This window comes from Podarcis gaigeae (assembly GCF_964106915.1).
Source record: "Podarcis gaigeae genome assembly, chromosome: 5".
NCBI classification, from domain to species: Eukaryota; Metazoa; Chordata; class Lepidosauria; order Squamata; family Lacertidae; genus Podarcis; species Podarcis gaigeae.
In genome coordinates, this window is record NC_139681.1 from 61,386,399 (window position 1) to 61,509,222 (window position 122,824).

General features: G+C 41.9%; 4 protein-coding genes across 23 annotated transcripts; 1 reads left to right on the forward strand and 3 right to left on the reverse strand.

Moving 5' to 3' along the window:
* Window positions 1–1,179: 1,179 nt before the first annotated feature.
* On the reverse strand, window positions 1,180–69,295 carry DGKD (diacylglycerol kinase delta). Of its 14 annotated transcripts, none has more exons than XM_083741680.1 (30): window positions 68,933–69,295; window positions 52,204–52,314; window positions 50,230–50,310; window positions 30,511–30,615; window positions 29,036–29,168; window positions 27,474–27,580; window positions 26,969–27,094; window positions 25,465–25,567; window positions 24,542–24,704; window positions 23,473–23,581; window positions 22,139–22,278; window positions 21,376–21,463; window positions 20,868–20,962; window positions 20,676–20,775; window positions 20,275–20,548; window positions 18,959–19,120; window positions 17,750–17,878; window positions 15,889–15,985; window positions 14,300–14,410; window positions 13,648–13,744; window positions 12,556–12,663; window positions 11,840–11,953; window positions 10,739–10,873; window positions 9,988–10,139; window positions 9,760–9,871; window positions 9,537–9,629; window positions 8,336–8,455; window positions 7,954–8,071; window positions 6,032–6,162; window positions 1,180–4,418 (listed from the first exon to the last, which is right to left on the reverse strand). In XM_083741680.1, the coding sequence occupies exons 1-30, from the start codon at window positions 69,098–69,100 to the stop codon at window positions 4,329–4,331; spliced, it is 3,672 nt and encodes a 1,223-aa protein (XP_083597806.1). In that variant the 5' UTR covers window positions 69,101–69,295; the 3' UTR covers window positions 1,180–4,328. The 14 variants fall into 14 exon arrangements, with proteins under 14 accessions (XP_083597806.1, XP_083597812.1, XP_083597818.1 ...); XM_083741686.1 differs by having other exon boundaries at window positions 21,379–21,463; window positions 68,933–69,157; XM_083741692.1 differs by lacking the exon at window positions 68,933–69,295 and adding an exon at window positions 56,566–56,835 and having other exon boundaries at window positions 21,379–21,463.
* Window positions 69,296–71,521: 2,226 nt separating this feature from the next.
* On the reverse strand, window positions 71,522–90,837 carry SAG (S-antigen visual arrestin). The gene is made up of 15 exons (XM_083741737.1): window positions 90,192–90,837; window positions 87,484–87,608; window positions 85,326–85,386; window positions 85,172–85,216; window positions 84,295–84,488; window positions 83,227–83,283; window positions 81,875–81,942; window positions 81,421–81,556; window positions 80,822–80,906; window positions 80,013–80,085; window positions 79,561–79,698; window positions 78,536–78,613; window positions 77,303–77,326; window positions 75,384–75,448; window positions 71,522–72,041 (listed from the first exon to the last, which is right to left on the reverse strand). Exons 2-15 carry the CDS (start codon window positions 87,589–87,591, stop codon window positions 72,004–72,006), a joined length of 1,170 nt encoding a protein of 389 aa, XP_083597863.1. The 5' UTR covers window positions 87,592–87,608; window positions 90,192–90,837; the 3' UTR covers window positions 71,522–72,003.
* Window positions 90,838–95,142: 4,305 nt separating this feature from the next.
* ATG16L1 (autophagy related 16 like 1) lies at window positions 95,143–114,475 on the reverse strand. Of its 7 annotated transcripts, none has more exons than XM_083741731.1 (20): window positions 114,254–114,475; window positions 113,892–114,099; window positions 113,433–113,526; window positions 112,249–112,354; window positions 111,391–111,464; window positions 110,015–110,266; window positions 108,989–109,054; window positions 107,695–107,781; window positions 106,070–106,126; window positions 105,821–105,868; window positions 104,982–105,084; window positions 103,824–103,929; window positions 103,061–103,131; window positions 101,846–101,917; window positions 99,890–100,010; window positions 99,326–99,431; window positions 98,607–98,756; window positions 98,196–98,243; window positions 96,969–97,070; window positions 95,143–96,579 (listed from the first exon to the last, which is right to left on the reverse strand). In XM_083741731.1, exons 2-20 carry the CDS (start codon window positions 114,004–114,006, stop codon window positions 96,486–96,488), a joined length of 1,872 nt encoding a protein of 623 aa, XP_083597857.1. In that variant the 5' UTR covers window positions 114,007–114,099; window positions 114,254–114,475; the 3' UTR covers window positions 95,143–96,485. The 7 variants fall into 7 exon arrangements, with proteins under 7 accessions (XP_083597857.1, XP_083597856.1, XP_083597860.1 ...); XM_083741730.1 differs by having other exon boundaries at window positions 114,304–114,473; XM_083741734.1 differs by lacking the exon at window positions 106,070–106,126 and having other exon boundaries at window positions 114,254–114,474.
* A 377-nt stretch (window positions 114,476–114,852) lies between these two features.
* LOC310845918 (large ribosomal subunit protein eL39) lies at window positions 114,853–115,237 on the forward strand. The gene has a single exon (XM_083741746.1). It carries the CDS (start codon window positions 114,922–114,924, stop codon window positions 115,075–115,077), a length of 156 nt encoding a protein of 51 aa, XP_083597872.1. The 5' UTR covers window positions 114,853–114,921; the 3' UTR covers window positions 115,078–115,237.
* The last annotated feature ends 7,587 nt before the right edge of the window (window positions 115,238–122,824 follow it).

Genomic DNA, 122,824 nt, shown 5'->3' on the forward strand with positions numbered 1-122,824 from the left:
GGGCAACAGTCACAAGAAGAGAGGGATATGCCAGCTCTCACTTAACAGAGTCATTCTGTACCTCTGTCTACTTCTCACTGTAAGTGCAAATTGGCTGTATGTTATGGCTGCAGCCCTTGTAAAGACAGAGATACGGAATAATATTTATTGGAGATTTCTGTGTATCCTAACATCTCAATTCCCAGTTTCCTGGGGTGGTGATGAAAAAATATGAAAAGGAGGGGAAAGCCTTAAAGAAAACAAATGTTTTTGTATGTGTCTTAGATAGTTTCTAAAGAAGGAAAAGTTCTTCTGAAACCTATTGGGGATTTTATACAATAAACCTTTCTTTGGGGCACTTGACAACCCCTTTCTCATCTGTTTTATTGATATGAAAATACGGAATATTGAGGCTTTAAAGCAGAGGTTGAATAGCCATCTGTCATATATGATCTAGTTGAGATTCTTGCGTTGCAGGGTGTTGGACTAGATGATCCTTGGGGTCCCTTCCAACTCTACAATTCTATGAGTCTTTGATTCATGCCAGTGTGGTTAGTGTTGGCCTAGGACTGAAAAGCCTGGGTTCAAATCCTTGTTTAGTCATGAAGTGCTGTGGGTGGTATTAAGCCAATGACTCCTCTCAGCCAAACCTATCTCATAAAGTTGTTGTGAAGATAAAAATGGAGATGAAACCATATATGCTACCTTGACCTTCTTGGAGGAATGGCAGGGTATAAATCTAATCTAATTAATAAAGAGAAAACCCAAAGGGACAAGATATACTCTCAAGTTCTCTGTTTTCTGTTATGCAGAAGACTACCAAAAACTACTAAAATCAGAATGGTGGTTTTATGGTTTTGACCATGAGGTTTTAAACATATAAGAGTTGTATCCAATGTTGTGAGTAGACCCTCTGAAACTAATGAACATTGTGAACTTGAATTCATTAATTTCAATAGATCTGTTCAGAGTAAGATTTAGTTGGCTGCAACCCATATACTACCAATTCAGCAAAATCAACTGGATGAAATATAGCTATAATACCAAACACAGAAAATATATTTCTTCACTTGAAAATAAACTCCTCCTGCACAAAGTTTGGGATTGGTCTCATTTTTTTACAAGCTGCTATTAAATTCTACTCCCTGCTTGATAAATATAGCAACAGATCCATTATTGATAGGAAGCTCGGAAACAGGATTTTCTTTATATACAAGAACAATATATTTACAACAATCAGCTGCAAAATATGTACATACAAGAGGTGTCTCCATGGTAATCACTGTATAAATTAAAATAATAAATAGCACATTCTATTCTTAAGGCACGAAACCTTCTTCCCAAGACTGTACAGGATTGAAATGCCTCCCTATGCTTTTGACAGATCACCGGAATGGTTACAACACCCCTGAGGGAACAGTCATCAGTGGACAACAATACAGACATCAAATGACTTATAAAAACATTTTTCTTTCTTTTCTTCTTTTTTTTTTTACATCACAAATATCTGTTAAGATACAAGGAGTTTTGTGTAAACAGTATTTAATTTACCACACATACTATATTCACCTTTAAATAATACTCAAAAAAACAATTTTAATATGATATAGGTGGTCAGAGCTTTTCTTTTCAAGAGATACTGGCACTAAGTGCCTCTTTACAGTTCCTATCAGAGATGCAAAATCTAGTGGAATTAATATTTCTTGAGTGTCCATAGACTGAAAATGTGAATATATCCCACTAAGATTAAACAGAATAAATAACTCTGGCTACAATCATCCTATGCACATTTACTTGGAAGAACCATCCGATTGAGCAGGACTTATTTCTGGAGTAAATATGCATAGGATTGTACTGGACATAAGTCTAGTGTTTAATAACTGCACTGAGCTAAAGATGGATATTTTGGGCACTAAAAAGTAATGTCAGCTTTAAAAAAAACATACTGAACCATGCTATTAAGATACAATCCCTTTTTTTCCAAAGGAGTTCAGGATTAGCACTTTCTTAGATAAATTATTTTACATATATTCAATATACCCTTAATGAAATTTAATGGACCCAATACAAAACACTAGCAGGTATGATTCCAGTGTAGCGCCAAGCAAAATAGGCATTAAACACCCTAAGTTTTGTATTTTTCCTCCATGTCTTGTTTCCAACTCAAAATATTTCAAAGATGTAAAATGTCTGATGACCAGATAGTAGGGTCACCTAACGCCTCAAGTGTCATCGTTTACAGAATCATAAACTATATAATGGAAGTTCTGAATTCTCACAGGTGAGATATCTAGCTTGCCATGCCATTGTGAACAGTGTGCCTTTCCTCCATAGTCTTTTCATAGCATTTGCTTAACTAGCAGACACATCTTTCAATAAATACAATCTCTCTAGATACCAGAGGCACAACTTTTGGTAGTTACTCATTTTGCCAACCTGATGCACTGACATTTTTATAAAATGTCTGGGTTCCAGGACTCCTGTTTTGCACAAAGAGACCACCATATTTCCAGTTGCAATTAATAGAGTTAGAATGTGTCTTGGAAGTTTCTGAGCCTTACACCCAAAATGTCAAGTGATCCTTACAAAGAAATGCATGTGCTGAAGGGGCAATACAAGTGCAGAAAGTTAATTCCTTGAGAGCACTGCAATGATGCAATCCAGAACTCCTTGCAAATATAGCTCTTATCAAAGGGTGATGACACCTGGCTGCAATACAGACTGCATCCGAGTCAAGGGACTATAGCCAAGCTGGTCCTCTTAAGCCATTTATCTACTCAGGAGCTAATAACGAGAGCATCTTTGCTTCTACATGAGATTTCTAGAAGCACAGACACAAGCACTGTAGTTCATCCACAACAAAAGAATAGAAAATATCCATTTGTTTTGCTGCATCTTTCTCCCAAGTTATCATATGATGGTTTTGCTCCCTGAGAAGTTCACCAGGAAATGAAAGAGGCTTCCATGTGGTTATCACCATTAATAAAGTGCAGGAATAATTTTTACTATCTTCTGTTTGATGATGGCAAATGCACACCTACATTAGCATAATAGAAAATGAAAGCACTGGGAGACTGAGTTTTCTGGTGAGTGAATACCTGTGTGCCTTGCAATTTACAATCCTCCAGATTCAGTACAGGGAGAGTAATCTACACCATTAAGGCAAACTGTATCTGCAAAACTGTGGTAATGGAACAGAGCCAGAGATGTAGAACCCAGGTTCAAGATTTCCTCTGTAAATCGTATTACAAGTTTGTCTTCTTTATAGAAAGCTATAGTCAGTGTTCTCCTGTACTGTAAAAGAAATGGCCCAAAAGAAGCAAGACTTGATGGAATGATAAAATAACCACATAAGGGGGAAATCTGTAAAATTCAGTGGATCTACATCAGAATTTGGCAGTGGTTCTCCTAAAACAGAGAAAATGTTATGTATTGTATATCTTAAGCAACGATACACTGGCTTTGCAAAGTCTGGGAAACAGTGATGAAAAAAACACATTATTTTACCCTGCCTAAATCTATGCACAGAAACTTCCTTCATTGTTTCCAGAAGTGAGAATCCTATTATATGTTTTAAAAACTTAGTAGAATCAGAGTCAAAGCAATGTCATAAGGAATTAGTATATTCTCCCATGTTGGATGTACTTTTGAGATTGTTCAGTATTTCTAGGCACTTGATGTTTTAAGCCAGAACAAAATGCAATCCCACTCCTTTGGCATCCACAAGCATTACAGAGCAGGAACACAGGAAACTGAGAATTTTTTTGTTTAAGGATAACTTATATCCTTGGAAAGGAAAAAAAAAGACTCTGCACTGATATATCACGCCACTATATCTGGCACCACTGAAAGAGCACAGACTGAAAAAGAATCTTCCTAATTTGAGGTTGTCCCAAATAGTTAGCTTACAATCTTCTCAACAGCTGATTTTTATCATCTTGCATGCACGAGTGCTTTCATAGCTCTTAATATCTGGCACAATCCTTAGATCATAGGGTAACATTTGCTTCTGTGACGGTCCACAAAAAGTTTTTGGTCCACGGGCTAGTATACTGGGGTTGGCTGAATGAAGTCTAGCATGCAGTGAGTGTGCCCAGGCCTGAGTAAAGGTGTTGAGGAGGTGGTTGTTAAGGACAAAGTAACACTGGCTTTGAATACAAGGTACCACTTGAGTGGATTGTGGTGTACCCCACATCAGAATGGTAGCACCAAGAGAAGTTGGATATGAGCTCTGAACACTGCTAGCGTTTGGCTGATCCCTTGAGACGATTCTGATCAAGTCTGCTCTGTGAGGTGTCAGTTGTGCAGACATCAGGGGGAATGGTAGATACAGGCTCTGAAAACAGAAGTTAAGCCTCGCTGGCAGGAATATTCCTGCTCAGTTCCTTGATTCCATGTAATATCCTCTTCATATGGCCCACTTTGGTCACTCCTAGGTCCTGAAAAAGAATGCGAATAATAATCTTAGCCCACAAAGAGCTAGTCAAGAGCAGAACACTACACAGCTGAATATTAAAAATGGAATTCGAGATAAACGACAACATGACAAATGTAGTACCTCAAACACGAAGCAGTAAGGTCATAGAGCTTGACATTGTAGCAAATAATTATGGAATAAGCTCGAAGCAGCAAAAATCATCCAGACTACACAGACATTCATAGATGCAAAACTCAGTTACTAGCTTTGATGATTTGCACAAATCTTAGAAATAAATCCAGCACAACCAAAAACACAGGGCAGTAGTCAACTAAACAGTCCAGTCAGCGCAAGTATGACCAGTACTGCAACAGGACTACGCCACACCCCCACACCACTCCCGGATATGCTCCAGAATGTTGGGGGGGACAACAGTCCATTGTACAAGGAAAAATCCTTGCGCTTAGAGCCACACTGAATACAACCCACAATTCAAAAAATGTATTTTAAAATACAGTTTCTCCTGTACCAGAGACACATGACAGATACAATATACAGTTTGTAATTACACACATCTTCCATTAGACAGTTCTACTTCCACATCAGAAGGGCATCACGTTAATCTCCTCTAGCAGAAACAGCATTTCCCCAATGCTAGATAAAGCTTAGCAGAGAATGCTTCGTTGGACCCAGTGTTGTATCGCCTAAAGTTGTGTCTGCAGTTTTTGCTGCCACTGCTTTATCGTAAGCAGTGGAAGCAAAGCTTGAAAAGGTATTTTGATACTGCAGAGCATATGGTCCACACAATTCCTGAAACCATCCAGATCCTGGAACAATAAATCACATTAGCAGTTGTGCTGGGCTGCTGTGTGGATCCTGCTGCTTATGCGGGTTCGGTTGAACTCTGCATGCATCCAATCTGAAACTGTTCTACATAAGAGGAGCCAATGGCCCATCTAGTCCAGCATCCTGTTCTCACAGTGGTCAAAGAGATGCTTGGTCAAACAGAGTGGTCAAGCAGGCTCTGAGCACAATAGCACTCTGTCCACCTGTGATTCACAGCAACTGTATTCAGTGGCACACTCCTTCTGACAGTGGGTGGAACATGACCATTGTGCCTAGTAGCTATTGACAGCCTTATGCTCCATGAATATCTCCAATCCTTTCTTAAAGCCATCCAAATTGGTGGCCACCACCTCTCCTGTGGGAGTGGGTTCCATAGTTTAACTATACACTGGCCGTAGATTGCACTAGTGCAGGCACTGCTGGCTCCAATGCCATGTATTTCCTCAGTTCACTCAAAACTGTATATGAACATTTATGAACGAAGGCCAGAATATTGTTATCTTTCAAGTAACAGTATTCAGAAGTTCAAATCGCATAATTCAATGATTAACTGCAGGCCTTGTCTACAACTTTAGAAGGCTTGGTTTGTGGATTTTAAAAGGCTTGGGTTCTGGATGAAGAGTTTTCCTGTCTGATCTGACCCTGCTAGCCCACAGCTGTAAAATACTCTTGTTACTCTTGTCTAAAGCCACCTAGAACGGAGAGTACGCAGACCAGCTCCAAGCACAGTCAGCACAGACGGCCATGCAAATGTAGATGGCTATTCTTGGTAAGTCGCTCATGAAGTACCTTGAGGTCTCTCCGTTCAAGATGCAGGAGCTCAGAGCCCCGGACGTCATGCCGGATGAAGATATCCTTATACTCACAAAGACTGAGGTGCTCAAGCCAGGCCGCAACCTCCTCCGTTCCCCAGAGGTGAACTGTCAGAGATGGAAAAGCAGGAGTGTGTTGAGTACCCAAAAGCCCAGAGGAGAGAAAAAAGGTGATCACCAGCAAACACCGAAGTAGATCAAAAAGAGAAGGGGAAACAATACTAAACCTCACAGTAGAAGGAATGACAAGTGATTCAACAATTCCAGAGCAAGAGAAAGGAAGCAAGATTACAAGCCAAGACGTGGTTTTAAATGGAGGCTGGATGTAGTGGAAGCTGTTTTTACCTAGGACTCATTTTATGCTACTGATAGTATGCCTGAATGGACGCTTGCCACACGGTCTGACCAGCAACTTAACAGGATAAAATGTGTGAATGTGAACTAAACTATCAAGTAATTCAGCTAAGGTGAATATCAGTTTGCCACAAGACAAATCTGGACATTCACAGAAATAGTGCAAAATCCCATCTTTAAAAGCTGGGATAAGAAAAAGTCTTTTGTCCATGAATATAGCCCCTTCCCCTTCCTTTGTAGCATACATAAATTAAATATGGAAACTGAACAGGGAAACTATGGCTACCAGCTTTTGAACAAGCCAAGATCTTAAACCAATTCCAAACTATGGTTCAGATCCTGGCTTGTTCCAGAGATGGTAACTATAGTTTCCTGGTTAGAACAGATGCTTCCTAATTAGAAGCTACAGTCAACTGGAGACTTGGGTGTATTATTCTGGTGTGCTGTGAAGGGAGAAGAGAAGGGACTGCATGCATGGGGAAAGGGATCATTCACACATTCTCTCTCTCTCTCTCTCTCTCTCACACACACACACACACACCTTATTACGACAAGATACAATAGTCAGAACCCAATCCATCTGTTCCCTAATGCCATGCCCATGAATAAAGGAAATAGAAACCCTGATACTTTTATCACTTCTTTTCAAGGCAGTAAGTCTTGTTGCACATATTCTTGGTTAGCAAACTCATTTGCGTCCCTTATAGGCACAGTGGCAATGCCTTTTTGTTCCTCTAAAGGGAAAGAAGTTTTGTCATGATCACACACAGCCTCTCCACTAGCCTCGAAATAAGAGAAGAGCAAATAGAACCTTAAAGTCCAGAGGAAAGCGAGAGAATACGGATATGCCACAAAATTAATGGGAGAGAGGATGGTACTATTAGCACCATGGAACCAACAGAATTTACAGATGTAAAAGCCAGAATGTTTTCATAAGAAAGAATATAAGTCAACAAATCAACTAACAGCTGGAAAGGAAGTATTCTGATACCATTTGAATTGTTGATTTCAAGGGGCTATTTTTAATATCATACCAATCAACAAGGATTAAAGCTAGGGATGCACCAGTGATGATGCAGAATTCCCAGACATTTAGACATGAGGACTTGATTGAAGACTGAGAGTGAATCAATGAGAGAAAATCATTAACCAAATCAGTGAGTATTAGCAGTGGGAGATCTGGAGTTATGCGGACTTGGGCTCCACAGTCCTTTTGCTATCTAAAGCTACAAATCCTTGAATGAATTGCCTTTGAAAGTCACTGAAGGTCTCTTTGAAGGATGTTCTCAGTTATTTTTATATATTTTAGTGCTGTACATTTTCTAGGAGAGAACCCAGCAAGTGTGTTATTTTGCTTGGGGATAGCTACCTGATAAAATAAATGAAAGAGTCAAACACAAAAGAGTGTGGGAGGAGAAGTAGGGAGTGTTCAGAGAGAGGCAGAAGAGAAGGGTTTTTGCATTTAGTGGGGGCGCAGATGTGCAGGTGCACATATGGCTACATGTGTGAAGAAGGGCGAAGAGGAAATACACAGACTGGCGGTACCCGGCAATCCCAAGCTGCTACGAGTTTCTTTATTCTTGTTGTTCTTCTCCTTTTTAAACTTTGTCACCAGACGAAATTTGCCGCTCCGGCTGCGTTTAGAATAATCCAGCATTTGGTTCTGCAGGGCGGGGAGAACAACAATATAGATATTTCACGATAAGGAATGTCTATGAGTAAGGTTTTTTTAGGAGAGAGGTGAAAAATTGCCATCTCAACTAATTAAGTTCAATTCAATTTAGTTACATTAATTTTATTTAGATTAGCTCAGGATGCTTTGAAAGAGGAAGGCACCAAGCCGATTATTCTCACATTCCTGTGCTATCCCAATAACAAATCACAATGAAAGGCTGCCAGTAGCTTTACCCTCCTCATCTGACGTTACCTCTTCATCACTGGGTTCCATTAGCTGCCACAGCCAAGGAATGTCTGCTAGCTTCCTCATATGAAAGTCCATTTCTGCCAGCGCTGCTAGGAGCTGCTCCTTCTGTGGGGGATCCAACTGCTGCATCAGAAAAAAAGCACACAAGCACACCTAAGAGCTGCACAGCTTAATGGAGAACTAACCACTATCAAGACAACCAGAAAGTCCCTAATTAACTGTAATTTCCTATTTTGTCTAAACAAGGGAAAATATGGTTACCAGATTCAAATACCCAGGATTTTATACCAACTTCAAGATCAGGCTTGTTCAAAAGTTGGTAACTATAGTTTCCTGGTTTAAACGAAACAAGGAACTATAGTTTAATTGCATCTTGTGTGAAGGAAGGACTGAAGGAGCTCTGTGCACAGGCAAAAGCCTTATTCACATCTTAGCCAAGATATGATTGTCCAAATGTTAGCACACGAACTCGTGCTGTAATTTGGCTTTTTAAAAAAACACCCTTCTACTCTGTCAAGCCCAATTACAATGGAGATGTTATTTTGCTGGGTGAAGGGGTGCTGCAGCAGCTGGGTTAGACTTTCCCTTCCCCAGCTGTCATCCCTTCTTCTGGACAAAAGACACTTCTGCCACAATTAGGCTTGGAAGCTTTCTTTTGTTCCAATAGAAGCCTAATTGTTGCAGGGTGTGTAATCTTCCTGGAGATTGGAATGGAGGAAAGGTTAATTCTGGACTTCTCAGCTACGCTGTCCAAGAAGATTACTCCTCCACTACACTACATTTTGCAAAATACACACCCACTGAACCTAACTTCTGGCAATGGGAGGAATACATGTGGTTCCAATGTGTGTGTGGTGTGTACACAGTTTCTATGGTTTGCAAATGCGCCCATGGCCCAAAAGGGTTAGCAATGAATTCTGACAAATGGAATTATATTTCTAGAATATATTAGTATCTATTCTTCTAAAGAGCTCTAGCATGTGCTGGCTGCATCATGGAAGATAAAACCATGGATCTAATGTTGCTAAATTGCAGAAATAGGAAACAACAATATTTAGGGACTGGATGAGGGAGGTAAAGGCACTGTCAACTGTGTGAGTGCCTAGCTGTGGACTTGAAAAAACAGGGAGAATTATGTTCTCAGCAAGGGCAAAAAAGTAACAGAAATAGCTAGCAAACACCTTTCCTAATATTTATCCCTTACCAGGGCCATTTTGCCAGCCAGGAGCAGTTCTGTTTCATTATGCAGGGCTTTAATATTATTCGCCATCTCTACAACAAGGTTGCAGTTCAGGCCCTGTGGAAAGACAATAAGTGTAAGGACTGGAAGTCTGAAACTCCAAACCAATATAAAACTAAATAAAATAGTCACAGAGCCCAAGCTACAGGAACAAGTTGGGTTCAGGCAAAGAGAAACCTGCCCATACCTCTGTAGACTTGGACTTGGCATATACTTTGTCCATAGACTTGGAGCTAGCATTGACTGCATGAGCAAGTTCTTGTTCCATGTCCTGGTACGACTGAGCTATTTCCCGAATGCTGTGGGTGGGAAGAGGAGAGGTGAAGAAAGCAATAGCATCTACTTTCTGGGCTGTTGTCTCATTCTGGCACCACCACCTCCAAAAGAACCCGAGAAGAAAAGAAAATGTCCTCACCTGTGAATCAGAGTGCCCGCTGCTTGGCAAAACTGATTGATCTGGGTGGACTCTTCTTCAGATATAATCTCTGGATGCAGGGAGAAAGAAGCAGGGCGGGGCAGCTCACATTTTTGTTTGTCTTCCCAGGACTTTAAGGTGCTCTCAAATGCCTGGAAAAAAGGAAGGGAGGCTATCACTATTCCATGCCATCTGTGATTATTTAGGAGAAACTGGTATCTTTATATTATACTTTCTGCATGCACAGAAACATTTCCTCCCATCTCTGTAAAATCTATCATGATTTTATTTACCAGATTTTTAGACCAAACTTCATCACATGTAGTGATCTCAGGGTAGTTTCTAAAATAACTTATTCTATTCAGCACAAATATATTACATTCAAGAACAATAATATGCAATGCTTAAAACCAATCATTAATAAAATACTACAGGAAAAACCTAAAATATTAGACAGCATCCACTAATTTCCCTTAAAGGCCTGGGAGAAGAGATAAGCTTCCATTACCAAGTGAGAACATAGCAAAACTGTTTCCATCTACACTTCCATGGGAAGGGAATCACACAATCAGGGTCCTCTCCCTCAGTATCACACAGCAGGCCAAACCCACTGGCAGGATGACAAGAGCAGCCCTCCCAACCACAGAGTCCAGGACTGACGATATTCCACATCAGCCTTGGAGTGGAGGAGCTCAGATTTCTCTTTTGCTTTGTAGGTTCATCTCGCAATGTATAAGAAAGTTCCTCTTACCCTATCTCTGGTTAGTGTCTGTGCCCTGTTTTTATGAACAATCCAAATATATCCTGGAGGTTGGATCCAGGCCTCTCCATCAACTTGCACAGGAACTCCTTCGTCTCCCAAGATTGCTATCTTCACTGTCCGGCACTATGAAAAATCCTTGTGTTAAACATATCCTAAATCATACAGCATGCCATGTTTTGTTTACAGCAGCCCAAGTATCTCCCTATGTCCCACAGTAACTAACAGTTTCCCCAGCTTGTTTCCTCTGGTGCTGCTAGATGAGAATTTGAATTTGTAAGTTCTACCCAGCTCAGTGCAATATTGAGAAACCAGCCTATGCTGAATGCTGTTGATCACTGCCTTTATTAGCCTTGAACTATATCAACCACTGAATGCAGAGTTATAGGCTATATACTTTATGGAACAGATAGTAACTTTTTGGTTCTCTCAAAGAAAAACAGGTAATGTGCAAAATCACGTGTGAACCGCAAGCCGAATAGTAAGCAGCATGGACTGGCTGGATGCAGAGGCGGGGTGGGAGTCACCAGCAGGGGAACCCACAAGGGAACCCTAGAGGAAGAAGGCTCAGAGCCAGGAAACTGGTGGTGGGACAACAATGAGTGGTCAGAGGGAGAAGAAGGGGCAGACTAGGAGAAGGTGGTGTCAGAAGCTGAAGAGGCAACAGGGTTTAGTGAGCAGGAAGAGGCTGGGGCAGAGATCAGTCCAGAATCAGAGGCAGGACAGGAGGGGGGCCAGGAGACAGATATGAGGGAGGCTGCGGAAGAATCCAGGGAATTTCTCCCTCCTGCTCCCCTCCCCTCTGGTCTCCTAGAACACATAGAGGAATTAAGAAAGTGGAGCAATGAGAGAATAGATAAAGGAGCCTGAAATTTCTTTGGAAAGACCCGAGGGAGGAAGAGTCTTAAGGAGCGGTAGAAAGGCTGGGACCTTCAGTCCTCACAACTCCCTCCTTAGGGCAAGTCCTACTGGGAAGAGTTGCTGTGATCACCAAGCCTGCACTCTTTTGGTTTCTTTGAATAAAGAGCTATCTTCACTGACACTGGGCGTTTTATTGCTGACCTATGCCTGACTCCCGCTCCTGACAGATACCTGGGCAATTCGGTGATGCTGTAGGTTAATCACACGTGAGACAGCCATTTGCATACTACCAAACACTGCTACCACTTCCAGGATCTTGTCATCGAAAGAAGGAGCTGTAAATGTCTAAGAGAAACAAAGAAAGAGAAATTAATTCAGCTTGACCTTCAGTTATAATGGCCTCCTTTGCTTCTCACTAATGTCAGGGCAAGATACAGCTATATATCCTCCTGACATCCCTCTCTTCCCACACCCCATCCTAGTTGCTGCTAGTATAGTAATAAATCAAGTAGTGTTGCTGCCTGGTAGAGAATAATAATAGTGGAGTAGAACGAACATATCAGCATTAAAAACCAGGAGACCTTTGGCTGGACTGGTGAATATATTCCCCTCAATCTGACTCATCTTGTGGAGGCAAGTGACAGTGTGCCTGTACATCCCAGAATCATCTGCCCCAACTCTGATGACATCTGTGGATGTTACACACACTGAATTACTGTATATTCATATAGGGCAAAATCGTGCAACCAATTCCTCAGGAGAAAAACAACATTTGTGCAATCTTAGCCCATCATCAGAGATAACATTACAATGTGGCGCTCATATTAAAACAAACATGTATCTAAAACCCTCTAGCTATGAGTGTTTCATCTGAAGGCTTTTGGTACAAAGAAGAATAAATGGAAGGTGAAGGACACCTTCATTTGCAAAAAATTTAAAGTACTCACATCATCTTCCTTTGTGCCCCCCCAGAAGTTGGTGCCTCCTGCATAGCTGGGAATGTTGAGTACGGCAATTCCCTGAAGACTGGGCAAAGGAATTGGACGTCCATCACACTGCATGATATAAATAAATTTGTTTATAGTATGTAAGATTCCACAGGTTTCAAGGATCAGTAGGTTACTAGCCTTTAAAAGTGCAATTAATCAGAGTTTATCTCAGGGTGAGAAACCTCTTTCAGACACAGGACCTCGTTTTCTCTTAGCCAGCCTTTCAAGGGCTGCGTGACAGTGGCTTCTGTTGCTTAGACAAAAGTGGGTGTGGCCAAACTTCCCCCAATGCATAGGGATATACACACACAAAGTGCACATGCCCACACATACCACCCCCTGCCCCCCAGCAATTAGACTTGAAAAAAGCATGTATTTAGAGCATTTGGAAGCTTTTTAAAGCTTAATAGCAAGGGGGAATATTGTTAGAAATTGCATCTGGGGGTGGTTATTCCATCCCTTCCCAGCTGTATTATTCAAGAAGAACCTTCCACCTGCAACAATTAGACTTAAAAACCCCTTTTTGATTGCAGTCAACAGAAGACTTATTTCAGACCCAACTGCAGTTGGGGTAGGGTGATCTGGGGTTCACAACTGGAAAGGGATAATTAATTCTCCCCTCCTCAGCTGTGACCACCACTGTCAAAACAGCTCCTCTACCATTACAATTAAACTTGAAAGAAACCTTCTACTGCAGCGAATAGAAAGGATTTTTAAAACCTAATTGCAGTATGGGGGTTTGGGTGTGTGGGTACACAGATGGGAAGAGTTCACAAGCAACAGGGAGCCCCAGCTGATGAAGTATCAGGGCAAGTTAAACAACCAAGCAACAAGGGGCTAAATAACACCCATTCAATTATTTAATTAAAGCAGCTCAGACTAGTAAGAGAACAGTGAAGTTGCTGTGCTAGCAGACAAATCCTGTAATAACTCATAACTCAGGAGCTAAGCAGGGAAGCATGAATCATACAAGTTAGGCTAATGGTGCATGATAGCAAACAAATAATTCCATGTTTGCATAAACCAAGGAGGTTAAGGGCTACTCATTACCTCTAGCAAAACTTTTTGTTCTAAGTTTTTGTAAGTTCTGTGTAGCAGCTCCTTTGTTCCAAGAACTCCGTACCACATCATGTTCTTCGTACGACTTCTGAAAATGGAAAGCAAAGAATCAAGTGGTGCAATGGACCACAAATTGCACTGTAATTTATACTATGATGTTCAGATGAAACCTCACTGCCTGAAAGAAAACAAAAGCCAGACACTGAAATACTTTATCCACTATCCTACAGCAAGAAGTATTAAAGGAGCAAAAAATGTGGTAAATTTTAATTGGTTTCTCTGGAAATAAATAACTTTGAAAAAAAAATGTTGGACCTAGCAACACAAATCATCAAAGCACTCAGCCTATGGTTTGCAGTTCTTTAGAAGTAAAAGTGGCCTTATAAGCACATCTGCCAAAGCAGTTGTGAAATAAAAGAAGTGCTGCATCCAATTCCTATCAAAGCCTGCTTGTTATGAAAAAGATGAAGAAACAAATTACCCAGTATGCAGAAATTTCTTTTTAGTTAAATGCTACCATTGAATGATGCATTGACACAGTCAAGTAGCATGATGAAATGTGAAGGAGATTTATAACTGTAGTTGACACAACAGGATACAGGTTTTTAAAATGTATAAAACAGCTCCACAAATGATTGATTACCTGCACTTTTCTGGATGCTCGTCACGCTTGTTGTTGAAGTCCAAAGAGATCTTTGCATCCAGTCCGATTCCAAAATAGTTATTCATCACACATTTCTCTACGTAACAATCGCTATAAAGAGCAAGAGAGACACCTTTGATGTAAAGTGGTGGGATATTTCAGCATTCTCCATATGCCCCTGTGCCCAATATGGCCACTGTATATGAATGAGCTGTCCACCTGTGCACTAGGAATAAAGCCTGTCAGAGGGGGCCTCTGGATTATGTCTCCTATTTCAATAACAAATGACTCAAGAACCTAAAACAAAGAGAAGCAAAATAAAATTCCTTTCCATTTCCTTCTTGGGTACAAAAATAACTGTATAGCTCAGTTGGTTAGAGAGTGTGGTGTTGATAATACCAAGGTTGAAGGTTTGATCCCCGTATGGGACAGCTGCATATTCCTGCATTGCAGGCGGGGAAATAGATGATCCTCAGGGTCTATGATTCTAGGAAAAGTTTTAGAAACCCCTCAGCCAGAAGAACATAGCCAGCTTTCTCATCACAACTAGCAGTTTCTGTCACTTAAAAAAACCTGAAACATATTACAGGCAACTCCTTATATACATGCGCTCTATTTTGTGTCCTCTATTTGTGAAGAGGGACGCGGGTGGCGCTGTGGGTAAAACCTCAGTGCCTAGGACTTGCCAATCGTAAGGTCGGCGGTTCGAATCCCCGCGGTGGGGTGAGCTCCCGTCGTTCGGTCCCAGCTCCTGCCTACCTAGCAGTTCGAAAGCACCCCTAAGTGCAAGTAGATAAATAGGTACCGCTTTATAGCAGGAAGGTAAACGGCGTTTCCGTGTGCGGCGCTGGTGCTGGCTCGCCAGCTGCAGCTTCGTCACTCTGGCCACGTGACCCAGAAGTGTCTTCGGACAGCGCTGGCTCCCGGCCTCTTAAGTGAGATGAGCGCACAACCCTAGAGTTGGACACGACTGGTCCATACGGGCAGGGGTACCTTTACCTTTATTTGTGAAGGTGTCCTCTTTGGGCTCTGGGGAGGGTCTCCGCACAAGCCAGAGGGGCAACAGGGCTTCCTCAACTGACATGCAGGGAAGTGGCAACTGTTGCTGTGCTATCCCTCACGTCAGCTGTTAGGCAGTGAGGCTGAGCAGCTCCACAAAGCCCTGCTGTGCCTCCAGCTTGTGAGGAGACCCACCTTGGAGCCCGAAGAGGCTCTGGGGTGTGTCTCCTCATGAGCCACTAGGACTCTCCAGGGTGCCCCTATTATAGGCAGTTTTGTGTATGCTCATGGGGGACTGGAACAGAACCCACACGTAATGTTTAATATGAGACCAGCCATCATGATGGAGGGAGACTTTACTAGAATTCAGATAAGCATGTTAGTAAGTGAAGTCATCTCTTTTAAAAAACAGGGCTGCTTTCAGTGTTACCACTTTCTGCAAAATCAAAATACTAGACAAGCTTTGTAGAGACTGTCTTGCCTTGTCTACATTGTAAGAAAAATGTTCCACTTGCTGTTGAAATGATTTATTCCTCAGTAATACAGTGGCAAAGGGAATCAATTCCCTTCACTCTTATTTGAATACTCACAGATTTTCTGGCTCAGAGTTAAACGGGTCTGCATTGATCAACAACCGGCTGATGACAGAACCTCCAGGTAGAGAACCAGATGCCCCAGCACGGATATCTGTCAACAGAATACAAAACTTACAGGAAGCTGCAAGGAGTTTATGAAGCACACAGCACACAGCATATTTTCAATTGGCAAAACAGGATCTATTTTACCTCCAAAATCAACAGGATGTCACTTCTGGAGCATGAAACATTATCTCACACTTTCACTGTTGCTGAACAATGAGGAAAAAACAGGAATTTAGACCTATGAGTAACTCCAGCCTTAGTCCTTAAATCCTACACAGAAGCAGATTCAAGCAAATAAGTTTTCTAATTCCTATGAACAATTTATGTGTGCCTGAGAAGAAACAGAACTTTCCTACCATATATTTTGATCTAATGATATCAACCTAGATGTGATATTAAATACGTATGTTGTTTACATTTAACATGCATATTTTTTGAAAATTTAGATTGGGGCAGCAGCTGATGGGGAAGGGGGAGTTTAACCCTTTCTTCTCCAACTGTGGTCCCAACAAAAATAATTTTCAAGCTGCAATGGGGGGGAAAATCCTCCGCTGGTGCCAATGGTAGATTTCCTTCCAATACATATAGCAACTTCAAATGAAAAAATTTCTTCAAGACCACAGAAGGGACGAAAGGGTTAACCCCCGAATGACCCAAAATCCTTGTATGCTGCAACCCACATTTATCAGCCACCTTCCCTCTTCAGTAGCTATCCACATTTTTAAATGCACATTAAATGCAAACACAAATTTAAACTTACATCTAGTTTGGTTAGAAAGCTAGGAAAAATATGCTCAAAATTTTGTTCTGAAGTGGGACCCACTCAGCTTCCCAACTCCTATAAGGAAAATCCTCAGAATTTATATGGAAGTGCATGAATGTGGTCCCAAAACAGAGATGTAAGTAAAATGGGCCACTATAAAGCAGAGCTTGTAAATATTGCTTCAATCCTGCAGTTATTGGCATGTGCCTCTAAATACTGAATAATAGACCTCATTGTTTGTATAGCATAGCTCTTGTTCAAAACCAGTTGGTTTACTTTTTTCTCTCTGAACAACAATTAGCTCTCCTGGTGATGATCAGTTCATCTTAGGAGTAAGATTTTGGAAATCTGGAAGTTTTAAGCAGTATACCCCAATTTCATACTTGTTCTCACAGATGGGCTTTAGCTTTACCATACATGCCCCCTTTCCAATGGTAGATAAAAGGAGACAATACAGAAAAGGAGACAATACAGAAAAGCTAACAAAGAAGACAGATATAAAAGGAGCAGGGGTTAAGTTTGAGAGAAAAGGAAAAATTGGAAAGTAACTTATTTATGTGCCCCCTCCGCAAGAACAGGCCTTTTCTGCAGTGGCTCCCCATTTGTGGAATGCTCTCCTTCATTACATATCTTTAGGCACCAGGTGAAAACATTCCCAGGCCTCTATGGTCTTTTAAACAAAAGGGAGGGGGATAACTGTTTGTTTGTTATCACATTATGTATTTTTGTGTTTTTATACTGTAAACTGCCCTGTGATCCTTGGACGAAGGGCGGTATATACATTTAATATATATATAATGAATATATAAATAAAATAATAATAAAGAGAGAGAGATGCTGTACTGGGCAAGGCAGGGAACAAACTGGGAGCAGAGTCAGCTAACCTAGTCTAGGACCCAAAAGTTGGCTATGTGTTCCCTGCCTTTCTGGGGTGGTAGAAGGAGCTAATTTATCAGTAATGTATTACAGAAAAACCATGTTATGTCCTCAGTGCCAGAAGAGGTCATCTCTGGTTTAGCTAGACGGGAAGAGTGTTGTTGCACTCACTGGGGTAGATGATCTTTGCATTCAGCATTGGCAGATTATCCCGATTTCCTGCCTGGGGAGGAAGAGAGGCAGAGCTTCCCACTGATAAAGTTCCTTTACTTATTAATCTTTCACAAGGAGACTTGATAACTACAAAATACAACAAAAATCACAGGTACCATTAGAATGCTATGAAACGATGAACAGAGAAAACTTAGGTGTAGTGGGACATACTGTTTGTTAGTTACAAATTGTGCTATGAAAACCAACATTTTCAGCTAGGTACTCTTAATCTGGGCAGATTCATTATAGGTTTTTATATTGTAGCCAAAGATCAAGCCTTAGCTGGAATAAAGATGTTCTGAAGTGCTCCCAGTTCGAAATATAAAAGAAACTTAAACTAACAAATACTATGCAGTTCTCTCTGCCATAATTTCCTGTGCCCTTCTGTTATTTTCTAACATATTCTAGCCAACACTGAAAGTGTTCCAAGAAAGACCCATCATGATGTTGAAGCCAATATTAAAATACTGTATATTCAATCTAAGAAATCGTTGTCATAATTAAAATATCTGAAAGTCCAAGGAGATCTGTAAGTATATGGAATTGAGGACAAGCTTCTATTAAAAACTAAATAATGGGTTCTTTTGGAAACTATACTAAGTTATGCTTTTAATGAAACAAAGGGACATATGAAAGAACTATTAATTACTTAAGTTTGTTATAAATATTTAGAATTCCACAGACTTTGTGAAATTTTGATGCTTTTGAAAAGAAGCTTTTTCTAACTTCTGTAGCTTCCTTTGTCCTACTGACCAATGCATTTTAAAATTACTTATGGTTATTCAGAATAAAGTGAGTCAATAGTATTTCAGGGAGAAACACAGCTGAGCTTATTAACAGCTGCTACTAAACTATGTACTGCAAATCCTGGATCCTAATAGCTTAGCTCCTAGCCCTATACCTAAGGTCATAATAACAACTACAAGCTGGTTCAGGAAATCAGGCTGAGATGATCTATTGCTAAAACAGCTGAGAATTTAAACAACTGAGAATTTAAAGATGTATGTCATCCTTTGCTTATCTCACTATCCAACTGATAAGGGATGGTGTAACACTTGGAGCAAGATCTCAGACCCAGGGCTATGGAAATATTACAAATTCCAAGAAGGCTCCAGAAAGACACATATAAAGATGTTGCCTTCAACAAAGGTTAACTAAGGTTTTTACCTTTCCGATGGCTCCTCCCTTTTGGAAATCCATAGTTGCCAGTGTGCGAAGACTGTAAGGAGATTTTATTTTCATTCCTTAAGTCCTTTCCCTCTTCAGCGGTAGAGAGACCCAAGAGGAAGCTCTCCTGCTCTTGGGTTTGAGCATTCTGTTCATCTACAGCTAAACAGTAAAACAGTAACAGAGTCAGACAGACTTGCTAGGTATCACACTGCATTCGGGGAGGGAACTGGGTAAGTGGAAGACAGCAACACTATTACATTTCATCCTAGAACCTTCATCAAATGGCTTTCCCAGATTCTGTAAACATCAAAACACACAGGCCACTGCTCATCTCATTTTTGCAACACCTGATGTAAAAAACAACAGGAATTCAGCTGACTTGCACATTTCACACTTGTAGTTCATGCCCACAAACTACATCCATGTTCAAGAATGAAGATAAGGAAGACTTGAAGGAGATAGGAGCCTTTCTAATCAAAATCAAAATGGTTCAACCAATGTGGGAAAAGGTGCAATGGTTGCACTTCCAAGGATATATTTCTCATGTGACCAAACCATTTCCAGAAGACCTGTCTTTATTTGCAAGAAGCATTTGGTAACCAAACAAATGATACTAAAAATGGAAAACAAATAAAGGACACTAAAGGAACAAAAGGATTTATTCTGCTTATTTACCCTCTGTGTGATGACAGAAAAAGTCATGTGAACCTGGTCCTAAGCCAAGCTTAGAAATACAGTTCCTTAGTTTTCAAATATTTATTGTTAAGGTCAATGACCATCACAAAACAAAAGGAAAATAAATAGGAAGCACTTAAACACATACTCCAAATATGTAGAATAGAGTAAAATAAAATAGACTCCAAAAAACCACAGAGCATGGTTTTAGCTACAGAAAGCCAGCATACAAATAAAATTATGCATGTATGTATGCACATCTGAAAGAAAGAAAAAACCATAAGCACTAATTCACATGTTACAATAAACTCTTGGTTTGTTACTCCCAATTTGAACAGAGTGAAATGGGAGTCATTCAGCTGCATGCACTACCATGCTGCTTGTTTATGACTTAGCATGACAGGTGAACATGGTCAGTCAGCTAACATGTTCGAAAACGTTGATCTGATAAATGTTTTTCTTACTTCTGAAAAGCTTTTGACATCAGAAAAAATGGCAGCTTCATGGTGAAAACCCTACAGTCTACAGAATTCATTTCTGACTTTTGAAAGAATTATACGGCCTATTTAAAAACGCAGTAGTTGAATCCCAGTTCTTGTATGTCTTGATAATACAGTAGCATATTTCCTTGTCCTTACCTTTTTCTGCATGCTCTATAATCTGACGAATAGCTTTTTTCAGACTGTTGGCTCTCAACATCAATTGCTCACGTGGACGAAATATCTGAGGACGGGCAGTGCAAGAGGAGCCTACTGAACGCTCACTAGAAGAATCACAAGCACTGCCTGAACCGTCACCATCTTCTGTCTCTTCTGCTATGGTAGGAGGCGGGTTTGGCAAAGATGACAAAGCTTGAGATTCTTCATTCAGTGTTTTCAGAAGGGAGTCGAGCTTCTCTTTCAAAACAGAGCACTACAAGTACAAAGCATAAAGTTTTATGGAAATTGTATAGTGTGTGTGTGTGTGTGTGCGCGCGCGCGCGTGTTGGAGAGAGAGGAAGGGAGAGATAGATTTGAATTTCCTTTCCCCCCCCCAATACCTTTCGGGCCATGACGTCTGACTCCTCAGAGCTTTCCGGTGCTTTTTCGTAGGCCTTCCCTACTCGAGCCACAAAATCCTTCACAGTCTCACAGAGCACCCTAAGTGAAATAGAACAGGTAAGCAATAATTATTTCCCCAACAAGCATAACATAGCAGACTTCTTTATACCACTTCTCTCTGGAGCACTTACTTGGCTGATGAAATGACCACTGAGTGTTGGTCGGATGTCAAGATTTTGGATAAATGAGCAGCCACAGAATCTTCATAGAAGAGAATCTGCTGCACCTTGTCATGGTTAGAAATGGATAATTGTTATCACCTCATCTGGACTTGCACATCACAGGATCAACATGGAGCAGTACATGCTATATTCTTGGCTCCCCATAAAGGTGTAGCCATGATTTCAGTTTACTCTACAGTGAGCACTCACAAACCATACAAACAAGTCAAGCAACTTGGTACATTATTCACTTCACTGTGGCTTCAGACAAGGGAAATGATTGCAGTTTGTTTGTTTGAGCTATGAAAACAATTAAAAATATTTTTTAGCCTCTCTTGAGTCCTTTCTACATATCTGAGTATAGAAGCCATGCCTCCCCTTAGAACTATTTCCCCATGAATCTATCCCATAGGAGTTTTGCTCTGCTATCATCTAACTTTTTAAAGTTCATTTTCATAGTCCCCCCGATATATACAACTACCTCAGAATCTTCACTGAAATCTTCAGTGACTGTAGAAGCAGATGCTTGTCGAGGAAGTTTTGTTTCATACACCATAATGCTCCACCTATTGAAAAAGAGACATCACAGCATTTAATACAAATTAGATACCCTTAAAAGGGCACACATGGTTTATGAAGAAGCAACAGGAAGTGGATGCTTAAGGCAGATGATGCTAGAAAGAACACACTTTTCCTTCTTACATCTCTGTATTAAAAATGAACAGAGGAAATTGATCCTTTTGACTTTTTTTTTGTTGTTCAGGTGCAACATGTGTAATGAGGCAGGGCCAGCAGGATGCCTTCACACAGAGACAAACCCCATCTCTTCACACTCACAAAAATACTCTTAAATTATTGGGAAGGAAGGAGAGCAACATTCCTGAAAAAGCAACTCCTCCTAAAATTAGGGAATCCTGGGATACATAGGAGGAACTATTCAGCATAGTTATTACTATATTGACTGATACAGAAAACAGCTGATGTTAAAAGAATGCCATACAAAAATCTTTCAGAGATGCCTTCCTCATTTCCACTGCTTTATCACACAGCTCGTTAAACACCCACAACCCATTAAACAGACCCAGGGCAGAGTAAAGCAGATCCACTGACAAAAACCTCAGACTTTGGGCCATATCTAGCACTGAAGCTCCAGAAGTGCAAGGGACTTCCATGTGCACATTTGGTGATTCTGACTATCACTGTGTTAGGGAACAGGACCAGAATCATAGAACAGCACCTACCTGTCAAGCATTTTGGTACTGGCCCTTTCCAGCTTTTCCAGTATCTGAGGAAGTTGAGTGTCATCATCACAAGCAGATCCCCAGCCTAGCACACGGGCAAGATCATTGCCTGTGCCCAAGGGCAACACTCCCAACTGGCACTACATAGGAAGGGGAGAGAAAAAATAAGACTAGCCCAAAGGGATTCACTGCCCACACCAACTCTGACCACTGAATGTTTTCTAGTTGATTTCTCACAGTAAAGACGATGTGAGAAAATTACACAGTAAAGAGTCCAGTTAAAAAGAAAATATGTCGTTAATATTTCACCCATATTGTTTCACCATTTTCAAATTATTTTGTTGTTTTATTTTTTGCAGATTGGAGTCCCCCCACCCCAGATCCTTATTTAAGAATTCCTACCCATTAAAAAAAATATATTTCCCCAGCTTTCCATTACAAGGAATGGTGGCTTATTCCTATTCAACATCTACAGGTATTTTTTTTTAAAATAAGGAGACCCACTGTGTATGTTGCTGGAGTTTACAACAATAACAACAAGAAGGATGCAATGTAGGGATGGAAACAGTCAAAAATAGCTGATAAGAAATCTGTTTCTAAAAAGTTAAAGTGTGAGAAACAAGAGTTCAATTACAGCCATGACATTGAACAATAGTTGCAAACCTTGTTAAAGATCAGTATTTCAGTCAACCACAAAGTGGTGCTATTGCCATTTTGAAACAAGAATTATTTGTTATCATAAAGGCAATACTTCCATTCCAAGCAAATAGCTATTTCAAGAACTAGGCATGATTTATATGATCAAGTATCAGCCCAACGATAACTTCAAAACTGCCTGCACAGAGGCTACTCTACATGGTTTGTGCCATGAAACTGTGAATTGGAATGAAGGGTTGGAAGACTGCAGTGGCATAGTGAAAGCTGAAAGTTACGCATGGTGAACATCTACACATGAATGAGTTGCTATGTGGAACAGTTGCTATGCTAGACTTAAACAGGGCCTTGTGAACCAGCCCTAAACAAACAAATACATAAAAGACTATACCCTTTAAGACTTCCTGAGACCAGAAAGATATTTGGCTGGGGGAAGATAATGTGATATCTTCCCCCAGGTGGGGGAACACTAGGTGGGGGCAACACCTACTGCTGCTCTCTTGCAAGTGAACCTTACTCACATTCAGTAAACACCGAGTTGGGAATCCCATGTTTGTCATGCAAACTTTCAGTCTTAGATATTTCGTTATTTTAGGCAAAATTGTATTTCATAAGGTCCTCCTTGCTCTCTTTTGTCATTTAGCCAATCCACATGTAGAATGGCAACTTAGAGAAATTACCTGTTTATGGAGACTAAGGCTGTCAATTTCAGAGAGAACCCATCCAACGCTTCCATCCCCACCACATACCAGAATTCGGAAGGTGTCGAATTTCTGGAATAAACGTAAACTGCACAGGAAAAAAGGTATATCTGCTATAATGTATTATTAAAATATGAGAGAGTTTAACAACTAAAATCTATTCGACAGGAGTAATAAAGGCTTTTGTTGGATTTCAAATTAATCAGAATCTGTATTTGCAGGGGCAAAGTAACAGCAGTGTACCAGTTAGCCATCTATGCAACACAAAGACCTAAGTTTGGGTACTAGAGTATTTGGGGTTTTTTAAGCAGATACTTTCTTCCCAGAACAAGAACCACAGAGAGTGGTTTGCAATTCAACAAATAAACGAAAGGTTCTATGGAGCTTCATAAGGGGTACCATATCCCTGCAGTAAATGTAACAGAATGAACACATACATTCTGAGACCATAGCTAAGTGGTTGAGCATGTGTTTACATCAAGAGGTCTCTAGGCTCACTCACCTGGCATCACCAGTTAAAGCAGCAGACAGCTGGTAATGTTAAGGACCTATGCCCCAAATCCTAAAGAGTCACTGCCAGTCAGAGTAGGCAATAGTGGATTAGATGTACAAATAGTCTGACCTAATAAGGCAGCTTTCTAAACTTTAAAGGCGTTCTTATTCAAAGACACAGAGAAGCATAAATTACAGTAAGTCTGCAACTTGTGTGCATTTAACTTGTGGACATTCAGCTGTATGCGCATGGCAAAAAAACAAGATTTACAAAAAAACAACCAAGGCGCGGCTTCCAATTGGTTGCAAGAGCTTCTTGCACTTCCGCTTGAGTGCAAGAAGCTCTTGCAACCAATTGGAAGCCGCACCTCGGTTGTCAAATGTTTCAGAAGTTGAACGGTCTTCCGGAACAGATTACGTTCGACAACCAAGATTTCACTGTATACACATTCTTTTTCTCCAGTATTGCCACATTATATAAGCTCATGCTCTGTCCCTCATGCCTGGGGCCACTAAGTATTTGCAGGCATCTGTACATCAAGAGAGCATCTCTTACCCGAGGTGAGGTCCTCCATTCATAAGATCAAAGACCTGTGCAGGATTCAGCAGTTGTTTGAATCTTCGTAGGAACTTTACTCCCTGGTTGTCTCCACTTTTTGAGTTAACAAAGACCAGCAAAGGGCTTGTGCAAGAAGGGGGACAAGTGGCTTTCCAGAACCCTGAGAGGGAAAAGCAAAAATTAAGAATAATTGAGCTCTATTACCACAGGGTGGCTAACAGTCTGCAGGTCTTTAAGTGATCTTTAACCAGCATATTACATGGAACTACATGGCTGTTTAAATTTACTGTTTTTTTAATTCCTTTTTAAAAAAAAATCAAAATATTCCAACGGTGACATTTTAATTCTGACTTTTAAGATTTGGAGAATGGGTTCATTATTAGCATAGTGGCTGCACTAGGTTGCATTTAGTACAGAATGTTGCAGCACGATGGCTGATAGGATTGAGATTCTCTCAGCATATGACATTCCTGCTCAAAGATCTGCACAGGCTGCTGCTTTGTTACTGGGCCAAGTTCAAGGATTTACTAATGGCATATAAAGTCTTTAACGGTTAGTGGTCAGTTTACTTGATGGATTGCATTGCCCCAATGTGGTTATTTGACTGCTTTGATCTGCGGACCTTGCACATTTACAAGTACCTAACAGTTGTTCCAATATCTTGGTGTGACAACACCTATACTAAATTTGAGCTCTACAAATTTGCAGTCTAGGTCTCCCGTCTTTGTGAATGTAAGAAAGAAGATAAGGAACGAAATAAGGAAGAAGGAAAGAGAAAAAGATTATGGTGCACATAATGAGTATTAGGCACTATAATGAGAATAACTGCTTTATGTGTTATGCCAACATTGGTTTTTTGAGCTATTTGCTCGATTGGCAAAGTGTGAAACAAACACTGAAAAGCATTAGCTGATACCTACCATCCGAATCAATGCTGTTGAGAGCTGTAGGAGGGATGACAGAAACTTTGCAAAGGCCAAGCGGGCATTTGGTTGGTAACAAGTCTCTGCATGAGGTATGTACCTGGGGGAAAAATATATTAGCTAAAGTTTTGCTTCTATTCAGGTGTTTTAATGAAGAAGAAATTCACAGGAATGGAAAGGAAAAGAAATATACACTGAAATCACAAACTAGCTTAATCTTGGGAGTCCAGTCCATGATCTGTGAAACACAGTGGTTACAAGTCCAAAATTAAACCACAGTTTCCATTTGGGACATAACACAAAACCTGCCAAAGCAAGCCCACAAGGAAAGGAGCAGGGTGGGAGTTCCCAAAGCAGGGCCATTACATCTGAACAGGCTTTAGCCCTGTAGTGTTTTGTTTGCATGCATTTACAAACCTGTGTGCATAATACAGGATGAAATAGTTATGTCAACCCTTAGTCTATCCAGCTCAAAGGAATATAAAATCATTTCCCTTTTTACAATACTTGGGACCCTTGATTCTGAAAGTTGTATCCTAAGAATACTGACTTACAGATCAAAAGATTGGTGAAGAGTAGGTTTGTTAAACTGGAAACACTGATGAGTAAACAATAAATTCTACAGTCGGCAAGAATACATAATGAGAGCAGTACCTAAAACAATGGGCACAAAAAAGCAACTGATCTTTCACAAAGGCCCAAGATTTTTTCAAAAGTTTTGTAGTTAATTGCATATCATTTTCCTTAAATAATTCTGTGAACAACAATAAAACGTCAGAGGTCAAATGGTTTATCTGGACATCTTACGCCTCTCTGGCTATTTGCTTACATTTCAAATACATTTTCCACACACACTCATGTGCATGTAGAATGCCAAGAAATTCATTATCCTTAGGATTTACACTTAAGAATCAGTGAAGTATCCAAAATAATTCAGTGCTATTCTGCTTGACTGTCAAGGAAAGGCAGGCCTTGCCAAAATAATATACGGCTTGTTAATAAGCGATTCCCAGGATACAAGAAGAGCATATATTTAGGACTCTATATTCTGCATCAGAAAGATCTGTAATACATTTATTATTGCTTTCAGATGTGACCTTTATTTTCTGGCAAAGGACCAGTAAGCAAGCAATCTCTATTAATCTAATTCTGTTTATTCAACATAGTGAAATTTCCTTAGGCTGCTGTGGTAACATCATGACAGATCACCGACATTTCTACCCATCTTAGAATCAGTGGATAAAGAGCCTATAGATGGCTACACATTTTGCTATGCTTATCCACGACTATGTAAAAGACTGGTAATTGGCAAAAGCAGCATAAAATCTTTTAAAAACATCTAACAGCTGGCTTATTTTAGTTGAACTCTAACTAGCAAATAAATAAATAAATTCAGTGGGATGCCTTTGAAACTTTCTGCTTACATAGTAGCATTATCAGAATACACAGGCACAGTGCAGAAAAGGGAGTAAAATTGAACAGCATTGCAACATTAACTGACCATTGCTTTGCACCAGAGACAGCGCCAGTCTTGCAAGCGCAGTACACTGCCACATGTTTTATCACACACTGTGCATTTGGCACTCACAGGCAGGTTTCCTTCAAGCCACTGGTGTGGCATTGAAATCTGCAAACAAGCAGAAAATAAATCACTTTCATTATAGGGCCGTTACTAGACTCTATGCCCTCTTTGAAATATAGAGCAACACTCACCCTTCCCATTGCTTTATTATTATTATTAATATTTATTGAATTTGTATACCGCCCTATACCTGGAGGTCTCAGGGCAGCTCGCAGAACAAAATCAAAATATAAAACCACAAAATATATAATCAAAATAAAAACCACAACCCAATAACTCCCCCCGTACTTTAAAAGTAAGTATACATGTTCCTCTCTGAAGTCTCTAAAGAATCTAGAGAATCTTAGCAGAAGCAGAGGTGTATGTGAAATGCCTTCTATATGCCTGTTAACCTTCCCTACATGAGAAATGGCCTCATACATACCCCGTCTTCATCCTCAATGATATCCTTCCCAATAGATGCTAGTGTTGTCCATTTGCAGTTATTAGTTGCCCGGACAGCACACCTCTTGTGGGCTTTAAATTTGCAGACTAGAAAAGCCAGGAGGAGAGGGAAAGGAAGAAAGAGAAGAGTAGATATGAGGTGAGCTGAGCGAACACTCCATTTATATCTACACGAAACTCAGTGTTACAAAACCTATTTCTTTTCTTCTGCTTTTAGCATCACTAACCAATCTAATCTAAACAAGGCATGTACAGGAAATCTTAAACCTGTTCTAATTAGGAATTAATTATCCTCAGGAAACATTACATATACATTACCAAATTACAGATTATTTTATTTGAATCAGACATATTTTCTGAAAAATATTCTAAAACAAGCCAGTAGGGAATAGTTACCGTATTTTTCGCCCTATAGGACGCACCGTCCCATAAGGCGCACCTAGTTTTTTGGGGGGGAAATAAAGGGAAAAAAATTATTTCCCCCCCCCCCAGGTGTGGGGCTGGGGTGGGGGAGGCCCGAGCTTCCCCCGCCCCAGCCCCCAAACAGGCAGCTCTCTGCAAGCCATGGGAGCCCAGCGCTGGCTCCCGCTGCTTGCGGAGAGGTCCGCGAAGCCTGGACGCGCTGAGCTCAGCGCGCACAGGCTTCGGCATGCAGGCAACTCTCCGCAAGCAGCGGGAATGCTCCCACTGCTTGCGGAGAGGTCCGCGAAGCCTGCAGAGCGAGAGGGGTCAGTGCGCACTGACCCCTCTCGCTCTCCAGGCTTCAGCGAAAGCCTGCATTCGCCCCATAGGATGCACACACATTTTCCCTTCATTTTTGGAGGGGAAAAAGTGCGTCCTGTAGGGCGAAAAATACGGTATGTTGATGAATTACCTGCAGAGAAAAAATAATTCATGTCATATTTCTAAAATGTTCCTGAATTTAATTGTGGATCTTAGATGTATTTCTCCCCTTATATCATATAACGCCCTCTAAGGATCTATGTTTATTAAAAAACCTAACCTAAGAGAGGTTGCTGACCACAAAGCCCAATCACAGTTATCTTTAGCAGCCAGGTTTCTGCAACACGCAATGAAGATTTGTGAATGTTATATAACATTAACTTAAATGTTAGATGAAGGTTTTTTGATTACTGATTTTATTGTACTAAACCCTCCTGGAATCTTTTATATATGCCAACAAAGTTGAGATAATTTAAAAAAGAAGAAGTTGTCCTTCTCATTCATAAGGTTCTTTGCTCCTATAATTTGACAAAAGTTATGAAGCACAATAAATATAGAATCAAACCTAACCAGTTTTATTTTGTACTGTAGCTAATCCTGTTTTGGTATAATTTTTCTCAGTCATTGCATAAGCAGGATTTTTAGATCAAGGCCTATTTCATTTGCAAGATGTCAAAATCTGGCAGGGAACATTTCAGGATCATACGGTTATTCCCGTCTTGGAATGGTGACCAACCAATGGGATGCGAGTCTGACCAATGCCTTCTTGGAAGCCTAACAGCTTTATGTTCCAAGCACAAAATAATGAAAGGATTTTACCTTCGCAGGAGAGTCCGTGGGACGTGACTCCAGATAGTGCCTCCCGACACACATTGCAGTATGTTGGCCGAGCATGCGAACAGGCGTACCAGTTATGCATCCCTGAGAAATGGTCCATACTGTACTGTGTAGACTGAAAATGAATTTATGGTAACCAAATGAAGATGACATCCCAATGGGGCACTGATATAGATATTAAATTGTGCTAACTATATATTTCTGAGGCAGAATCTACACCTGTATAATCTGTGGAGCATTGTAACCACGGAAGAACAGAGGAACAAGAATGCCCTGCTGTATGTGGGGGGGGGGGGAAACAACAATCTGAAAAGTACATCAAGGGGTGAAATGGTAAACTTCATCCCACACAGTACAAGCACAATGAGAGGAATGTACTGTAGTCTGGGGGCTGTAAGAAATGTAAATGAAATGCCCACCAAGCATTTTTGCACAGAACTATGGAGTACAATCGGCTTGAAATGGTCTGGATTGGTAATTCAAAAATTTGCCAGCTGCAAGCGAGAAAGATAATAGAATCATAGAAATGTAGAGCTGGAAGGGACCCAATCCAACCTCCTGTGATGCAGGAATAGAAGCTGACAGCTAAGTCCACCACCTTATCATTAGAAAGTTCTTCCTAATCTTTAGTCGGAATCTCCTTTCTTGCAAATGGCAGGCATGAGGGCACCAGTCCTGACATGTACTGCATAGTGGGGCAAAGGCACCTAACCCCCACATCAAGGTTCTGAAATGGATCAGGTACTCTGCACCTGCAATTTGCTAATTGCATGCATGGAGTCTTGCCTAGTTTTGCCCTTATTAATAGTGATAAATGGCATCAATACATAATATTCAAATACTGTATTCTTTCTCATACACATTAAACATTTTTACTATCTTAAGTATTTTAAGATCTGAATTCTCATGGCATTTATCTGCTTGGAGTTTTTTGTGTGTGTTTACTGTTTTTTAATTTATGTAAATTTAATTTTTTATGATTTTTTTTATTTATCAATCTATATTTTTTTTCACCGAGGACACTCCAAAAAAACAGCAGTCATTACAAAATCACATCTGTACCTTACAAGTGGTGGTTTCCAAAATAAAAATAGTACTTTTGAAGTTCTAACTCTTTATCATAACTGTACTAATCACAGTCCACCTAATTTACTGTTTGTACTCTTGCAAAATCAAAGACATCACTCCACGTAGTACTCACTTACGGGAAAGTGCAACTTTCTTTCCTGATCTTGGATTACTCATGATGACAAGGCCTGAATGACTAAAGTGAGCAATCACTTTAAATTCAGACAGTTTATATACATGTTCTGATGACCACTGACTTCAGAGAATATATAACTGCTGAAACAAGCAGCATATAGGAACAGTAAACAGTGTATGCGTTGGGGGTGAGGCTGTCACTGCATTTAAAAATAAAGGGCAGATATACATCTCTACCTAACCTATTTCATTACCTCAAAATGTTCACGATTCTGTACAGTCTTCAGTGCTGCAATCCAGTCCTCCATTTCTTTTCTATTATCTGCACACAAGATGAGTTTCCGACATGGAGTAATGACCTGTAAGGTAAGAGAATAGTCTGGTACTCTTAACTCCCTGAGATACTAACAGAAGAGGAGGATAGCAAAGAATGACTGTTTCATTCTGACTTAAAGGTTTCTGGAGACATGAGACTACTTCAACAGATGCAGGAGAAGGTAGAGAACCAAGCTTTGCAGTTGAGCAACAAAAGGGAAATAAAACCTAGGGCCTTTCCAGGTGACCAAAATAAAAAATCCTGTGCCAGAGACCACATCTTCCAAAACACTTTAAAAATGTGTAATGGTTCTCTGTGCTTTGATGCTATGTGGTTTATGAAAATTATGAGTACTGAAGGAGTCTATTCAAGTCTTCCAGATGTCCTAACTTTGAAACATTATTAAAGTTCTTAACTCTAGCACAGATTTCCCCAACCTTGGTTCCCCAGATGTTGTTGGATTACAACTCCTATAAACCCTGACTACCAACTCTGGAGGCTAAGGATGACGGGAGTTGTAGTCCAGAAACACCTGGGGAATCAAGGTTGGGAAAAGCTACTCTGGGGTAGTTGAGCAACTGAAGAACTTGCCATAGGCACATTATTCTCCTGATGTTTCTTAATCTAAGACAATGCAAGTTGGACATCTTTATTTCATAGTTACGCTGCATACACAGTCAACCTAGGATATTGAGCCAAGTGATATTAAGAGCTCTAACAACAGATTTATTTTGATTTGTTCTAAAATCTATCCATCAGTAATGCCACTATGGGTTTTTTGTTCTCATTTAATGAATGGGAAAGCATTAAAACAAGGCTCTGGTTAGATTAGAGATTGTGCAAAATGTCCAGACTCCTAACTGCAAACAAATCTTTCAAAAAGCCAATGAGAGAGTTCTTGTGAACTTTCTCAACACACTTTATAGTTGGTAGCATTCATACTCTGCTGAGAAGTTTATTTCAATATTTTACAAAATTAAATGTCTTTTCTACCCAATATGAAAATGACAAGTTCTAAACAGCAGTTTTATATACACTGAAAGCTGAAGCTTTCTAGCTCTTGGGTATGATTGCTGCTGTACCAAATGCCTAAATTTATAGGTCTGAGATGCTATGCAATTAAAAGTCCCGGCCGTTATGTGGGACAAATTGTCCAGTGTGGCCTAAGGAAGCATGGCTAGTTGGAGAATTAGTTAGAGAAGATGCCTTTTGTGTAATATGTACTCACAACATTCCCAGCTGTCCTGTGTCTTTTGTCCCATTCCTCCCCCAAGTGCCCAAAGCTTTCCCAGCCATTCCGAAGACAATTGGAGGCTTGTAATTAGCTGGAGTAGAGGTGCCTATTACACTTTCAGCTAAAACAGATTTAAACTAACAAACAATGAAAGAGGGGAAACTGTAATTGTGTAGACCTAACTAAAAACAGCAAAATTAACAGAGTAACTGAATTATCAGGAACACTAAAACAATACAATTAATTAACACCAGCTATTATTGATAATACGGGAGGCTTCATATGGCAGGGAAACCATATACAAAAATACACTAAAAAAAGAAGAAAAAATGTATTGAGGATATGGTGTTAAGTCTGCATGCAAAGTAAGTGATCTACTACTAAGCTATTCTTCCTCCAGTGAGATATACTGGTCCTTTATAGGGTAGGGAAACACAAAAACTGTAACAGTCCCCATATTAGCTGACTTGAGTTTAGTTTTTTAAAGCACATTAGGTACAAAACCCAAAAGAACCAAAACAGAATCGTGTGACCTAGTGGCTGGAGGAGTATGCACTGTACCCCTCAAACCAGAAGTGAGCAGACTTCCGGTTTGTGGACTTTTTCCTTTATCTTTGCCACATGAACCAGGATCCACGAAATGCCAATCAAAGTTACCTGATCACAATGCAGCAAACCAAATCCACATCTCTGTTAATACAGATTAGAAAAGTCACACAAAACTTGGTCATAGGCAAACAAGTAAGACTATCATTTCATAGGTGCAGATCACCAACACTGAGAGATAAATGTTAAATCAAAGCCAAGAACTTAATCCATGGCAGCAGCCGCCCCTCTCGCCATTTATTTTTCCCCCAGCAGCATTTTAAGTCAGCACTCTTATTTATAACTTAACAAAATAAAAACTGTTTATAATATCATGCAAAATATTTAGTATTATGGACATGTTTCTTTTTAAAAATTTGTTGGGTTTGGATGGAATTCTCAGCATCTATGATAGGGCATTATGGGTTTAGCAACATCATTTTAGCCAAGTATGTTGAATGAAACCATGGCTACGAAAGGCAGACTAACACTTTTCACAACCTGAATTAAAGCAGCTACTGTTTCTTTTAGAGCTGTTAATGGGGTAAAGATAAGATAAATCATTGGAAGGAGTAGGGTAATAAATGCAAGGAAAGGAGAATACCTCTACAAACATAAGCAAACAACTCCCATACAAAGGGTTACTAGTGCATATTGTGTGCCTGCTGCAGTAACATTACATTGAAAACTGAATAGAATGAAGACAAGGGGAAATGGAAATATGCTAAACCACAGCCTGGAGAAGAGCAACTCTGGCCACAAAATGCCATCCACATAAGTACATCAGACCTGCACAATCAGAAAGCAGGATAATGCATACAGAACTGTATTTCTGTATAATACAGAATCATAGACTTGTAGGATTTGAAGGAACCACGGGGATCATCTAGTCCAGGGGTCCTCAAACTTTTTAAACAGGGGGCCAGTTCACTGTCCCTCAGACACTGTTGGGGGCCAGACTATAGTTTGAAAAAAAATATGAATGAAATACAGAGCTACAAAAAGAATATAACAGCAATAATGACTAATAGTGATGATGCACATTAAACACAGGGAAGCCCATTTTAAAACCTGGTCATGGCTTCTAAGAGGAGTAGTATGTGCTTCAAATGTACGGTACTTTAAAGGCATTGCACATGGAGCTGAGAGACATTTAAGGATGAACAACATGCATAGGTGGCCCAGACCAAAGCCCTTTAAAGTCTCATGTGACGAAAAGTCCTTAAAGAGAATTTACATCCTCAGTTTGAGGGTCCAGGGACCCAGTGCTTGCAAGCGGAACAAACAAAAGGGGGGAAACCCCCACTGAGTTTGGACATTGTGTGAAAAACAGCTTTTAAAAAAATAGTAATTCTGGGAAGCGAGGGAAGCGGGCTTGGTGGGTAGAAGCGTATACTGATGACGGGAAATGGGAGAATGAAAAACAAAATGTGGCGCTCAAAACCAAATGACTGTTGAGGGAATAGTTGAGTAAGAAACTGCCTTTGCATAAGAAAGACGAAGAAAAGGAAACCGGGAAAAGAAAGGGAAGCAAGAGGAGAGGTTTTTTGGTTGAAACTGCCAGGAAGCAAAGCGGGGAGGGCAGGAAGTACCAAGTGGAGAAAGGAGCGTGGAGTGAGAGAAAACTTCGGGGCTCAGTCCACAACAGCCTCGCTGCTCCTGGGGCTCCTCCATACCTCGTCAAGCTAGAGCAGCCTCTCTCCCAGCCGATGGGTCCTCCCCTTCCCCAGCCCTCTGGACCCACGTGTTCCCTGGCGCCGCCCACCATGTTCCTGTGCCACTAAAGTTTTGGGCCAAGACCCATTAGACAGTGGCAGGTTCTGCACTTGGCGGGCGGGCTGGGTTCAGGACCCTGGTGGGCCAGATCTGGCCCACAGACCGTAGTTTGAGGACCCCTGATCTAGTCCAACCCCCTGCAATGCAGGAATCTTTGCCCAATGTGGGGCTCAAACCCACAACCCTGAAATTAAGAGTCTCATGTTGTACTGACTGATCTATATGGGGCTATATGCATATAGCCAATGCATATCATCACAGAATTCAGGACAAAAAACAAATTTTAGGAAATATTTTCCTGCTTTACAGATATGGAACTCTATGGCTGAGATTACTCTCAACGTCAGCATGTGAATCTATGATAGAAAACTCAAACATAAACATAACTGCCCTTTATCAGTATTCCCACTCCTATTTTCAGCAGACATCACAGACACAGGAAACACAGAGACACAAACATTCTGCAAAATAAACACAATCCAAAACTAGCTGAAACTATCAAAAAAGGCATCGAAATAATCAATCCTATAATAATATAAATTATCATAATTTCCAAGTACAATTAAAATTCCAACCCTGTCCTGGTGTGTGCAGTAAAATTGGTGGGATGACACACTGTCACCTCTCCCACTCACGAGCCACTGCTGCAGCAGTGTGTGAGCAACGCACATGCACACACAACACACTGATGAAGAGAGCTTACTCACTGTTTTCTTTGCCACTGTCTAGTTGCCAAGCTGCCGCAGTTCTCTTCATTACTAAAATGTCCAGAAATAGCTCACTCTCCACTCACCGCTCACCCTGGCATCACCAATCACAGATAAGGAAGACAAGCCCACAACGCCAATCACAGACAAGGCAGCTTGCAGACCTGCCCAGCTATTGCTACCACCACTGCCACTAAGCTCAACACAGTATGTATGTGGGTTCTTCATGCAACCATATATGAATATAATAATAATAATAATAATAATAATAATAATAATAATAATAATCGTATTTCACTTTTCCAACCACAATATTGATCTCAAAGTGGCTCACAATAATGCCAATAGCATTTGTTGCAATTATCTGACTCTTGCTGTGTCTTTGCAAGGGTCGGAACTCACATGAGATCAGATTTAGGACAGATCACTAAGCATGATATGAGAGCTGCATTTAAGGAAGGGTCAGCAGTCTACCACAACCCGTCCTACAGTAAACCAGTGGACTGCCTTGCCCCTGTCTTAGGCAAAGTCCTGTCTCTCTAGATGGTGCCCACAATGAACTAATCTTCATAAATGTATGCACTAACAATTTGATTTTCTCACTTCTCCTGGCTAGTTGTTATCTCTCAGTATTAAGACATAGCATCCTGCTCTTGGCAAAACTATTCTCATGTTAAAATAAACAGGTTAAATGATCTGGATAACAACTAGCGAAAATAAGGAATATGGTAATTTTACTTAAGAGCAGAAAAGGTATTCTTCACCAATGAGCAACTGCAAGCATGAAAATTCATGAAAGCAGCTGTTTTTATTCCAAAACATTAAGTAAATCCCCACGCTTCAATCTCTCTGGTATGTGCTACCTTTTCCTTCACTCGTTTTTGCTATGCTGTTTATATTAATTTCCTCACTTGATTTATATCAAAAGGAATCCTTACCCATTGTTGTCTCCAGGTCTTTCCCAACATTTTTCAGCTGCCCTGAAAACTCTCAAAATGAAGCAGTGACTTTGGCCAAGCATGTAGTGAAATGTCCTTTTATCAGAATAGATGTCACATTGACCACAACAGACAGAAAAATAACTTAATGATACACTGGCTGGGTTTTAGATTAGCTTGAAATACACAGACACATACCAAGAGATAGAGGTGGTCTCAGCACATCTGCTAAATATAGCTATCCTGATGCAGCATTCTTTTGCAAGCAGCCAACACTGGAGTGTGATAGGGACTGATAACTATAGCTGTTTCCTCTTTACTCACATCCTGCTTGAAAACAGCCCTATGAACAATTTGTCAACCTTGAGCTCCCCAAGAGACTGTCAAGTATTTATAAACAGCAAGAAGCATAACGGAAGCTGCTTATTTGTGTAAAAATAAAATGAAATCAGTACATATATCCCATTAATACTAATAGGGCTGAAGAGTTTGTTACTACAAGGTCAAAAACATATATATATATGACAAAGCACTTTAATATCACTTGGGAAAATTTGCAGCTTCACTTAACATCGTGCAAAAGTTATGCTTTCAATTTGAATGCACCCCACTAAATTTAACCTTGATGTTTGTTCATAGCTGGTCTGGACTCTGACAGAATCCTATAAAACTGTGTAATATTGTCTTTCTGTATTAACTACTGTTCCTAGCAATGCAAAGCAATGGCAAGCACTGTTGTCACAGATAGAACTTTTATTCACAGGTGACATAAAAATCACATAGCTACTGGCGGATTTAAAAAGATGATACAAATACAATTAAACTGAATTTCTATTTTCACAAGGCATGCTAACAGTGGATGAGACATGCAAGAGTTCTTTAAATAGCATGTATGAAATCAGTATTCAGTTCAAAATTTCACTCACTTTATGTTCCAAGAAATATCAATCAGTTGTAGCGCTTAGATTCTTTCCCCCACTCCTGTTCACTTTATAGGCCACCCCTCTGTGCTACCACGGCACAAACCCTGATCCAGAACCTGTAGCTTGAGAACTGTACAAACGTAATGGGAAAGAAAAAAGGGGAGCCTGGCTGTGTCTGTGGAAAAGCCAGATACGTCTGTTTTCCTGTTTTCTAAATACAGCTGCTTCCCTGGTTCTACGCAAGTAAAAAAACTGACCATACCAATTCACAGGCAGATTAGTAGTGTGTTTTACTAGAAAAGATGAAATAAAAACAGAAATTAAAATATAGGAGAATGGAAATGGCAGAGCATTTCTCAGTGGAACTGGATAGCCTGGATTGCCTCATTCAGGTTCAGTGATAGATACATGCCATTCTTCGTATCCCACCTAAGGTGGAGGCACTGCTGGTGTCAAGGGTCTTTTCAGTACTTGTCCCATATTGTGGGACACTTTGCTCCATGAAGCATGGATGCTCCCCACCCCCACTCTGCCTCTCCTCCTTTGGCTAAGATTTTTATTCTGGCAAGCTAGCTTGCTAAGGTCATTTGCAATCTCTGCTGTTGTCACTTTCAAATTTTGTGCGTTTTATTGTTGCATTTTAATTTTTTTATTGCATCGCGATTTTAAGTTATTGAACAGATGTGTGCAATATATAGTAAGCCCACAGTGTGTGTACATTTAAATTGTGGGCATTCAGCTTTATGCATGTGGGAAAAAAATAAAAATAAAAAGGGGGGAGAGGTTCTGGGGGAAATGACTTGGGCAATCCCACCCGCTATTTAACCCAATGTGTATACGTGATTTTGGCTTTAGGTGCAATCCCCAGACTGTAACGCCCATGCAAGATGTGAGCTTACTGTAAAAATAAAATAAAAGTAGAGGAAAAGTAATATTGGGAAGGATCCAGACCAGGGCATGTGGTCATTCTACTTGTGGGCAAGAGGCTCCAAGCTGCCTCCTCTAAGAAGCAGCACCCCACACCTCCTAAAAAGCCTTCACAAAATTTGGGAGGCCCTCCAGAGTGGCATCTCATAAAGGATGTTATTGGTAGGCACCCGGGCCTGCACTGAGTGAAGAAGTGTTTCTGCTTGAAATGAGATCTCTCCTTATGTTACTCATCATTATTTATGTGGTAAGTGCTAGCTAACAGGTGCCCACAACAGCTTTTACACACATCTATTTCAGCACTGCTGACCACACACTGCTGCGAAGTAGTTTCATTTTTTCTTCAAGGCACTGTTTGAAATGCTGCATAAACTTGCAAAACTGGTTTGACTGAAAATATGGCGGGACAAAGGGGAAATGAATGTTTGAACAGTAAGTAATGAGGGCTGCACAATGCTACCTTCAGGTCTCTAAAAGTTCTGCACACTGGCAGAAAAACAAAGGCAGTTTTCTTAAGACATTCTAGGAACAAGTGAAGTAACTTTATGGTTGCTTCCCTTGCTAATATTTATATGTCAGTCATGTCCACAGATAAAGTTTATATTCCATCTTGCTGTCTCTGTCTCTTTATCTTTTCTGAGGTTACCGTGGAACAGCTGACACGAGACTGCTTTCTCTGGGAAAAAAGTAATCTCCCAACCCAGGGTCAAATTCCTTTCTCCATCTGGAAGTTTATTCTGAACAACTCAGAATTTCAACAAATCCAACAACAGATTCGTATTTGCAAAAGTGCAATGAAAAGTGAGAAGTTAGCAAAGCAAAAAAAGAAAAAAAAAAAGCAACTGCACTGTTCCCTATCCATGGAAACTAAAATTTCATTTTCAAGTCCCCAAACTGTATTTTGCAACTCAGTCTGAGTAACACAGACCAATCAGGTTTTTTTTTTAATGGACTTAGATGTGACATATTCATCATCACACTTCATAAGCATCCCTCCTGCAGTCTCCTTTTAATCTCAGCCCTTGACCATGAGGTGGCCACCCAGACCGGTGATCATAATCTGAGGTCCTTCTTCTTGTGCAACACAAGAATGGGCCTTTTCTGCAGTGGCTCCCTGCTTGTGGATTGCTCTCCCCAAGGAGGCTCACCTGGCGCCTTTGTTACATATCTTTAGGCGCTAGGTGAAAACATTCCTCTTCTCCCAAGTGCTTGGCTAATTAAACTATCAATGGCCTTTTAAACTGTGGGGGGTATTGTTTTTGTTTGTTACTATGTTTTTCTTGTGTTTTTATATTGTAAGCTGCCCTGTGATGTTTTGGTGAAGGGCGGTATAGAAATTTAATACATAACAATAACCTATTGCTTCCAGCATTCATGGCCAGCATTATAGATCACTGACATTTGCTTTGTACTTCCTAGGACAATGATTCCAAACCACTAGGCCACAGGATCTTAACAGATGAAGTCCTCTGGTACTGGTTATAGAAGGTTGCCTGCTGTGTAAATCAGGCATAACCAAGTGCTAGCAACTGTTGTTGAGCTATTGAAAACACTTTCACTGTCAGCACAGAGAAGCCGAAGCTCAAACATCACTACCGTTCAAAACAAGAGGTGTTATGGTATCTTAGATGTATCTTTAACTGGGCATCCTTCTTATGGGTAGTAGGTTTATTTGAACAGAAAATGTGGCAGACATATTTAACTCCTAAAATAATAACTCAGGACCTAATATTTGGGTTTGTGGGCCAATGGAGTATAAATGAATAGGTGAGAATGCAAAACAGACAATAGATAGCTGAAATGTGGAACATGAATATGGTATGTAACTTCAACCAAACTTTTGCAACAAAAACCACTGGGGCACGGCATTTACCTCATTTGGACATAACTGTAAATAATTGTTTAGAGTGGTGATCTCTCTTCATTTACTCCATCCTGCATGGCCACAAGAAGATCAATAAGCATTTACTTCCATTTTCAACTGCTCAATTTTATGTCCAAACTGGGAACTGCAGGTAGTACTTACTACTGTTTATCTGAACAAGCCAGGATTGTAAACCAGTTTGAAGCTGGTTTGTTCAGACAAACCTTAATTAAACTAACAAAAATATGTTCTTGTTTGGAAATATTAATAAAATGGGGTTAGTTGAAACCAGGAAGCAAATGCTTCTGATCTCCTTTCCCTGCTTTGCTCAATCTTGTATTTTATGTAAAACTTTTTGGAAAAAAGAGAAATCCATTGGCATCATTGTAGCATTTCTGTCTCAAAATTCTAGTTGTTGCCTAATGAAAGAACTTCATATTTTCATCACATTCACCTGTTCATATAAGCAAACAATTGGGACCAAATGTTTTGAAAAACTGAAGTACATTAAAGCATTTTATGTTGAACATAGGTTACCAACCAGCCAGCCATGAACAAAGGCAAAGATTGGGTGTTACATTATCTACCAGTAGAACAACTTTCCTTTCCAAGAGAACAAAATCTTTCTACAAACAATCTCAATCTCCTTTTCCTTCCCATTTCTTTACTCAGCGATGAATAACCATGATCCATCTCTTCTTCAGTTTGATGGTTCCTGAAATGTGCCAGAATGGATGATTCTGAGTTGCAAGTTGGATATGCATTCATAGTAAACTGTACAGAAACACCCTTTCAACAGTAAATAATTCCATAAAGTACTATTGTCAGAGATCTAAAATAATCCGCAGAGCAATTCTTTGGTAAATACTGATTAAATATTTCAACCTTAACTCATGAAACTAGAATATGTTTACCGAAGGTCTGCCTCTTAAGTTACACCTTCAACAGAAACACTGAGCTATTGAGGCTATGCAAATGATAAAACAATATATAGAAATACTCACATTTACCAGAATCTAAGCCACTTGCACTGAAAACAGTGTAAGATGAAGTCATCTATTTCTAGCCCTATTATTTATAGACGACAAAAATATTGTGCATATCTTACTACTGAAGTTGTTAATGCTAACATCAAGGATTACCAACTTGGAAATCAAGTCCACATCCGAAGGCAATTTTCTGTGGTTCCCAGTGGCTCTACTCTTTTTGAATTAAAGCCATTTTTCAGGTGGTAAGCAACTTTGCTGTTACATCCATCTTTCAAATTTGAATGCAGCAAGTTTGTAATACGTAAATATTTTTATTTTTAGGGGATGCGGATGGCGCTGTGGTCTAAACCACAGAGCCTCTTGGGCTTGCTGATCAGAAGGTCGGCGGTTCAAATCCCTACGACGGGGTGAGCTTCCATTGCTCGGTCCCAGCTCCTGCCAAACTAGCAGTTCAAAAGCACGCCAACAAGTGCAAGTAGATAAATAGGTACTGCTCCAGCGGGAAGGTAAACGGTGTTTCTGTGTGCTGCTCTGGTTTCGGTGTTCTGTTGTGCCAGAAGTAGCTTAGTCATGCTGGCCACATAACCCAGAAAAACTGTCTGCAGACAAACGCCAGCTCCTTCGGCCTGTAAACCGAGATGAGTGCTGCAACCCCAGAGTCGTTCAAGACTGAACTTAACTGTGAGGGGTCCTTTACCTTTTCCCTTTTTATGTGTACACAATGCTATGCCTTACCACAGAGGCTCCAATGGCATCAAATTTATTATGAAACCTGGTCATTTTTTATTATCCCTCCCCACACTACAGAGGGCAGAATGTGCTCCCATCCAAGAATCTATAACCTGTCCATTACTGTTCTATATAACATTACCATATTGTGAAAACTACCTTACATCTTCTCTCTTTCTCCAGGAGAGACTATAATATATATTTTCTGGGGATAAAACACCTGAATGTTATTTTCACAGGAGTTTTATTTTCAAATGGAGAACTATTTTATGGACTTAAAAAGGAACAGGAAAATGTAAAAATGCCTCTGGCCTCTGAACAGCAAGGGGCCACTTACTATCTCTACACTCCCAGAATCAGGTCAATTCACCAGCCATCTCCACCCCCTTCCCTGCTCCCCAATAATATTTCCGGAGTAGTAAAACAAGCAGTTAAACAAGCAAAAATCTTGTTTCATGGTGGCAGAGCCGATATTTGAGTCAAATAATACTTCCATATCTATAGGTACAGCCTGGTAAACAAAGCTAGGTAAAGGTAAAGGTACCCCTGCCCGTACGGGCAAGTCTTGACAGACTCTAGGGTTGTGCGCTCATCTCACTCTAGAGGCTGGGAGCCGGCGCCGTCCGCAGACACTTCCGGGTCACATGGCCAGTGTGACATGGCTGCTCTGGCGATCCTGCACCAGCGCAGCACACGGAACGCCGTTTACCTTCCCACTATAAAGCGGTACCTATTTATCTGCTTGCACTTTTAAGGGTGCTTTTGAACTGCTAGGTGGGCAGGAGCTGGGACCGAAAGACGGGGGCTCAACCCGCAGCGGGGATTCCAACTGCCGACCATACGATCGGCAAGTCCTAGGCACTGAGGTTTTACCCACAGCGCCACCCACGTCCCTAAAACAAAGCTATTCAGGAGTAAATTCCACGAACTTTGTGCCAAACAAGCTGACCAAAACCTGCCCCAAAAACAGTTTTGCTGAAGCCTGTCAACAGTGTGATCCCTACTCACCATTCTCCCTCGCAACAGCCAAGGTATTGTAGTGGTTAAAATTCACTGGGTGGCCTTGCATAAGCTACTAACCTACCTCACATAGTAACCCATAAAGTACCCTAAGCTACATTATAAGGGAGACTAAAATGTTACTATGAGTTCCTTGGAAAAATGGGATACAAATGTAACAATAAAAGAAAAGAAAAAATGTAGTATGTATAACCTAGCATAAACAACGAGTGTACTAATTCGTACAGAAATGTGCTCTGTTTGCAAGCCTGAAAGCAAATTATCCAGATTTGCCAGAAACAATGGAACAAATCAGAACTTAATGCTCAGTGCTGCTATTTAACATAAAGAAAGAAACCTTCAGTATTTGATTTCTCTTCAAACAAAGCAGAACATATCCATTTCATCAGAGAAGTAGTAAAGACCAAGGTCTAATTCAAATGTCAATATACTATATTGCCTACCTCATCCTTACCCAGTTAAATTACATTCAAGATAAGATAAACAGTGAAAACAAAAATGCCCAAGTCCAAGAATAAAGCAATATATAACTTATTCAAGATAGGGAGAAAGTAACAAATTTGATTGCTACAGCCCCTTACGCAGAACTAAAACTATGGCTACTTAACAACAAATGTGCAAAACAAAAGCAGACCCTCACCAAATAAGTGTTTGAACAAAGCCAAGATTCTGAAATTGACAGACGCAATGCCTACCCCAATGTAGGAATAAATTAACACAAAAGTAGTCAAACAGTCAGACACCAAGGAAATAGCCTAAGTGTCACCTCATTGCTTATTTTTAGCATTTGTGAGTCATTTTGAAAAATATTTTCAAAGTGACATGCAAAAAGATAAACTAGTAACATTATATGATTAAAATACTAAAAATCAAGCATTATATAACTAGGAAGGAAGGAAGGAAGGAAGGAAGGAAGGAAGGAAGGAAGGAAGGACCAATTTAAATAGCAAACAGCAATCCAATCAAGAGTGGATATTAAAAAGCACTAAAACCCTAGATCATTAGGGGTCAGTTAAAAGCCACATTGAACAGAAAATCTAGTGTCTAAATTAAAAGAAAAGAAGGTACCTCACAGATCTGTTCAGGAAAGGGTAGGGCAGTTCAGCAATATCGGGGGGTGGGGTGTCAAAGCCTACCCGACTCTGATTTATAAGGTGTCATCACTGAAAACAACCTCTCCGTAGTAGCCACCAGATCAAGTGATATATACCACTGATCCCTACTTCTTAGCAGGTATGGCTACTTAAGAATGTATTTTCTCCATATATTACAACAAGTGGTTATAGGTACCAGTATAGCTTTTGCCTCAGCCTGTTTCCAAAATTTGTTTCTCTCAGATTTCTCCCTATACTGCCCAGGGACTGTACATTTTCAAGATTATTAAGTGGGTAACTTACCAAGTCAAGGACTACTGATTGGCCTCTTAGCAGATTTTGCAGAGGATGAGGTAGGAAACTCAAGCTCAGGGGGTAGTGATTCAATGGTGTGGGTGTGTTTCCTTCTTTTTCTACAGAATATGGAAGTCAGCTAAATGCTGTTGAGATTGACTGGCTCTGTAGGCCGGAGTGGTAATTCTGCAGGAAGTAGAAATGCACGCCCCTCCCTGTTGGCAAACATACAGGTATTGGAATGTGCATTATTCTTCGGTGGTGTACAGGATGTGGGCAGACTGAAGGATTTCGGTTGAATGGCAACACCTAGAATAAAGAATTTAGTATTCTGGCAGACATGCCACTTATATTAAAATAGGGCAAATTGAATACTATGGAAGTGGGTGGGTTCCCAATTGTTTGGTAATAATGGAGGACTATTATTCTATCACATGTTACAACTCTTATCATCTACCCCACTTGATGAATGTTGGGATTGCTTTCATTGCTGCAGTGAGATTTGGGCATACTGAGGCAAGCAAATTCTGGTCCAGATTTATACTTGAGTGCCATTGGTGACAGGTAAGGGGGTGAAGCACCTTATAGAGAATGAATGGCTAAGCAAGACCTTTCTTCCTCCATGTATCTTTTGAGGACTATTCCCATGCATACCTCAGTGCCTGGCTCTGTCCTAAAGGGTCCAGCCTCAGCCACATTCAGTTGGCATTTATGCTTAGAAGTTGTGGGCTAGGATATCAGTGGTATTCTAAGATGCCCTGAGCCCACTTTGATCTCCAAGATAACCAAGCCCCCGAAATGCAATTTCATTGCCTTTCTGCAAATATACCAATATTTTCCTACAGCAAATGGTTAAAAGCCCTGAGTATACTCTCATACGGTGAAAGGTAAACACCCCTGGACAGTTAAGTCCAGTCAAAGGCAACTATGGGGTGAAGCGCTCATCTCGCTTTCAGGCTGAGGGAGCCAGTGTTTGTTCACAGACAGCTTTCCTGGTCATGCGGCCAGCATGACTAAACCGCCTCTGGTGTGACGGAACACCATAATGGAAGCCAGAGAGCACAGAAACACTGTTTACCTTCCTACCACAGCAGTACCTATTTATCTACTTGCATTGGTGTACTTTCAAACTGCTAGGTTGGCAGAAGCTGGGACAGAGCAACAGGAGCTCACCCCACTGTGAGGATTCAAACAGTTAACCTTTCAATCCGCAAGCCCAAGAGGCTCAGTAGTTTAGACCACAGTGCCACCCGCAAGTAGATAAATAGGTACCGCAAGTAGATAAATAGGTAAATGGCATTTCCGTGCGCTCTGGCACTTGTCACTGTGTTCCGTCGCACCAGGAAAGCTGCCTGTGGACAAACGCCAGCTCCCTCAGCCTGAAGTTGAGTTGAGCGCCACACCCCAGTTACCTTTGACTGGACTTACACGTCCAGGGGTCCTTTACCTTTTTTACCTTACTCTCATAGGGAGAGACTGACATGACAGTTTTTTAAGTCCCAGTGAGAGTAGCAAGGCACATAGCACACCCTATATTTAAAGCAGATAAATTTTTAAAACTAAGTCAGGCTTATAGTAAACAAACAGTAACAAAGATATCTGTATCCCTTCAAGTTTATTTTTAAAAAGGTATCGTACTTAACATTTTTGAACAAATAAGCAACCAATGATCTTGACTTCTTTTCTGCCACTAATGCATTATTAACACAATGCTACAGGATCAGGTACTTCCAGAAAACTCAGGCTGCAGTCCTATACAGTGGTACCTCGGGTTACATACGCTTCAGGTTACAGACTCCGCTAACCCACAAATAGTACCTCGGGTTAAGAACTTTGCTTCAGGATGAGAACAGAAATCGTGCTCTGGCGGTACAGCAGCAGGAGGAGGCCCCATTAGCTAAAGTGGTGCTTCAGGTTAAGAACAGACCTCCAGAACAAATTAAGTACTTAACCTGAGATACCACTGTACATAGTTACCAGGGAGTAAGGCCCATTGTTTACTTGGGATTACGGTCAAGTAAACATGCATAGGATTGCACTCTCAGAGAGTGAAGTACAGAGTACTCACTCACTAGCCTCGTGGGGGAGGGAAACGAGGGACGGGACACAGCATGTCAAAGTACAGCTTCAGTTTCAAGTAAGAAAGCAGATATTTACTTGCAAGGCAGATATACCCACTTCTAGCACCACTAAGATTGTGGCAGACATTTTGTTTACTAGATTAAAGATAATGGGAAGCCTGCAAGAAGAAAGCAAGGGAGAGCAATTCCAGAGCAGGACCAACTCTAATGAGAAAATACTAATGAGAGAAAACAACAGCCACATGTTTTTCCTTACACTTCTTTCCACAAATGAGGAAGCTCTCTCATCCCCAAGACTCTGCTATTTTATAGACACTTTCATACAACTCTAAATCTATAAAAACAACTCTTCTACTTTTATCTCATCTGTATGAGAGAAGAAACAAATAACACTGCATAACCACAGTGTTACATTATGAGAGACCCCCAAACCCCAAATCTACAACCTTCCTGTGCTGGAAAATATGACAACATTTCTAATTTTACCTCGGGCAGCAAGGTCTGTTCCTGTGTACTTTCAGCCCAGAAAAACATTTACTTATGCAACTGTACAGAAGAGTGAAATGTGTCTCTATTATTAACTTCACTACAAATAAACAGAAAAGAGTCAGAAAGAGCCTTATCAACTTACTCTAAAGTATCTGAATTTCTGACGGTTTCTAATAATAAAGAGCAGTTGCAGTCTTCAGCAGCGTCTGGTGGAGTACTTTCAGTCCACTTTTCTCGTCTTATTTGTTACCATCTCACACACAGTCTTTTTATAATCCACATGTCTGACCTCATCTATATCTCCTCTTCTTCACAATGAGCAAGTTCCTCAGAATTTGATGCAGGTATTAATAGGATTATTCCTGCATTCAGCCAATTTTGAGGAATTCTGTGCAACTCCCCACAAGCTGATTAGCTGTCTGCTTAAGGAGGAGCAGGGACAGATTTGCTCCTACTGGCAGCAAACTCAGGAGACAGGCACTGACTGTGAAAACATGCTGTTTCCGGTCTGCGGTAAAGCTAAGAGGCACTTCCTAACTCAAAGAGGGTGTATGGAAGTCTCCAGGAGTCTGAACTCCACCTCTTCACCAACTCAGTATTTAGAGAATAGGTCTAAGGTAAGAATTATGATTATTGACAGATCTGCTGCATGCCATGCATATGCAAACTCCAAATAGCACAGGAGTACCAAGCAAACTATCCTGCCCACTCACTTACTACATGTCTCAGTTTTTATCTGGGAACTTTCTCCTACATAATCTCCAACATCAGAGAATGTAAATGTGAAATTGATGTTGTTTTAAAATAGTTTATAATGGACAGTAAACTGCATTGCAGACAGTATGTTTTGCTGAATTATTTTGAAGGAATCATATTTTAGAGTGATCGCCAAAAATGATTATTTCAGATGAGGATCTGATGCTGGATTAAATGATCATCTGGTTCACCCACTATTTGTAGCAGGTACAAATATCTTATAGCTGGAAATATATTTAGCTGCACAAAGGTCTCCTGTTCTCCTAAACAAACTCTGCCCATTCCTCCATGCGGTCTCTTTTAACTAGAACTCCTTACCCAGAACACTTATGTGGTGCCACTTCTCACTTTGAATCCCAGTTCAAGAGTCACAACTTCTGTGAAGCCTTTAACCTACATCAGTGCCAAATGAAATGAAACCTAACTACATCACCCCCCTACTAAAGAAATCTAAGAATGGCCTTTATTTTAGTCATTTAAACATATTTATATGTTACCTTTCTTAGTGTAACTTTTGCGATACAAAGCATAAAACTGCTGCCAACATCCCATAATCAATAAGCTAGCAGTAAAACACATTTCTATCATAATAAAAAACACACAATTGCCACAATATTAATAGTTAGAAAACATCACAGTCAAGTGGATTCACTAAGACAGCATTCAACTTCCAGAATCTAGAAGGGGCTGTTTAGCATGCCCTATAAAGCTGAAATCCAGTGTTCTAATTTATTTTGCTAAGCTCACTAGTCAAGAAAAAAAGTAAGCTTGGTATCTTCCCCTTTCTCTCCACCAACAATTACTTCTAAGAGAGTCCCACAAAGTCTGGGTGAATAAATATGTTTTAACATGATGTGTAACAAAGGCCAAAATTGAGAGCTGTTTAATTTAACTTGCATGTTCCATGAACTTCAGTTTATTGGCCTTCATCCAGCCCATCACTACCTGCAGACATAATTCAGCACCTACACAACCTCTCCTGAATGGCATATAAAAGAGTGATAGAGGTGAGTATCATCCCCATATTGACAACACATCATCCCCATATTGACAACACATTGTTTATGTTTTATAAACAAATAATAAATACATCTGAAAGGGTAGAAGCTTTTTACAACGTGGGTGAACAATATGATGATAAATATGAAGAAGCAGGAAGTGATAGTGATAACTCAGAAAAATAATTTGTAAATATTGTCTGAATAAAATTAATATTTAATATACCAGAGATAATTCCATGCTAAACTAATGCATTTTATGTTCCTAAAGTAACAAAGTGACTTTCTGTATGTAAAGAGTACAGTATTGCACTTTTTCATCCCCCCCCAAAAAAGCTCCATTTTTTGGGGGGGGGGGATTTTATATTGCTAAAAGAAATGTTATCAGCTAGCAGTAGTTATCCAACTAGTCTTGCATGCTTCCCTCAAATAGGAGAGAAGAGGAGGAGGAGGAGGAGTTTGGACTTGATATCCCGCCTTTCACTCCACTTAAGGAATCTCAAAGTGGCCAACAATCTCCTTTCCCTTCCTCCCCCACAACACACACTCTGTGAGCTGAGTGAGGATGAGAGACTTCAAAGAAGTGTGACAAGCCCAAGGTCACCCAGCAGCTGTATGTGGAGGAGCGGGGAAGCGAACCCGGTTCACCAGATTACGAGTCCACAGCTCTTAACCACTACACCATGCTGGCTCATTCTCTCCCTCCATGAGGTTATTCCCCATCCCCTGGAGCCACCCTGTAGTCAGCTCCTCTATGCTAGATTTCAAAACCCAAAATTGCCACCCTATCCATATAATCAGGCTACAGCAACAGCAATTGGTTCTATAGACTTGAACCAGATGTGCTCTAGACATGTCTTCCAGGTATGCATCAGCTTTGGTGTCACAGTTTACCAACAAAATATACTAACAATACAAATGCACAATGCCATGGTCTACCACAGGATTATAGAAAAACAGGCCTTTGACTTGAATAAACTATCCCTTAAGTATTCTTACAATATACTTTGGTCTGTGATCCTCCAAAATTCTACATACTATAAAAATAGTTCCATCCATCATCCTTTAAAATACATATATACTGCACAGATCCCAAAGACATGCAGAACATTCAAATGCAGCGGAGATAAAAACAGAATAAACTAAACCAATTTCCTGCCAGCATAAATGGAAACTAACAATATGACCATATTGAACTGGCTGGAAAAATTCAAGTACCTTCTCTTTTTCTAGCTTATGCTGCTTACATTTGGCTATCTGTGGACACCAAGAAACTCCCAGAGATTGTGGCCAAATGGGATTGGTATGTTAATTTATTTCTGTCTCTTGCACAACCCAAGAGGATACATCCAATATTTGCTGCAACAGGAAATGATGCTGTCCTCTTACAGAAGTGAACATCAGTAATATCAGTACATTTTGGCCAAGCTTTTAACTCTTTTTATATCACATAAAATCATCTGATATGTCACACTCAACATGCAAAAAGTATTATGTAAAATTCTTTGGAATTCAAGTCTATCTATTTGGAGTTAAAGACTTCATAAAGCATGGTTTATCATCGCGAAAATGAGCTTAGCCCTCCTCACTCCTCTGGCATGGCCACAAGGAGTTTGAAAGCTTTCACTTTTGACTTTCCAGTTATAGTATGTCCAAATCCTAAACGATGGTAATTTTTACTACAGTTAGGTAAAATAAGCCATTTTCATAAATGATGGCTTGAGGTTAAGCTTGCTTTCACTAGCCATTGAGCTGGACTCATTTTTGCAATGCTAAAATGTGGTTTAGCATTGCACCTGAACCAGAACATTCAGTGACACACACAGAATTCCAGCTCCCATGCACCAAGTGGAGGCCCCAAGTAATTTCCAGGGGAGAAACAGCAGGTGTGTACTTGACCCTGGCTCATCTACTATTTTTTTCTTTGCAACTCTCTGCCCTAACCACTTTCCCTACCATCAAGTCTAAGTGTTTATTGATTAAAATTGGGAAAATTAGCTGGGAAAAGATGTTGCACAGGGAAAATCTTCCTGTTTCTCCTGAAATGCTACCCCCTGTTCCCATTCTGCACATAGGAGGCAAACATCAATATCAATGCCACTTGCTCCTACTATCTCCTATTCACTCTAATAATATTTGCCCATTACAGCTTCATATATTATTATATTATTTACTTTATCAACAATGGAATTATTGTGAACAGAACTGCGATACTTTTATAATTTCATTCCACAAAGTGATGAGTAATCCTACCGTGAAGCTGTTGTTGACATTTTTAGTGCTGGATTCTGCCACGCTGGCATCTGTCAGATCCACCTCATCAAAAATGATTGACTGGGAAAAGGAAAAATAAATGTAAAACTTCAATTAGGTTGTTTGTTTATTTCATAACTGTTACAAATCATATATATATAATGAAGGGTTAAAAGAACTGCCTCTGGTGGTTGGTGCTGGCGAAGAATAAGATAGATTCTGCAAGACAAACAATCGGAGCTTCCTCAAAATCCTGCATGGTGTGTGTGGATGAGGGCAAGGCGAAGAATTTGCACAGCATCTCCCATAGAGGCAACCTATAACACTCCATTTCCCTGTCAAGCCACTGCCGTATGGGGAATTCCGGACATGACTCCTGCACTTCCCAAATTGCACAGTGAAGGTGCACCTTTTTACCCTGACCTCTGACCTCATTATAAATATAGTTTTAAACTGATTTTAATATTGCATTTTTAAGTAGCCGTAACCCACCCTGGGACCCTGTGGTGAATGGTGGGCACGAAATTGAAGAAATAACTATTCATTATTCCACAGGTACTCCAGAAATAAGCATCTGCCAGATGCTTTTAAGTACAAAGAAGCCCGTTGATTAAAATTAAATTAAATTGGCTATGTAATTTTTGATCTGGGGGCATTATAGGAGATTAGGAGATGTCTATTTCAAGCATGGGGAGCCTCCACCCCATGGGTCAAATTAGGCCTGGCAAGCATCCTGATTTGGCCTGTGAGGCCGTATTCTCAAAGGCACAATCATCTGTTCCCCATTAGACATACATGATGTTAGGTGTGAGACAGGTAAAGACACAGCTGAAGTAGACCAATGGGGAGCCTTCAAATGTGCTCCTGACAGTTTGTTGGTAAGCAGGGTTTGCATTCAACACCTTTTAAATTTGGTGCCAAACACAAGCAGCCCTTGGTGCCAAACATGCAGGCAACCCCTACTTGCAAGCAGGGCTTCTTTGTAAACATGGCTTAAACTCAACCTGCATGTGCAAATGAACCTTTTCCCTTGCATCCTGGCTTGAACTTAAGTCACACTGCAAAGGAGAAGCAGGTGATCTGACATAACAGTAACATCAGGTGCTTGACAGGTGAGTCAATATGACCTACCAAGGGAGGGAGCAGGGAAAATCTCCTTCTGGCTGAATCCTAATCCTCACCCTAATCCTCTGCTACTGAGGATCTCTGCTGAGAAGATAAAAGCAAGGGGCAGAAAATAAAACAAGAGAGAAAGCAGCAAAATGATCCTTGGGCTTGGTAATGGACACACTTGGTATACATAGTTTTGGCTGAGGCTCTTTTGAGTACTAACTTTCTCAGGGAAATCCATGTACAGTATATCAAGTGCTTTCACTATCCAGTCACAAGAGACACCTATCCTTTCTGATCCTATGGGTGTTAGGATCAGTGTCAACCAATGTCATGTAGAAAAAAACTTTGGGGAGATCCAGCCCCCTTTAATATATGTAGAACTTCTACTACATATAGAAATGTGATGCCAGTTTTTATTATTTAATCATATCTTTGTAATAATTTTGGCATCAATGTTCTGCTCAGCGGTAAAGCATCTCTTTTGCATTCAGAAGGCACCAGGCTCAATCCCCAACATCTCCAAGTAGGTCTGAGAGAGACTTCATCTGCTGTCTGTCAGGGTAGACAACACAAAGCTAGATAGTCCAATGACTTGACTCTGTATAAGGCAGCTTCCTGTGTTTCTACCCCTCATGGACACAAAGAAAAACAATCTATCAGTACTTAAGTAAGGGATAACCAGTTCCTATTTTAGAATAGTTAATAGTTTTACCAAAGTAAAGCAACAATTATGAACTCCTGAGTAGCAGGTTTGTGAGCGTAAACACTCTTAGTAGCTAGTAACCGTTGTGCTGTAGTCATACAAACTGGATGATTCCTATTCCTTATTACCCTCCCATAATTTCATGGAGAGCCACATACCTTTGCTGTTTTGGCATAGTATAGAGTTCGTCCTCGCAATTTGAAGTAACGTCTCTTCCAGCGCTGAAATGAGCTGGTCTGTTTCATCAGCATGCCCTCTTTTATAATAGTCTAGAAGTCAAGAAGATAATCAAGTCATAGAATCAAAGAATTGTAGAGTCAGAAGGGACCCCAAGGGTCATCATCTTGTCCAACTCCCTGAAAAGTAGGGATCTCAAGTAAAGCATCCAGGACATAGGGCCATCCAACCTCTGCCTAAAAACCTCCAATGAAAGAGAGTCTACCATCTTACAAGGGAGTCCGTTCCACTGTTGAACAGCTCTTACCGTCAGAAGGTTCTTCCTGATGTTTAGTTGGAACCCCCTTTCTTGTAACTTGAATCCACTGGTTTGGGTCCTAGCCTCTGGAGCAGGAAAAAACAAGCTTGCTCCATCTGCCATGTAGGAGCCCTTTAGATATGTTAAGATGGATATCTATCTCCTCTCAGTCTCCTCTTTTCCAGGCTACCCAGCTCCCTCAACTGTTCCTCATAGGGCTTAGTTTCCAGACCTTTGATCACCTTGGTCACCCTCCTCTGCACACATGAAGCATTTCTTTAAGAACAGCCAATTTTTCTGATTTTACCCCTCCCCAACCACAAAAAGAAGGAAAGTACTGGCTTTGATATCAATATTCTTTATTGTTTGACTGCCCTCTGCTGGAAATATCCAACACATTCATAAAACTGAGCTGCTGATCTTATCTATACCCAAGTGCAATAAACAACAGTCAAACACACAGTGCAGAGATTCCTTTCCTGTGTGAGAGAGATATTATCTTGGTGTGAGGATACAATTCTTCAAACTAGTCAAGGTGATCTTATCAAGCTTTGATGAAGATACAGGAAACATTTTAAGAAAAACCTCAGTGTCTGAAGTCAGAGCTCTGTCCTGTCCAATTACGGCTCTGATCTCACCTGTTTGACTAAAGTGAGCACACAGCAGCCTGTCTCCTGTAAAGCTATCAGCATCTGACTACCACAGGAAATGGTCTGCATATTTAAGGGAGTGTGGAGGGCAGTAATAAAAAGACAGGAATAATCCTTCCAGCTTTTATATTTGGTTTGTTTTTTTTCAGATACTCTTGGCTCTGACTCACTGCTTACTGGCTGGCTGGCTGGCTGGCTGGCTGGCTGCCATTTCCCAAGGCTAAAGTGCCAAGTCTGTCTACACACAGTTCTGGACATTTTCTCACTGCTCCACATCTAGCCCCACACACTATCATTCACATAATATGCATATCCAGGCTACAAGGCTATGTTTAGCTGACATTCATTTAGTTCCTCTTTATGATACACATTTGTTAGCCCAGCTGAAGAACATAATAAATTCCAAAAGATACATTAAAATGCTACCAACACAGAATCTTAACAATAACTGAAGGACTACAAAACGAAAGCAAAGGTTAGTGCTTTAATTCACTATGAATACATAGCTCCTGCCAGTAGCAAGTGTCATAATATGGGGTTTTAATGCTCCATTTAATACTCCCCTTTTCCAAGGAAAGCACCATCTACAAGTACTTTAAGTAGTTCAATGTAGGAAAACATCATTAGGAGAAACTGCTGCAGGGATATCATAAAGCTGTCTGTTAGGTCATTCTGTAACCAAAGGCTACAAAAGCAACATACTGTATATAGAAAACAGCAGTGTTCTTAAATGTATTCACTGGAAGCCAGTACGACAATCAAGATACAATAATAACCTTGTTATACAGTCCCTACTAACTTAACATCCCACTTGAGTGATCTGAAAATTATTCAAGAGATATTAAAAGCTGAAGTACCTAAGTCTGCTGAAAATTCAGATTGCTCCCCAAAACCTTTGTTAGTTACTTGTTAGAAATCAAAAGTCAAGTTTTTTCCCACCTTGCAAAAGTTTTCCTTCCTAGCTGGTCAGAGGCAATTCCTGTTCACCATAGATTATTAGGCAAATGTCTATTTGCAATCATAGGATGTTATAACTTAAAGTGCCTGCCCTCCCTAACAGTTGCAGATTTATTTATGCTTTTTCATATTTTCCTTTGCCAAACTGCTGTTCATCAGCAAAATGCTATATGCCAAAAAATGTCATCTTGGCCTAGCATGGAACTTCTCTCTTCAAAATCAGAATGACCTGAACTATCAAGTGAAATTGCGAGAGAAATAATTACTGTTTTCCTATGACTTTCAGTGAGATTCAACAAATATACAGTGAGGAAATAGGAAAGGTTTGGTACAACACACTCACCACACACTTTACAGAGAAAAATACAAAACAATTTGCAGACAAGTAAATTCTGAAATAATATAGGAAAATAGAACCAATAATCTCTGGAGGATGGAATCACTCAATATTGGCACCTTGACTGTGGAATGCTCTCCTCTCACATATTTGACTAAGGTAAAAGTAAAGGTACCACACCAACCCAAATAGGTTTTCAGTGTCAGTTAACAACTCATTTATCCATCCAGCCTGTGGCTAAACTGGATGTGGAGCTGGGCAGCTTGCCCTCCTTGATTTACTGAACTACTCTATTTCATTATAATGCTATACTTTTATAAAGCACTATCCAACTAAGTCATACTCAGAGCAGTTCTGCTGAAATCAATGGATTTAAGTTCACTGATTTCAGTGACTCTACTTTGAATGTAACTAATGTTAGATATCAATCCTTGTGTATTATGTATTTACTTTTATATTATAACCTGTTCTGGGATTATTTTAACAAAGAGTGGACAATATATTTTGTATAAATAAATAAAATCACTGGAGTCCTCAAAATGTTTTAGCATAATAATTGGGGTAAATAAATAAAGTGTATCAAAGCATGGTTTCCATACAGAAACGTTCTGCCTCCATCCCCCACAGCCTCAGGAATTGATACTTCAGGACCTCGCAAAGCAGAAATCCAAGAACTGAAGAAGAAGAAGAAGAAGAAGAAGAAGAAGAAGAGGAGGAGGAGGAGGAGTTTGGATTTGATATCCCACTTTATCACTACCCTAAGGAGTCTCAAAGCGACTAACAATCTCCTTTTCCCTTTCTCCCCCACAACAAACACTCTGTAAGGTGAGTGAGGCTGAGAGACTTCAAAGACGTGTGACTAGCCCAAGGTCACGCAGCAGCTGCATGTGGAGGAGCAGGGAATCGAACCCAGTTTACCAGATTACGAGTCCACTGCTCTTAATCACTACACCACACTGGCTCAGCAAACTCATCTTCCTACCTCCAGTGAAAACTGAAAAGGATCAAAAAGGATCATAAGTACCTCCCACAAGTCAGTCCACATAATGGCATGCCACAATCAAAGATTGGGTGCTCTACAAAAAAACCCAGCTGCATGTGACTCAAGCAAGGGAGTGAATTGATGCACTACAGGGAAGAAGCAGAAGAACAGCTGAGCTTAACCATACCTAATTTTCCTATACCTGTCTCAAATCACTCACAGCATGGGAGAAGAGTTTCACAAGAGCTCTACAATATCAAAGACGATAAATAAAATTAGGGAAAGTCCTAAGTGATCAGGAGAGTTTGTGCCTTCAAACTGCTACTCCTAGAAAGATAATGAGCTGAAAGTAAATGAAAGAACTGAAAAAGTGGCAGTGATGGACTCTACCTCAAAGAATGAAAGTGATAGGCTACTGGAAGTGGAACTGCCATTTTGTGAGTTCCGTGAGGTATCAGGTAAGTTACCGAGATTCTACTATGGCAGGTTTGAACACATCTCCTAGTTCATACTCTAAACCCATGAAAAAATGGATATCTTCCAGAAAAGAAAAGAAAAAACATATTGAGAATTTTTATTGGTGAGAGCCTGTGAATATGCAGCTTCAGGAAATTATGCAAAGAGTCCCAAACGTGGTCTGCAGAATAAGAAGATAAATGCCACTGAGGCTCTTAAAGAAACAACTGAAAATTATTATCCAATAGTCCAAAGACTTAAAAACAGGCTAAATATAGGCAAGGCTTGTGTGGTAAACATGAATAATAGTTTGAAGAACTACTGGGAGTACAACTGAATGGTTCATGATTTGATGAACTAAAACAGAAACAAATATCAGCCCCCAAAAGGGTAACAACAGGTCCTAAATTATACAGTTTAGCTTGTTTTCTGGAACTTTCCTACCAACGCATCCTGATCAAAGAAATATTTCAGGCTCAACCAGCAAACTGCTGGTTTGATTTTGTATTTAATCAACCTGCAGTTTAAGCACAAATTTGTAAGACTGATGCTCTGTATTCAATTCCCATTCTATTCTTTTTATTCATATATTTGTGAACCGATACCCCAACCCTGTTTCCAGTCTATTCAGGGACTGAATTCACACCTACAGAACAAACTCACCTGTGCAAATGATGAGCACTCCTCCATCTCTTTTAAAGAATGCTCTTTCAAAGAAAACACCACCACCCAAAAAGGCTGCCAACATTCTTGTCCCCCAAAGTAAACCAATGCATTTTCCTGCATTAGACTATCTACAGGAACCTCATAGGTACACGACTTAAACATGAAAGGCTAGCAAAAAAAAAAACAAAAAACCTGACATAGATGTTGGGCTGCTTCTCACACAACACAGATGCTGCTGGGGGAGAGAAAAAGCCTGTAGTTTACAGCTGCCCATCTCTGCAAGAGAGCTGCTTCTATTTATAGGCAGCCAGCTTAGTAAAGACTTTGGTGGGTTTGGGCGGAAAGGGCTTGAGATAAGATCAAGATGACTTTATAGCATGTTTTCTTTTTCAAGCATTGCTGCTTTTCTTTGGCTTGATGTTCACTTCCCAGCTAGCATATTGCTCAGTCCTTTTGATACTGGTGAATGCTTCTGAGCAATGAGATCTGATGAAATGGTAACCGTTGAAAGCAACGTGACATGTTCCTTATCCTCCCTTTACAATCCTTACAAGAACTTAGAATCTATCTTCAACATCTGGTCATGTATCGTTACGTGAACAGTGATCCATAGCAAATGGCTAAAGGGAGAAATCTTACTCTGCCTCCTCACACAAAAATAAACTGTCTTATTATAGGAATTTATTCTTAAATCCCATAGCAACCAGTCAGTCATATGAAGCAATGATATTTTAATTATCTGCATCATTACCGGGAATAAATGCATGTACCAGTCAACTAAAAGTTATAACAATTACCAGGAATTAATTTGGAATTCTATAACCTCACTTCCCTCCCAAAGGATGCAATGACTCCTTAAAAGAGGAATGAGTAGTTGCAAAGAGTTGTTCAAACTGCTTTCTTTCCCCTTGCTGGCAGCTGAGTGTCCTATGTGAACCAAAAGACAGAGGCTGCATGGGATTTGTGCCTTCTACCACTTCCTGACAATGCTCAGGATCTATGGTCGCTTCCTTTATTTTATTATTGCAGGTTCATGAGGTCCTGCTTTCTGCCATCTGCACAGGAGTCATCAGGATAAACTTAAACTTAATCAAGTCAGATGGCTCTGATTCAGCTGGTGGTTTTTGTAGACCCATGTACATATTACTGTCTATACACATCTTATCAACAATATCCAGTTGAGTTGCAGGACTTTGCTTGTCCAGCTAATGTAGAGGCAACATTGTAGTGATAAGAGGGAGTGTTGTAGAAAGGGGGTGGCAGATTCTGTATTCCAACTGACTGCTGAAACCTATTCATTTTCCAGCCAAACACCAACCCTGAAGTCAACAACAGCAAAAAGACTACTGTACTAATATCTAAATCATCATGTTTTAAGAAGAGCCTGTCCATTCAAACATGTGTGATAGATGTGTAAAATGAAACTGGGAATACACCAAAGTTGTGAATAAGTGTGTTAAAAAGTGGACATATTTCAATAAGTACTGCCTCTGGCATGCAGGGTGAGCAGCAAGCCTTCCACCTAGATGTAGAAGTGGGTGGAGTCATTCAGGCAGTTGTGTGGCAATCCCTGTCATTTCCAAAGGTGCAAGGAAGGCTGGGGATTGTCCTGCACCTCCAAGGTGAAGGCTCCTAAAGATCCTTAGCTACACAGGGCCAAACCAGTAATTACTTTCCACTCCCGTATTCCTGCTTTGGAGCAGGAAAGGGGTGTGTGTGTAGGGGGAGTATTAGGCACTGTGACCTGAGGGTGCTCTGTGTAACTTTGAGCACTGGCACTCAGTAACACACATTCCACAGTGGCCTTATCTTCAAGAATGAATGGATGCCACTACAAAGCACTTCTGGGATGCCTTATGCAAAAGCAAAGACTTTTCTCCACCACCCAGCTTCTGCCACTCAGGAAAAAATTAGGGTGGATGAGCTGGAGGCTACAATTTTTGGCTTGGCCAGCAAGACCAGCCAAAACCTGTGGACGCCGAGAGCTTGGAGCGGTGCTTTGTCCTCAAAACAACCCTTTAAAGTAAACTGGCTAAGACATTGTAACTTGCACCAAGTTACCCACTGAACACTAACTTGGTGCTGAATTTGGGTTTTCCACATCCAAGTCCAACACTGTAGCAACTACATACACCTCACTAACTTTCAATTGCAGTCATGAAAACAGCTTTCTTTCCCCTTTCTGCTAGCCTATGTGAACCAAGAGACAGAGGCTGCATGGGATTTGTACTCATCAACTATTTCTCAAGCTATCACTATGTCTTCAGGCAATGAGGACCCATTACTCTAAGCATCACATAGTCTTTAAAGGAGACTCACAGTCAGGATACTAACTGAAATTATGATAAGAATGTCCCTTTTTGCAGTGCAGTAAAGATAAGTTAAATATTAGATTTCAGATATGATGACATCTTGGAAGATGTACTACAGATGAAATTAATCCAGTGGCAGCTCTTTTTTGTATTTCCATATTTAATTTTTTCCATATTAAGGAATAAGGAATGAGAATGCACACTATGAGCAGGATCCAGACTAGCTATGGATAGAACACCACAAGATGCTGCGCTGGAGGAGAAGCAATGATTTTTGCAGATTACCCCTTCCCTCTGCAGACCCCTGAAAACATGCTCTGGCAAGAACAGCATGGGAGGTGGAGTTTTGGACTATAAGAGAAAGTTGTCTTCCCTCCTTCCTCCAGCAGGAGCCTTCACTAAAGCCCAGTCCCTTGTTTTTGTTCACAGAAATGCAAGTCTGGATCCAACCCCATGTTGTTTGTGAGTTTGGAGGAATCCATTTGTGAACATAAAAATAAATGATGTCTGCTTCCACACGACGTTTACTGTGCAATTGCTATGGCTTGTTAACTCATATTTAACAGGGGGTCCACATGATGCAGTCATCATTCCATAAATATACGGTACATTTTCCCAGTGCTCATTCATCTTTTTTCTTATAAAAAAAATCTGACTTTGAGTAAAGGAGTGAAATAGAAGAGCAACCTCTCTGCAGTTGTGGTCAGAAAAAAATTCGAATTTTGAGCCACATTGGGAGGAGCTGACCTTGGGGTAGGTGAAATTGTATGCTGGGAAAATCCCTCCTTTCTGTATCACAAACTTTACAGTTTCAGTTACAGAGCTATTTCTTGCCCGGCAATGCAGGTCCTTTCCCCTGAAGAAGACAATTCCAATATTATACATTTTGTAAAATAAGTCTTGAGGCGCTTAGAACTTCAAATGGGAGGGACACTGCAAAACAAGAGGAACATGAGAATTCTGTTCTCCCCAAACCACATGTCTAGGATTAGAAAGGAGAGATTCCACTAAAAATAGCAGTGTTTACTTCTGAATAAACATGTGTAGGTTCTGGCTCTAATCCTGTAAGGCCTCTTGCCCTGTGCTGCAGGCTTTAATTTTTTGTTGCTGTTGTTAAAAATAGTTTGGAATTATGGAATTGTAGTACAGTGAGTGGCAAAGCACAAGACCAGAAAATGAGGTGCATTTTTATTGGAGCACCTATGTAGCAGCAAAATATTATATCTGCCTACTGCCCATTTGAGCAAATCAAAGAATATTTTAGGGAATTGTTTCCTCAACTGAAATGAACTGTCCCCAACCTCCCTACTACGGTAGTTTGTTTTTTATGGTAGTAAGGGCATGGTTAGTAGGAGCGCAGGTGGCATTGTGGCCTAAACCACAGAGCCTAGGACTTGCTGATCAGAAGGTTGGCGGTTCGAATCCCCACGACGGAGTGAGCTGTCTGTAAGCATTCATTATTTATTTCTTATATAACATAAATGCTAAATACATAAATTTTCATGTTTCTTTTTCAGGTGTGCAAGTTGATGTCATAACCTTCTGAAGAGGCACTAAAACACTTTAAACTAGTCAGTGAATCCATTCTGAAGGATGTCAAGTTCCAAATGATTGTGATGTGCCCTGAAAACATTAATTGAGCTGCACATAATGCAGGTGCATGTTATGCATAATGTTGATGGATGAGGAAACCACCATTAGCACATCAAACACCTGAGAGTAGAGAAACATCTTGACCTGGGGCTGAAAAAATGACAAAGTCTGCACTAGGTGGGTCTCACCAGGTGAAGCATTCCACAAACCAGGGAGAAAATGGGACTACTGAAAAGGTCCTCTGTGGTTTGTTGTTATGTCTGAATTCATATACTATTAACAAATCAATTAGGATCATTGCTTTGCCTCAAAAGGCTGCTATAACAAGGAGGCAGGAGTGAACTTGTGAAGCTGGATGCTGAGCCAGTGGGAAACAAGTGGGAAACAAGCATACAAGCAACCATGGTTTGTCTACTACACATCTGGAAGCTCAAACAATGGATACTTGACTATGGTTAGCACATACCACGCTTTCATATTATGCCTGCATCTGGTCATTTTTTCCACTTTCTAATCATGAATTGAAAATACACTTCTACAGAAGAGGAACCATTTGAGAAAATCTGGAGCAAATATGACTGAATGTGTCATTGCTTCATTAGCCCTGGTCAACAACACACATACAGCAGTTTAAATAAAATATATTGTCTGAAGTACTTTGTCTCACATTTCTATTTTTAGCTAGCTGGCAACTATTTTTAAGATCTTTATTGCTGCTGGTCCTCACCACGTCCTGTTGCACTGCAAACTAAACCGCACTGTTAAAAATAGGACAAAGTAATGATGTAAATAAGACTTCTTCTTAATAAAACAACATAAGCGCCAGAAAACACAGTGAATTCTAAAGCAGCAAAATACTGCAGACTGTAAAATATTATGCAATATAATTAATACTGGTTTAATTTTATTTAAAAATCTGCATTCACATTTCTCATTTACATACTTTAATGCACTAAATGTTTCATAATATTTACCTTCCCATGCAAGGGAAGTAATCATGATTCCCACATTCTAGATGGGTAATTGATGCTTAGGATACAATCCTACCCTCTATTTTGAACCACAGCCAAGACACACTTACAGAACATGTGATCTGCACCGAGAAGATCCCTGGCCTCAAATCTATGCATCTCAGCCATGGTGTGACAACATGACAACCTCAATGCAATGGAACCTGGCTTCTGCAACACACTGCCCATTTAAGTTAGACAAGCTCCAACATATATTGTATATATTGTGTTGATGCTAAAATATTTTCTACTTCCACAGGGTTTCTCGAGAGGGTTTTCCAGATACTTGTGGGCAGCATCAGATTTCCCTTTGGAAAATGTGAAGGCAGAAATGCTTTTGAATACCAGTTGCTGGAAACCACAGGCAGAGAGAGTGCTGTAGTGCTCCAATCCTGCTTGCAGATTTCCTACAGGCATCTGGTTGGCCTCCGTGAGAACATGATGCTGGACTAGATGAGCCACTGGCATGATTCAGTAGGCTCTTTTTATGTTATTATGAACTGTTGCATCTGATTTATTTTGTTATATTTTTATTGTCATTATACATTTGCTATGGTATTTTGTAATGTTTAGTCTTTTGTAAATATTCCAAATAATAAGTAAACTCAGCCAATGACTAAAGGGAAGTCAGGAGCAACATGGAGCCAGTGTTGTGTCTATAACTAACTTTGTACAATTACTTCCTAAACATTCATATCAATTCACAGAAATGCTTCTCTAGTTCCTGGAACCTGGAAAACACAGAGAGCCATGGGTGTCAACTTGTAAAGTGAACTCTCTTTGGGAAAATCTGAGTCTTTGTTGATCCTTTTCCCTCCAGCCCAGCTTGTGCATCAGCAAAGGTCAGTAAAGACAGGAGTATGAGTAATACTAAGCAGGCTGTACTACAAATTTCAGTGTTTCATAACACCTAACACCTCTCCCAAAATCCTGTGTCTCTCTACAGGTCCGCTGGAATAAAGGCATAGTACAGCTTTTAATGTCTAATGTAATATTATGCTTTTACTGAGTCTCTCTCTCACACACAAAACTCTGTTATTAAAGTATTGTACAGTGGTACCTCAGGTTAAGTACTTAATTCGGTCCGGAGGTCTGTACTTAACCTGAAACTGTTCTTAACCTGAAGCACCACTTTAGCTAATGGGGCCTGCTGCTGCACCGCCGGAGCACGATTTCTGTTCTCATCCTGAAGCCAAGTTCTTAACCTGAAGCACTATTTCTGGGTTAGCGGAGTCTGTAACCTGAAGCATATGTAACCTGAAGTGTATGTAACCTGAAGTGTATGTAACCACTGTACCACTGTACTTCAGATTCAGTTTTCTTTAACACAGGCAGTCTGCCTTCAGTTTACTAAAAGGATCTTAAGCAGCAATGTTATATGCTAGAGCAGGAATAGGCAAACTCAGCCCTCCAGATGTTTTGGGACTACAACTCCCATCATCCCTGACCACTAGTCCTCTTAGCTAGGGATGATGGCAGTTGTAGTCCCAAAACATCTGGAGGGCCGAGTTTGCCTATGCCTGTGCTAGAGGTACCACCTGTTCTTTAGTGCACACTGCTAAATAACAGGAACCTTTGATTGCTTTGTGAGCGTGAATAAGAAACTAAAGTAAAAACAGAATCTTCTGGTTAGCCATGTTTCAGGCCTTCAGGACACTTTAGATCATCTTGCCAATGGCTGACATGCAAGCAAAGCAGTGGCTTAGCACTTGAGATTTATTGCAATGAGCACTTAAACTGTAACTCACTGGATGATTTAGGAGACTAAATTCATAGCTGAGAACTAACACTACAATTCCAGAAACTCCTCAAGGCCAGTAATTGTTCAGAGTAACAGCAAGAACAAACCTAAGGTACCTATGTGGAAATATATGTTTAGAATATATTCTTGTGCTTTATTGGAAGCATACTGTCACGTGTATATTCTCTTTTATTGTTCAGTACCTGTTGAACCTTCCTATATCTTAAATAGTCAACCTTATGTGACTGAGCAGCTATAAAGCTCAAATTAACATCAGAGTTGTCCTTTTCCCTGGAATGGCCATCTTTTCTTCACCAACCACTCTCAGATTATTACATTCCACTGTTTTTCTGTGTTGTTGCCCAGTGTTTTTTCAGGCCCGACTTGTGGCTTTTTCTTTTTGCAGCAGCAGCCTGTTCATCATGGACAGGCAACATGAAATTAGAGCTTTTAAGGGTAACTGTTCCTTTAAACAGAAAGCTCCTGTCCGCAGGTTTAAGCCCATTCCATTTCTACCCTGGCCAGTGCAGCTGCAGGAATAGTGCTGAATTGCCCATTTGGCCAATTTCCCAACTCCCAAAGTGTGCATTAAATTAGTGGTTTCTCACCATTCCCCACTCTTTTCTTTTCATTATAGTAAAACAGCAATACTTTACTGTAATGGAAAGAAAAGATAAAAAGCTACAATGGAAGAGAAGTCATTAATTTAACACATATTACCGTCAGGGGGTGGGGGCTAACTAAACAGGGAACAAATGAGTATTAATCCCCAAACCACACTTCCCAGAAAGCAGTAACATGTCTGAACCAGCAAACACAAAGCTTGCCATTAACAATGTATAAAGCATCTTAGCTAGCTGAACTTAGATATGAGTAGACATTAAAGAAGTATCTTGGGCAAGATACTGGATTACATAATGCTATATTGAGTGCTGTGAAGAATCTGCCTTACTTCCACCACCACCTAATTGCAGAAACGCAATTCTTCAGCAGCATTAAAGAGTTCTAGCATGTAAGCAACCCAAGTCAGTTTTGAAGAAACCCCTCAAAATGACATGCCCAGTATACACATTAATCATGCATTTGTCTTCCATCTCTCATTGGAAAAGAAAAGGTGATCAAAAGCTAGAGCGGATGTAAATGAAGAAATGTATACATAATTAAGATAGCAAGTCACAAAATAGAGCAATTGGTAATTCTAAAATTGTTATCTTGAGAATCCAGTACTGCTTAGCTCGAGGTTTTTGTTAGATTAAAGCAATGGAAGCTTAATGGCTATACACAATTTCTGTTTATAATCCTTGTACTTAAAATGTTTATATTCACATAGCACAAGCAGAGTGTTTAGGCTTTTTACAACCACATTGACGTAGGAAATGATGCAAAGCATGGCAAGTGATTAAGTGGGAATTCAGAGCGGAGTTTGGCCTTATATGAACTATGGCAAAAATAAAATGTATCCATCCATGTCACAGCTCTAATTACTGCAATTAAAACATTCTAATTTGGGAAAGGCTCATTCTTTGTTTTTCTCACTCACACCAATGCTTAGAGTCCAAATTTGAGACTGCTGGATCCTTCCCTATTCCTAAGTGAGTCTCTTCAAATGTACTATTTAAATATGATAAAAGCATTTAAGGAAGCAGAATTTCAAATGTCCATCTTCAAACAAGATGAAGTTCAGGAATTTTCTCCAATTGTAAATGTCATAATCACCAAATATAGATAGTGGCTCTCCATATACAAAGAATTTGGCTACCTAAGGTAAAAAGCAAGTAATCAATTAACAGTTTATGATGTCACTGCCAGTGACTTTAATACTACAATGTCAATAGTAGGCTTAACTACATGTTTTAGGAGGTTTCCTCCTGTGTGTTTGTTTCTTTGTTTGAAATACATATATACTATGTATTCATAAGTTTGACCAATGCAGCAGAAATTAGAAGTGATTTTTCTATCTTAAACTTAAGGCTGTTTCCAGACTTAATTTAATAAAGAAAAAAATGTGTCATTCAGAAACTTAATATTGGTTGAAACCCCCAGTTTCCCCACAGAGTTCTCTCCAAATACAGTATATGTTAACTACGGGCCTCTGCTCACCATTCCCTCACTAACATACTTCCATTTGCTGAATATTGTGCCTAATCAAGCAATCATCCCAGCCTTCCACTTCTAATCTGCAGCCCCATTTTGTACCAAATTTCAGCTTTCCTCTCATGGCCATGCCTTCTCCCCCCCCCCTCCTTTTCTGCAACCCCTATCCCAGAGTCCACCCCAGAGTCTTCCTCCTCCATACATTCTAACTACTAAGCACCCTTTTTACCTTCACCCAGTAATGAAGCCACCACCCGTTCCTTTTCTGCAGCCCCTTTTGTATCCCTGCTTTCATCTTCACTCCCATACCTATGCCAACTCCTCCTTCCTTTTTCTACAACTCCCCCTTTGCACACACCCTTTTTCACCCCTCCTCTACTGTCATTTCTTACAGTAGGCACTACCCCCATTTCCATGCCTCCTCTTTCCTCCTATTCTGCAGCCCATCAGTTTCTGCAGAAACCAAAATCAACGTCTGAAACCAAGATCAATGGTTTGTACGTAACAAGGAAATACTAGTGGAAAGTGAAACGTGAACACTGTGCAAGTCCTCAGTTCATCCATGTAGCAGAGGGAGAGGGGTAAGCGAGCCCAAGGCTTCACTCCAGCCAATTCCAAATCATGCACACAGCGCTAAACCATGCTGTTGGATTGTTGCAGTTTCCATTACCTCTGACCAAAGGCCATGCTAGTTGAGGCTGATGCGAGTTGCAGTCCAAGGACATCTGGAGGGAAATAGGTTCCCCATTCCTGGTTTAGCATTATGTGTGAACCAGCCAAGTGTTTCTCCTCCTGGATGTGAAACACATTGCTGAGCCATTTCAATGTCACACAACATTGTATGATGTAATCAATCTTTATAAAGCAATGATTTTTTCATCCTTCATTTTTGCTGTTATTGCTATGCAACCATATGGTATGAAGACTTCAAGTTGAAGTACATATAACACTGTGTCAAAGATACAAGTAGCATCCCAGAAGCTTTGCAGGCAGCAAATGCTCCCAGGATGCACAATAGGGATTTTGAATGCTGGGTTCACAACTTGAAACATAACCCGTTATTTGCAGACTTCTGAGAGATACCAGGGGTAACTCCAATAAGATTCTTTTTTTTTCCTAGTATGGCTTCATAACCATGTTGCAACACGTAGAAATTCAGTGGTTGCAGGTTTTCCTGGCAACCAGATGCAGCAATAGGAAAAGCTTCCCTGGCTGAATTGCTGCTGGTCATTCAAAATAATCAAACCCGTGCCAGAATAATGGAAATGTTCATGAGATACACAGCAAGGACTGCAGATGCACAGTTCATATAACAAGATGCAACACTCTTCTAAATCTCCAAATTCATTAAGGAATAAGAGTTTTTGTGGTAATAAAATTAAAATGGGTATGGGACACTGCAGGAAGGCCTAGGGAGGGTTAAGTGGGGACATTTAAGCAGCTCTAATCATCCTGATGCAGCAGAGAAATTTGTGTGTGCACACACATACAAAGTGTGACCAAGACATCAGGACTCAGCACTGTCAGGAAGGTGCCAAAGCCCCAACACACTTTGGGAGAGAACATGGGAATTGACCAACTCTCACTGAGGAAGAACTGCCACCTCTGACAGAAGGAAACCCCCTTGGGAGTTTTGGATCACCTTTGAATAGGTAGAGTCCCTCCTCCTTGTCTCTTTGCAGAAACACCTTCTCTTCTCCACCTCCACACAGACCCTTCTGCCCAGAGTCACTCATGACTTAAAGCAAAAATGTGACAGTTGCAAGAAGGAGCCACCTCTGCTCACTCACTTGCTCTTTTTCTAGGCTGCAGTAGAGATTGGACCCCTAAGACACCTAGAGGGTGCAGAGCTGAAGTAGCTGTTCCTTTCCACTTCACCACCCAGAAGAGGGAGAAAGAGAATAGAATTGAGCTGGACTAGACCTACCATCAAGGAAGAGTGAAGTGATACCCCTCCTTCATTCCTCCTGAGCCCCTGCCATTTCCTTCCTTCTCAGTTACCAGGGAACAAAGCTTGCTTGTTTGCTAGGCTGGATGAACGCTAGGTATCCATTGTATGCCAGGTGAGCATACAGTGGAGGTCACATTAGTTGCTGCCACCTGAAAGGAGCACTCACTTCTCATTATCTGACAGCAAAGACCCCCACCCTCTCTCTCTGGAATGACTGCTTACCATAACTTCTCACCTCCACATAACTCATTTACCTGCCCTTTTACAGCCAGGTGAGATGAGATCATGGCTCCTTACCAATGTCAGTAGTTGCTCACCTATCCAAGTGATACCTCTGTTAGGCCTAATTATAACCACCATTTTGCCCAGAGAAAGATTGTGCCTCCCCTTGACCACTGTTTCTACTCTTTCTTAAAGTCCTCCTCTGCCCAGTGGAGGGCAAGATAGCAAAGACAGCCACCGACTCCACTTAGTTGCTTACACTTTGCATATGGGCTGCACCAAAGTTGGATGCACTAACTCTGGGTGACATGGCAGCTTCTTAACTTACCACCTAGATAAGGAGAGTGAAGGAGAAAGAGACAGTGCCTTGTCACCTCTGAGCTACTTACCTAGTAGCCCCTCTGGGCAATATATTTGGGAGATCACTGCCACATCAGAGAGAGATAGCGTGCAGGTAAATGGCTTACTTACACTCTCTTTCTGGGTGGCTAGAGCTGAGCCCGCCACACAACCCACTGAGAAAGAGAGTGAGAGACAATATGCTCAAGTAAGAAAGCTGAGATGATGACTCCTTGCAGGGACAGTCCACACACTCCTCTGCCTTCTCCCTCAATTCAGTGTGACAGCAAGGGCTGGGCCTATACTATTTTTTATATATGCAGCTGTTTTGTATATGGTTTTTTATTGTGTGGTGAAACCACCTCCACGGGAAGCCATTCATAAACGAAATACATAGATACATAACTACCCTGGGCCCCAATCCCAACCACTACATTACCCAGAGAGCAAGCGCAGTCAAGCACACTGAGCGGAGGTTGGGGTGGCGGCACAGAGCCACCCACCTCTATTGGCTCCCTCCTTCTGGGTATCGCAAAGCACGCTGCCAACCCCCTCGCTTGGGAGAAGGAGCAGAAGCATCTTCTCCCCCAGCCCCACCTCCACACCTTGCTCACTCAGGTAGACGAAATGCCAGGGCAGCGCAAGGACCAGCTGCTGCCTTGGCCCTTGCTCACCTGTGTGCCCTCTCACCCTCCCTCATTGGGAGACCCAGCAATTGGGATAGATGTTAGGATGCAAGAGGTGGATGAGGGGTTCCCCACGACCACCATCAATGGCATATATATTTTTTTGCCGAAGGCCCTAATAAAACCTGCAAAGCGCAGTAGCCATTGGAGGGGGGGGTGGCATAGACCATGAGGGGAAGGGCAAAGGGCGATGGAAGTGCCACCCCTGCTGCTGACGAGAGGGCCGGGTTAGGTGAACGCGCTGAAGGGCTGCTGGAGGGCCCAGGCCCTGCACGGCAGCGCCGTTTACCCGGGGCTGGTCTGGGGAGGAGAGAGTGGGAATGAAATGGAGGATGGGAAGAAGGCTGAGGGGAGGGGGAAGCGCATAACCACCTCCTCCTCCTCTTCCCTGAAGGCCCGACCCTTACAGCGCTCACCTTCTGGCGGATCTGGCCGGACGTGGAGACCTTGCGGATGAGTTTTTGCGGGGAGCCGGGCTCTTGCTCCGGCTCGCTGTCCGACGACTCCTCAGTCGCCACCGGAGGGGCAGCGGCGGTGGCCCCGGCCTGGGGCTGCGAGGAGCCCGCCGCCGCCGCCGCCGCCATGCTGCACCGTGAGGAGCAGGACGGGCAGCACCACCTAGCGCCACAAGCGCCGCGGTGCAAGCCGGCAGCCAGGGAGGAGGGAGCGCGGGCGGGCGAGCGGGGAGCTCGCTATGGGGAGCAAAGAGGCGTCTGTAGCGGACGTGGCCGCCCTCTGGCGGGTCGGTTCTGCACTGGTCCTGAGGCGACCTCCTCAGGCCCCTAAAGTGGCTTGAAGCAAATAGGGGGGAAGGAAAAGGGATGCAGCCTCTCGAGCGGGCTGTTAGTCCGCACGCGGGGAATTAAGAATGCGCCGCCCCCCCGCGAGCGCAAACAGACGCCCTACTTGCCCATCTTTTGCAGGGCGGGTGTATTGAGGAGTTGCTGACAATGTTAAGATATTGTCGTGTCCTTAGTGAACGTCGCAGCACATCGATCTGAATCTGGCGTAGGAGGACTCAGGGGATAAGGCCCCGCCCCATTGATTTACTTCACCCTGGCTTAAAATCTCCCCCTATGATAAATCATGCTCGCCTTTACAACTCAGTTCATATTAAAAACAAATATTAATAAAAGACCTGGCGCGTGAGGGGAAAGGGGATAAAACGCACTAGAATTTGTTCTGGGTTTTCATTTCTTTTGATAACTGCAGCATTTTGTTTCGAACAGAAGGGAGCATTAAAAATGAAGTTATTGTACCTGTAATCTGCCACCTCATACCATATCATTTTGGTTTCAGATACAGAGCATGTCACAGCCACCTCCATTGTCCCACTGCCTTGTACACACATAATTACAATAACCCCTCTGTAAAATAGATACAGTGGTACCTCGGGTTAAGTACTTAATTCATTCCGGAGGTCCGTTCTTAACCTGAAATTGTTCTTAACCTGAAGCACCACTTTAGCTAATGGGGCCTCCTGCTGCTGCCATGCCGCCGGAGCCTGATTTCTGTTCTTATCCTGAAGCAAAGTTCTTAATCTGAAGCACTATTTCTGGGTTAGCGGAGTCTGTAACCTGAAGCGTATGTAACCTGAAGCGTATGTAACCTGAGGTACCACTGTATATGAAGATATGGCACTGTACCCTGTGTTCATACACTCATTACAGAACTTGCAAGTCATAATCTTTTAGCACATAAAACCAAAAAAAGCAGGCAACCTGCTTGTAGATTATTTCACCCAACAACCAATACATGTTTATTTTGCTGTTATGCAGCTATTACATATGCTGCATGTTAGAAGTACCTTCTGTGTAGGAATTTCACAAAGTACATGGCATTCATCAAACAGCATGAAAGGGCACTTGACACAACAGGCATTGTATGGTCCATACCATGAATACCACAACTTCTGAATCGGAGACATAAACCTGAATTATAGAATTGAAGAGTTGAAAGCAGTGGTTCCCAACCTTTTTCTTGCCCATGCCCCACCTAAGTATCCCCAAAATCCTGATCCCCCCCCCCCGTGACATATAATCCTTATTATTCAAAAAGAGAACTAGTCACATGGAGGAAGCCTAAAAGGCCATTAACTGTCATAATTCTTAAACTGCCATAAATTCTTAAATTTATACTGTACAGTGGTACCTCGCAAGACGAATGCCTCGCAAGACGAATGCCTCGCAAGACGAAAGGGTTGTTGTTGTTTTTTGCGTTGCTTCGCAAGACGATTTTCCCTTTCTTAAAGCCGTTAATACCCAGCGAATCCGCGCTCCGCAAGACGAAAAAATCACAATACGAAACAACTCGCGGAACGAATTAATTTCGTCTTGCGAGGCACCACGGTAAACTATAGCAGCTCCCTAGTGTACATTAACCTGCTCACCTTCCCTCCAAACATAAAAAGGGAACATAGTGGCATCTGCTAGGGCTTATCAGTTGTCTCAGTTTGGCTTGCAATGCCACTTTCCTCAAACCGTGCACATCCACTCCACACCTGACATCTTATGTTGAAACCACAGCATTTCCCTTGAAACCACTGCTAAAATGGAGGTTCTCAGCTAGGGAGACCAGCATATTTATAGTACAAACAGATCAGATACAAAAACTGACATGCTGTGTTGTTGTTTTTACAAAGATTATTTTCGCTCCATTTATGTGCTATTAAAAAAACAGTGCATGCACACATATAATCTGTTTTACTGGATTTTATAGATCAGGCTTGTAAGGCGCTGAATACAGTCTTGCCCTCATTCACCAGCACATACATTCTTTCAGATTCTTGCATTTTACGCATAGTAAAATACTCCATACCTCTACCTCATAAGAGATGGCCGGGAACTAGGCCCAGAATGGTTGCATTACAAGTTAAATGGCAGCAAACCTGTATTTGCCACTATATGTACATAAAGCAAGGTGCTGTGGTCAATTGTTACTCCCTCACACACACCGACAGATGTAATGCCGATGATCAATACAAACACATGCTTATAGCCTCCAACATATTTAATATTGTTATATGAACACATACAAAATGTAATAGATGAAGCACTTTCAAGTTCTTTTTTGTAGGGTGAATGGTTTCAGTTCGTTCCTTTTTTAAAGTTCAAGCAAACAAAGTAGCACCCCCAGCCTTCCATTTAATTCAGGGACATGGGTTTGTTATGCTAAGCAGTTTTTTATTTTCTAAACAAATAATACTGGAATACACTCTTCATGCTGCAACTAGATGTTTATAGTGAGGCAACTGATTTAAATAAAAACCACCACCACAATCATCTCAAGTATTCCGTTTCTTTATTCTAAAAAAGGGAGGGAAGACCAGTGTTAACTGACATAAAAAAAGAAAACTCTCCTGCTGTTTAATAGAATTACTTCCCTCTGTGTTTGCCATTAGACACAAATTGTGTGGCTTCCACAGCTGGCTCAGCCTCCTTTTTCTGTCATTCATCATTTAGAGATTCCGCCTTCTCATCCTCATCTTTCAGCTGCTGACGAGAGAACTCCTCAAACATGAGGTCACTAAGAAAAGATAAAGTCTGCTTTCAAAATTGCATTCTTCTTAATATTTGGATACCTCTGCATTGTGAAGCTCTATTTTTCTTTGGAATGTTTAGACTAGCACACAGTCAGTTTACACTTTACATCATTTTCACACAACACAAAAATCATAGCTGTCAAGCATCCCTTATTTGGAGGGACAGTCCCTTATCCCAGCGCCATGTCCCGCTGCTGTCCCTTATTGATGGATGTCCCTTAAATTTCCCGGGTTTCAAAGCAGCTCCTCTCCCTCCCTCCCTGCCGGCCAGGGAGGAGGGAGGCTACAACTGTGTTGCTTGGCTGCCCGGCCTGCCCCCCTCCAGCCTCCTCTCACCAGCCTCGGCCCCCGGGAGCCCCTCCCTGCCGGGACTGGTGGGAGCCTCCGGCCTTCCGCCATCCTCCTCCTCGTGGCCGCTGAACAGAGAGTCTCTGCCTGGGGCCTCCGCTCTGCCCGTCACCGCCACTCCTGCTCCCGCTAGGCCATACTGCGGCTGTGCCGCCGAAGGACCCGAATGAGATGGGCAGCCTGGCATGGTCTATGAATTGATGAGGAGCCTTGAGAGGAGAGCGAGGGCAACCATAGAGAAAGCAGTTCAGAGAGAGGAGGAAGAGGAGGAGGCGGAGGCATGGGCAGGTGTTCCAAGGGCTACAAGGGAAGGACCACAAGCGCCTCTCCCATAGATTTGTAGTGGTAGACTAGCATAGATGGTCTGATCTGCGGGTTTACTTCGGGCACTATTTCCCCCCCCCACACACACACACCTGATGGAATTGAGAGCTGCAGATGAAGCATGAGAGAAAAGATACAGAACTGCAGCAGCAGCTTCGTAGCTTGGACTTCGTTTTGCGCGAAAAGTGGTTGCTGCTTGTAGTTATTTAATTGCAGTGTTTCACCGGCTGGTGTCTTGAGCAGCAACCTCTGGAAACGAAGGGCTAGAAACTGGCGCTGCTCTCCAAAATTATCTGGTCCCTTTTAACTGGTTGACTAAAATCCCTTATTTTGGCTGCTGGTCCCTTATTTTCAAATCTGTAAGTTGACAGCTATGACAAAAATGCACTTTAGCATCTCTTGCAGTATTCATTTATTTAGATTTTTAAGACTGCCCTTCATCCAATAAGATCCCAGGGCAGAGCACTAATAGCAGAATCAAATTGAACAGCACTTGCCACTATATGTAGTATGTAGCATAAATAATAAAACAAAATGATTAAACCATGCAATCATTCAGCAGCAGACATAAGAATGCCCACATCAGCTTAGACAGAAGTTTAGCAGGTCATCCCACTGAACCCTATCTTCTGACTATAACTAGGGCATTGGGCAACTGGGGCAATATAAGACTAACAGTCCAATTCCATGCATATTTCCCCTATATGTAAATCCCATTAGATTTCATGGAGCACATTCTAAGGAAAATAATGTTTGTATAGACTTTTTACAGTCCAGTTCTATGCAATGTGATATAATTTTGCTATTAGACTGCAATTTCATACATGCTTACTTGTGAGTAGGTCCTATTTACAGGTACACATATGTAGGATTCCAGCTATATAATATCTATCAACATCTTGTGAGACAATAGCTGCAAATACTTCACTCTGCTATATCACGCAGCTGTAGCTTCTCAGTGTCTGTATGCCTTAAAATGCAGAAAGCTCTGAGCTGAATCCAGCCGTGAAACAGAATCAATTTCCACTGTCCTCATGCTGCAACTTTAATAATGTTTGTTTATGAACAAAGTCATTGCTCATGAAGGAATAAGGATTTCAGGGCAGAGTTGGCTAGAAATATAATAAAACAATACTTACTTTTCTTTTCCTGTAGTCATTGGTGCGCATTGAGAAGAAAAGCGGGAGAAAGGCTTAACTAAATACATTGTCTTGATTTTGATTCCTTAAAGTAGTTGGCAAATATTGTAAAGTCCATTTGAAGGGGAAAGTGTAAGTTACAGTGCCCTCCAGGTACAACTATGCAACAGGTGTGTGACCTGACAATAAGTCAGTGACCCAGGCTCCTTGGGCCATGCATAAAGCTTGGAAAGGAGAGATAACAATCTGTGCCTCTATGTGTACTGAGGTGAAAGGAGGAGAGAGAAAGAAAGTCCTAAGAATAAGCACAGTTTCATTCTCTTCAATGGATTTTCATTGAACCACAAATTTATGGCAATCATGAAGAAGAAGAGGAGTTTGGATTTGATATCCTGCTTTATCACTACCCAAAGGAGTCTCAAAGCGGCTAACATTCTCCTTTCCCTTCCTCCCCCACAACAAACAGTCTGTGAGGTGAGTGGGGCTGAGAGACTTCAGAGAAGTGTGACTAGCCCAAGGTCACCCAGCAGCTGCATGTGGAGGAGCGGGGACACGAAACCGGTTCCCCAGATTACGAGTCTATCGCTCTTAACCACTACACCACACTGGTGTAGTGTGTAGTGGTCTCAAAGCTTGTACAGCTGCTCTCATTGCACCAAAATATTCCTTACCATCAACAAAAAATCAAAAACCATATTTGGACAATACCTTAATCATGCCAGCCAAAATATTACAAAACAAAGGTTCAGTTTAATCCTTGTGCTAGTTGATTTGTAGTAGACCTCAAAATTATTGTTTTATTAAACTTTGAACATTCCATTCTGTTTCTTTGAAGCAGGAGGTGTTATTGTGTGCATTGTACAGATGCAAACTGAAACCTAACTGACTTGTCCAATATCATACCAAGTTTTGGTACTAACTGAGGAAAGTAATTCCAGAGGAAACATGAAACAAGTTAGGATTGCTCATATGACTGGATTCCAAATTGATTGATTGAAGTTTGAATTCCACCAGCTCTGCGATGCAATTAGAGCAGAGCTAGAGAATTGTTGGCTCTCCAAGTGCTGCTGAACTATGCCTCCCATATCTTTGATCATTAGCTGTGGCTGATGGGAGTTGGAGTCCAACCACATCTGGAGCGTCAAAGGTTCCCTGCACCTGATTTTTTCTTAATAAGAAAGTTATTGCAAGCATAAATGTGAGAGCACACATACACAAAAGATTTCAGGGTAGAGCAAGCTCCACTGAACTCAATGGGACTTTTGAGGAGATATGCATAGGATTGTGCTTCAAGAGCACAAGAACTTCTACTGGGAAATATGAAAGGAGAACCATCTAATAGCATCCCTCTTTCTACACCATCTGAAAACACCCCTCCCTGTGATTAAAATCTCCCTTAGAGCTGCTTACCATTTCAATGGAAAAAATAATCTTCTAGCTTTTAAAAAAGACTTAAGGGTATCATCAGAATATTATAAACAATGCCCCAAGCAAGGGCAATGATATCCTACTGACCTGTTGTGTTTACCTCCTCTCGCTTGGGGTGCATGAGACGGAAGGGCAGTTCCATGGCCACCTCACTGTGTGGAGAGAGGAAAGAAAGTACAATGATACCTACATAGCACCAAACAACCTTAGCAGTTCCCCACACTATTTGGTTTATCCAGTCATTAAAGGTAAAAGTAAAGGGACCCTGACCATTAGGTACAGTCATGGACGACTCTGGGGTTGCGGCACTCATCTCGCTTTATTGGCTGAGGGAGCCGGCGTACAGCTTCCGGGTCATGTGGCCAGCATGACTAAGCCTCTTCTGGCTAAACCAGAGCAGCACACGGAAACACCATTTACCTTCCGGCCAGAGTGGTACCTATTTATCTACTTGCACTTTGACGTGCTTTCGAACTGCTAGGTTGGCAAGAGCAGGGACCGAGCAATGGGAGCTCACCCCGTTGCAGGGATTCAAACCGCTCACTTTCTGATCAGCAAGCCCTAGGTTCTGTGGTTTAGACCACAGCGCCACCCGCGTCCCTTTATCCAGGGATTACCCAGATCTAAATCTATGGGGGGCTATTTAACTCAGAGTAGTCCTGCTGAAATTAATGAACATGACTAAGTTAGGTCCATTAATTCCAGTGAGTCTGCTCTGAATAAAGCTTAGTTCAGGCATAGGCAAACTCGGCACGCCAGATGCTTTGGAACTACAACTCCCATCATCCCTAGCTAACAGGACCAGTGGTCAGGGATGATGGGAGTTGTAGTCCCAAAAACATATGGAGGGCCGAGTTTGCCTATGCCTGGCTTTGTTGAATGCTACCCTTTACCTATAATCCTCCACAAGTATTTGGAAAATCAGCAAAGTGTTTCTTGTAAAGGCATAAGAGTCCAGGGTGCAGATGGGAAAGGCCCTGGGTCTATTTCTACCCCACCTTTCAATCAAATTGTTCCCAAGGTGATTGTTGCTAACACTTTTTTATTATGATTGCTTTCCTCCTGCTGCATTCTTTTGCTATTAATTCTTGATGTAGTTTATATTTTTATTTGAAAGCAGTGTGATTTTTACTATAGAAAGGTAAGATATAAATGCATTAAGTGAGTAAATAATGATAGAATACAAATACAATAATTAATGACCAGTGCCTGGTTTCTGTTACTACACAAGTGCTGACAATGGGTTAACAAACGAGAATACTTGTTATCCAGTTAAATTTGACGAAAACCACTACTAGCATGAAGGACTGAAAATAACTCTGCTCTTGCTAGTTTATTGGCAATTTCTTATACAGTAGGCAATTTGAAATGTTCCACCTTGACTGTCACTTTCACTTTTCCACACTGTCTGTAACCACTGAAGGGGCTGGCACTGCAGTTTTCGTTTATTACCCAAGAAACTCCCACCAGAAAATCGTGTCCTGTTGGGGAGGGCATGAAAGGTGAACACACTAAAGAAACTTGCCTAACAACACTGGAAGTCAATGATCTGGATGCTCAATAATCTGGATGCTCAATAAAAGGAAGTGAACAAAGGATGGGAATTCAGAGAAAAGGTATATTGTAGAAGTATTAGTGTTCACTCCTCTGTGAGTAAATATACCTCATACACAGAATATTGGGCCTAGTCCGTGGTGGAAGCTCATAGTTATTAAGCTAAGACTGTGAACACACTGTACCTTTAAAGCACATTCGAAGCGCATTCTTTCCCTCAAAGAATTCTGGGCACTGTTGTCTAACTCTCACAGAGTTACAATTCCTAGCAACCCTTAAACAAACTATAGTGCCCAGAATTCTCGGGGGTGGCGGCAGCTAAGAATGTGCTTTAAAAGGTATAATGTATAATAAGGGTAAAAAGAGAAGATCCATTTTCAAATAAGCCTAGCAATATAATCAAGTGTTGCAAGAGCAATGGGGGGGGGGCAGAGAAAATCTTACAGATTTACCTGGAAATGAAATCTCCCAGCAGGCTAAGATATAATCAAATAAAATAAAAACAATCAAAGCTTACAAAATTCCACAGCAAAGTCAGACATATTTCATATCCTCTTCATACAGAATGTAGCTCAGAATTATCCATGCTTGCAATGCATTATCCCATTCCACATCATTCAAGTATTCCTTCTTCATTTGGCTTGGCAGCATCTACTTACTTTTAATGAAGAACATTCATACAAATATTCACCATTTTACAATATAGCTAATTTATTAAGCATGGAACCAATGTGTTAGAATTGGCTATACAGTGGTACCTTGGTTTGCAACCGCTTTGGATTACAACCGTTTTGGATTACAACTACGTCAAACCCGGAAGTGTGTGCCCCTTTTTTTGGATTACAACCAATTTTGGGGGGGAGGCCCCATTGGTGAAAGAGCTCCTTAGGTTACAACCTGTTTTGGTTTACAACCAGACCTCTGGAACGAATTATGGTTGTAAACGAAGGTACCACTGTATAATCTAAAGTAATGAGGATGCCGCATCCTCATTTTGTTGCCATGACTCATCTTACTCTAACAAAACAAAAGCACCTATTACAAAAACTTTTAATATAGAAAAAAATTAAAAAATTGTCCAGTAGCACCTTAAAGGTAAATGTAAAGGGACCCCTGACCATTAGGTCCATTCGTGGCCGACTCTGGGGTTGTGGGCGCTCATCTCGCTTTATTGGCCGAGGGAGACGGCGTACAGCTTCCGGGTCATGTGGCCAGCATGACTAAGCCACTTCTGGCGAACCAGAGCAGCGCACGGAAACGCCGTTTACCTTCCCACTGGAGCAGTACCTAGTTATCTACTTGCACTTTGATGTGCTTTCGAACTGCTAGGTTGGGAGGAGCAGGGACTGAGCAACAGGAGCTCACCCCGTTGCGGGGATTCGAACCGCTGATCTTCTGATCGGCAAGCCCTAGGCTCTGTGGTTTAACCCACAGCACCACCCGCGTCCATTAGTAGCACCTTAGAGACCAACTAAGTTTGTTCTTGGTATAAGCTTTCGTGTGCATGCACACTTCTTCAGATACCTGCACACGAAAACTTATACCAAGAACAAACTTAGGTGGTTTCTAATGTGCTACTGGACAATTTATTATTTTTTTTATATATTTCGACTGCGTCAGACCAACACGGCTACCTACCTGAATCTAAAAACTTTTAACTACAGGATACTGAAAACCTCTCTTACCCTGAGACAGTGAGCTTCACCTTTATCTTGTAAGCAACCAGGATCCCCAGAACTGTCTTGTCTAGCCCATCTTTAATACTATTGGGGATGAAAAGAGTAGGATTATGACATGCAATTGAAGCAAGTTACTGTCCAACAGGAAGGAGGATCCTCCCAGGGCTGTTACACTAATTGAGAAGGTTCCAAGGCAAGATGAATCCTAGGGTGAATTCAACTAAGCATACAGGAAGCTTCTGAACTTACATTTCTTGCTTAACACAGCAATAGAAGATATCCTATTTCAATATTCCACAGACTGTATACATGCAACATTTTATTCCAGAATCAGTGGGGATTGAGTAATTTTTTTTTGTATGTAGTCCACAAACAATTTAGATCTAATTTTTTGACCATGAAAAGTACTTCTGAGGAAACTGGCTTCATTTTGAAAATAAACATTTATTTTGCATTACCCTGCTGTGTGTCCATTTGAAAATGGATGTAGTCGGTACCAATGATGGTACCCAATGATGTTGTGGTCATATGAAGAAGAGGTTGGATTTGATATCCCGCTTTATCACTACCCGAAGGAGTCTCAAAGCGGCTAACATTCTCCTTTCCCTTCCTCCCCCACAACAAACACTCTGTGAGGTGAGTGGGGCTGAGAGACTTCAAAGAAGTGTGACTAGCCCAAGGTCACCCAGCAGCTGCATGTGGAGGAGCGGAGACGCAAACCCGGTTCCCCAGATTACGAGTCTACCGCTCTTAACCACTACACCACACTGGCTCTCCAAGTGATATGCCAAGATCATAATCATCAACTCCTTCTTCCTTCATTTGTGGCACGTGCAGGGAGGAAAAGGTGTGGGTAACTTAAGGAAGGGGAAGATTTTCAAATGCATATCAAGGTAGCATACTCAGGATCTAGAATTAATCTAGGTGGAAAGCAGCATCTTGAGGATGAGCATGAATGAATCCAGACTGAGGGGAGAAACCTACAGTTTTCTGCTGCAAATGGGTTATATGTCTATACATATTCAACTCACATTGTACTAGAAGCCAAGTTGGTGTCTTCATCTTTTAGCTTCCCATCCAGGGCTATGCCTAGTTTTACTCGATTGTTTGACAGCAAAGGCAGAACTGTTATAGTCTTTGAGATGATGCAGTTGGGCTGTATCTTTTCCCTGGAATACACATTGCAGGGGATTAAATAGAATACAAGTTTAATTCTGGAACAGAAAAATAGCTGGCCAAAATTCAACCTTCCAACTTCAGTAGGATCCAGATGAGGGGGCACAAAACATGAGACCACAGTTGAAGAAGTGAGGGGGGGAAAAATATACATCATAGCAGAAAGATGCAAAGTTAGACCTCTGCCAGAGAGAAATCAGGAAGCAACACAATGTATAGGTGTGAATTTCTATGTTCCAGTGAGGTAGGCAGCTAAAGGGAATGTAACAGAAGGTGAAACTGGCAGAACAGCTTAGGATGTACTCACTCTGCCTCTTCCAGAGCTACTGTCTTGGTGTAGAAATCACTGGAGTACAGGACCACATTGGCAACTTGTTCCACTGAGGAGGGAACGAGATGGGAAATTAACAACTGGAAAGCCAAGAGGGTCTAGCCTATTTCCCATAATTCTTCTGAGCATTCTGAAGGAAGTTGTCACTTCTCTTTATGCCTCTGTTCACCTCTACTCTCTTGTTTGTGGCATCATATACAAAAGTATGGACTGGTAGTAATTTTGCTTTGGCAGAGTGCAGGGAAACATGCTTCCAAGGCAATAAGCAATAGCAGTTCTTGCAAAACTAAGTGGAGATCCTTTCACACCGAAAGTGCTGGGTTATCCCAACCCCACCATCACTGCCTGTTATTATATTATGGACCCCTCTAGATTGCTGATTTGTTGCAGGTGTATTCTGCCACATATTCTTGACAAAATACTGTAATAGTACATTAGCGGTGATTTGATTCTGCTTTAGTTTGTTTAGTGATGCTTCCCTAGTGCTGTCAGTGGGGCTGTAGTGCAACAAAAGCAGGACAAAAAGAAACCAGAACATCTCTGGCATAAAAAATTACGAGATATCAGGAGGGAGTTATGGGATATACACTGATTGGAAATGGAGCAGTGTGACGATGAACCCCCCCCCCCCAATGTTGCAGGTGCAAATCATATTGAAAGTGGAATTGTGTGTGACTCCCTCAATAGCATTGTGGGCATAAATAATCACGGATGCTCAATCCTTCTATCCTGCTATTTCCTGCTAACAAACATCTCATGGCATTATGGGAAAATTAGCATTTTACCTGACACACTGATCTTCTTAACCACCTTATCAGAATTGTTGATCACAGTCACCGTAACAGGGATTGCCTCACCGTGGTAGAAGACCTGGAACAATTGGACTGACTTAGCAGGAGGGTTCATCTGGTCTACATAATACATCTTTCATCTTCTATGCATTTGCATGGTCAGCCTCTGTAGGAAAGCCTTGTTTATATCTACTGAGAGTCAGCAGAAGGCTTTAATATACTAGACATCCAAAGGCTGATCCATACCATACATTTAAAGCATATCCCATGAATGTTTAAAGCACATGGTTTTCCCCCTCAAAGAGTCCAGGGAAATGTTGTTTCTCCTCACAGAACTACAGTTATCAGCACCCTTAAACTGCAGTTCCCAGGAGTCTTTAAGGGAAGCCATGTGCTTTAAATGTGCACTGGATGCCCTTTAAATGTATGCTGTGGATCTGTCCCCAGTTTCTCCCAAGAAGAACTGTTGTTGCAAATAGTTCCAAAGCCCTTGAGCAGTGGTCTCTTAAATAGGAGATCAAATAACTCAGAGATGTAAAATGCACACTTTTTAAAAGCTAGAGCATTCATTTCCAAATGCAAGACCAGCTCACCTCTTTGCTGAGGCATGCCTTCAGGTGCAATGGTTTCTTTGACAGGAAAAAATGCCAGCTGGTCTCTGCATGAGGCTGGGGTCCTGTCACTTCTGGAGCATACTGGACTTTGCGGATCAGCAGGCGTGCGGAATTCCTAAGGGGAGAAAAACAGGCTTGTTTCTGTGCTGAACTGCTGGCAGTGGCGAGCAGTTGTGGAAGCAGTAGTGCCAAGCTGTGAAATAGGGATAAGAGAGGTAGCACCAAGGGCAGTGACAGAAGGTCTTTACTACCATTACAAGTCATCCTTGGTAAAGCAGCAATAGGGTGCAGGGAGTGGTACACAAAGTAAGTAGCCGTTCCTCTTCTCCCCCTGCCCAAAGATTCAGAGCAGGCTGTTAATTAAACATAGCTCCTTATTCAGCTGCTCCATTTCCCCCATTTTCCATCCAACATCTGTCCAACAAAATGTTACCTCTTGAGAACCTTCTCTTCCACATTTTCTGTCGAGAACGCTTTGACCTCAAAATCCACCCCGCAGCACTGCAAGGAAAGACGGAGTGACAGGTTATGGCTGTTGGGCTTGAGTATATTAAGCATCAGCATGTAAATGAACCCATCCTATAGCCAATTTAAGAGTCAAACTATGTGTTACATTAGCTATGTAGCTGTGCTTTTAAGAGCAGTTAAACAAACAAACAAACCATCAAATTGCCATTGTGGGAATCTCGGTAATGTCCGGACATATGGCAGCCCTAGTGGTGGTGGTGGTAGGGGTAAAGGTAAAGGTAAAGGGACCCCTGACCATTAGGTCCAGTTGTGACCGACTCTGGGGTTGCGCGCTCATCTCGCTTTATAGGCCGAGGGAGCCAGCGTTTGTCCGCAGACAGCTTCTGGGTCAGGTGGCTAGCATGACTAAGCCGCTTCTGGTGAACCAGAGCAGCACACGGAAACGCCGTTTACCTTCCAGCCAGAGTAGTACCTATTTCTCTACTCACACTTTGACGTGCTTTTGAACTGCTAGGTTGGCAGGAGCAGGGACCGAGCAACGAGAGCTCACCCTGTCATGGGGATTCGAACCGCCGACCTTCTGATTGGCAAGTCCTAGGCTCTGTGGTTTAACCCACAGTGCCACCCGCATAGGGGTAGGGTGCTTTAACTCTCTGCACCCCAGTATGGCCCCAGTCCATGTCAGGGGCCCCACACTTTCAATTTGCACAGGAATAAAAGCTTCCTATGCATCTGCCATAGGTCATATGCACAGACCTTTTCAATACAGGTGCACATTCATTGAGAAATCCCAACACCATTTCTGCCTAAAGCAGGAAACATACCATTGGGCCTTAACCGGAAGGAGATAGGATGCATTTTAAAATGGGTGTGCTCACTTGGTTTTTATAAACTTGTACTCCGCCTGAGCACATCACAGAGTACCTTCACATGAGCTTGTTTTGCTGGGCCTGGGAAGGTGAGAAGCAGACCACACACAGGGAAAAGGCCCTTGCTTAGCTATGCTTTCCTAGGGTGACCCATAATATTATCTAATACCATACACAAACTTTCACACGACATGTTCCTTTCCAGTATTGCCTGATACTTTTTGTTAAGAGAGTGTTGCAAAAGTTATTGTCTTCCTTGTTATTTGTGTCTATTTCTGTGGGACCAGCTGTGTCCAACATCCACTTGGAAAACAGTTCCCCTGAAACAATCTTCCACTAGGGAGCATCATGTCACCTCATCAGCAGTGAGAAAACATGGGAGCAGATGCTAATTCTTGGATTTTACTTTCTTAGTAAATATATACAATCCTGTTCCCACAGTTCTCACCTTCTCGACATCCTTGGGATGCTGCAAGCCTACTGAGCAAGGTAGATAGTCTGGAATCTGTAAGGGTGAGGAAGACAAAAGACACTGGACACAGGTCATTCAACTGCATGCTACAGTTAGTTTAGCTGCCACAGAAGTTTAGTTCTTGAGGCATGGCCACATTCTCCACTGTCAGAAGCAGCAGGCAGTCTGCCTCTGAATGCCATTTGCTGGGAATCAAAAGTTGGGAAAGTGCTTTTGCGCTCAGGTCTTGCTTTCAGGCTTCTAGTGGGCACCAGGTAGGCCATTACACTAGAAGAGGATGCTGGACTAGATGGGCCTTTGGCCTGATCCTGCAGGGATCTTCTTACATTCTTAAGGTGCTGCAAAGCACACTGCCTTAGGTAATATGAGACATCCAGCCGAAGGTCCAACCTTACTCAAACCACCTCCTGTATTCTGCCCACCTCATGTATTCTGCTGCTAGATATGAAGCAAAGAGTTGATATGGGGCGGGGGGGGGGGATGAATGTATGGAGACACCTAAAGTGAAAATATGCTGTAAAGCCACTTTCTAACCACTTTCCTTTTCCCCCACTTAATTTATTTATTATAAATGTTGCAATACATATATGAAATATTTACATATTGATACATATACATTATATTCGTAAATTCATATTTTCACATTTCATTATGTACCAACATTTATCCATTTCTTATTTCTTACCCTGTGTCTTCCCTCCACCCGTGCGTGACTTCCTTGTTATTCTTTTGTAACTTTATTATTGAAGTTGTAATTTTGTATCTTAATAATTAAACATTCAATCTTATATATCTGCTTAGCTTAGCTTAACTTAACTTTGTGAAATCAGTCTATACATATCAATAAATTCTTGTTGGAGCATTTTTTGGTCATGTATTTCTTCTACACATTTCCATTCCTGTTTGAGATTTTGATTAGATTGCATTCTAATTGTTGCTGTCAATTTTGCTAATTCAATCATTTCATTTTTTTTTTAATTTCTAACCACTTTCCTATCAAATTTTCAAGTCACAGAACTGAGAGGAGCCCCGCAGAATACTTACTGTTAACACAAAAGGATGTGCGTTTTTACCCAGTTTATTCAGTAGGCATTCCTGCAAGCTGGAGAGCGGTCTCTGTTTTTCTAGCGATGGGTATACCTGTACCATGCAAAAATAGAGGTCCTTCCGGAAAGTCAAGCCCATTATATCAATATCTTCTTGCCCATACCGAAAAGCACAAGTGAGTGTCACATACACTAGGAAGAAGACACAAGGAATGTTACAAACACTGTGCTAACCCAACTAGGGGTATCATCTGCTCACATGGAAAGTCTGTGCTTAAAGGTCTGAGAGTGGACAGCTGCAAGCTGAGGGCCTGGGACAAAGCTCAAGGTTAAACAAGCTCGCTTTAGGTCTGTCTCAGCTAGCAAAAGACAGTCAGAAGCTGGGTTCATTTCATGGCTGTGGTTTTCCACTGCTCTCTTGGGAAGTGCAAGGTGCTGGGGTCACTAAGCTTTTTGGGCCAGTGGGCACATTTGCAAACCAGCTAAAGTATCGTGGGCACAACACAGACATGCTGCAGCCAGGAACAATTTGCAATCTGTTATACTGGCTGCAATACAATGCTTCTTTCAAGCCTGATTTTAATAAAGATTTTGTCAGCATGCATTTAGGAGCAAACAGAAGATTTTATAAAATGGACATGTGAATGCATTTGGCACCAATTACTGTGGTTATACTAACATTTGGGACTAGAGGAATTACGTATATATCTGGTCCAATGACATAACTCTTATACACCACTGAAAACATGCTTGGTAACCAACAGGGGCCTTTTCTTTTCCTGAGTGGAGTTTATTTGTATAAATCTAGAGACATTCTAACTTTAAAGCTGGATATTAATACTTAAATCTCTAAAATACCAATTAAGTCATCTGACCTTTTTTATCCTTTACAATATCAGGATCAACCAACACCACACCATCTGTATGGAGAAAACACAGAAAGGAGCCATTCTGGGACACTGAATACTCAAGCTTTGTAAAAAGAAGTGTAAAAAGGATTTTTAAAACTTGAAATCACGCTGGGCTTACCCACAGGTTCCACCTCATCTACATGGTCAATGAAATCTCTCTTGCCTATGTAGACCGTAACCTGGAAGACAGGGAAACTCATGATTGGACAAGGCCGCTTCATAGCTCAACTTAAGGATGTGATTCTGTTGTAAACCAATGCCAAGCAAAAAGTGCACCTTCAGGGCAGACAAGACTACTCAAACCTCTTGATGCATCAGGACTCAGAAATGTAAAAGAAGTAGAGTGTCCGGATGCATTGTACAAAACAAAATACCATATTTTTCCGTCTATAGGACGCCCCCATGTATAGGACCCCCCCCATTTTTGCAGGCTCAATTTTAGGGGAGATGGCCCAAAGTTGTTGAGCCTCTCCCCCCCCCACGCAGCTGCGGGCAGGAAACACTCCCTGGATTGTTTCCCTTGCGCAGCGGCATCGGGGGAAGTTGCGCTCCCGGGAGCGCAACCTCCCCAGATGCCAGCATGTGTGGGAAGCGACCCAGGGAACGCCCGTTGCACGCAGCAGCATCGGGGAAATTTGTGCTCCCCCGAGAGTGCAACCTCTCCTGATGCCACCGCGCGTGGGAAACAACCCAGGAAGCATCTACCACAAGCTTTCCCAATGCGCGCGCGGGAAATGACCCAGGGAGCGCCCGCCACACGCAGCATTGGGGAAAGTTGTGCTCCCCCCAACGAGCTGGCTGGCGGTGCGGCGCTTCTCCCCCCCCCCATGCCCCTATTGGATGACCCCAGTTTTTTGACGTGATTTTTGAGTCAAAGAACCTCGTCCAATACACAGAAAAATACGGTATTTCAAATTAAGAATCAGTGTCCAGGAAAACATGGTTAAAAATACAGATTTGTAAGATGGTCATTACTATCTCCACAAATTACTTGGGGGAGAGCATTTCAGAGGATGGGTGCTTCCACCAAGAAGGCCTACTTCCATGCTCTCACCTAGTGACAATCTGCTGGTTGTGGAATGACCAGTAGGTTCTCCTTGGAAAAAATTAAAGAACGGCTTGGTCTGTACTGGCTTGGTATCAGAGATTGTCTTGGTCTGACATGGGGGACGAGGAAGCCTCCACTGGTGCCAATGAGCTCTCCCTGCTGCTGCCACCAAACCTCCCCTTGCTGCACACCGAATTCTGAATGAAAATCCCCCATGCCTACTATTTAATTTTTTTTACAACTCTGGTGTGCTTCCAAGCTTAGCATCTGTAGGGGAAACCTACATGGAAGACATTTTGTTGCTCGAGGACATAGGTATCAGTTTGTACAATTCTTCCTCCCTGCTTATTGGTACCTTGGGGCTTGGTTTGATTTGTGGTGCGCTGGAAGGCTGATTATGCTGACCCGGTATATTGGCCTAGCTTACCAGGTGGGAGGAACTGAGCTAATAGGCCAGACCGCGTGAGGCCACTAAGGGCCTGGAGTATATACACCTCTCAGATGGGTGTATATACTTCAGTGTAGGCTCTGATCAAGAGGGTACTGTGTACTGGCCAACCGGCATCTCTCTGTTCTCAAACTCTGGAGCTCCTGATAGCAGAAGTATACCATCTGGTTCTTGCTGTGTTGTTTCGCTTAAAGACTGCTTTGTTTGTGCTGTCTCTTTAATAAGAGCACCGAGCTTCCCTCCATTTGTGCTGCTGTTTGCCAGGGGTGCGCAAAGTCACTCTGGCTCCTGAGGTAAAACATACCCTGTGATGGGGTGACGTGATGAGGCTCTGAAAAGCCTTACCACCGGGGGGGGGGGGCGGGGTATGTCAAACTCTACAAGTGTGTCTGCAACACCTCCCTCTTGCTGTATTGGGGAGAGAGAGGTGTTATGGAGAGCTTTGCCACTGGCCTGCCTCCATCCCTAGCAATGGAGGGAGACCAATGGCAATGCTGTGCAGCAGAATGTTCTGCTGCCATTGAAGCCTCCCTTATCTGGATTGCTTCTCTGGAGGCAACAAAATTGGTGGGGCACCATGTCTTGTGTTTCTGCCACCTGAGGTGGCTGCTTCACCCTGCCTAATGGGTGAACCGGCTCTGGTTATTGTCACTGAATCCCAAAAGTGCCCTTGCATTTGGCAAGGCAGCATCGCTTGTACTTTTGTCTCTTAGAAAGAAGCACTTCTGTATCAGAAGCTTACCACTGAAACAACACACTGCTTCCAGTCCAAATACTCACAGCTTTGTCATGAGAGGTCTTCTTGTAGACATGAGTCTTAAAAGGCATAACATTCTTCAAAGAAATTTCAGAAACAGAGACCATCTTTGGAGTGTCGGGGCAACTCATCAATACGGTTACGTGACCTGGTAAGAAGGAATGTTTCTTGCATCAAGGGATCATTAGATAAGTGACACACAGCTATAAGACAAGCTGAGGATGGTTTGAAAGCATACTGAGAGCATGCAGAAAATCTTAGTAACCTTGTGTGGAGCATTCAACAGTGGCCCAGGAGTCAAAATAGCATGTAGAGCAGGAGTGGCTGGCCTTTCTCGGCCTGAGGGTCACATTTACTTGTGGCATGTCATGCCACCCCACCTCATTCTTGTACACATACTTGCATGCACACAATTCCCTCTCTGCTCCTTGGATGAGTAAGCAGATCATCGGAAGGAGGCAATTTGTAAACCCATCATGATGCTGGGCTCCACCAACCTCAACCTTCTAATATGTGTGTGTGTGCGTGTGTGTGTGTAAAGGCACTCATATAGCCCTGTATTAAAGGTTCAAGCTTGAGATTTGAGTGGTGCTGTTGAAATGTTAATATTGGCTGCTTCCAGACCTTGGTTTCTTCCAGACTATCACTATTTTGCAGGATGGATTCAATAAAGCCAGCAAATGTAGGTTTGTGCCATTAAACCCATTAATATATATATATATTTTCCAGTAAGGCAAGTGACAGGTGGCCAACCAAATGTCCTTTCTGTGATGTATTCCTGATGAATTGTGCTCATGAGGGTATTTGGGTGGTTATACACAATCCCACTTTCAATACTGGCTGCATTTGCAAATGTTTTGCAGAAAAACTGGAGAAACATTGAAAAGCAACTTTCAAAGGATAATGATGTGTGGACAGTCCTGTACAAATCCATTACTAATGCGCTATTATTGCATCAATGACATGTTGCAGAATACGCCCACAGCTCCCCCTACCCCAAAGTCTGGAGGGGCTGGTAGAAATGCACTTGAATGTGTGGAATGGCAATTGAATAATGGAGAGTTGTAGAACCTCTGCAGCAAGAAATCTTAATAACTGCTCAATAAGCAGGTAATGTGGAAGCAACCTTAAAAATTCAGTTATCCTGCAGTACTTATGTTCTGTATGAGCACTGTCTGTTTATAGTCTACACTACAGTGATAGCTCAGTTGGCAGAAGGGCTGGAGCTTGCTTTGCCACAGTGAGAAATTTTATTGTCAGAATAATGCAGTTATACACGGCAGGTGGGTGGGTGGGTGGGTGGGTGTACTTGCATGCACACAATTCCCTCTCTGCTCCTTGGATGAGCAAGCAGATCATCGGAAGGAGGCAATTTGTAAACCCATCATGATATATATGTATATATATTAGCACACACAGGTTTTGGAAGGACAACATACTCAAAACAGCTTTTGAAGAATTTGTGACTGCCTGCTAGGATCTCATAGGAACCATCCAATAGGAGTGCTTCTGCTTGACACCAAGGGAGCTAACTGCAGTGGTCAGGATGGAATACTGGAGCCAGGAGCTGCTGTTTTCGCTATTGGCTAGCAATGATTTGTCTAACAGCTATTCCTCCTTAATGGGAGCTATTTCTTGAGCGATGTCATCAGGCTGGCTCAACAATTATGCTCCAATTAAGGTCCAATTATGATGTAGAAAAACTAATTAGGCGATTCTGAACACATTATCTTTCAGTTACAATTCTATTAATTACAATTCTGATATGATTACATAATCTTATTAGCATACAACTGATTAACCAAACAGTGTTACTGTCATAGCAATAAGAAGTTGTGTTCACTTTTAAAATGCATTTACATGCTTATCTCATACCTGCCCCGTATATATTCTTTATTGGATTTAAAAGCAGTTTAGATAATATTATAAAATATACTCTTTTTGAAAAAGTGAAGTATGACAATTTATAGAATACGTTAATTCCCACCCCTTGTGTCAATGCCGTACATGCAGTAAGGGGGCGGGGAGAACCATTAGTACCTGTATACATGTTGTCATTGTCCCTCTCTCTCCGTCCCAAGATGGAAGCAATATTGTTGGTTATCAAGGGCATGATCCTCAAGAAATGAAATGAGCTTCTCACCTCCTTTCCATCTGTCCAGGTGAGCCAGACAGCGGTGTCTCTGTGGGGAGTGCTTTGCCCCTGACTGATTCTATATTCACATTATCTTATAAATCAACTTCATCACAAGATTTATTACAGAAGCATCCTAGGCATGCTTCTTCTGAAGTAAAAGTGCTTCCAGATTACCTACTTAAGAGCATTCATCCTCATTTGTTTGCAAGGAGGTTAGAAGACATTGTGTCAAAGCAAGCGTTATCCTAAACTTCTCATGCATTTTCCTATCCCTTTCCTTTTAGCAAAAAAGTCCAACCTTCTGGGGAAACAGGATTGTTCCACAAGGCCTTCCAAGCAACTATAACAATACAAACCTGAATTTGTCGGAATGTGGTTGAATGCAAATGGAAATGGCGACAGCCTGGAAGCACCCCAAGTCTCAATGGGTTCACTGGAGATGAGCATTGCTCGCACCAGAGAAATCAAGAGTAGGACATTTACAGGACAATCGTAAACATTGCTTACTTAGAAGTAGCCTACTAAATTCAATGGAGGCATTCTTAGGAATGCTGCCTTAGGCAGCAAATTTGCAACAACAACAAAATATCATACCTGGTGGAATTCCAAATACCCCAGTGGTTGAGGGAAAGAGAAACTTCAAGGAGCAGTAAAATGAAGACCCAATCTAACCCAATATACAAAACAACATAATCCAGGCTGATAGAGCTTGCTTGGTCTTCTGTTCTCTAAGGTGAAGCATTAGGCCCTTTAGAGGCCAGGGTGGCAATTTGTAGCGGATCTGGAAAAGGGATTTTAGTGCTTAGGGGGCCAAGTTTCCAATAGCGAATCCAGAGCCAGAATGTTATACCTGGATTATCAGATTGGAAACTGGTTAGATCAGCGGTGCTGGGCATTATCTAAGGGACCTCAATTCTACAATGTCAAGCTTCCCGATTTCACAATGCACATAGACAACACACAGAAGATTTAGAAAGCAGCTTTATTTTAAACCTCTTTATCTCTTCCTTACTAGGGCTGAAAATCATCCCAGCCTGCTAATGAGCTAAAGATAAGCACTTGTTTGTGCATTACTGATTCTGTAATAGTTATAGCATGCCTTTATAAAATGCAAGCACCTTATAGAACTGTATGTGCCTCACTACCATCTTCCCAAACAAAAATTCCTATTTTGCTTGTGTTTCTAGTTTTTCCAATCTTAAATTCATTTGTCCACATTTCTGCAGCAATTTGCTATGAAAAAAAAATATCTTAATGAAAATGATTTGCATTTTTAATGAATTTCTCCTAATAAACATATTTTTATGTTTAGGTACACATTTATATACAAATTTATGCAAGCAATTTCCCCAATACAATATACCTTTGTGTGTTACTTTTACACATTTTCGTTTTTATGCACACTTGCCTATAATGCATGCATTTTTGTGGACACTGTTTGATTGGAGAACTGCATCATAACATCTGGATAAGTGTGAATTTTGATGGATAACCATGATTTGGTTATTGTTTCAGAAAGTATGAATTTGATAAATTTGGCTATAAATGCAAACTGAATCAAGTTTCTTCCCACATACGAGGCTGCTGCCTAGTAGCTATTATTGTAAACATAGCACAATGTTCACTAGTGCAGTCAGGTGTAATCTAACCTCCAAAGCTGCCCTCTATGCACACTTTCCTGGAATATTGTATTCCGGATATTGAAAATGTGTCAGGATTTTAGCATATGGAAAATGGTTGAACCAATATATGGGGTTATGAAATGTGGCTTAGTATGAGCAAGCAAACATGTCAGTTCCCAGATGAAATATTATAGCTGCTGTGCGCCTCCACTGGTCCTACAGTGGCCACATTACCCAGGTCTGTTCCCATGGTTTGGGTTAGTGTTGTGCCCTAACCCTGGCTCATGGATTTAAACAGGAAGCAAAGAACACAAGTCTTGGTGACACGATTGGGGAAGGGCTATAGCTCAGTGGTAGAGAATTTGCCTTCCATGCAGAAGGTTCCAAATAAAAAATCGGTCTTAAATTGCAACACTAAGCGTAGTCCTGCATAGTGCAGCAGAAGCAGGATGGAGAAGCAAAACGGCCACAATATTCACTTCAGAAACCCGCACATTTTCTTGCTCGCAATAAGAAACTATGACATGTAAGCTAGGCCAATGGCTTTGAGTGCTTTGCCATACACTTACTGAATTTTCCAACAAAATGAAACTTTTTAATTGTAGGGGGAAATGCCTTTTGGATGTTATGAAATGAAAAAATTGTGCTAAGTATGTATGCATGCAATAAACTTTTTCAGGCGCAGACATAAAAACGGAGGAATGTGAAGCCCTTAGGGAAAGGGAAGTAAGGTTTGAAGGAGGCCGAGTCATCTAGTGTCAGATGTGAATGGCCGATTTCATCCCACTCCAATGTTGTCTCCCATTACAGCGTTTTTCATTTCTTCATATGAGAGGATAGCAGCCACCTACCTAATATGAGAGAAAGTAAAGCAGTGCGTCTGTGGAGACATTAGGGCAAGAACTATATGTACCTCATGGCTCTGTGTTCTCCCTGTTCTAATATGACTAGAACAGTAAGAACATTTCTCCTTTACAACTCAATGGGTGCTATGGAGGGCAAAGTCAGGCTCCATGTGCTAAGCCTACAATACATTCCATTTCTTGTGTTTTGATAGGCTGTTACAGCAGAACGTGACAGAACCCAGGAACTGTTTTTAGTATATATTGGAAATGAATGTGGCACGTTTCTCTGTGAATAACTGATAGAGCATTTTGAATCATCTGCAGCCTCCTTGATATAGCTATCAGTTTGCCCACGCAACAGTGGATTTGGAAGCAAAGAACTGCTGCACATGTGCGGCACAGTCATTAGCTATGGGCCAGGGAGGGAGGCAGGGAGAAACAGAGAGCACATTCTGAAATACATCTTCTGCACGTGCATAATGGAGGCTGATGTGCACGTTAAGCTGAACTACAAAAATAGATCTGGGTGTGCTCAGCACAGACAGCATTTCTTCCTCACCCCACATCATCTCATGTGGTCCCCGTTAACTGCCTCCTCTGGATGGTGTGCATAACCTCACAACCTGGTTAGAAATGCAATCTACTAATAACGGTCCAAATTTTCACTAAAAGAGGTTGCAGTGACATGTTTAATTTCTAATATTTATGACTGCTTGAGACAGTGTGAAGCATTCTGAGGAACAGAATGCACAGAAACTGTAAAAATATAATTCACTCTATTTGGGATTAGCTGAATAATAGCCAGCAACCCAAAAGTGATTGATAAGGAGGATCGCACATCTGAGAAGTACACGTTAAACTCACCAATGTTTAATCAATTTTTCGGTGGCTGGAGTAGTATTTTGTATTGCAAACAAACTGGAAGTAGCATTAATGTTCAAAGATTATTTTGAGATTATTTCGAAGAAGTCTTTCACTTTAAAAACCCCACCCCCACATCATAAGGCTCACGACACTTCTATGGAAGGCAAATATGACTTAACTCATGACAAAAATGTATTAAGCCCGGGGATGTGGGGAGGGAAGCTCCTTCTAATTAGTGCAAACAACAAAATTTCCATAGGGAGGGAGCAATTTGACATATTCCTAAGCATTCATGTTTGTGCAGATCTCAATTCTTTTGAGTTTTATTCCAAGGCTCGTTGCTGGTATTTAATACAATTTATAATTCAATCATAATAAGGCTAAACAATAATACTGAACAATAAAATATGCTCAGTATCCCCTTTCAGTTTTAACTTTCTCTAAAATGAAAGCCGCAGCTCCTTAGTGAGGTGGTGTGTGGAGGCAGGACGTATAATCATAACTCTCCCTATGGAAGGTTGCATTGGGCCTCCATTTCACTAGATCCTCAGTTTTGTAGCACAAGACTAACCCTGCCTAGTTTATTACATTACACCTCACCACTCCCACCTCTGCCTGCACCATTCTCCTCCTTTGGAAACAATGCATAATCCTTAAGTAATCCTTCATCCCACTGATTCAGCACTAGGAACTGTCCTGGGTATTTGCTAGATCCCCAAGGTCAATTATGCAGAGTGCAGATGATAAAGGGCTGTAGCTCAGTGGTGGAGAACATGCCTTCCTTACAAAAGGTCAAAGGTTCAATTCCAGGCAACCCCAGCTAGAATTGAGAGAGCCCCCACCCAACCACACAAAACCCCCAAGTGCCACTACCAGTCAGTGAACAATAGCTAGATGGAGCAACGGTTTGAGGCAGCAATCTGTGTTGATGCTTTCTTAGCCAGGATATGCAATGTTAGATTTTTACTACATGAGGCGTCAAGGCACCAAACATACAGATTCCGTGGAAAGGAGGCAACTGTTGTAACAGGTTTGTTGTCAGGGCTTGCATAGCTCTGTGCAATGCACTTTGCAAACCCTGACAATCCACTGAGTACACGGGTCTTTCCAGGTGACTGCATCTTCACCTGCCCCACGCCTGACATCCTGGTGGGATTAAGCTCTCAGGCCCAAAGTTCCCACTCCTCCTCTAGCAGGAGGAAGACGGAATCCCCAACCACACCCCCATGTTTCTCAGCAGCGGCACGAAACATTGCACAAACGAGAAGGGGGGGGGAATCCTCTTGCTAAATGGGGAAGACTGGCATTCTCTTTACTACTGCGCAGCCGCTAAGGGCTCTGTGCACAATGGAAAAGCAACAGGCAGCCTGTTAAACAGGTGAAAAGACAAAGGAGTCACATTGTGGGAGTCCACAGCAGCAACTTTGTTCCCCCGCTGCTCCTAGCCCTTCCTCAACCTGGAGGGTTTAATTCTACCAGGTTTAACTCTCTCCACTCCTAGCCACTGTTGCATATGGAACTGCTGCTGTGAGAAGACACCAGTCAGGTGCCCACCAACCTCGCTTACAGACCAGCTCGACCTTTTTTGCAGTGAGCAGCTTTTACTCTGGATGCTGCCATGTTGATGGTCTTTGGAAGAGGATGTGAAAATAATTCGGCAGCTTTGCTATGGAAACCTGCTGTGCTCCAATTCCTAGACAAGAGGTTGCGGAGGTTTGGATCAAGGGAAGGTGCTCCAGGCTGTGTGTGTGGAATTGTCTGTTCCAGTAGACCTGAACTACGTCACGAATTTGTGTCAATTGTTAAATATCAGCTGTGTAGACAGGAGGGAGAGAAATTAAAGAGAGCCATAATGTGTGCGGACTACACTGAAAGGATGCTAAACCTCTGCAGGCTGTGATGTGAACTCCTCCCTTTGCAGTATTAAACGAAAAACTCATTTGACCTCCTTACAAACAGATTCCTGGGTAGAATGCTTAGCTAGGCTGTTAAGTTCAGGTGAAAATTACCTGAGTCATCCCTTCTTCTGCCTCCACCACCTTCCAACAGCATCAAGACACAACGGTCAGCAGCAACAAGCAGAGCCCACATGTAAATAGCTTCCTACTTCCCACCACAATATACTATTTAAGAGAAAGCCTTCTGCCATCTGTTCAGACACTTTTCTACACTTCCCCTGCCCAAAGTGGATAACAGAAGAAAGGGAAAGCAGCGTGGATTTAGAAGCAGGACACAGGTTTATTTATAACCGGTCAAGTACTAGTGGGCGGATTAATACAATAAATAAGATCTTTGTCCCGTGTCCTGTTTTCCTCTGCAGAAGTTGTCAAAACAAGAGGGGTCCCCTGGCAAAACCCCCGGACATGAATAATTCCTGCTCACCTCTGCCATTCAATACAAGTACTTCCCTACAAAAACAAGCTTAGGAAGGAAGCAAAATTATAAAGTGCAAATCAAAAGGCAATTAAATGCTGGTGGCTTGTCTCACAGCCCACTGGATGTGGAAAAGGTGTTTGGCTGCATCAATGTTCAGTGCCACAAGCTAGCCCCTCCCCAAACCATATTGTGCATTTGAATGCCGAGGGGCACAAGCCAACCACACTGCTCCGTGGCAGAGAAGAGAGAGAAAGAGAGAGAGAGAGAGAGCTCGAACACAGGAAGAATATTGCACATTTTCTCAGTGGCAAGTGATCTGAATTTGCCAGCACCAGGACATTTACATTCAGGGCTCTATCCCCCCACCTTTGCTCCTCTGCACTCAAGAGGCTCCAATACAAGGAGGACAGCAGAAGTAACCGTGTATTTGGTTTTGGTGCTGAAGTCTTGCTAGTTGTACATTCTTCATCACAGCAGCAGCGCTTATCATTCTAGCTCACAATTAAAACCCAATACAAACTGGGTCACATTAAAATGCTTCCATTCCACTGCCACCTGGAAAGCCTTTGGAGGATGCAGCATCTCTGAAAAAACAACAACCCTAGAACAGACAATTCCCTTAATGGCAAGTTAAGATGATACAGGGCACTGTGATTTAGTAAATGCTAGTGTCTCCCTCGACGCAACTGCCAATGTCATGGGCTTGTTCATATGAGATTACAGCTGAGCCCCCACCCTTCCTATGTTTCAGGATCCTTCACATTGCATCTTAAGCCAGCCCACAGAAGAGAACACAGGTGACAGCACATGCATAACATCAGGACAAACAGGAACTCTGCTAGAACACTCCAGAGCTTGAAGTGCCACTGGAAATTAAGGAATTGTTTGGCACTGCTGTCTGGTGTGGAAACTCTTTCCAATGCAGAGATGATACATCTTAAATGACTCCACCCAGTGAAGTCAATCCTTGACAGAGGTTGAATGCTAGCAACGTACTTTCGATGGGAAGGGGTTTTCTTCCTTGGCTGATGCATCAGCAGCTCTTTCCCAGACCCAAACTTTTGTGTTTAGCAAAAGACTTTTGCCTGAAGTTAGACACTGGACTTCTGCCCTGTCCAGACAGATGCGGACCACTGCCCTCCCATGCAGGTTTTTGGCATGCTGGTTTTTGTGCTTTCACGTCAAAATTCAGACCACAGCACAGCCTTGTTTCCTTTGTCCACACTGACCACATGGGCTCCAGATGGTGACCATGCCACAGCATTGATTGAGTTGCTGAAACGAAGCATGAAATCAGTTTATTAGATTGCGGAATACACTCAGAGTCCAGGTTAAAGGGAAAAAAAGTGCTATTCAGTCTCAGTTTTTTTAAAGCGTGTGCTGCAACTTAGTTGAGCCACTCAAGTTTGCTCGGATGTCATTTCTTAATCTCAATGCATACCAATGATACATTGAATTATGGGGTGATCCTAACCAAGTCTGCTCAGATTTAAGCCCTACTGAATTAAATGAGGCTTACTTCCAGGTAAGTGGGGTTAGGACTGTTGCCTTAGTCATTAAACCAATCATTGAGGGAGTGTTAAACTTCAGCTTACAGGCTTCTATGTAACTACCTCACCATCACACAAGATCTCTGGCATTCTGACAGCATCATCTTGCCTCACCTGTGATGCTTGGAGAGTACCCTCTCCACTTTCCCAGTAAGCACATTCCAAATATAGAGTGACCCGTCTGCTGAGCCAGCCGCCACATAATTTCCATCAGGGCTGAAGAATCATGAGTTTGGTTCAGGGAAAGAGCAGAAAAAGATTCATTTTTTTACCTTTTTGTCAAGATACTGGCCTCCACCACTAATTTATACTGTGCTCATAATGCAAAATCACTATGTAAGCTCACCCACCAAAGCCACCCAGAAATTCAGCACTCTAGCCATAGTTTAAACTAGAGCTTTGAAGTCATAAACTAAACAGACTCTCTTCAGAGAGTCAGAAAGGACTATAGTAGTGGTGTCAACACAAATTATTCAACACAAACTGCAGTAGATGAAAGGTGGCAAGGTACCCATGTTGCAGATATTTGGCAATTAATCTGCACTATTTCCAAAATTCCATCCAGCAACGTGACTATGGTAGAACAGCTGCTTGTCTAGCCAGGTGGCAAAGTGTCATAAAGGAATAGAATGATGGGGACACCCCTTCTGTCAGCTTGGGGAAGTGAGGGAAAGCACACACTTAGTTGCAATGCAATAAAGAGTTGATGCTAAATTACTTTCTTCTTGTCTAGGGCACCATAGAGTGTGCTCCACTCACCAGCACTACAAGCTAGCTTAGGGGCTCTAGAATTCATAATTTTTTTCAGGAAAATTAGTCCAGTTTAACAAGACACTCAACCTAAAATCTCTTCTTACTGAACAGTGGGAACAGAATCTTGAGTCCAAAGCTTCATACAAGCACAGAACCCCTTATCTACCTTGAACGGAGAGTACTCCACTTTTGCTAATAAGTTTTATTATGTTTTTATATATGCTAGAAGCTGCCCAGAGTGGCTGGGGCAACCCTGTCAGATGGGTGGGGTGCAAATAAACAACAAGAATTATCATCATCATCATTACCACCACCACCACCCATTGATCAGATCTTTCACTATGTAGCACCCAGTAAGCAGCATGTGCAAAAATAATAACATTCACACAAGGAAGCTAAAATTCTGAAGCTAAAACTGGGTAACTTAATTCTTAGAATAAAAAAATATTTTGGAACTCTGGTTACTTGGACATGAAATGCAACATTACTTTTAATAAAGAGGATTACTCAGGATCTTGAGTGCATAAAATGAAAAGTTTCACACATCCCTCTCAAGTGCCCTGTAGTTCAATCAACACTGCTGCTTACCTGAATACAGCTCTGTTCCAATCAGACCCGCATTTAAACCCTTGAGCACTGGAAGAAAAAAAACCAAAAAAACCCCCCCAAAAAGGTTAAATAAAACTCTATCTTTCACATTTTACTTTTAGGGCAGCTATGAAATAATTGACATTTCATCTCTACAGATCCAAATATGAATAACCCAACAACAAGGGAACTCCTCACAGCACCCCTTAGATACACAAACCTGGATGCCTCCTGGATTTAACAAGCTTCTATATTAGTATAAGATGTACAAAATAGAAGTTTTCCAGGACCAGACTAGCCTACTTACTACCTTTGCCAGTTATCATCATGGCTAACCCTGCAGTCCTAGTAGCAACACTACACATACAGCAGGCTTATAACTCCACAACCCACTTGTAAAGCAGTACTCACCTGAAAGTCTGTTTGACAGCACTGACTCTGAGATCAATAATCTTCAACAGGTCATCTCGTGAACAGGTGAGGAGTTCTGTTCTCTCTGGGTTGAGATCTAGAGCTGTAATCCTACCAAGCAACTCCATTTCCCGTACCACACACTCAGTTCTAAAAAACAAGAGTTAGCATTTATTTTAAGACTACTTTGCTCGGTGCTGCCAAGCATATGAGAATGCAAAGCCTCACTAGTTAGCAGCAGCATACTATAATAAGGGATGGAAACCAGATATCATGGTTCACATGCTATACACAGGATTAGTTAAATTCTGCGCTGTACCACTCGCAGTCTGGAACAGAATTAGTTTTTCCAAGCATGTGAGCAAGAATTTAAAGACAATCATATTTCTAATCTTCATACATGCAGAGGAGTATTTAAGTAGTAGCAGGTGAACTCATCTCAGTTTGATTCAGAATTGGCTCAACATCTAAGAATTTTCTTGGAGAATTCCAGAAAAACTCATCTATTTTCCAAGGGTTCTCTCCCTAGCTCATGTGGTTTTCAACATCCTGCAGCGAACTGTGCTGTCTGAACTATTTGCATAAATCACAGCTCAAGGAATCTCCCATGCACTGGAAGCAGTGGAACTTCACTGATCACGCTACAAATGAACCAAAGCTAAGTCAGAGGGCCTTTTCAATGTCCCCTTACCCCAGCACATCCTCCATCTCAAACTTACCTAATATCCCAAAAGCGAATTTTCTTGTCGAAGTGTCCACTCATCACACACTGTTCTGTGCAGACCAGATCATTGCAGCTGGAGCCAGCAAACACTGTTTTTATACCTTAAAAAAAGAAGACAACAACTATAACCCCCACACTCCAACCATACTCTTCTCTCAGCAAAAAAAACAGTTGAACCCATGACTCATGCACCAAACACAATTACTGTCTTAATCTTACTGACCAGTAAGAATGCCAGCCCCATAAGCTAACCCCTCTAATCACAAGCAAAGTAGCTCCAAAGACGTTGTGAGCAACCTCACCCTGTCACAAGAATCTCAAGTAGAACGATGACGTGGTGCCCTCTTGCTGAGCATTATGGTAATACAACATGGTAGTACAAACTACTTTTGATTCCAAGTAGATATCAGAATCTTAATAGAAGGGTGATCAGTACCAAGCTTGTACACTTTTGAGAAATAACAAGTCCATAAAAGTTCTGCTCTTATGCCCTTCAACACATGCAAGACACACAAAAAGCAAGGGAACTACTATTGTATACGTGGAATAGCTTCCTTACAGACTTTGCTGCGCAGGTCCCACAGTTTGAGGGTTCTGTCGTGACTCCCAGATACAATGCGTGCATTGTCCAATAGGAATTTGGCCGACAAGACTTTTCCACTGTGCCCCGTGAGCGTGTGCTAGAAAGAGATTGACATCCTATTAGTGAAAAGGCTTGGCAACAGTTGCTCTCTCGAGTCATGCCATCCAACCATTTAGCAAGCACAGAACGCTGATAATGTTAAAAGGTAAAGGTAAAGGTACCCCTGCCCGTACGGGCCAGTTGTGTCCGACTCTAGGGTTGTGCGCCCATCTCACTTAAGAGGCCGGGGGCCAGCGCTGTCCGGAGACACTTCCGGGTCACGTGGCCAGTGTGACAAGCTGCTCCGGCGAACCGGCACCACAGCAGCACACGGAAACGCCGTTTACCTTCCCGCTATAAAGCGGTACCTATTTATCTACTTGCACTTTGAGGTGCTTTCGAACTGCTAGGTGGGCAAGAGCTGGGACCGAAAGACGGGAGCTCATCCCGCCGCGGGGATTCGAACCACCGACCTTACGATCAGCAAGTCCTAGGCACTGAGGTTTTACCCACAGCGCCACCTGTGTCCCTTTTGCTGATAATGTTACCCAGACTCAAACCCGGTTTGAGATCTAAACAATCCTAGTTTGGTGTGTCAAATGCTGGTTTGCCAATCACCTGCTGTATAGAAGACCGCATCCACATCTCTTAGTTGGGTAAGGTGTCGGCAACCATAGAGGGTGGGCCTATGAGCCATGATTGCTAAATGGAAACTCAGAGTTCAGTGGGAGTATATCCCAAATTACCCGGTGCCAGGGATATGCAACAGGAGATGGCTTTCACCACTTTGTCCTGCTTCCCAGATATATATGGCTGGCCATCTTTGGAGATGGAATACTAGTCTAGTTAGACTTTGGTCTGATCCATAGGGAACTGCCTAATAATAATATTATTAATAATAATAATAATTTATTATTTGTACCCCGCCCATCTGGCCGGCTTTCCCCAGTCACTCTGGGCAGCTTCCAACAAAGATGAAAGATACACTAAAATGTCACATATTAAAAACTTCCCTGAACAGGACTGCCTTATACCAAGTCAGACCATTTGTCTATCTAGCATAGTACTGTCTACACTGACTAGCTGCAGCATTCCAGGGTTTCAAGCAAGAAACTTCTCCAGCCCTACCAGGACTTGCTGGGGATGGAACTCAGGCCCTTCTGCATGCAAGGCAGGTGCTCTAGCATAGAGTCACAGTCTTTCAGGGAAGCAATTCCTAGAATCTTGAGGCCTCCCCCCCCCCCCAAGTTCACACATATTAGTATTTAGTTAAATGAAGCTCCTTCTACTGGGTCCGTTCGAGCCTCTAGTCTAACTAACAGTGGAGGCTATTGCAGCTATCCTATCCTACACGATTTTGAACTGGAGTTGCTGGAAGCTGGACCATCTGTATGCAGTTTGCATGGCAGAGAGGGAGCAAACTAGAGAATGAAAGAGATGAACGTGAAATGTGTCTTTATGCTTACAAAGACCAACTTCAAAATGCAAAGGAGAAATACGCTACTTTTATCTGTTCACCAACCTAGAATTGGTCTGCTTCCACCAAAGCCAATATCATTCTTCAGCAGTGTTTTAATATTAATGTTAAGCAAAATTCTGCAAAGTATAAAAATTTCTCAGGAAGGTTCTCCTTCAGACCCTCTTCTCGTTTGCTGACCTCTCAAACAGTACATTCTACCCGTAGCAGCAATCTGCATCTGCCAGGTTAACTGTAAGAGCTCTTTGTAAGTAAAAGAAGAAAAGAGATTAACGAGCCACTCAATTTTGAAAGGTTTCAAGAGCTGCAGTTAAAATCCTGCAGCACATCCCTACAAATTTCTAACACTTTTTGATATTTAGAAGACAAGTGAGAAGCAGGCATACATGCCACACCTGTGGGGAAAAGATACTCACCCGTAACCGATGATCATCCACGGTCCAGATCCTACTGGCAAAGTCATTTGAAGCGGCTAATAAATAAGAGCCCTGGGGAAACACAATTTTAAACTCTTTCAATATGATCTTTCTTCTTCTAGAACAAGGATGGGGAACCTCTGGTCTTGCAGATGTTGTATGGACTACAACTTCCAGGTGACCTAACCAACTGTCCACGCTGGTCCACCACCAACTGGAGGGCACCTGGTCCTTTCATTGTTGTAGCAATGTTTTCTAGACTACCTGCTAGTTTTCTAGACTACCACTACTACCTGCATGGTCATCTGCATCAAAGGAATGTTGTATCTGTCTGTCACCAGCTTATTTCAGATCACTGCTGCATCCTGCTACTTCTTCTTGACCTCCTATTAGGTCTCTTCTTGTCCTCTCTTTTGATGCTGAGACAGTGAGTACCCTTATTATTGTCTTTAAGCTGCTTTCTGTTTCACCTTCTTACCTGAAGTTAAAGAACCTCTCACCCAATTTTCTTTACTCATCTACCACTGCTCAATCTTTTCACACCTAGTGCCCCACCCCACCCCATTCCTTCTCCCACTTTCTTCCTGCCGCAGCTGATAACTTGACAAGAGCTCTTGAGAAAGATGTTTTGCTGCAAAAGAGGTCTCAGCTAAAAAATTGAGATCATATACCCATAAAGTGGCTCCAATACCTCAAAAACTCCATTATCTGTTTATGTTGGATAACAATGTCAGTCACGTCTACCCAGTGCTCTAGAGTAACACAAACTGAACGTATCTCTATTTATCAGCAAATACTCTCCCAATCATAGCATGTCTAGAGTATGATGGAAGCGAAAATGCTGGGAGCTGCGATGGTAAAGGAGGCAAAACCACTGGGCAAATCAGACCTTTTACTGTTCATCACTGACCTCAGCAAAACACTGTTAGATATCAAAAGAAGCAGAGACATATGCCATGTGCCTCACGAGTTATGAAACTGTGACATTTCATACCTTGGCAGAAAATCAGTGCATGTTATATACAAAAGGCATAAGCAAGTCAATCTTACGAAAAGGACAGTATTAATCAGTGCTAAAATGGCTCTAATTTTGTACCTATTTCTGGACGATTGTGTCATTTCCTCCCTTATCTATTAAGTGCTTATTTCAGAGACATGGTTTGGGAAGTGCGGTGGGAAACAGTTGCAAAAAAAAGGGCTATAAGAAATACTCACCGCACTATCAAACTCTATGCTTGTAATCCCTGCATTACTGCCAGAGAGAGAGCCTTTAAGTTCACACTTTTCTGTGGTGCAAGAAAAAAGAAACAAGAGTTAGGAGGCAGGAAAAAGATTGAACCCATGTCTATTTCATTCAGCCAAAAGCAAGAGCAACATGTATTTATTTCATTTCATTATTTTCTAAGAGGATTTAAAACTGGTTCTTCATTCAAAGAAATGTCAGGGCAGGGTGCAACAAAAATACACAATAAAATGGCCTGAAAAAATATCAAACCATCACAATAAATCAATTTATCAAGTCATGAATCATTATGGAGGGATACTTTGGGATGATTTCTGATGTTGTTATACAGATATTGAAGGAAAGTATTTGAAAAAAAGCAACATCATAATGAAAACACACAGATCTGATATTTCAGGATCACTGACATACAACTGTATGTAGCCTTTTCACTAGAAATGTTTGGGACCAAACCTGGAACCTCTTTCATCCAAAGCAAATACTGTCCCACTGGAATTATGAGTTCTCTCTTCTCTGAGTAGCGAACAGTTCTGGAGAAGACATTTATCATCATAGCTGAGTGGGGAGTTGAAGATGAGTTTCCTACATCCAAACCCAACATCCTAGTCACCATATGAGAATGGCTCTTTCAAATGTTCTGCACTGTAGCTGCAGATCTTCACAATTATTTTGAAGATGTCAACAATGGAATCAATCTTAGGAGGAAGCTCATCTGTCCCTATTTAAGGAACTTACCTCCACAAACTTCCCAGAGTTTGACTCTCCGGTCCAAGCCTCCTGTTGCCAGTAACCGGGAGCCAGGGCTGAACTGCACCGCATTCACCTCCCCATCGTGCGCATCCTAGGGGGATGGAAATATAGATGGTATCAAAAGACACTCCAGTCTACAAGAGATACTGCAAGCTTGAAGCATGACCCACACTCACACAGTGTAACACCAAGTGGATCATTTGTCAAAACTACTATTTTCCTGTTTGATTTCAGCTACATGAAACCAAGATATATAACAACCAGATCTCTACAATAAACATCCCTAGAACAATGGCTGTGGTCTCTCAACCAACTAAGATGGTTAGGGGACTCCTGCCCATTATATTTTAGATGGAACGTATTTCTCCTCTCACCATTCACAATCACGAGGTCTCAGCTTGAAAACTAAAGATCATGCACATTAAGACACATCCCAAAACTACCGGCTCCTTGGCTCACTTTGTCAGATAGCAGTCGGTGCCAAGCCGCTTACACTTTGGCAGCATGCACTGACTTTATCCGCATATTGTCAGCAGCCTCATAACACCTCACAGCATTACTAAAGTGTGGATGGGAGATAGAAAGCATAAAGCTGCTGGGAGCTGAGAAAGTAGCGGGTGTGCAATTCACCAGTGCAATCAGAGATTTATGACATCATCACTGACCTCAGCAAAACATCTATTAATGAACGAGTTTGTGACTTGTTTTACAAAACTCTGAAACTGGGGCCCAATTTTGGGCTGCCCTTGTCAGCCAAGCCAAATATTGTGGGCATCAGGACCCTGCTTCTCCCTCTGCCATGGGCAATCACTTGGCTCCTCTCCTAGACTCCAGGCCTGTTTTGCACAGCAGTCAGGTTAACCTCTAGCCTTCCTCCCAATCGTGGAGCTGGGGAGGGGTTAGGGATTCCCTCCCACTTCTGCTGCTCCAAAGTTGCGAGAAGGCAGGCTGGAACAGGTCGGGCTCACCAGCGGATGGTAGGACACTCACCACTGCAAGCACGGTGAGTGAAGATGTGAAAGCGAGAGAGGGACATCTGCATAAATGGTTACAATTACATAATGACGACAACAGTAAACAAAAACAGATTCACCTAGAAGTTCTACATCTAAAGATAATGTCTCTCAAATATACAGTACTTACAAAGACACACAGAGCGGTGGTAGGGACTCGCACCTCTTTGCTTGCGCCTGGGTGTGCCTCCACGTTATCTTGAGGGGTAGGGCATGAGGATAAAGAGCGTCTCCTGAGAAAGGGCACAACCAATGCATATAGTTAGGCACAGGTGGGAACCAGCTCTGTCTTCAAATTATAGGCAGGGAGATGATCCCGACTACACAATAGGGTAAGAATGGGAGGGAAGGGGCAGAGAGACTTCAGCCCGATTCAGGTATAGCAGCAGTTGGGTGGTTACGCCCACAGAGATGGCTTTGCATGGTTGGGACTCCCCTGGCTGCTATAATCTTTGCAACTGGCTTCTCCCGTGGACCTGATGGATGGCATGGTAACTTGAGGTTGCTGTTGGCCTGGGGAAGGACTCACCAACATTACAGCAGCCTTATGGAGTCCTGAGTTAAAACTAATCAATTCAAAGATCACTGCTAAGACAAGTTCCTGCAGCTTTTCAATTTATTTTAAAGAAATGTTTATTTTTCTCCCATATAAAGTAAATCCCACTGAATTGCAAAGGTATATACTCCTCAGTCTAAAACTCACATTGCATTTCTACACCTAGACACGGATGCTCAGCTCAGTACAGGAAGGACTACAATGATAGGCCACAGCACAGTCATTGCAACTACAGTTAACTTACAATTAATATTGCTCTTTTAACCCAGCCCTCATCTAAGAGGGTAAAGTGCACCTTTTAACAGGGAAGTCTTTTCACTGCTACAGTTAACAACATCAAAACAAGGCAGTTACTTCAACATCCCTCACTCACATGCTGGATTAAGTGTGAATAATTTCAAGCGAATTTTCACCTGGCAGTATCAGAAGAGTGATGTCCCAAAAGGGGAGACTCAGACAGACTGGAGGGAAAGATCAGAGGTCAGCACACAGCAGATGTAAGGAACAGGAAGTTGAAAACCAAAGAAAAAAAGGGGGCGGGGAGGCAGAAGCTAGAAAAAAAGGCTGAAATAAGGACAACTGTTTGCAATCCTTGCATCACTGGAATATCGGTGCATATTGTACTGATATGTAACAAAAGAGGCGAATGTATTCTAACCTACCCAAATATATTAGTGATAGAGTCCAGAAGGCCTCCAGCTGGCTGGGAGTGTCGCTTACTAAAGAGGAGGGGAGGACAGATTTAAATCTTGTTGTTCAAACAGAGATCAAAAACACACATAGCCCACAGCATGCAACAAGGAGAGCATTTCTCCTCGAACCCCAACTTCAAGCAGGAAATTCAAATTCAGGACAGTCAAAAAAGTCACCACGTTGGAACTGAAGAAATAAAAATGCTTGCATCACCAATTATGAATTGAGCGCAATTCATGTTGGCCTAACAGCAGGAAGAGGAGGCTCCTTACAGAGGTTTAAGCCATTTAGACCATTAAGAATTTGTATTGAGAAATAAGTTTTCAGAGATAAAGCAATCAGGTGGTTATGATCCACAAGAGGAGCTTATAAAGAAATATTTTCATAGCTGAATATGAAACTGAAAGAGTAGCTTCATAAGAAAAGGATATATTTTTATTTTTTAAATAAAAATTGTGGTAAGAGCCTTGGCCCACTAAGGGTGGGGGAGATAAAGATCTGTTTCCATCACTCTCTCTGTCTATCAGTCTTCCAAATACTTAAAGCCAGCCTGCTTCCTTTCCACCTGCAGTTGCTGCCACTACTACAGGGCTTTGCCACACCCAGACACAGAGTGATGGGTTAATTACAGCTCTCCAAAGCTGTGAGAGCCAATTTAGGTAGCTGTGCCATGGTCCTTTCAGTCAAGAGAAGAACTGTCTGCAACAGCTCCACATCATGCCTCCTCTTCATTGGAACAGGACCACAGACCTGACCATACCGCCAGCTCTTGGCCTCCCTTGCATTAGCGCTGCACTGCTCCCTCCAGTTCCAGGAACAAGAACCAGCATGGCAAAGGGAATTTGTGGAAAACAAGGCAGCAGCTGCTCACACTCTGTTTTCCTGGGAGAACTTACAAGTCAGGAAATGGTAGTTCTGGGATACTTAGAGTCATAGAATCATAGAGTTGGAAGAGTCCAACCCCCTGCCAAGCAGGAAACACCATCAGAGCACTCCTGACATATGGTTGTCAAGCCTCTGCTTAAAAACCTCCAAAGAAGGAGACTCCACCACACTCCTTGGCAGCAAATTCCACTGTTGAACAGCTCTTACTGTCAGGAAGTTCTTCCTAATGTTTAGGTACTTCCATTAAAGTATAATGATATTGTTAAAAAAAAAGAGATCTCCCTAGCTAAAAAAGGTTCTGTGGAAAAGTGAGAGGTCACTCATACTAAAAAACATTCTGATACTTCACAGGGCTTCATAACTACTGACATTTTGAATGATGTGGGAATAGTTCACAGGACCTTTTTCCAATGAAATGAATGGAAACACAGAACTCCAACCTAACAGGGGCTGCATAGGAGATATACTCAAGTACATTCACTGCTTCCTCAGATGCTGGCATTTGTTAGCCAAGAAATCACAAATACATCCATATTGGAAATAACAACTCTCTCAAAAGTATTTTCCCTTTCAGGATACAATAGCAGCAGTTCTCAAACTGCTACACCATTAAGGATATGTGCAATTCCTCCCCCCACCCTTGGAATTCTTTATTAGCTTCTTGTGGGTCAGGGTGGGGGATCCATTATTTTATCCCCATTCTTCTTACCTGGCTGTTCGATTGACAGTGCGCACCGGAGATGTCTCATCAGCAGGGTCAGAGGTTTCATCCGCCAGCACTTCAATATCGTCATCCCTGGAGGACAGGACCGTGCCTTTTTTGAATCATTTGAGAGTTGAAGGACATTCAGGCATTTGGGCTAAGCAACTCCCTGCCCTCTCAACAGAATTCATAAGCTTGCTTCCTTATATGGCTAAAGGGAAAGTGCACTTTTACAGACACCTTCTTTATGTGCACTAAGGAATTAATTAGCCTAACAGTAAGGAGAGTTTTGCCACTGATGTTTTATTTGCTTTTTTGTTTTTATTACCTGTTGATTTTTTGAGTATTTTTACTGTGAAGCGTTGGTTTTGCCCAATCCAAACCTAAGTTGCCTTGAGCATCTAAGTAAGGTGGAATTCTACCCATTCTTTTTAGTCAAATTTTGCCTTTGAAATTCAAGCTGAGCCCGCATACATTGTTTACATTTTACAAAGTGTGATTTCTGTGCACTCCAGGGATAATAAAAGAAAATGAGAGAAAGCAAATGTGTACTCTATGTCGACGAAACCTCAAGCACAGAACTGATCAGCTTTCACATACTAGTAATTTAGATCAATATTTAAAAATATTTTTGATTGTAGGTTGTTGTTGTTGTTTTAAAAAAACCTGTAGTAAGTATAAACTAACAGCAGCTTGTTACTTTCCAGGAAAGTAGGAAATTGAATTTGATGTGGAAGCTTGAGGTGTCTTCCCGACCACTGCCTTGTGAATTCTCTCAAATCAGCAAGCCAAGGATAGCCCAGAATGGTTGGCTGGGGGTTCAGAGGTGTGCATGGACCACAGGTTAAGAACCCATGATGTAGTGGAAAATTTCTTGTTTCCAAAGAGGCTGCTGAAGGAGGGGACGCACCACAGTAACAGCTCACCGGCTTCCTTTTTTGCTGGTCCCCCACTGCATTCCCTAATGCTCACAATGCAGGGACCTCCAGTTTCCTGATCTCACAGGGAAACCCTTCCCATCTCCTATCTATCTCATCCATTTCTACAATCAAGTAATGCAACATTGCCAACTTAAAAGTTGTGAACTTATTTTGCATTCCTCCGTTCCCTTACAGATAAAATTAAGGCCCTTTCCCCCCACTTGACCGCACACTTCAAAGTGCAGAATGCTATAGTCAAAATTTAATGAAGAACATTCAAAGCTTGAACAGACCAGTAATGTTCATTGTGGGGTCTGTGTCTGCTTTCTAGGACTGGCACATGTAGACATTAGAGAAGAATGAGGTGAGGGAAGACTTACTGTTCAATTGGCAGCGGCTCTTTTGCAGCTTCTGCTAGTTCCTTCTGAAGCTTGGCTTGCCGTCTTCTATGAGGGAAAACAGAAATGCTAGGAAATCCTGTCACTGGCTGACATTCTCTGAAGGAGTGTGCAAATGATTCAAAAATATCAAGGGTCCAATAATCAGAGGCTGAAATCCCAACCGTCTTACTGAGTTCAGCACAATCACCAAGAAGTGCTTCAATAAATATCTCTATGTCATATTGACTTCTACTGCCTTTCGAATTCTCTCCCAAAGGAGGCTCAGTCGATGTTCACAATTTTTTGCATTGTATCTTTGTGTACCACTCAAGATGTTTGTAGTTAAGTTTCATAGAAATTGTTTAAATAAACAAATAAAAAGTACTCCAAGCAACTGAAACCACATGTACCACCAGTGACATAGCTAGAACCAAGGATGCACCCAACCTACACACTTGCTCTTTCAGGTAGAGTTCAATCCCATTTTCAGAAGGTCGCCTGCCCAATTCTGGGACATGAGAATCACCAACCGACAAGGATTCAGTCTCAGTTTGTTGCCCCACCTCCATCCCATTACAGTGCCCAGATATCAGTTCAGTATTCACATAGCCTTCCCTGACTCAGATGGCACAAAGAAATACAACTGGGTGTCATCAGATGGTACCCAGCTCCAAACTTCACCTAATGCTTTCACTCAGGAGACAAGATTAGCATTACAAGCACGCATGCAAATAAGGCTAGCGAGGAGCAATTGAACAGACACAAGCTGTATTACATAAACCATTCTTAAATTGCTCTACATTCAGATCGACTTCAATCTCAAAAAATGCCCTTCGCCAGGATGCACTGAGTCGTTAAGTGGCCAGGATTACTGGAAAAAATACTGAGATCTACACACAGAGACACAGAGTTTCTATGTTCACCCAGAAAAGATGGGGATAACATTTGGGGAAAATAAATTTTGGGGAGGGGCTTTTATTGCATATTTAAGCTCAACTCAAAGGTTTTAACTTGCTGGTATCATACCTGGAATCTTTCTCATTTTCTGCATTGAGCCGATTAGCTTCTTGAGCTTTCTCTGCCATCCAGCGTGTTACCAGCTCTTGGTTATCTTCCGTAGTTTTTCTCAGTTTTTCCTCAAGGGCAGTAAAGGTAATCTGGAGTGCATCATACTCATCCTTAAGAGTCTGATTGGCTCTTTCAAGATCTTGTAGCTTGTTCCGCAGGTCCTGGCACTCTGTCTCTAGTTCAGATATCTTCTGCAAATATTCTACAATCCTTTAAGAGAGGCAACCCATATATTTATTATTGAGGTGGCGCTTGGGTTAAACCACAGAGCCTAGGACTTGCCAATCAGAAGGTTGGCGGTTCGAATCCCCGCAATGGGGTGAGCGCCCATTGCTTGGTCCCTGCTCCTGCCAACCTAGCAGTTCGAAAACACGTCAAAGTGCAAGTAGATAAGGCGGGAAGGTAAACGGCGTTTCCATGTGCTGCTCTGGTTCGCCAGAAGTGGCTTAGTCATGCTAGCCACATGACCCGGAAGCTGTAAGCCAGCTCCCTCGGCCAATAAAGCGAGATGAGCGCCGCAACCCCAGAGTCGGTCATGACTGGACCTAATGGTCAGGGGTCCCTTTACCTTTATTTTACCCCAGGCTAATGCTTAAACATGACTCAGGTAGCTCACTACACTTAAAGATCACTTAAATAGTATAACAAAACCGAAGGAAATAAAAACAGGCAGGCAGGCAGATAAAGCACAGTATTCAAAAAAGCCACCAGCTACCTGTCAGGGCAAAAACATGTCAGAATAAAAAGATATTCACCCACCAGTGATAGCAGGAGAGGTGGGCATCCAAAATTCATGAGGGCAAAATGCTCCACAAAATTGGTGTGGCCACTGAGAAAACCCTCTGACATTATTACAAACCGTGCGTCTGATGTGGGATATAAATAAGGGTTTCTTCACCTGTTCTTAGACAACAGGCAGGTGAGTACAAAATAAGTCAGTCCCTTCACTTATGATGGACCCAAGACATTTAAGGCCCTAATAGTCGTCACCAACACTTTTAATTAAGTCCAGAAGCAAAATGGGAGCAAGTGTATGCAAGGCAGGTGTAGTAAGATACCAAGGGCACCCACCCACCAGCCTCCTTGCTGCCACATTCTGGACTACTGAAGCATCTGAATACTCTTAACAGTAGCCATATGTAAAACACTTTGCAATAATCCAGTGTAACCAAGGCATGTGTTACCACAGCCAGGTCTGGCTTCCCCGGGAAAGGGCAGAGCATGGGCACCAGCCTAAAGTGGGCAAAGACACTCAGTTAAAATGAGAATTCAACCAAAAATTGGCATCCAGCACCAAAATCAAATTCTGTAAGTAGTAAATGGGTTCTACTCACTTTGTATTATTCGTTTGCATCTCACTGTCCTTCTGTTGTATTTGGTTTTTCAGGTCAATCACAGACTGGGCCAACTGTGAAGGAAACTATGTTACTGAGGGAAATCAACTATTAATACAGTCTACTTTTTGTGTTTGATTTTCCTTTAACCTCAGTGTTTCATTTTTCCCCCTGAACACCCAAGTATACATACACCTGCCAACTTAACATAACATTTCATGCATGCTGAAATCGTACTATTATTTATTAAATATTTATTAAAACATTTATTACAAATATTTACTCTAGTCTTTGAAAACATATGGAATATTTGCTAGACCCAAAGAGTTGCATTTAACTAATTTTTACTTAGAGTACATTTACCGAAAGTTATAACTATGACTTAGGTCTGTTGATTTCAATGGGTCTACTCTGAGTAAAAGTTAGCTGAATACAACCTAAGTGTCTTTATTGTTTTTCCTTGAAGAGATACCTGCGTAATTATTAACCAATGTCACAATATTAGTATACAGTCAAACCTTGGTTCTCAAACAGCTCCGGTTTCGAATGCTTTGGCTCCCGAACACCAAAAACCTGGAAGTAAATGCTTTGGTTTCGAATGTTTTTTGGAACCCAAACGTCTGACGTGGCTTCTGTTTTGAGTTTCCCTATTGAACTGAGGCTTCCGCTTTCAGTTTTAGAACGTTTCAGAAGTCAAATGGTCTTCCGGAATGGATTACGTTTGAAAACCGAGGTTCTACTGTACAGAAGTTAAGTTTTCAAACTTCTGAATCCCACAGTAAGCCTATAATTACTCTGGTACCACTGCAAAAGAACAGTATTGAAATGTTACACATGGATACAATGGGTGCTCCTAACCTCGCCACGTTTCTTGTGCAACTCTGTCAGCTCCTCTTGATGCTTAATTCTAAGATGGGCTATTTCTTGCATGTGAGAATCATTCCTTGCACCATCATGTCCTGGACTGGAATTTCCCAGAGGATGAGAAAAGAAAAATTCTCAGTTTTTAATTCACAAAGCATTTCAAACTACTTTTTATCCAATTTCCACAATCCATTTTTCTATCAAACTTTTTGTTTCAGATGGCTATCCCTATATTTAACATATTTCACTTCATTTAAAAGAGTAAAATTAATGTTTCAATGTAGAACTTAGATTACATAAGCAGAGCACCGTATCTCCATATCAAGATTTTCTTTTTTCCCCTGTTCGGTACACCAGTGATTTTATGTACTTTGTTGACCATTTTAGCTATGGGTGAATTGATCTCCAAGATAAATGCCCCCAGTTTCTGCAGATATAGTGAACATCCATTCTCTCTTCATACCCTATAGATATCCTATATGGCTCAAAATCATACTAGCTAAACTTTTCAAAAACCTAGTATTACCAACACATTTAGCGTATCATTTCTATCACTGGATAATAAATAATTTGTACCCTTCCTTGGGAGTAAGCCCAATGGTATTGAGGAGTTACATCCAAGAAAATATGTACAGACAATAAGCATTATAGCAGTTCTTAACAGTACAGTGGTACCTCTGGATGTGAACGGGATCTGTTCCTGAGCCCTGTTCTCATCCTGAAGCGAACGCAACCTGCGTCCGCGCGTCATGATTCGCTGCTTCTGCGCATGACGTCATTTTGAGCGTCTGTGCAATTGGTGAAACCCGGAAGTAATGCACTCCGTTACTTCTGGGTCGCTGCGGAGCGCAACCCAAAAACGCTCAAGCTGAAGCAACTTCAACACGAGGTATGACTGTAGTTTTAATAACTGCTATACAAGAAAGCTAAAACATATTCATATATTAAGAACATGAAAGCCTTGCTGCATCAGACCAAACACCCATCAATTCCAGCATTCTGCATTCAGTGTGATCAGCCGGAGGTCTATGGGGAAGCCCTAGAAGGACATGCATGCAACAGCACTCTCTCACTAATACTGAAAGCAGTACATAGCTATTATGACAAATAGCCATCGTTGGTGGAAAGGGAACAACACCAGACACAGTAACCATCACTTGTACTGATTCAGCAAGTACCTGATCTCATGCCGGCTTGGCAAGTCATATTTTTCCACTTGTAGCTTGTCAGCCAGCACTGAATGGAAATCTGACTTCTCCAGGAGCTTGTTATCTAATGAGAAGGAGTTCATTTAAAAACAAAAGAAACCACCAGTTTTACAATCCAGCAATAGGATAATAATGTTTTACTTACTTTAATCTTTGCACCGGAAAACAACATTATAAAAGCAACGTTCTGCGTACATGCTCTTATAAGTATAAGGCCATTAAAACAGGGCTGGCTACTTCAATCTGACTAAAAAAAATTCAAAAGACTTTCACCCAGACGACAAGTTGTTTACAATCCCGCAAAAATAACCTTCCTCACACACTATGGCCTCTCTCACACAATCATTTGGATGGCAGTCAGTTTTTAGCAATGTATGCTCTTGGGGCTAAGCTGGAGACTTTCAAGCAGCCACCAAAACCTTTACTTACACTGCAAGATAATCTCTTCAAAGGCCTGTCTCTGCAGCCGGTCCCGTCGCCTCAATTCGTCCAGTATGTGCCGCTTCCAGGCGGGGAGGCTCGCTGCCCTGAGTCCAGAAGACATCTTGCCTTCTCAGCCTCCTCAAGAGTTGAGCCGCCGGCCTGGCAACACCTTCTCCCCCCTGCGAGGGGCTCTATGAAAGCGAAACGACGAGCCCTAAGAAACAAGCAGCCAGCAGAAGAGAAAATGAATCAAGCGGGCGCGGCGGTCGGTTCAAGGAAAAGAGAGAAAAGGAAAAGCGAACAGGAAGCACCAGGAGAAGGCGGCGGGATGGGGAAAGCATGGAGGGGAAAGGGAGGCGTCCAGCTACCCTGAGCCGACTGGGGCGGTCGGCGGGAGAGGGACGGGCGAAGAGCTCACCGCCAGCTACTGAGGAGGAATGGCGCAGCCGCGGAGCTTCCCTCCTCTGCAGGGCTCCTTCGCCATTCTTCCCCCGGGCCGCAGCCCCCATCCAGCCCCACGGCAACTTCCCGCAGGCGCTCTGTCGGTCCCGGTCGTATAGCGTCAGGAGGGACCTTCCACCCTGGAGTCGCAGGTTAATGACGTCAGCATCCTAGTTCGCTGCGCCTGACTGACCACTTCAGCGCCATTAGCAGCGTCATCCCGCCGTAGCTGCATGCCCCTGATATTCTCTTTTACTGTGTATCCTCCTCCACGCACTCCATCCATTGCAGAGATTTTGCCTCATTTAGGAGAGTGGATTTAACAGACTGGCAATGCGCTGGACGACTCTGTAAAAAAAATGGCCGCAGGCAGAGGGCTTCCCTAAGCTGCTCCGTTTTTTGTTTTCTTTTTTAATAGTCTGTGCACCGACCTCCTTCTTGGGAACGGATCCTGGGAAGAGGCGTCTCCGAAGCCGCCATCTTAGGAAGCGAAGGGGCAAAACAGATTTTGAGAGTGTGGACTATTGGGTAATAGGGAAATTTCAAGCTCTTTTCGTTTGTAGCCATTGTGGTGAGCGGTTGCTGGAGCTTGAGTATGTCTTCCCACAAGACTTTCAAGATCAAGCGGTTTCTCGCTAAGAAGCAGAAGCAGAACCGGCCCATCCCGCAATGGATCCGCATGAAAACTGGCAATAAAATCAGGTACAACTCCAAAAGGAGACACTGGAGGAGGACCAAGCTCGGCCTGTAAAGAGAAGCAGCTCTAATCTTACCGGCACAACCCTGAATGGTCTCTTCCTACCAACCTGCCACATTATCAGGGCTGGAATTCTGTCTTGTGCTGTGCAGTCTCCCCCCTTTGTAAAAATATTTGTTATTACAAATATTAATGAATTTAAAACTGAATGATGGAGGGGGGGGGGAATAGGGGAATTTCAACACGTTCTTCGCCTCGCCCATACTCTGGCCGTCTGCAAATGAAAGCTGTGCCTTGTCCATCTGAGCTGGGCAACTTTTTCCCCGTTTCAAAACATGCTTTTTAGTTAACACCCCCCCCCCCCGCACCGCCCAAAGGCTCGGAGCCTAGACAGCTACTCCACTGATCCTCCTCAACAGAAAGAAGCAGTTTTTCCACCCCCACCCAGGTCATTGCAAATTAGCCACACACTCCGGATGAGCACGGGTAATGTTTACTCAGAAGTAAACCCTAGTGCGTTTCATGGGACATAGTGCCAGGTAACGGGCTCCGAAGGCGTGACCAACGTTTTAGTCTCTTGCAGCAAAAGCAACAAAGAATCTCGCGGCGCTTCAAAGACTAGCAGGACTGAAGTTTTCGTGGACTACAGTGGTACCTCGGGTTACATACGCTTCAGGTTACAGACTCCGCTAACCCAGAAATAGTGCTTCAGGTTAAGAACTTTGCTTCAGGATGAGAACAGAAATCGTGCTCCGGCGGCGCGGCGGCTGCAGGAGGCCCCATTAGCTAAAGTGGTGCTTCAGGTTAAGAACAGTTTCAGGTTAAAAACGGACCTCCGGAACGAATTAAGTACTTCACCTGAAGTACCACTGTACTGTGTACTGCACTTCATCAAATGTATAAAGTGTTGTCTTGAGTTGCAGGTACATACACTAGGGAAGCGGGGGAGAGAGATTGTAAACAGTGTAGTCAGAAGGAAATGAAATGTCATAAACTACATGTTCAAGGAAATCTTAAAGTGTATCTGTTGCAAAGCAAGCCTCATCATATTCAGTATACCTAGGTGTGGGTGAACATACTTGCACCCTATATTGATTTTGAAATCTTTGTAATTTCAATAGGACTCTGAAACAATGAAAATGTTTCCTTCCTCCAAGGAGCCAAACAGTGAGCACATGCAGTGGCTTTTGTAGGAATTAATGATGCTTCTAATTTTTAATAGGTGGTGAAAGAACACCATTTCAAGAATCATGACTCAGAGTGTATAAATAGCTCTTCTGAGAGCACAACAAAAGCATTGTCACTGTCTTGCACAGCAGAGTCAGAGTACATGACAGTTTAATGGGTGTTTAGTGCAATAAATAGCTAAATGCATGTGTACCATGAAGCATGTGCTACTTTGCATGAGTTTCAGAGGAGCTGGGGATTTTAGTTGCTACCTTCAGTCTATAATAATATTAAAATATGCTCCAAAAATACTTGTAGGCAACCTGCAAATAAAAGTCCCACATTTTAAAAAATGTCATGTTGGTATTAGGAGAACCTCACAGGTATGCCCATCTGTGTGAGGAAAGGAATCTTACCTCCTCCTAAGACATTGCAAATGTGGGGAGACAGCAGGGCCTTGTCAATACTGACCCCATTTTTCTGGATATTTCTGAAGCTCTAACATGCATGTTAACCTTAATAGAAGCTGCAGTTTGTTTACCTTGGAATAACTCCCTGGTCCTGAATGGGGTAACTGCCCCTCAAGGACCAGGTGAGCAGCCTGGGAGTCATTTTGGACTCATAGCTGTCCGTGGAGGTGCAGGTTAATTCTGTGTCCAGGGCAGCTGTTTATGAGCTCCATCTGGTACGCAGGCTGAGACCCTACCTAAGACTGTCTTGCCAGAGTGGTGCATGCTCTAGTTATCTCCTGCTTGGACTACTGCCATGCGCTCTACGTGGGGCTACCTTTGAAGGTGACGCGGAAACTACAACTAATCCAGAATGTGGCAGCTAGACTGGTGACTGGGAGCGGCCACCAAGACCACATAACACTGGTTTTGAAAGACCTACATTGGCTCCCAGTACGTTTCTGAGCCCCTTTCAAAGTGGTGCTGACCTTTAAAGCCCTAAACAGCCTCAGTCCAGTCCAGTCCTGAAGGAGCGTGTCCACCCCCATCATTCTGCCCGGACACTGAGGTCCAGCGCCGAGGGCCTTCTGGCAGTTCCCTCACTACGAGAAGTGAAGTTACATGGAACCAGGCAGAGGGCCTTCTCGGTAGTGGCACCCACCCTGTGGAACACTCTCCCCGCCAGATGCCAAAGGAAAAAACAACTACCAGACTTTTAGGAGACATCTGAAGGCAGCCCTGTTTAGGGAAGCTTTTAATATCTGAAGGACTATTGTATTTTAATATTTTGTTGGAAGCCGCCCAGAGTGGCTGGGGAAACCCAGCCGGATGGGTGGGGTATAAATAATAAATTGTTGTTGTTGTTTGGGTCTGGACAATAAATCTTGCTTGGTTGGAAAAATGGCATACCCAACAGTGCTAATATGGCACTGGAATCAACACTACAGTAGTTCTGGGCAGATTTGGAGAGGGGGTAGAGCGCTGGAGGTGGAAAATTAAGCAAGGAAGCAACTCTGTAGCATCTTCCCCTTTGCATCCATTCCACTTCTGCATTTCACATTTTGGGCTGCAGCTGGATGAGTGTTTGCCGATTGCAGCATGAGTAACATAATTCCTTTCTTTTTTTTTAAATAGGTCCAAGAAATTCTAGACCTCTCAGCCTTAACCCTGGGGCTAGTGCTAGGAGGGGAAATCTAGATAACTAAAAATAAAGCAATTTGAAGATTAGAAGTACAAGATCCATAATTTATTTGCAACCAGAAATGAAGTGCTTTAGGAAAAATCTTAAAACCGAGGGCTTGCCTTACAATTAGACTTCAGGGCACCTGGACTCACCACCTTTAAATCTGATCGTGTAAATTTTAACTGTACTCTGCTGATGACATGCCATGCCAATTAATGGACTGCAAATATATTGCAAATTCTCTTTTTTAGCCAAGTTCCTTAGGTGTAAAGGTAGTCTCCGCCATTATGGAGATCTCATTTCACCAATGGATCTAATGGTAGGAGTGTAATGTAATGGTAGAAGTGTAATGATAGCAGTGTGCGTGTGCATGTTTCAAATTTATTTATTTAAATCAATGACTAGGGCAAATATGTTCAGGCATGACAGAGTGCTCCATATGCTTGCTTTTATATACAGTCTTTCTGTCAAAATTTAAGTGTTTTTTTAACAACAGTTTTGAACTACACTTCCTTTTTATGTTAATTGTTGTGTGATTTTGATGATACTGAAGCTCTAGCATGCATGATATCCTTAATTGAGTTACTTGGGGCAAAACTGCTTTTGCTTGTTAGGAGCTGAAACAAAAATAAAAACAGAGAAAGAAAAGAACAATTGTAATTAAGCATAAATTCATGCATATCATTCTAAGCAAGGAGATAAATCTGTGTGGGTGAATGGCTTGTATTGTGTGAATGCTTTTATTGTCATTCTCACAGCTTTTGTTGTGCTGCTTATTGAATCCACCGTAGATGTGAATTGTAAATAAAATTTACAAGGAAAAGAAGTACAAATTAGCAATTATAGTGTGGATTAGTTTTGTGTCCTGGCCTATGTTGTACTATATTGACTATATGCTTCTGCAGTATTTGACACAGAGCAAGAATACACCTTAAATTGGGGTGGGGACAGTGCTTTCACAACAATATATTTTGAACAAATGTGGCATAAGATTTGTCTTTTAAATTATGTCAAAGTTTTCCACATGCCTAAGAAAACTCTTTGATGCTTTCATCAACTGAAGTAAGCAACCAAGAGGAAGTTTCTGAAAATTACTTATACACTGAACTGTTATTATGAATAATTGCATAGCTTCTTGAGAGAAACTTTAAATGGAGCTCTTTACTAACGGAGAAAAGGGCTTGCTATTAATGGAGAAAAGAAATACTTCAGCAATCAGCTGGAAACAGTGGCTCTACATGGCTTTTAATATAGCACATTATTAATATCTATCTTCATGTCCAAAATCTTTCTATAACATTTTCTTGTCTCATTTAGCAAAGGTCCCCTGCAATGTTAGTTAGAAGCTTTCTCCTTCCAACTCACCTGATTATTTCTGTTCAGCACAGTGTTCCTTAATTTTTCTGTAACTTGTCAGTTGTTTCTTATGGGGTGGGTTGTCAATTACTAGCTTTCAGACTTTCAAATCATCCATTGCAAAACACTACTAGTGATTAAAGCCCCTCCCTTCCACTTGCACTGTTTAAGGCTCACAGTAATAGCTGGCGACATGAATGCTTGGACTGGGCAATGACCAGTGGCGTAGCGTGGGGGGTGCAGGGGGGGCCGGCCACACCGGGTGCAACATCTGGGGGGTAGGGTTAGGGGGGGCAAATCCATGGGTTAGGGGGCGCAAATTACTTGCCTTGCCCTGGGTGCTGACAACCCACGCTACGCCACTGGCAACGACACTTGCCAAGTATGGGAGAAAATGGGTTTTCCATCAGAAGAGTTTACCTCTTTCCCCATTAGGGATTCTGAAGAGCATGGAATTAGTAAAGTGAGATCCCGTCTCTTTTTGTCATTGTTTTTAAGTTCCACCTATGTATTTGTAACAGGATGGATAGAGATGCAGAAACGGATCTTCCTGCATGTATTGGATGAAAGGGTAACAATGTGGTAGATTTTTTTATTCTCTCATAGCCAGCAATTTCTTATTTTGAGAACTTCAAAAATTCTCACTAGGCCTGAGAGTGATCACATGCCAGTCCAACAATAACAATTTTTAAATCACTTGGACTAATACCACCAGTGATAGTTCCTACAGATACAGCAGCAGTATGTGTGGTAGTGCAGATGGGCCACTGCTGCTGCCTGGCTTCTGATCACAATGTGTTGCTGGCCCTTAGCAGAGAGGAGGGACGAGACATGGGGCACTCGGTGCTGTGTGGCATGGCACAGCCCATTTGACTCTCTTGCTGTTATGTGTCTGCACAGCACCTCACTCCCTACACCTTGCCCCTCTGTCTCCAATAAGTGACAACAATATGCCATATTCAGAAGCCAGCAGAGCAGTGGTTCCCCCACCTACCTCACTGCATGGGCTGCTACTGTAATTTGAGTCCAAGAAAGCAAACAATTGTGTTGAAATAGAAAAGTGGAAGAAGGAATAAACTAGCTTGCAATGTTCCCCGAGGATATTTTTCTTCGAGAACCATTTTTGACTTACCTGGAAATTGTTGACACAACAGCACAAGTAATTAGACTCTTCATGGTTATCTCTAAAGCTGCCTACTCAGTTAAACAAAATAACAAAAGTGTGCTGCTCAGAAATGCACTTTAGCTGGAGCGATAAGGAAACGGGGGCAAGACGATTCACTAGGAAATGTCACCTATATACATGTGCACAGAGGGTATTAAAATTCATTGCAATCTACAAGGGATTTGATTTAAATCTTCTAAATTCAAAACATAGCCCCATGCTCTACAACTGCTTTGTCAAGTCTGGTATCTGATTTGGGGGACCTCTGGCACGCAGGGTCTCTGAAAAACTGAGTTGGGAGTGGATATCTCTTTGGAACTAAAGTCGTGAGATGGAAACTGGAGTTTTCTTGAGTAGGTAGAACAGTAAGGAATTCCCACAAAATTCCGAACCTGAAGAAAACAATGTGCCAACTGTGGCATCTGTTGTCCTATAAAGGGTGCAGTTTTTATACTTTTGAACCCTATAGTTCAGATATGAATGATGCTTCAGTCTGTGCTGATCCACACAACTTACAGTGAAAATTGTGGCAGGCTGCTACAGCGATTGCAGTGGTGTCCTAGGAAGAAGGTACCTGACTTATCTTTGGGACACTTCCTGCTTTTTCTGCCCTACATGCAGCACTCAGCCAGAAGTCTGGGCAAATAGATATCTAGATAGGACCTTGTTTAAGAAGACATATTCTACCTAGCTCCCCATCCTTGAGTTAGATATGGCTATAAAATCAGGCAGCTCACAGATAAAGCTGATGGCACAGCTCACATAGGAAATGGACCATTTAAGTGTTTCAGATTGACTGGCAATCAAATCTGGGACCTGCATTCTTTAGGACTGACCTGAGAGTGACAGGTAAAAGCTGTGTGAGCGATCTCTGCTGTGGGGGAAAGCAATCATGCTTTTAAAATGTCATTGCATTCTACATGTTACAAACTGTAGCTGAAAACCTTCAAGCATCCCTGACAGCTGGATCTCCATGGAAATACGGCACACTGAAAGAACACAGCTATTTTAAGAACTGGGCTAAAGTTGGGAAGTGTATCTGTGGGAAACAAACTGCGTTAGAGCACTCACAGTAATTTAACAGGGAAATGGCTGGGATAAGTGGTGGGAGTGTGTGGCAAAAGCAGTGGTATTTGATCCTGAGTCTCCTCTCAATCAGATATGACCTTTCTAGGCAAAAAGCAGCAGGAAAGAAAGAAAACTGATCATCCTTAATATATATTTCAGGTGGCACTTTGAAAGATTCCTAATCGATCTGCCAGTTGGCTGTTTACCTTCTTCTTTTCAAAGCCAACAGTGTATTAGTAGGGCTATTTATAGATATAATGTTACTGGTACTAAGCCTTTGGCCCAAACTACACGTTTTGTGAGAGATCCATGGTTAATATCTTTCACAGAAGAGCTGACTTTTGTGATCTGTGGGCTCTCTAAGATTCCCCATACCCCTCATTCCTCCAGAAACTACCTCCCCATAGCTCTACAGTTTATTTCCCCATGCTTTCCCCCAAGTTGTGTAAGCAAATGAAATAAATTTTAAATGAATATTGATCACCAGTGGGGGGGTGTCAATTAGTTTAAAAGCCATTACTTAGGAGGCTTATGGAGATATGAAATGATGAGTGCTAGCAAGAGGCTGCCATCTTTTGGTCTGAGGCACAAATGCTCAGCAGGGCTGAGAACTGATAGCACAGGTGACAGCAGGTTTGTTGAACTATGACGATATATAGCTAGCTGTGATCTTGATGCATTCAATTTATTTTGAAGTGGCATTCCATTTACCTAATTTCCTTTAATTTCAACACAAATTTTGATTTCCTCCAAATCAGCTAGAAGGGCTGTGCTGTCAAGGGGTAGACTAGTCAATGTTGGTCCCACAAAAGATGGCATTCCTGTTTTCATTACATTCCCTCTGAAGGAGCAGATATGTAGCTTGGGGGTCCTTCTGTATCCATCACAGTTGCTTCAGTCGCTGAGTGCCTTCCCTTAATTTTGGCTGGTGGTCTAGCAATGCCTGAACAGTGATAGACTAATTTATGTTGTCTATGCTCTAGGTTAGTAAAGAAACGACCGTATTTTTCGCTTTATAAGACGCACCCAACCATAAGACGAACCTAGTTTTAGAGGAGAATAAGAAAAAAAAAATTCTCTCCCTCTCTGCACAGCACCCCTTCAGTGAAGCGGCAGAAGAAATGGAGCCCCTTCCATTTCTCCTCCCACTTCGCTTAAGGAGTGCTGCGCAGGAAGGGAAAGCTGCACAGCGCCTCTCCAGCAAAGCCAAGCCAGGAGAGCAAGAGGGATCAGTGCGCACCGACCATAAGATGCACACACATTTCCCCTTACTTTGTAGGAGGGGAAAAGTCTGTCTTATAGAGCGAAAAATACGGTAATTTTTATTATTCATAATTTTCATGCCAGTCATTTAATTCCTGGTGTTCACACTACATTTTCTGTTAATGTAACTTTTACATAGCCCATTAGGTA

Excerpts from the sequence above, each read along its gene's own strand:
- ATG16L1 (XM_083741731.1), bottom strand. The coding sequence starts at position 114,006 with ATGTCTTCTGGACTCAGGGCAGCGAGCCTCCCCGCCTGGAAGCGGCAC. Across the intron at positions 107,782-108,988 it reads GAGCCGCTGCCAATTGAACA|GGATGACGATATTGAAGTGC; the intron begins GTAAGTCTTCCC and ends CCTGTCCTCCAG. Across the intron at positions 97,071-98,195 it reads TGGAACAGAGCTGTATTCAG|CCCTGATGGAAATTATGTGG; the intron begins GTAAGCAGCAGT and ends ATGATTCTTCAG.
- DGKD (XM_083741680.1), bottom strand. The coding sequence starts at position 69,100 with ATGGCGGCGGCGGCGGCGGCGGGCTCCTCGCAGCCCCAGGCCGGGGCC. Across the intron at positions 20,963-21,375 it reads TCAGTGAAGATTCTGAGGTA|GTGCAGCAGATTCTCTTCTA; the intron begins GTTGTATATATC and ends AACCATGACAAG. Across the intron at positions 20,776-20,867 it reads GTGGTCATTTCATCAGCCAA|GGTGCTCTGTGAGACTGTGA; the intron begins GTAAGTGCTCCA and ends TATTTCACTTAG.
- LOC310845918 (XM_083741746.1), top strand. The coding sequence starts at position 114,922 with ATGTCTTCCCACAAGACTTTCAAGATCAAGCGGTTTCTCGCTAAGAAG.
- SAG (XM_083741737.1), bottom strand. The coding sequence starts at position 87,591 with ATGAGTTGCCCCGACACTCCAAAGATGGTCTCTGTTTCTGAAATTTCT. Across the intron at positions 78,614-79,560 it reads AACTTGGCTTCTAGTACAAT|TATTAAAGATGGGCTAGACA; the intron begins GTGAGTTGAATA and ends CATCCCCAATAG. Across the intron at positions 72,042-75,383 it reads AGAGGAGGTAAACACAACAG|TGACCTCATGTTTGAGGAGT; the intron begins GTCAGTAGGATA and ends ATCTTTTCTTAG.